Raw genomic sequence first — 144,179 nt, forward strand, 5'->3', positions numbered from 1 at the left:
AATTCCCATTGCCACCCCTATGGTGCGGTGATCAACTGGACCCCCCTGGAAATGGCTTCCGTCCATTTGGGCAAATTGGACGGGGGCGGGTAAAGCCTCAGAGTCGGCTCTGAGTGCAGCAAAAGTGGCTTCGCTTATGAGAGTGCGACAGCAACCGGAGTCAATTAGTGCTTTGACGGGTAGTTGTGGGCCACCGTTAAGGTGTTGTAAAACTGCATCCACGTAGACGGTGGAGTCCACTTCTTTGATTTTGGTAGGAGCATTCGGTTTGATAGGAAGATCCTGAGAGGTCTGTGGAGACGCTCCATTCACCACAGACCGGAGCCGTTTTTTGACAAGTCGAGGGGAGATTCCAGGTTTAAGGCTGGAGAATTCCAAGGATTTTCCTCATCCGAAGAGGGAAAGTTGTCCCCCAATGGGGCACTTGTAATCCGAGACCCGGCGGGGTCGTTGGTAGTAGGCAGGGAGGCTGGGTCCCCGGCATGGAGTGCAGAGGGTGTGGGTCTTCCCGGAGCTGCGCTGCGGGTGGCCGCGGTGCCTCTGCGTGGTGGACGACCTCGGGCGCGGGTTGTCGTGCTGGGACGAAATAATTCCTGACGGCGCGGGCAAATGGCTGCAAAGTGGCCCATTTCTCCGCAAGTAAGACAGGCACCCCTCTGAAATCGGGCTTCACGTTCCTGGGGCGGACGTGGGGGATTTCGTGGGACGAGCAATGGTGCCTTGGGTTGAGGCTTTTGGGTGCCTTTTTCCTTGTGCTTTTGACGGACGAGAGAAATAAAGCGTCGGCGGCTTTCCACTTCCTCGGCTAATAGGATCCAGTCTTCGAGGGTATTGGGATCGCCCCGCATGTAAGACCAGTTCAGAATGTCAGGATGCAAGGCTTCCCTGAAATGATGGATCAGGGTGGTCTCGGGCCAACCTACAATTTTACTTGCCAGTCGTTGAAATTCATCGGCAAATTCTCGAACTGTAGCAGAGCCTTGTTTTAATTGTAAGAGTTCCGTTTTGGCTCTTTCCCCCAGGAAGGGGTCCTCAAACCTCCTTCTCAGGGCAGTCATGAAGTTGTTGAGGGAACGAATAGCACGAGAGCGGGTGTCAAACTGGAGGACCATCCAGTCAGCCGCTTTACCTGTCAGAAGGGAAGCTACGTAACGCACCCGGCTATCTTCCGTGGGGAAAAGTTGTCCTTGTTCTCGCATATAACTGTCCACTTGATGCAAGAAACAAGGCAAAGTCTCGAGAGATCCGTCGTACGTAGTCCTCAATTTGAGTTGCTTCCAAGGGCCGGGCGCAGGTTGGCCCGGTTGCACGGGTGGTCCGGGCGGAGGAACAACAGGAGCTCCAGGAGGCAAGGGTGGAGCAGGCACATTAGCGGGTGGTTGGGGTGGCTGTACGGGTACCCCCTGACCCGGTATCGGAACGGGCTGTCTCTGAGCTATCAGGGTTTGTTGTAATTGTCTGTTCTCCTGAAGCATACGTTCCATTAGTTCCTGGAGTTGATCAACACGGTCGGAGAGCTCCCGATTCTGGGCTCGTAAGAGATGAACCTCCTCACTTGGGCCACCAGTAAGATGAGGTTTACTGGTCCGGAAGCTTGTGGCCCATTGAGAGCTATCCCCATATAGATCCTCGTCTTCAGACTCTCCTGAGTCTCGACGTCGGTCAGCCAAACGGTGTGCGCGTTGGGTCGCGCGCGATGGGACAAACGCCGGGGAGAAAGACAGACCTGAGAGCCCTTGTACATTGTCCTTGGGGCGCGTGTCCACGTTCGCCCGATCCCTAATCCTTGCTGCAGCCGCCCTGGCTGCTTCCGCAGCTTCTCTCTCTCTTGCGACCTTAGCCGCTTCGGCGGCATGCTGATCCGCAAGAACTTTGGCGTTCTCAAGTCTTAGGGCAGCCTCTGCCGTAATGCGCGGCAAAAGTTCTGTCTCCAGGAGTGAGAGTATGGGGTCGGGTTCCCCGCCCAGCAGAGGTTGTACTCGAACCGCCAGTGCGGGTGCCTCGGCTCCAAAAGTCGAGGTCAAAACTTGAGCCAAGGTGGCTACCGGGGTGTCCTTTGTACATTCCACAAGGAGAAGAGCGGTGCTAATAGCGACTCGCTTGGCCTCAGCCTGACAGCTGGCTGCATCCGGGATCAGGGAAAAACCCTCCGGCGGGGCTCCCGCCATGGTAGAGAGAGTTTCTCGAGAAATAAGATTATCCAAAAGTCCAGTTAATATTTGTAAATCCTCAGTTGCCAACCGGGCATCGTCCAGTAATTGATCCAAGTCTTGAAGATCTAAACGAGTATCAGTATCCTCCGACGTCAACATCCAGAGAGTTCCTTTAAGAGATTGCCACTGTTCCTGTACCAGTCCCCTCAAGCGGCAAACCTCTCGGGTAGTCCGGAAAAGTTCAGCGATTAAGTCCTGTAACAGAGTAGGATCCTCAGAGAAGGGCTCCAGGGTAGTAGATCACCTGGAGAGCTGCACAGCTCCCATCCAAGTGGCAGGCGAACCCTCCTGGGCTCCAGCCTGGCTAGTAGAATGGTGAAGAGATAGCTGTCATAATGTCAGCCCTTGGCCCACAGAACCAGAAATCACCACAAAGTCATATAGAGTCCAAGCAGATGGCTTTTACTGGTCAAATAGGCATACAGTGCAAACGAATAAAATGACAGCTATGAGAGACTCACTAGCTGGGAGATAATATAAAGCAGAAAAGGCGGGAGATTACAAGCATAGGCTGAACACAGTTTCCCAGGAGCTGAGTTCCCAGGCCTAGGTATGCGACCTTGAGGGCCAGACAGTACAGCGCAGAGACAGAGGCAATAACGAAACCGAGATAGCAGCCTGACAGTGCTACAGCAACTCACGCCTTCAAGAAGTACTTATCTTTGGGAGTTACACACCTGGCCCTGCAGGGCTGTGTCAATTTCCATACTTAGATGACTGGCCAATAGCCAGTTACTCAGAGCTTGCCTTTGCTAGTCAGGTGGAAGTTTTATTCTCCGTCCTAATCGACCTGGGCCTCCTGGTCAACTATAAAAGTCCATTCACCTATTCTAAGGCCATAGATTTGTGGTACCCACCTGCACTTGGCCACAGCCAGAGCTTACCTTCCAATACAGGGAATACGCTCCATTGAAAGTTGGTTAACCTGTTCTAGAAAAGATTCCAAACGACCCCTGAAATTCACTACTTGAGACTCATGGCTTTCTCCACTGCAGTTGTTGCCTTTGCTCGTTCGTGAATGCTCCCCTTGCAAGCTTAGTTTTTCTGACAGCATTCCAGCCAAACATTGACCATCAATACAAAGAGCTGTCGATCCCTACATCGGTGATTGCCTCATTGGACTGGTAGTCCTCTTGGCCGGTGTTGCCTCTCAAACACCTGCTCCACAGGCTCATTTGTTCCTGACGCCTCCTTATCAGGATGGGGAGCTCATTGTATGGCCCATGGTGTATGGCCTGCTCAAGTGTCTACCCTGCACATTAACTTTCTTGAGCTTCATTCTATTAGGCTTGCTCTCTGTTCCTTTGCAGGGGTCTTTGAGGATTGACATGTTCAGGTCACAATGGACAGCACCGCCCAGCACAAACAGGGCGGCACAAGATCCATTTGCTGTGCACATAAGCCATGCAGTCTCAGGCTGGCCATAACACATGGCTCCACTGTCACTGCCATTCACATCGCAGGCACAAGTAACATTCTCGTAGACTTTGTAAATTATCATCCTGATGATTCTCACAGACTCTCTGTAGACTCATGTTGTCTCCGTTATCTCTTCCTAATCTGGGGCACCCCACAAATGTTTCTCTTGTGGCTCAGCACAATTCAGTGTATCCTCAATTGTGCTCCAGAGCAGGGGTGAGCCCAGGCTCCATGGGGGACGCATTCCAAATGACTTGGTGGGTTCCCCCCCTTCCCCTTGCTGGGCAAGGTTCTGGCCAAGATCTGGGCGGACAGGACAAGTGGTATCCTGGTAGCACCATCCGGCCCAGGAGATCTCAGTTTACGATTCTAATGCCCCTGACCTAAGGGAGTACTGTCCCTTCCCAAGATATTTCTCACATTCCTTCCAGAATCAAGCTGGCAGCATGGAGAATTCTATGCAATCTATGGTCAGATAGGGTGGCTCAGGTGCCGCTGCACCCCATTAAGTTGTCCACGAGACGTTTTTCTTGATGCCGAGCGGAAACGTTTTTCCCTGTGGGCTGCTGACAATGGTTTGTCCAGAGCTGCTTCTCTCCTGTCGTCAATTTTTGACTACCTCGTATGTTTAACGATGCTGGACTGTCCAATCCCTCGACTACTGTTCGGCCCTTCATGCTGAGTTGGACTCTCTTTCTGTGTTTTTTCACACCCAGACTCACAGAAGTTTTTGTACGGGGACATAATCAACCTCTATCCCCGGATATCTCCACCTGTTCCTAAGTGGGGCTTTCCCTTCATGTTGTCCCAACTCATGAAACACTGTTTGAGCCTTTGGCCACAGGGGGCCTCTCTTTGCTGTCCTTGAGACTGCCTGTCTGGTCACAATCACCTCTGCCAGTCGTGTCAGAGATTTAGCCGTTCCTCACCGTTTACTAAATTTCACGCTGATCAAGTGGTGTTGAAACCCAGGCTTTCTTTCCCACACTAGGTCTCGTCTTACCCGTGTCATTGCCAACCCCTTCTTCCGATACGGAGGGGGCTCTATTACAAAGAACCTTGTTTGCAGGGAAAATATTAATATGTTATTGCTGTAGTGACTGCCGTAGGGGGCACCGAGCTTCCCAGCAGACTCTGTCCAGGTGGATTGCCTCAGCCATTAGACTGTCTTATGAGAGAGCACATGTGGATTGGCCAGATATGATCAAGGCGCACTCCACAAGGGCTTACGCTGCCTCCGTCGCCTGTTTGTCTAAAATTGACCTCCGAGACATCTGTCGAGCGGTGACGTCATGAAGCACTATGCTGTCGACGTGGATTCTTCTAGAGAGGCAGTAGTGGGACATGCCGTCTTGCAGTCATGGTTTCGGTGACTGTCCCACACCCACCATCCGGGGAACCGAGCTTGCTACTCTCCCAATGTGGGACTGCATAGAAGCCACACAGATGAAAACAGAGATTCACTTACCTGTAAATGTTGTTCATCTGGTGGATTTTCTATGTAGTAACACATCCCTCCCTCCTTCCCCGCTGTGGGACCTCTCCGCAATCATGTGGTTATTGGTTCCGTGGTGGCAGGTTGGCGAACTGGAGGGGAGAGTGCTCCCTCCCCCTGGGTCATGTGACCGCTGGGCGGGAAGGCTGCATGCCCCGAGGGGAGGGGGAGCACTCTCTTTTTAGATTTTGCTAGAAGCTGACAAATCTTATCCGTGGCTGGCCTGCGCCTGCGCAGTCCCAATGTGTTACTGCATAGAAGATCCACCAGATGAACAACAGTTACATGTAAGTGAAACTCTGTTTTATTACAACTGATCTCCAACCAATAGAGATGAGTTCACCTGGAAAAAATGGCTGCTTTGGCAATTGGACTCTATGGCATTGAAGCCCCTCCCCTAACCCCGCCCTCCTCAGGCTCCGCCCCAAAAACCTCCCGCCGGTGGCAAAGAGGGACCTGGCAATCCTATGAACTGATCTCTAGCGGCTGGAGATCAGTTGTAATAGCAAGAGATCTCTAGCTAGTGCCTGGAGGTTGGCAACCCTACTCAGGGCTGATAACATGTGTGGGAGCTACATGTGTGGGCGACATCAGGGACTTTGCCACTGTCTATGCAAACCATTTTGGCTGTTGGTTGCCAACAGATTTTTTAAAATGATTTCAGACACCACTGTTTGTGTCCCATATGTGGCGAACTAAGGGTTAATGTCTGTCGGTTCCTATGTGAGAGGGACATACAGGGAGTGTGCGGCGCTTAAGGGAGGAGACTCTGAGCTGCTGGAAACAGAAAGAGTGATTGGCATATGATTCATAAATGGATGTTAATGCTGTTTACAACCTCCCTTCCCACATCGCTTTAGACAGAATTGGGGCAGCACCAGAGAACAAAGGGTTAAAATGGAAATGAGAATGTGCCCATAAGGAGAGCCTGCTGGATCAGACCAGTGGTCCATCTAGTGCCGCCTCCTGTTTCACGCAGCGGCCAATCAGTTTCCCTACAGAACCAAACAATCTGGGCACAGGGGCCGAGGCCTTCCCTTGCTGCTGCCTCCCAGCACTGATGCTCGGAGGTATGCTGCCTCAGTAGATGGAGGCTCCCTAAGTCACCTTGAGACAGTTACTCTCTCTTAGCCTACCTCAGAGGGATGTTGTGAAGACATAATGGAGGGAAGGAGAATGACGTAAGCAGCTCTGGGTCCCCGTTGGGGGGAAAGGCGGGGTCTGAATGAAGTAAATAAATCAAGCAAAATTGCTAGACATTACACAATAAATTAAGAAATAAGAAAAACCTAGAGCAAGAGATGCATTTGTGTGATACATCAACTGGTCTTGACATTGCAAGTTTGTTTTTGAATGCTGTTGTACATCCGAATAGGGATCAGTTTGAAAACCAAAAGGCTGTTCCTGGGCGAATTTGTGATCGTCACTGTTACCAGCTAACTATCAGCCAAAGAAAAGGGGAAAAGATGCATCCAAGATTATTTTTAGGGAACATTAATTATTGAGAAGGGACAGAGCTGAAATCTTCAGCCTCTCGAATTGCATCCCTGCCTCCTCTACTTCTTCACACTTGAGAGAGAGATTCCCCCCATCTTTTGCATAAGATAGAGCACATTGGCATCAGGATCAGACAGCTGTGCTTTAATTACGGAAAGCCTTATTTAGAACAGTAGTTCTTTTTCGGAAGGTTTTCTTGCACTTGCTGTCAATCTTGAGGGGGAAAGACATGGATATCGCCTAATTCCACTTCTTGCTGTTAACAGCAGCTTGCATCTTTGATGTTTTGTGGCACCATCTAGTGGAGAAAAAGAGGTAACACTCCAAGCTGCTTCTATGGTCTTTACCATAGAGACTAGGGGGGAAAATACACAGGGTCATTAAGTCCTTTATATCAGATTTATTAATTGAGCCAGAGATTCATAATGATTTCAAAGGGAGCAAATGAATACAAGAGTTGGAATTTTGCTCCATGCTGTTTAATATTGATTTTGGTGAAGTAAATGGATAATACCACTCAAGTCTCTAAAAGCTTTATAATGAATCTCCTTGACTGCATAATTGAACATTCATACAATTATAGCTGCTTGCAGCCAGACACATTCTAATGAGCCTGTAGTTTTCGCCCAAGTTCATACAATGTGGTTTTCAAACTTTTTTTTTTCTAAACTACATATGCGGTTCTAGTTAGCTGGGCGGGATGGGAAATTTATAAGGAGTTAAAAATGACATTCACACAACTGAGTGAATGTGAAGTGTGAACATAAGAACATAAGAAAAGCCATGCTGGATCAGACCAAGGCCCATCAAGTCCAGCAGTCTGTTCACACAGTGGCCAACCAGGTGCCTGTAGGAAGACCACAAACAAGACAACTGCAACAGCACCATCCTGCTTGTGTTTCCCAGCACCTAATATATTCGGCATGCTCCTCTGATCCTGGAGAGAACAGGTATGCATCATGACTAGTATCCATTTTTACTAGTAGCCATGGATAGCCCTCTCCTCCATGAACATGTCAACTCCCCTCTTAAAGCCTTCCAAGTTGGCAGCCATCACCACTTCCTGGGGCAGGGAGTTCCACAGTTTAACTATGTGTTGTGTGTGATCTTCCTTTTTTTTTAAGCTGACATCTCACAGATTCCCTGCTGTTCAAGGGACAAGGGAGAGTGAATCCACTCTTTAGTTCTCTGCCACACCTCTTCTCCTGAATAGGGGACGGGCAGAAGTCTAGCCTCTTTATAAAAACCTGGTAAAGCTCCCAGACCAGATCGTATGCCTGCAGGTTTTTTTAAAGTCAAACCTACCTGGTGGGCTCCAGTTACTGTAACATTATTTACTTTGATCGATGCACCCAAGAATATCCCATGGACTTGGAGGCAAGATATTGTTATCCCACTTTACAAAAAAAGAGGGGAGATAAAGGGGGATCCTCAAATTACCGCTCAATTAAACTTTGTTCTGGATAAGTTATATGCTGCCTGTGTGCTTTTGAAGCTTGAAAGGTGGATAAAAGAGTTTTCTGACTTGGGTCCTGAACAGGTTGGATTCAGGACAGGAAGCTCCACATTGCATCACACATGTTCTGTCCCATCTTGCGGAGTACACAGCCCTGGCTGTTGGGTTAGGCTACAGAATCTCACAACCCACACGCATTTACATACCGCAGTTCCTCATTCACATAGCAATGTGCTAGAGAATCTTACAACCCACACCCATTTACATAAGAACATAAGAACAAGAACATAAGAAAGGCCCTGCTGGATCAGACCCAGGCCCATCAAGTCCAGCAGTCTGTTCACACAGTGGCCAACCAGGTGCCTCTAGGAAGCCCACAAACAAGACGACTGCGGCAGCACCATCCTGCCTATGTTCCACAGCACCGAATATATTTGGCATGCTCCTCTGATACTAGAGAGAATAGGTATGCAGCATGACTAATTTCTTTACATACCGCAATTCCTCATTCACATAGTGATGTACGTTTTCTTGTGTGTCCACCTTCCACATGGATTGGAGCAAAATTACATAAATGTATTAAAATTATTTATAATCCCATCAGTAACATATAGGCTAAAGTTTTTATAAATTTAGCGTTGTTACAAATATTTCAAGAAAAACTTTGAGATGCAGCCTGATCCTATTTATACTTAGAAAATCCCAATAAGTATAGGTATATACACTACAGGTAACTTGGAAATGTCACTGAAAATGGCAATACCATCATCAGTTGCCACCGTCAGCATCTTGTCACTTTGGGAGTTTCCACTGCTTCACATATTTGACCACTGAGAAACCCGGCAGTATAATATCACAGTGGGGGCATGGAAGAGAACACGGTGATACTGTTTTAGGGAGCATTCTTGGGTCATTGGGAATTGTTCCCAAGTAACCTTGATCGAATTGGAGCCCCGTTAAAGAAGCAACACTTCCCTGCCACCACTGTATCCACACAGTGTAGGCCAGTGGAGCTGTTTCAGGTGGTCAGAAGCCTCTTGGGATCTGGCCTATAGGAGAAGGTGGACTGCTCAGTAGCCCGCTGTGACCGTTTTGCTCAGCACTTTGCAGATAAAATCTCTCACATTCTGTCTTGCACTCTATGTTTCCAGTGACAGGGTCAGATGGTGCCCGGGTGCCAACTTGTCCATTGTTTGGGATACTTTTCAGTTTATTCAGTCTGAGAATGGGGACACGATCCTTTTGAGGCTCACCACCTGCTCGTATGACTTTGCCCTTTCTGGTTACTGAAATCTGCAAGAGGAAGAGGCTGACTGGGCCTGAGAGGCAGTTAATGCTTCTTTAAGAGAGTGGGTCATTACCCCAACCTTGAAATAAGCTGTGGTGCATTCATTTCTAAAGAAGCCTACCCTGGACTCAGGAGATCTCAATAATTATCGACCAGTCTCAGGTGTTCCGTTCTTGAGCCAGGTGATTGAATGGATAGTGGCTGGACATCTTCAGGCTTTCCTGGATGAGGCAAATTGTTTAGATCCTTTCCAATCAGGTTTTAGGTTTGGTCATGGGGCTGAAATAGCCTTGGTTGCCTTAATGCCAGGAGATGGATAGAGGGAATGCAACTCTGTTGATTCTCCTGGACCTCTCAGTGGCTTATGATGCCATTGATCATAGTATCTTTCTGGATCACCTTTCTGGGTTGGGTTTAGGAGGCACCATCCTGCTGTGATTCCTGTCCTACCTGTAAGAAAGATTTTAGAAAGTGGGGCTGGAAGACTGCAGCTTAGATCCTTGGCCTTTGGCCTATGGGGTCCTGCAAGGTTCCATCTTGTCCCCTATGTTTTTTAACGCCTACATGAAACCCCTGGATAAGGTCATCGAGAGATTTGGGCTGGGCTGCCCTCTATACTCAGATGACATTTGGCTCTATCTTGCCATTCCAGCTAATTTCAGGGATGCTGTAGAAACTCTGAACTGGTACCTGGAGGCAGTTTTGAAGTGGATGCGAACTAATAAACTGAAGCCTAATACCAACAAGGTGGAAGTGCTACTGGTGAGTCTGGCCTGGGGTTTAAGGTGTCACCTGTTCTAAATGGGGTTGCACTCCCTTGAAGGAACAGGTCCATAGTCTGGAAGTACTCTTGGACCTGGTCCTACTGCTGGCTAAACAGAAGGCAGCTGTGGCCAGGAGTGCCTTTTACCAGCTTCAACTGGTTAGCCAGCTGTGGCCTTTCCTAAGCAGAAAAGATCTGGCCACTGTGATTCATGCCCTGGTGACATCTAAATTAGATTACTAGATGAGTCTACATGGGCCTGCCCTTGAGAAGTATTCAGAAATTTCAGTTGGTATGGAATGCTGCAGCCAGGATGTTGACTGGAGTGGGTCATAGGGACTATATCACTCCAGTCTTGGCCCATCTATACTGGTTCCAGTTTGCTTCTGGGAACAATTCAAGGTGCTGCTGTTAACCTTCAAACCCTTATATATTTTGGGACAAACATACCTGAAGGACTTCTTGCTCCTTATGAACCCACCTGACCACTATAGTAATCTTTGGAGGCCCTGTTTCAAGTGCCCTTGCCTTTTGATATTATGTGGGCAGCATTAGTTGGGAGGGCGGGCTTCTTGGTCATGGCACCAAAGCTCTGGAAACCTCTTCCCAGAGAGATTAATCTGTCTCCTTCTGTTGCCATCTTCCGCCAGTGGGTGAAGCCCTTTTTGTTCCATTTGGCATTCATAGAATCATAGAATGCCTTCAGTGATCCCTCCTTCCTGCTAAATGTTTACATTGTTGTTTTTATGTCTTTGTGTGTATTTTAGATCTTTTTAAAATTGTTTTAATGATGTGTTTATTTTTGGTGGGTGGATTTTAATGGTTTTTAAATTTGATTTTATTGTGTACGTTTTAATTTTTAGCTGCCTTGATGGCTCTTGTGAGGATACAGGTGGGATATAAATTTTGTAAATAAAATTAAGAAATGAGAAAATATTTGACTGTGGAATGGTAGAGAGTAGGAGTCAATTTATGGTCTGAATTCTGAAAGCTTATTTTAGAAGTTCAAAGAAGTGAGTATTCCTTGTTCAGTTTTTGGTTCACTGTTATGTGTTCTTTTAAAAGTTCTGTATTTAGTTAGTTGCTTAATGACCTTTAGATGGTTGAGAAGAATGGACAAACAGCTCAGCTAAGTGCAGCCCAAATGATGACTGTGAATTTAGTGCTGAGCCCTCGTTCTGATTCTGTTCTCTTTTAATTTACCAAGGATTTAATTCCGTTTACCACATGGCAGGATGATACAATCAGTTCAACGTCTGTTACAAACACGCTGTTCAGTTACGTGATCATCTGTATCCATCCTCTGAGACCACAAAAGGATCCTAGGAGAGGCTAAGGAGTCCAGTTCTGCCTTTTTCTGTAGAAGCACCCACTGTGCTGCCCTCCGCTGCTATAGCATGTGTGGCTTGTGAAACACTGCCAGGAGCTGTAACCAAACAGGCTCTCAGTGTGGGATGGGAGGACAGCTGTCCCAAGCATTCCAGCTTTACATTCTATGAGACTGGGCCTTCAAGACATTTCCTAAGTTGGCCAGAAGCCATTGGGGTGTGGGGGAGGTCTGAAACTCTGCCACCTGAATATTTAGCTATGTTTATACTTAACTGTTAGGGAAGAACATACAAGCAACTTGAATATGTCTCTGTGAGCAAGCCGGACTATAAATCATAAGGCATATGTATATCAAGGAGTGCTTTTGTGGTGCTTCTTGCTCCCTAACATCTAGTTGGTAATGTGGTTAAAAGTGGGCATTCTTCATGGACTACATGGAATGCAACAAACAAATGTAGAATTCTAAAAGTCATACTGATGGGTTAGTGGCATGGGAGTAAGATACAAGCAACCCACTAGATGTGTGCATGAACATATTGTTTCATTTTTGTGCCAAGTGCATGGAAGATGTTTTTCAGGGGCAGCCGTGGTGAATCAGGCCTTCCTGAGCATGGCTGAAGCATATTAAGGGTTGACAAACGTGCACTAAGTAAATGCGATCATGTGCCCCCGAGTCTTGGCTGTCATGAATGGATAGGCTCCAAAGGTGAGCTTGCCCGCAGACAGGCAGTGTGAAAAATGTGTGGGAGTGACAACACCAGCTATTGCACAAAGTTTATTTGTGTTATGTGTTAAATAAATTGTACCCATAAGCCTTAAAAAATTACTTACCGTATTAGGTATTTTGTTTGAACCCACCACTGTTTTATTTGCATTTACAAGCAAAATGCTTGCTGTCATTACAGGTGGTGTGTGGGTGTGGAGGGAAGGCTTGAATATTTTAAAAACCTTGGAAGGGGGTACATTGGATTGGGCCCAAACTCCTGTTCTGTAAGCCAAAGGGCACTTCCACTTATGTGGAAGGGACAGTGATTTTTTACCAGTTCTCTTTTTTTTACTGTAGCCCACTGCATTACATCCCATGCTTTTCTGCAGGATTCACCAACCTCTGCCAGCCACATTTTTGGAGTGCAGTCAGTTTCCTCAGGAAGAAAAAGGAAAGATCCATTTGGTGAGTAGAGTTCTACTTGTAGAAGAAGAAGAGTTGGTTTTTATATGCCGACTTTCTCTACCACTTAAGGGAGACTCAAACCAGCTTATAATCGCCTTCCCCTTCCCCATTACCCTGTGAGGTAGGTGGGGCTGAGAGAGCTCTAACAGAGCTATAACTTGCTCAAGGTCACCCAGCTGGCTTTGTGTGTAGGAATGAGGAAACAAATCCAGTTCACCAGATTAGCCTCTGCAAATTCAGTTCACCAGATTAGCTCATGTGGAGGAGTGGGGAATCAAACCCAATCAGACTCCACCGCTCCAAACCACTGCTCTTAACCACTACACCATGCTGGCTCTCAACACCAGTTGTTGTATACAACCCATTGAGTGTCTGTATGCCCTGTGGGCCCTGACCTGGATAGCTCAGGCTAGCCCAGTCTCATCAGGTTTCAGAAGTTTTGCAGGGTTAGTAGTTGGATGGAAGACCACCAAAGAAGTCTAGGGTTGCTGTGCAGAGGTAGACAATGGCTAACCATCTCTGAATGTCTTTTGCCTTGAAAACCCTATCATAAGTTGGCTGAGACTTGAGCCCCCTCTCCCCCCAAGCCCTGCAGACAGACTTGTATCTTTCAGCAAAGCCCCTTTCACTAAAACTTGAATTGTAAGGTTTTTAAGTTGGGGGCAGTTTTGCTCCCACCACAATACTGTTCTGAAGTGCATGAGAATCGTTTATTCAGAACACAGAAAATAAGTCTATGCATCTGGGGAATCAAGAGAGATGGGAACTAAACCTCTTCAGAATCCTTGCAAAAGATTGCTAAAGTGCATTGAAAGTGGACTGAATGTGTATTATTCAACAGTTGTGACATCCTCAGATAACTAGGGTACGAAGCGGATTGACACAGATGAAAAGGGATGGATTTGACTCTCTCCATCACACCGATATTTTCTCTTTTCATCTTTAGTATATCTCATATTGTAAAATGGGCTGAAAACTTTCAGCTGGCAGAATTGGGGTGGGAACAGCAAGATGTATGAATAGGGGCATGAGTTGTTCCCTGGATTGAGTTTAGTGCTTTACCTGTGAAAGAAACTGGGGAGCTGCTGCTAAATATTTTCTGTATCTTAGTTCATTATGCTGTTTGTCATGCTTTTTTACATAGATGCATCACATTTCTATTACTCCACCTACATGGGTCACTAACAGGGCAAGTTTATGCTGTACCTCAGTGGAGTTCACAAATGCACTACTTTCACTTCTGTGTGAAAAAAATAGTGCTGATCTAAGCATAAGCCTAGTTCTCATTTTGGTGGTTAATCTATGCTTGGAATATGCCATATCAGACTGTGACACCCATCCTAATCTTAAAAAAGAAGTCTGATCTAGCCTTTCCCCAGTGTATTTGTGTGTTTGTGTGTGTGTGTGATAAAACATTGAGATGTGGAGGAGCATTCAATTGTGAGCACCTACATATAGTCTCAAATGGGCCGTGCAGACACTGGATTACCTCCTTCCTGAAGATTAGGCAGCTGAAACAGAGGAAAACCTGAACTTCAGCCCTCACACCAGGTGACCTGGCTCTCACTAGTGAGAACTCTGTTGAGGGTGTGATTTTTCTTTGTACACTCTCCCCTTCCTAATGATGGGCACTTCACTTGTTAAAATAAGAAACGGAAAGGCTTAGGCTGTAGCAGGTTGTCTATAAGCCAATATAGATGGAGAATTTCAATTCCCAGCCAGTGGTAATCTTCTATTTGTGTTTATTAGAGTCCTGTCATTTCAATCACATCGTGTCATTTCTCTTCTCTGGTTAAATAATCTTTGCAGACAGTTGAGACGTAAGAGATGACAACCATGTATCTCGGATAAATGTATGTCTCAGAGAGTGACAGACAGAAGAAGAGAATCAAGCCTAAAAGGTGTTAGCGGAGTTAAAACCTTTCCCGTTCTCTTTTGAGAAAGAAGATATCCATGTACCATTCAGAGCCCTGTTTGCACAATGGTGCTCATATTATACATCCTGTTTACTTCAGTAGACAGTGAATGTGGAAGCTCTTGTAATGCACCATTTTATGAGCTCTCTATTGGGTTCTTGGGGACAAACAGTGAGATACCCAAATTTGAGCACAGATGCTGATATGATGGAAAGGTTTGAAGTGACTCATAATAAAAGAACATTAAGTATTCAGCTTTTCTGGATTTTTCAAAAATGTCCAGGTCTATTAAACCCGAACCCGAAAAATACCGGAAAAATGGTGCACCCCCCTAATTAATTATTTCTGTTGATAGAGCTATGGAGAAAATGTCTATAATTAAATACCCAAAAGAGAGAAAAGGGTAGATGGGGGGTTTGGAAATGTTTTCCCCAGTGTCATCCCTAATTTTCCCATGATTTGCTCAGATCTTTCCCAAACCTGGTTTCTGGGAAAGTTTGCAAGCAGTGTGGGTGGGTATATTTTTACCCTGAGCTCCTTGGAGAAACATGGTAAAAATGCAATAGATAGAAATGCCCATGAAAAATTGCGGTAGGGGAAGGGGTGCTGGGCAAAGAAGACTTTAACCCTCAGACTAGTGCTTTTTTCCCAGTATGACCTCTGGATATCCTATTTGCCCCATTTTACTTATTTGTGGCATGTAGTATCTCCATGAAGCCTATCAATATCAGGAAAAGAGCACAAGGAGAAGAGTTAGACCACTTAAGCAGCACCATGATCCCAATCCAATTCCCTGCCCTTCCAATACTGCTATTTAAAGAGATGGAATATCTGACCATGGAAATTCAGCATCTTGCCTGTTTTAATCTTAAGAACTATGGAAATAGCAAATGAAGCAAGGCGTACACTCTTGGATAACCCCTATAATAGATTCTTGATGCTTTGTTTGCGGTCGAGTCACATCTGACTTACGGCGACCCCTAGTAGGGCTTTCAAGGCAAGAGACATTCAGAGGTATGTTGCCATTGCCTGGCTCTGTGTTGCAACCCTGGTATTCCTTGGCGGTCTCCCATCCAAATACTGACAAGGGCTGACCCTGCTTAGCTTCTGAGATCTGATAAGATCAGGCTAGCCTGGGCTATCCAAGTCATGTTGTCTTGATGCTTTAGGCTACTGCTAATGCGGACACAATCAAAAGTATCTAAAGATTAATTCCTCTATGAAGCAGAATTGCATATGATCAGTCCACATTGTAATCTAGTAGACTACTTCTTTGTTGGCAAATACCTTGCAGTAAGCTATCATGTTTCCCCTTTTGCTCATAAAAGAGAAAGGAAGAAAACAAAGTTGCTGGAGTAAGGACAGCAAATTGGAAAGTTTGGTGGAACCAGTCTGTGATTTAATACAGTATTACCGCTATTTGAAAGTTTTATCAGTTATGAAACCAGATGGCAGATGGAGTTGTAGAGAGAGAGAGGGAAAAGATTATTTTTGTTAAATTCAATTGGAAAGCTATTCAGGGGGTTTGGAAACCATTTAGATAAAGCCCCATAGAGTATTTATTGGCAAGAAAGCTAAACCAATCTAGGCAATTTTGTCTGTGGGCGTGTGGCGTATTTGGGAGGTGGTGATGGATGAAATTGTACATGGAGTTTGCTTTAGTTTTCCTTTTAAAAGAGAGCCTGTATGGTATTGTGGTTAGAGTGTTGGACTGGAGAGGTTTGGGTTCAGCTATGCACTCTGTCATGATGATCACTGGGTGACCTTGGGGGAGCCACTCTTATTCAACATAACCCATTTTACAGAGTTTTTCTGGAGGAGCTATGAGCACCTTAGAGGAACAGTGGGATAATGTAGTAGGTAAAAAGGGAAGATAACTATTCTTGGTGGCCTCACAGTCTTCCCAATTTGTAGTTTTGAGGAGGGACTCAGGGAAGGACAGGGAGTTGCTGTTTGACAACTCCATTCATGGTACTGAGTTCTGTAAAATCTATGGTAGTGTGTCATTTACTAAAATGAAATTTAACTGTCAGTGATATGGCTAACTTAGTTGTTACTGGCTGCTATATAACTCCCCCTACTTCTCTACCTCTCACTGTTTCTCCACCCTGCCACCCCTTCTCTTACTGTCTCCCCCATGCCTGCCATTCTCTCTTTCTGCCCCCACCCCATCAGTCTCTCTCATTTCTGCCTCCCCAGCACTCTCTCTTTCTGCCTCTCCAACCCCATCACTCTTTCTTTCTTTCTTTCTTTCTTTCTTTCTTTCTTTCTTTCTTTCTTTCTTTCTTTCTTTCTTTCTTTCTTTCTTTCTTTCTTTCTTTCTGTCTCTGTCTGTCTGTCTGTCTGTCCCACCACCCCATGACTATTTCTCTCTCTCTCTTTATGCTTCCCACCCTAATAACCGCCATTGCCGCCATTGCAGGGCCCAATGAGGCTGCTCTCAGAGTCTCACCTGGCACGGCTCCAGGCAGCTCAATCAGGTTTGCCTCCCACTATTGCTGCTCTTAGTGTCTTACCTGGCATGGCTCCAGGCAGGCCCACTGAGGCTTTGCCCCCCTCCATCATCACTACTTTCAAAGGCTCACCTGGCATGGCTCCAGGCAGGCCCACCGAGGCTTCCCACCCACCATTGCTGCTCTCAGCAGCTTGCCCAGCATAGCTCAAGACAGGCCTGCTCAGGCTCCCCCCCTTCATCACCATTCTGAATGGCTTGCACCACAAAGCTCCCAACAAAGGAGCAGGAAGTAAAAGCATTGTCTTTCAGATTTTTTGGTGAACCTTTGACATCTGGGACACTTTCTGGTGGCTTATTAAGGAACCGGTGTAGTAATTAGAGGGTAATATTAATATCTGGAAGACCCAGTGCTATGTCCCTATACCCCATGAAGCGAACTAAGTTATCTTGGGCCAGTTATACACTCCCAACCAAAGTTACCTCATAGGGTGATTTGAGGATAAAATAGGAAAGAACCATATATGCTGTTGTGAGCCCAGTTGCAAAAGAATAGGCTAAAAATGTGCTAGGTAGATTAATACCACACAGCCTGCCCTTGTATTTCCACCAGATGTGATTCATACAATTATAGATCTTTTGCACTCCAGGATCAAGGAAGGATAAACTTACAATAAGAATTCTTCCCACTCTACTCCACTTCCCCAGTGGCATATTTTGCAGTCCACATAACCTCCTCAGAAGAATTAAGTTCATTTTCAAATGTGCCACATTTGCTGGCTGCTGTGGATCACAAGGTTGACTGACAAGACCTTTCTGAATCAGTTCCTCTTTGCCCTTCATAAGAAGAGAGTATAAATCTCTGGGGTGGGATCCAGTGATCTGTCAGTAGAAGGCACTCATGATTGCAGCTCTCTCCCAAATGTGATCTCTAGCTGAGCTTTCGGTAATCAAACTGATAGTTTAATGCAAGTCAAAGCCTTGATCAAATCACCTCTCTCTTTTGCTTAACATTTGCATTGGATGCCCTTTTGAGCAGCTTTGCATCTGTCTGGTTAGTTGCTTACAAGGCTTTTTTGCATACATTACTTAATATGCTACATGGTCACGGCAGGTCGAGCCCCGGAAAACAAGCTGTATTTTTATCTTCAGGGTTGCAGCTTGCAGTAGCTTTTATGTCTGTGCAGTCAGTATACAGAACCTTCTCAATCACTGGTGAAGGCACATACCCCCCACTCAGTCACAATCAAGGTATTAAAGTAACCTATTGAGCATAAATATGCATCTACACAGTCACAATATATCATATAAATGGCGACTAGAGTATATGCTGCTTTTGTGCTTGTGCACCCATGATTTCATCAGTTGTGCATCTATATTGAATCAATTAGATATCACCTCTTTTTTAATGTTAAAACTCCTTTTACAGTGACTTGCACAGATATGAGGTATATCTACCTCTTATGTTTACTTAAAAAAAATTACAATTTGGACTCTAGAGTGACTGTTTACTGAATCATTTACGTTTGTAGAAACTACCTAATATTTTTTAAAAGTGCTGATAATTATTTTATATTTATGTTTCATCACAACAGTTTCATCAGGCGCCATCCCCAAAACCTCCCACTGGTTGCGAAGCAGGACCTGGCAACCTTATGTACAATCCAGGTACAGGATACACTTGATTGTTCTTTATGTGTGTGTTGAGTAATTCTCACGTTACAGACAACACATGTACACCTGAATGTGTGACACAAACTCCATTTTAGCCTGGTACTGGTCTTGAAGTGCCCTGGTTGTCTTATAGAGTCCAATGAACACAACTAGGAGGAGATTAAAAAGAGCAACAGTTCTTTATTTAGCTAAACACAGACCTGGGGTGAACTAACCCACAAATAAGATGCAGAGTTACTCACCTGAGAAACAAAGGAAGCTCAGAATTATTTATGCATTCGCATGGGGCAGGCCCATGGCTGCTGACAAGCAGATTGATTCACAAAAGCACCAATGCACATTAGGTGTCTACTTCACTCTAATTAGCATAACCTATAGATATTGGCCAAAGGCTGTCTCTAAGCAAGTTCTAGGTCTTGTGATCTTAGTAACTAGAAACCACATTCCTAAAGATGAAGGTAATTCAAAGACACTGTTTTCTCTACTGGTGAAAGGCTGTACCAAGCACAGAGAACATGATTGTTGGTTCATGGCTCCCGGATGCCAACTTCCCAAAGCGTCCATGTGTGTGCATATGAGTACATAGTATTTTATACCAGCCCTTATATCTGGGCATTACAGTCTCCAGTTTAATTTGTAAAGCAAATGCATGTTGGTTCCTTCTTACAAACAGCTGTACAGGGCCTAGGGTTGCCAGGTCCCTCTTCACAACCGGTGGGAGGTTTTTAGGGCGGAGCCTGAGGAGGGCGGGGTTTGGGGCGGGGAGGAACTTCAATGCCATAGAGTCCAATTGCCAAAGGCGACTATTTTCTCCAGGGGAACTGATCTATATCGGCTGGAGATTAGTTGTAATAGCAGGAGATCTCCTGCTGCTACCTGGAGGTTAAAGTAATTCGGGATAAAGTAATTCCTATCATTTTATGCGGCTTATGTGAATGAACTATATATCTTGGCACAACGTACTTCAATCCTGAAGAAGTTCATTCATTTTGAAATCCACTCCGGATTTTCATGTTTGCTCTGGAGAGCTGCCTGCCTCCACACTACAGCCCCCTTGCTAATTGCATATGTTCTGTAAATGTTACAGAGGGTTGAATTGCTAGTTATTATTATTATTACATAGATAAAAGGATTTTCTGTACATACACAGTGTGCTTTCAGTGCTTCACTTTGTTTGTTTAGCTACCTGGAGGTTGGCAACTCTAGCAGGGCCTGTAAGACAGAGCTATTCCACCAGGCCTGTGGTTGAGGGGTCCCTACCCTACTCCACCCTACCTGAATGCTTCCGTCTTACCTGCAGGTTCTGCATCTTACCTAGACTACCAGCAGGCCCTACTGGGCCTAATGTCACAATTAAATGTGCTATTCTCTCTAGTGTCAGAGGAGCATGCCTATTATATTAGGTGCTTTTGGAACACAGGCAGGATGGTGCTGCTGCAGTCGTCTTATTTGGGGGCTTCCTGGAGGCACCTGGTTGGCCACTGTGTGAACAGACTGCTGGCCTTGATGGGCCTTGGTCTGATCCAGCAGGGCCTTACTTATGTTCTTATGAGATATATATGATTTTTAATGATTATATAAGGCTGGTTTTAATTATTGTTTTAATAATTTATGATGTTTTATTGTGTATTTATATTATTATGTGAGCTGCCCTGAGCCCGGCTTTTGCTGGGGAGGGTGTGCTATAAGACTAATAAAATGAATAAACAAACATACAGGCAGAATGTACATACGTTCACTGTAACATGTGAACCGAGCTACTATGAAGTAGCATTACACAATTTGAGAAAAATTCAGCGAAACATTTTACGTACAACAGTAATAAAGCTGGATTATGAAATTTGAGGACAATTTTAAAATAAAGCTTAATACACACAATGAAGACCACCTTACATTCCACAGATAATAACTACATTAATTACAACTTTATTCACTTTACATAAATCCCCCCCTTAAAGTTTTGTCTTACATTCTATTTTTTCTCATTCTGATTAAATTAATGCTTTAAAAATACTTGACCAGATTTGATCAGGCAGCTAACAAAATCATTTCTGATGCTTCAGAGGGTCAAATCTATCTCCTTCTTATGTATTTAAAATCTTACCATTACTTCCTGCAAATGAAACACGCTGGAGTTTTAAAGATCTCGTATTTGAAGACCTTTATTACCTGTTTGTTTTTTTTGCTTTTGCTTTTGCTTGTCAATGCATTTACAGCTGACCTTACAACACGGGGAAGAACATGCTGTACAGTTCAAAAAAGAAATGTGTCCTGAGAGCTACCAAGGAGCTGGGAGGAAGAAGTGAGCATCGTGGTGTACGGTTCCTTGCAGGTGTCTGTTGCATCAACCTCAAACAAGTCAGTATGACCCTTTTGGGCATGTACTCATTTCCTGATGCTAGAGTAGTTGAGTATGCCCATAGCTATGGTTGTGGAAGGCATGAATGCAGTTGAAAACTAGCCAGTGTGATGCAGGCACATGATAGGGCAACATAATATAATGGCTTACGCTTAAAAACCTGTAATAGACTTAATGATAAAATCATGTATTCAGATGATGCCACTGATACAAGTGTTCTTTTTCTTTTCCTTCAAGAGATATGCAGATACAGTTCAGCATCAATTAAGCTGGCAACAGCCAGTACATGAAATGTGACTTAATTACCTGGAGTCATAAAGTGCTATGTTGGCTGAAGTCCTATGTTATTTCTGGGAATATATAGAAGATTTATATTTAGAACAACATGAAGAAAATAGGGTACAATATATGAAATGATCTTCCCGTCCTTCAGTGTTACTCCTCTGAAGATGCCTGCCACAGCTGCTGGCGAAACTTCGGAGAAAATACCAAGACCACGGTTACACAGCCCGGATAACCTACAAGAACCAATGAACTCTGACCGTGAAAGCCTTCGACAATATTTAGATCTTCCCGTTGTTGGCAAAATATCCTGGCTGGGACTCAGTGGATAGAGTTAGGATATTGTTAAGCTGTCACCAAATATTGTGCTGTGATTATGAAGCTTTGTAAATCATCTGCTTAAATGATGCTATCTGCACTTACTGTGCCTCACTCCACCTTGTTTTTTTATGTAAAGTGTTCTTAATATATATATATATATATATATATATATATATATATATATATATATATATAAAATATATGTTTTTTTTAAAGCCGCTTTTATATTGTTCTTGCTGAAGTTTATTGCTGTATAATTTTTTACTGGTCTGACTGACTGTATTAATAAATTTGAATTTGAATTTAGGGTACAATATGGAGAGAGATAGACTTGTATAACCACATATTTTCCATTTCAGGCAATTTCTCCTTTTTGCTGTGTTTTCATCCTGTGTTCCTCTTTGTTTACTTCTACACCTAAAACTCCAGAGTTTGGTGGCGTGTGTGCAGACATTAGAGATAAATAAGAAAATGGGTCATGGTGAAATGGCTTCCATCCGTCTATATGGCTTGGGCCTCCATGTTAAATAACAAGTATACACTGAGGCATGTGACTAGTCGATTGTTTGATCAGCAAATGCCTACTATTATTTATACTGCCATGTGCAAAATGTTGCACAGAAGCTGCACAACACATTAAAAACTCACGACAAAGTTACAACCATAGTATTTCTGTCAACAAGCCACAGCATGCCAAGAGAGCACAGAAGCTGTTCATTGTGCACTCCAAGATTTCTATTTTCTCACCTCACTTTTTAGCACTGTTTGGGGGCTGCTGTCAGCGTTCTCCTGCCTTTTGAGAGAGGTTTTATTGAGCAGTGTAGCAGACAGTGGAGGGGTTTCAGAAGCTCTGCTGCATGACCAAAGTTCACATAGGCTTTGGATCATGGACCATAGCCTTGGCTTGTCGGTTCTGTGCTTAGTAAAAAAAATGTGATGATGGCCTGGAATTGCCTTTGCCATCAATGATATGCAATGTCCAATGGAGCTGAGAGCTTCATTTACATAGGGTACAAATGGCTGCCTGTGTTGTTTTCCTCATCAAGTTTTTTTTTGGGGGGGGGATAGTATATGGCATTATCCCAGCGACGGGCTCTAAAAATTTGCTCCAAGCATCATATGTTATCAGCTGTAACTTAGATTGTGTAAATATAAATGGAGTGGCTCAGTGATAGAGCCTCTGCTTGGCATACAGAAGGTCCCTGGTTCAATCCCCGGCATCTCCAGTTAAAGGGACTAGGCAGGTAGGTGGTGTGAAAGACCCCTGCCTGAGACCCTGGAGAGTTGCTGCTGGTCTGAGTAGACAATACTGACTTTGATGGACCAAGGGTCTGATTCAGTATAAGGCAGCTTCATGTGTATTCATTTTAATTTTCAAAGAAAGCAGTTTGGTTTATGCTGGATACCATAAACTCTTGAGAATATTGTTGTCTTTCTCAACCCCTCCTTGAATCTTGCCTCTACTCCCACATTAGTTGCTATGTTATCTTGTTGCCTTGAAATCAGAGATTTCTTCTTACTCTCTACTGTGGAAGTTTTACCTACCACAGGATACACTTCGGCTAGACTTCTCAGCTTTTTAAAGTCTAATGTTTGATACAGAAGAGTTGCTCCCCATACCTTGGTTTACTCACATTTAAGTCCCTTTGACTGCAACTGTACTTGCTTCTGAATAAGTTGCTTTAAGAATTTCAGCCTTAAGCACATGGTTAAATCTCCTTGTATTTTTTTTTTTTTGGTAGTATTCTTTCTACACCATTTTTGACACTGTTTTGTGTAACAGACCAAAAACTTCATTCTATTAGCAAGTGCACAAGAGCTATACCAAAGACCAGACAGTCGACACTTTGGAAGCAGAACGAAGCAGTGATCAGAGAAGCTGGCTTTGATTTCTTCCCATGTTAACAAGGCTTTTTATAACTTAGATGATATGGCTTCACATATGGCAACAACATTTTTTTTATAATCCAGGCAGCCCTTAAAGAGACTTTGGGGAGGATCAGTTTACAGCTCAAGGCACCAGAGAGATCTCATGTCGGCACTAATAAGATTTTTAAAACTTAATGACCCGTCGTGGGTCTTTTTTAACCGTTATCACTGTAAATTCGTCAACTGGATAATAAGGGCATTTTTTAAAAAATCCTTTATTCTTCCTCAGGACAATTTTTACATATAACACAGAATACTAATTTAAGCATGCCAACAGAGAATGCTTGTATTTATTGCTCATTCCACCATAAGAGGGTACCAGGCTAACATGTGTAGTAACCTGGGGAATGTCCTTTTACTGAAATCACACTTTAATGCTTATTAGACACATCTCTGGTTTGTGGAAGCAACTCAATGGATTCTATATATAGCATCATGGCTGCCCATAAATGGGAGGGCAGGGGCAGTAGCCTTCTTTTAGAGTTGGACATTATTTTTGTTTTCCTCAGCCCCGAGCTTGGTAAGCTGGGCACTGTTCTTCCTCTCTGCTTTGCCTCTTTGACATCTCGCTGGCAGGTATGTGTTCATTTTAAAAACTATATCCATTATTCAATGTCAAATGAAATGCTTTTTACGAAAGTACGCATACTGTATTATTCCTGTGCGAAATGTCTTAAATATGTATTGACTTAATGGTTCATTTTACCATGAGGGTCTTTAAGTCATCTTTCCCTCTTCATTTTGCATCCATGAATACCACAGTGCTGCATGCTGGTGGCTGCTTAAATCCTTTCTGAGTCAATGGGATTTAAACAGATTAATTATGAGCTAGCTTGCAATCTAATGGTATGAGGGGATCCAGCTCTATTAAAGTCAATGGGAACTTAACATAAGAGGCTGTATGTTTTTGCACACAAAAGGCAAACAAAATTTCTTCCCTCAAGATAAACATAGGAAAATGTATGGATGTTTGTGGCTTATTAATTGAATAATTGCTTCCTTTATAATATAGGTATTTGAATGGGCATAAATTTATAACTTGTGTCTGGCCAAGGAATTATGTTTAAGGAACAAGTGAAAGAAGCCATAGGTCTTCAACACATGTCTTCAAAACACTTAAAAAAAGAAAAGAAACCCAGATTCTCCCTGTCATGTATTTTGAGTCTTGCTTTATAAAAAAATGATTTCTGATCTTCTGCTGTTGTTGTCTTCTGTTGATGCTCGGTACCTTTTAGTATCTTTTAAAATTCCTGCTTTGATCCTCTTGGTGGAGTTTGGAAATACTGTCTGTGCTCTGATGCCTGATAGAGGAAGAAAGCAAAATTGGATGAAGAAGGCATAGCTAGGAGCCCATGAAAGTGCTGTAATGAAGGCTAATGGAAGTTGGGACGGCTGGAAACAGATCCCTTTTTTGTTGTCTCCTTGCTTAATTTTCTTGGATGTCTAGTGAAAAGGATAAGGGAGTATCTGGGATCTCCAGATTTAACAAGGCATCTGCAGCAAATCCCTTTTGTATGTAAGGAATTGGATGGGTTACTTTTTTAGACTAATCCAAATTAGTCTGCCATCAATTTGTGGACCCAACTAGCCTCTGGGCCCCTATTAAAGTGTATGCAGTTGAATAAAATTGGTGCCATTTATAGCATTTTGTCAGCTTGTATTAATGGGGTCTTTTTTGTAGGCCCCAAGAGAAAAATAAAAAGGTCACTTCTTCCTGGCTCTGTGTAGTGCATAAAAATGCCTAGCACTTCTGATAGGAAGTACTGTCTCTTTTCCCAGACCTATGGCTCCTATGTTATTATTAAAGGGACTTATTTAAAGAAGATCTTTATCTTGCAAGTGGATTTGGTAATTTTGCATACCTGTAATAGAATGGCTCCAGGCCCCATTGCTGCCTCTTTGGGGGCATTGTGCCACATTACCCTGCCCATAAGTTGGCAACATCTCATCTCAACTGTTATTCAGCATCAACATAACAGCATATTGCTCAGGGCCCCCCCCATGTGATCGATCAAATGGCTCACTATTTTAAAAGCTGGCATAAATAGAAGTGTTTTTGAAAGCTTTTCCAAGAAAATGCAAGAATGTTACTGAGCCCATATATATATATATATATATATATATATATATATATATATATATATATATATATATATATATATATATATATATATATATATATGGGTTAGATGGGGAGGGTTTGTTCAGTATCCAGTGAGTGGTGCCTATGGGAAGTGCACAGAGACTCCCCATCCATTGCTTTGGGGGGCAGGTTGGTTGAGCATGCTCCGCCCATGTCCATGTACAAGCTGAGAAATGGAGGAAATAGTGATAGGCATAGGTGTAAACTATAGGGTGTGTGTGCAGGGGCTCGATCCCCCCGCCAAACTTGGAATGGGGGGGCTGAGCCCCAACCGGGAACCAGTGCCCACGCTAGGGGCTCAGTTACATTGGCAGCTGAAGTATAAATAGAAGCGAAGGCTGCCGATGTCACAATGAGAGCAGAGCGTCAGGTCTGGCCGTGGAGAGCATCGTCTGCTGCAGCTGCAGGAAATGGTGCAATGGGCAGCCCCAGCGCCATGCTGCCTTTGTGCAAAGTTGGGGATGCTGGCTTGCATTGCACACCCTGCGTAAGGAGCGGTGGGGGATCCTCTGCTCCCCCGCCTCATGACCCCCACCCTTCCCAGCTCTCCTTCGCTCGCCAACACGTGTAGTTAGCAGCCTCTCCCAAAGAAAGTTGGTGCAGGAGCGGCTGCAAGAGCGCGGCTTGGCCCCGACCGAGTACAGTCTTGTCCTACCCTCCTGTTGTATCATAGCTAGAATTTTTTGAAAAAAAGACCTTTGACAAAGTCTACTAAGCAAAGACTGCTAAGCAAACTTCATAGTCATGGGATAAGAGGACAAGTCCTCTTATAGATTGAGAGCTGGTTGAAAAACAGGAAGCAGCGAGTAGGAATAAATGGTCACTTCTCCCAATGGAGGGATGTGAGCAGTGGGGGTCCCTCAGGGATCTGTGTTGGGACAGGTGCTTTTCAACCTGTTCATCCATGACCTGGAGTTGGGGGTGAATAGCAAGGTGGCCAAGTTTGCAGATGACACCAAATTATTTAGGGTGCTTAAAATCAGACTGCGAAGAGCTCAAAAAGGATCTGTACAAACTGGAAGAATGGGCATTAAAATGGCAAATAAAATTCAATGTGAGCAAGTGTGAAGTGATACATATTGGGGCAAAAAATCCCAACTTCACATATGCACTGATGGGATCTGAGCTGGCAGCGACAGACCAAGAAAGGGATCTTGGGGTGGTAGTGGATCGCACAATGAAGATGTCAACCCAGTGTGCGGCTACTGTGAAAAAGGCAAATTCTGTGCTGGCCGTAATTACATGAGGAATAGAGAATAAAACTGCTGCTATTATACTGCCCTTGTACAAATCTATAGTGAGACCACACTTGGAATACTGTGTACAGCTCTGGTCACCACATCTAAAAATGGATATTGCAGAGCTTGAGAAGGTGTAGAAAAGAGCAACCAAAATGATCAGGAGATTAGAGCAATTGCCCTATGAGGAGCGGTTAAAACGCTTAGGGCTGTTGAGCTTGGAAAGAAGGTGGTTAAGGGGAGACATAATAGAGGTCTATAAAATTATGCATGGTATGGAGAGAGTGGACAGGGAGAAGATTTTCTCCCTCTCTCATAATACTAGAAGGCGGGGTCATCTGCTCTAGCTGGCGGGGGAGAGATTCAAAACAGATAAAAGGAAGTATTTCTTCACACAACACATAGTTAAACTGTGGAACTCCCTGCCCCAGGCTGTGGTGATGGCTGCCAACTTGGAATGCTTTCCGAGGGGAGTGGACATGTTCATGGAGGAGAGGGGTATTCATGGCTACTCGTCAAAATGAATACTAGTCATGATGCATACCTATTCTCTCCAGGATCAGAGGAGCACGCCTATTATATTAGGTGCTTTGGAACACAGGCAGGATAATGCTACTGCAGTTGTCTTGTTTGTAGGCTTCCTAGACCCCCCTGGTTGGATACTGTGTGAACAGACTGCTGGACTTGATGGACCTCTGTCTGATCCAGCATGGCCATTCTTGTGTTCTTATGTGTCATTTAAGTGCAGAGTATTTTGAATTGCTACATATTAATGAGTGGGTTGTACCTAGATGATGCAATCTCTATAGGTTTACCACTAATTATACCAACACATGCCAATTATTGGGGTGGGGAGGTGAAGGGAAATTGGGAAGGAGAGGTGGAATATGGCAGGAGAGGATGCTTGTGGGAGCAGCAGAAGGCATAATAGGGGATTAGGAGAACACTTGATTGTACTGTAATTTTGAAAATATAAATAAAGAAGCAGTTTGCATTGTTAATTAAAAGTTAAAGTTGTATTTCAGCTTTCTGAAGATCATTTGTTGAAGCCCCCCTAAATTTCTGGGGAGCCCCTCCCTAAATCCCCCATGGTCCTGCCTCGATAGATAGTGGAAAAGGAAGCCCCTCCCTGTGATGTCACTGGCCCCTCCTTATGATGTCATGTTTTTGGCCAAGCCCCAGCCCCCCCTGGAAAATCGGAAAGTCTACGCCCCTGATAGGTGCTTCCCTTTTCACTTTGTTGCCTGAGGTAAGTGGAGAGAAAGATGAGAGGGCAGATTCCCTTGTGTGTGTGTGTTTGTGTGTGTATGTGTGTGTTTCTAAGGGAAGGGCTTCCTTCTTCTTTGTGCCATCCAACAACTCTATTCATATGTGTGTAATGAAATATATGCCTGGGAAAAAGATAAGCAAGAGAGGAGCAAAATAATTTTTCATCCTTTCATCCTCACCACCCAGATATCATGATTTAAGTGTATGTCTATGTGGCATACATTGGTGTGTAGATTTTTTTTTTTTTTGGTTTTTTAAAGTTGTATTTTTTAACAAACACAAACATAAAAAACATTAAAGTATAAACACAATATAACAATATACGTGAAGCTTACCATTCAAAATTACAACCATGGGATACTCTTTCCTTCTTCTTTAATTGTTTCCCAAGTTTTTATATTCCCTTGTTCGTCCATCATATTTTCATAAGTTATATAGTCCATTTTCAGCCATGTATTACTATATTGGTGTAGAGATTTCAGCAACCCTTTTGTTTATTCTTATGGTGGATTGAATAGGCTGGTGTAAATCTTGTCCTCCATCCCATTTATTACTGGCCCATGTTTTCAAAGTTGTTGTTTGTTTGTAAACACAAAAATACCAATACTTATATATAAAGCTGCACTGATTGCTACACCCCCCCCTCCACTTGGGAGAGCCCTGAAAAAGAGGTGCCAGTACTCAGTTATGGGGAGTGGTGGAGAAAAGCGCCATCAACTTGCAGCTGACTTATAGCAACCCCATAGGGTTTTCAAGACAAGAGACATTCAGAGGTGCCTCTGTGTCGTGACCCTAGACTGCCTTGTTGGTCTCCCGTCCAAACACTAACCAGGGCCAACTCTGCTTGGCTTCTGAGATCTGATGAGATCAGGCTAGCCTGGGCCATCCAAGTCAGGACTTTGGTGAGTACAGTCACAAAAACCCCTGCCTGTTTGTATATCGAAGTTAGTTTTAAAATCAGACATACATATACATCAGCTATGCTGAGAAGCTCTGCATTAGGATAATGGGTTCCAGTAGATTTCCTGTGACATGAATTATCATAACAAATTGTCAGCCATCCCGAAGTGTCTTGGTATCCATAGAGTTTGACTCTAGTAGTCTACTGATCTTGGGTCACAACTACCCAACTGACTATATTCTTTCAATTAGTTGGATGCACAAATTCATCCATTATTGTCAATAAATGCATTCTGTACATGGGCAGATCATATATCGAGTTTTCCCTATCACTTGTGAATCCTTTGAGTATCTCAGAATGTACTGGGAAACCATTGGCTATGTCCAGTGTATTTCCTATTAAAACAGTGGAGATATTTGCCTACCAGAAGCTACCATTGGTTCCTTATACTATACTTCTTATTGAACTACTGCAACTGGTGACTATTTTCTTCACATTAACCATTGTTGTCACTGGTCCAGATTTGATCCTTTCCAGTCCTTCAGAGGCTGACATTTCATAAATAGAAGACTACTGGATTGGTTGTCTGTCCCCTCTACCAGCATGGGATGCCCTTCCTACAAGTCCTGCCTACAGGAGTATCTCAAGTAGAAGTAACCTAAAGACCATCCTAGGTCATGGCTTTGAGGATTCCCAGCTGGGCTTTGGCATTACATCATTATGGCCTGCACTGAAAGTACATACTTGGCAAGGGGTGGAGATGCTCCACATATGCACCTGCCCCAGGGGGTGTTCTGGCACTACACTACACTAGCTGTCTACCATGTCCATTGCGCACAGGTAAGGGGCAAAAGGATGTGTCACTGGCCACCAAGATCAAGTTAATTCATGCCATCGTATTCCCTATTACTATGTATGGGTATGAAAGCTGGACACTGAGGAAAGCTGATAGGAAGAAAATAGATTCTTTTGAAATGTGGTGTTGGAGGAGAGTGTTACAGATACCATGGACGGCCAAAAGAACAAACCAGCGGGTTATAGATCAAATCAAGCCTGAACTCTCCCTAGAAACTAAAATGACTAAACTGAGGCTATCGTATTTCGGTCACATTATGAGAAGACACGAATCGCTGGAAAAGACAGTCATGCTAGGAAAAGAGGGTAGCAGGAAAAGAGGAAGACCCAACAAGGGATGGATTGACTCAATAAAGGAAGCCACAGCCCTCAATTTGCAAGATCTGAGCAAGACTGTCAAAGAGGACATTTTGGAGGACATTGATTCATAGGGTCGCCATGAGTCGGAAGTGACTTGACAGCACTTAACACACACACAAGGAGCAAATCTTTTTTTAAAAGGATTTACATAAAACATTTTAAATACTACATTTTAATTGGTATGACTTTTATTTCAACTGACTTCTGACATATTGATATATTTTATTAGAAAATATGCTGATTCTGCAGTTACTAATTTAAAATTGCATTCTTCTATGCATGTATATGTCCTTATATCCTTAACCTTGAATAGTTAAGGATTTAGATCCTAAAAATCTCAGCAGGGATACATCAAGGATCAGTTGGACTGTGATTCTCAAAGCAATTTGTGAAAACATCCCCCGGATTTCCTAGTCAACTCAATCTCTTAATGTGGTTCAGTATAAAGCAAATGCAGCATATTGTACGCTGAAAGCACTATTATTTTATATAGATTTGCTCACATTGTGATGGTGATATTCTCAAGTAAGTATAGGCTTCGAACTAAAGGAAAAAGTCATTGTTCTCGATGGCAATAACGTAGTGGTGTCTTTTTCCTTTAGTTAATGTAAACCTTCTCTAAGTTCCACCAATAGAACATACTCCAAGTGTCTCTTTTGAGAAAAAGTTTTGGGGGGAACTAAGAGGCAGTTATGTCCTGGTTAGAGTAGTAGCTAGGGTTGCCAACTGCCAGGTAGTAGCAAGAGATCCCCTGCTAATTCAACAGATCTCCAGCCGATAGAGATAATTTCACCTGAGAAAAATGGCCGCTTTGGCAATTGAACTCTACGGCACTGAAGTCCCTCCCCTCCCCAAACCCCGCCATCCTCAGGCTCCGCCCCAAAAATCTCCCGCCGGTGGTGAAGAGGGACCTGGCAAACCTAGTAGTGGCCTAGGACTGGGAAAGCCTCCTATTCCTACTTTAACATGAAGCTTATTTTGTGACCCTGGGATAGTCTCTCTTTCTCTCCCAAACCTAACCTATTTCACAGGGTAAAATGGAGGGGGGTGAGGAGCCTTGAATGCCACATAAGACATGGAGGAAACCTATGGTAAAAATGTAATAGAATTTAATTAGGGCCTGGAAGTATGTCTCTTAAACATGTTGGTCCAGCAAAGAAAAAGGACAACCTGTAGTTAAGGTTGCCAACTCCGGGTTGGGAAATTCCTGGAGGTTCAGGGTGGATCCTGGGGAGGATGGGATTTGGGGAGGGGAGGGACCTCAGTGGGGTATAATGCCCTGGAATTCACTCCCCAAAGCAGCCATTTTCTCCAGGGGAAGTGATCTAGGGTTGCAAGGTTCTCCCCGGCCACCGGCAGGGGATTGGGGGTGGGGTTAGCGTTGCTAGACCCAGGTTGGGGAACTCCTGGAGATTTGGAGATGGAACCTGAGGAGGATAGGGACTTCATTGGGGTACAATGCTATTGAGTCCACCCTCCAAAGCATCCATTTTCTCCAGGGGAACTGATCTCTGTAGTCTGGAGATAAGCTGTAATTCAGGGGGATCCCCAGGCGCCACCTGGAGATTGGCATCCCTAAACTGATCTCTATCTATTGGACATTTTTTATTACTTTTGAAATCTCCAGGCCTCACCAGGGATTGTCTATCCTTATTGTGGTTGCATAGGCATCAGTGCAGTGTTTCAAACTGGCACTTGACGCTAATTGGGTTTAAAGATTTGGTTTAATATGTTAATAGCATAGCTATACAAAATGGCTGACTGCATGCAACAGACATTTCTTTGTAACTAGATACATCTAAGAATGTCTTTTAGATATAAATATATAAATCCTTAAGTTGAATGTTCCTTTCTAACTGAAATCTTCGTATTCAAGAAAATGACTAACTAATATTCCCTCAAGCTAGTTAGAAAACCACAGATGTGAAATATTTGGGGGCTCAAGCTAGATTATTATTGGGCCTATTATTTTCATGCAGCCAAGGCCAAAAACTCTGTGCAGTGGTTTAAAGAAAAGTCAGTGAAGGTGTTAGGACTTCTCTGTTTCTTTAGGAGGCATTTTCTTCTGCAACTGTCTGAGAAATGTAGTTGGCATTACATCCCTCATTAAGAGATGACTATCATGTTTCTTCTGTACACGGTGCAGAATTTTTAGTGGAACCAATGCACCAATGTCATATCCTGATGGAAGATGACCTAAGGGAAAATTCCCAGAGTTTCTTTCCAAGTTTGAAATGGGCTTGGGCACCAGAGTAACAGTCACCTTTAGTGTAGTCTGTCATGTATGCTCATCTGCTTATGGCAGTGCAACCTAGCTATTTAGGACTAAAACCGATGAACTAGCAGATCCAATTACAATTTTGGTTGAATCTAAATAGGTAGAATGTGATTATATAATCGGGATTTAAATCGATACCTCCATATTCAACCCCCCCAAAGGGATCGAAAGATTCTGTCATGAATTGAGTCCTTTTCTCAGATGGAAAGAATCTTTGTCCAATGGCAAGGAGTCTTTGGTTCCCAGCAAAAGGATTTGGATTTAACGCACACCAATACTGCAGTCAGATTCCCTTAACACCATGTTTGAGAATTAGTTTAGTTCTGATTCAGTGGGAAGCCTGCCACCTACAGAAAGCAGTTAACATTGATCAAACCAAATCATGCTTTATGATGATGGTGATTTATACAGCACTTTAAGCTAAGCACTTTACATGGAATTTAACAAGACCTTTTCAGAAGGCTCATATTCTAATTATAGATGAGACTCAGGACAGAATCAGGCAGGGAAGACAAAAGGGAACATTAGAATATGGGAAGTAATGCATAATTTATAAAGCATGGCATCTTCATATAAGTGAACATTTGTTACAAAGTACAGAAGTTTTATCTTTTTTGGAGGGAAAAAACCTCTCTGTGAATTCAGTGGCTAGATGACAGGAAGGAACAGTCATTCATTTGATCTGCAGTGTCCTCTGGGCTAATATGGTTATTTAAAGTCCAGATTCCCTAGCTCCTTTCTCCAGTAGGTGGGAGCAGAAGAAGATGCAGGTAGACTCTGGGACTGGCCAGTGACAGGTCTCATTAGATAGCTTGCCATAAGCGTTCCAATCAGGAGAAAACACTGTTAAATGAGGGGCAGAACAGCTGTGCAGTGTCCCCCCCCCAGATAAAGATTGTTCTGAAGGATTTTGGAGAAGTTAGAAAATTTGTTCTGTGTGACAAAGAATGTGAGAAAATTTACATAGCAATCACTCCTGCCTGGACAACAGGTGATATATGGCAATAGATGAGAAAATAAGGGGATCATTTCAGTAGAGGATCATTTGTTAAAAAGCAGAGGTGGTGACTGGTTGCGGAGAAGAGGAGTCTGGTCATTCAGAGGTAATATATCTCTGACTGCCAGACTCCAAGAACAAATAACAGTGAATGGTCACCGATATCCCAAAATAGCATCAATAATACAACATCGTGAAAGCAAAGTAAATTGCTACAATATTTGAGAAGAAAAAAAATCTCATAATACCAATTGTACTCAGAAAAAGTTCCCAAAGGCTCCTAAATAATGACCTTATTTTCTTTCTCAGAACCTTTGTATTTGCACTGGCACTTAAGCAATGCATTCCACAGAAATCATCATCATTGTCAATAAACATGTATTTCTAAAAATGCATACAACAGACCCATGCTGAAAAGAAATGAAATCGAACAGAGTTCTTACAGTAGCATCACAATCTAAAAATTGATATATTTGCTCATGGTGCATCTGTGTCATCAACATACGAATTTCTGCATCATCAGAACGATAAAACCTGTTAGCATTATGCATCATCTGCACAGAAAGCACTTTGGGGAAAAAGTGTGAAAGCTATGGACCCTTGCATCAGGCTAAATATTATTTCTCTATGTTAAAACTATGTGATGACATAAGTGAAAAAGATATAATGGGCCTCATTGATTTATTGAAAGTTTTGTACCTTGCTTTTCTCCTCAGAGGGATCCGAAATTGACCCAAACAGCTGCACAACACCAGACGATATATTGTGGTGGTCCTGGAATTACACACTGGCTTTTCTGAACACCTGGGCTGCAAACCAAAGGGCTGAGAGATGTTTGGTTCTTGCCCTGTGGCTCATGCCCATGCCTTTAGCCGCACCCAGATTTTATCAGTACTAGAACAGGAAGGGGGAAATTATCCATAACAAGATGGTACAGCTAGTAAAGGCATTTCTCCATGCTTTCCTAATGACGATGAACCGAACTTGGTGTTAAAGACTGATAGTTCCAGGCATTTTTTTTTTCAGAGATGAAAAATTGTCCGTTAACGCTGTCACAATCCAACTAATTGTGAATTATGTGCACGCTGCTATGTCAGTCTTTTGAATGGGACAGGCCCTCATAATGAATACATTTCTCCTGATGAGGTTTATCTGTCACTCTAAGCGGAAAGATGCTCATGAGGCCATACCTCTTTCTGACACATTGGATTAAAGTTGTAATGCCAATCAAGCAATGACTCTCTGCCAGAATATAAATATAGCCTGCATTTGGAACTGCATTTAGCCATTTATTGAGAATGTCACTCAGCTTATAAAAGGTGGTCCTGCTGGATCACACTCATAGATTTGTAGACTCACTGTCAGTTTGCTTGTCTGTTTCTTTCTATGTCTATTTTCCATAAACATTGCACCCTATGTTTGTGTCAGAAATCTTTGCTCTGAAAAAAGCCCCATAGCCTTTTTTGTTATTCATGAATTGTATGCCCTTCAGGGGTCACCGTGCAGCAGACATACACTTGTTCCGCGGTTTCAGAATCCTGTTTTATCGCAATTTAAAATGTTGCCCCGGACCCACCGTGAAGCAAAATGAGGCAAAATTCGTGAATAGTCACCATTTCGGGTTTTCTCTTTCCCCGCTCATTGTCATTTTTGCGGCCCTCATCCAAGTCCTTCCAAAGAAGACATTTTAGTTGGTAGCATAAATATCTCAGTAATAGAGCCAGCTTCCCCTCTCTGGCGGCAAGCCCCAGGATTATTTATTTTGCTTTACTGTGCTGATTTAATGATATAATGCTTAATTTATTAATACTTTAGTGATACATGCATGAATACATGAAGCTGCCTTATACTAAATCAGACCCTTGATCCATCAAAGACAGTATTGTCTACTCAGACAGGCAGCAGCTCTCCAGGATCTCAGGCAGAGGTCTTTCACATCACCTACTTGCCTGGGCCCTTTAACTGGAGATGCTGGGGATTGAACCTGGGACCTTCTGCATGCCAAGCAAATGCTCTACCACTGAGCCACAGCCCTTCCCAGATAGAGATAGAGAGAGATAGAGAGAGATATCGCTAGGGGTTGCCAGCTCCAGGTTGGGAAATACCTGGAGATTTTTGGGGTGGAGCCTGAGGAGGGTGGGGTTTGGAGAGGGGAAGGACTTCAATGCCATAGAGTCCAATTGCCAAAGTGGCCATTTTCTCCAGGTGAACTGATCTCTATCGGCTGGAGATCAGTTGTAATAGCGGGAGATCTCCAGCTACTACCTGGAGGTTGGAAACCCTATATATCGCTAAAGTAGTAATATATTAAGTAATATATAATTACACCAATGGAGTAGAACAAAAAAAATGCTGTGGCTTCCCAGTGATTTTCAGCAGGAGCGATTTTCAGCAATCATGCTGAAAATCTCCAGAGAAGAATGACTGTGAAGTGAGCGGAGGGGGGTGGGATTCCACATTTAGTATAAGTCCTGGCTAATTTAAATTCTGTGGCTTCATGGGACTAAGTCATTAGGTGGCTTTGGGACTTTTGACTCTATTATCAAGCCATAATATGCATTACTGTATTATGTATCATAAATTAGTCACCAAAACCCTTATATTTTTTGGCATCAAGTCAAACAGTATTTTTCAGAGAAGACATTTTGTGTAAGTCATAAGAGAACAAGGACCATTTCACAGGCCTTCAGTATCAGTTCCCTCCTGGATTATAAATTTGCCATGTCTTATGTTTCGTCATATGCTGAACATCTTTAAAATAGCATACTAACAGTGCAAACCTAAATGGATTTACACCCTTCTAAATCCATTGACTGCAAACGGTATGACTCTTTCAAGGAAGCACTGCAAATCTACTTACTCTGTAGTAGGGTTTTATGCTCTTAGCATAAGGACCTAACTATTTAATCCATTCAACCATCATGTTCTTGTTGTTATATGGACACAGTGATGGGCACTCCGGATCTAAGCCACTTATTTTTGGAGGTGCATCCCACTTCAGTATGGAGTTGTAAGGGAAAACAACAAAGTGGCTTTGAAAGCCTTGGCTAAATAGAATTGCTGCTGTTTAATTTATAGGTGCTGTAAGCAGCAACAGATTCCAACATGTCATCTAGGAGACTGCCATTCTACCAAAAGAGGCACAAGCACTTTGATCAATCCTATCGCAACATTGAGACACGATATTTGCTCCAGGAATATGCAGCAAGGAAGTAAGTACTACACTTTTTACCCTTCTGGGTAAACGACTTTTCAGAACTCTGTTTGGCCTAACACAAGCCAATTTTTGATGCATGAATCCATATAAGAGCCACCAGCTATACACAGGGGCTCACCTGCAATGTGATAAACCTTCTTTTTTCATGGGCTGTATGGGACTTCAGCCATGACATGTGTGTCTGTGCATGTGCACACACATCAGAGCATGAGTGGTCACAATTCATGACTAGTAGGCTGCATTTGGCTTGATTGTCACAGGTTGTGCATGCCTTTGCTAATGTCCCAACTGATCATTGGCACAAACTCACTGGGTCATAGGATTTCGTTTAAGGGTTCCAGTACTGTTGTGCCACCCAAGGTTACTTAAGTGATGCCTGGATGCCTTGCAAAGGTTTTTATGCTCAGCATTGATGGGAGAGGGAAAGAAACTGGACCCGGCTGACCTGGATGCAACACCAACAAGGTCACTGAATAACCCAAAAGCTCCACAATTAGCAGGGCCCGATTAAGAGATGCTGTGGCCGTAAAAGCTATGCCTCGAGGCCCTATAGCATAGCATTGCCCCCCAAAAGGTAATTTAGTATTTTGTTCATAATTTTTGTCATGCTTTCGTGGGAGAGAAAGGGAGCCTTGCTAATGTTGGTGTCATATCACATACTTGAGAAGACACTTTCGTCCTCATCTGAATAGTTCAGAAGAGCTAATGGAAAACCTTTTCCCATTGAGATGTCCTTTGTGACCTTCTGCATATTCTACATGACCAGATTATTTGAACAATATTTCTTTGCTGGAGAGGAGCTCATTAAGTTCTCAATTCAAATTCAGGCTAACAAAAGGATCTCTTTAGCTTCTCAATTTAAATTCTGACATCGTTAAATGAATGTAGGCCCTTTATTCATCTAAGCTGACTGAGATAGGGATGCCAGCCTCCAGGCGGGACCTGGGGATCTCCTGTATTACAGCTCATTTCCAGACTACAGAGATCAGTTCCTCTGGAGGAAATGGATGCTTTGGAAGGTAGACCCTGAGGTCCCTGTCCTCCCCAGGCTCCGCCCTGAATCTCCAGGCGTTTCCAAGCCAGTGGCCAGGGGGGACTTGGCAACTGTAGTCTGAGATCACTTCTTTTACAGCTGTAATCATTCTAGATACCTGACCAGTTTTTTCCCTCTTCTACATTGCTGAGCAGAGGAGAATTCTAAACTTGTGCATAGACAAATGAACCTATGACTAGTATTCTATGAGCCCAGGAAGAAATAGAAACCCCAACTCCAAATTACATTCAGTTGCTATTTCTTTGATTTTTGAAGGGCTGCTTCTAGACAGGCAGTTTCCTATGACACATCTTCCAGCCTAGGAAAAACAACCTGTCGACTTTGTGCCCGGAGGTTTCATGGCTCATCTGAAGAGTCACAGGAATACCAGAAAAGGTAATACTTATTTCAGCAATGCTCTTACTGTAATGAACTCAGAGTTTTTGTCATGGGAGTGGTGATGAATCATCTGGCAATGATTGGTTGAGTTGTCTTAATGTCACAGGGTGGCTGGTAGAAGAAGAAATCTCTGGCTGGTTGTCACTGTCTAAGCTGTTCTTATTCTAAAGGGAAATAGTAGGGGCCAGAAAAAGAAGGAGAAAGGGGCCCTTGAAAGCCAAGAGAGATGCAGTGGAACGAGGACAGGGCTAGAAAAAGGCGAGCTCTAGAAAAAGGCAGTTCATCAAATGAATGAGAAGGCCAGAGGAAAGAATATCAGAGGAAAACGGAGATATAATGGGCAGAGGAAAGAGACATTCATGACCATGAAGCTACACAGACTTTTAAGAGCTGATTTGAATTTACTAGACAGAATTGACCAGACAGCACATCTCTGGTTTCTTTAATTTCAACACGGAATATCATTTTATCTCTGTAGTCCTGGAGAATTATGCTGTCGTACACATCACCAAATCTATACCGGGACCATTTATAGTGGCTGACTGGAGGACAACAAAGTCTTCAAATCTAGCCCACCTTAAAAAAAATCTTTAACATTTTTCTGAAAGTTCAGGGTTACTGGCAGAGTTATCAACATGATTGTGTGTGTGTGAAGTGCTGTCAAGTCACAGCCGATTCATGGCAACCCCTTTTGGGGTTTTCATGGCAAGAGACTAACAGAGATGGTTTGCCAGCGCACAGCAACCCTGATATTCCTTGGTGGTCTCCCATCCAAATACTAACCAGGGCTGACCCTGCTTAGCTTCTGAGATCTGACGAGATCAGGCTAGCCTGGGCCATCCAGGTCAGGGCATCAACATGATTAGGCACTTCTATTTTATCAGGTTCTTTATTGATGTATTAAATCTGGGATACCAAAGCATTGGATGCGTCATAAATCTCATAGTGACATATGCCAGTACTGAAAAATACTTTAAAAAAGTGGAGCAAAAAGGGAATCAGTGCTCACTGCAAGCCCCCCCCCCCCGCCTTCAGCAAACGTACTATGGTCTTGCTAAATGCCTGAACCGTATATTTCGGCAACTTACTCATAATATAGTTATCTCCCTCACATCCTATTTATCACCAGGGGGTTTAAAGTGACTTCTCACTTTCAGCCAAGAGATGTACTCCTATAATAAATATGCTGACAACACTACTCCAGTTTTGTGAGTGGCTGTATGCCCACTGACGTACTGTACAACAAATACAGCAGGAACACGAACACTATGTATTATGAAAGGTACAGTTATGGAGACATCATCATTTTCCCCCCCCCTTCACACAAGTTAAAGATCTCAAATTACCTATTGGCAAAACCAAGATTGTAATGAATGGATGGCAAATGCTTATGGGGTGGTTTGCCAGTGCCTTCCCCAGTCACCTTCCCCTTGCCCCCAGCAAGCTGGGTACTCAACTTAATTTAGGTATTTAACTTATGGGCCTGATTAACGATACAAAACATGGTACACGAACTATAGGCGAGATGAATTTCCCCTTTGAAGAACTGTGGGGATTTGTGTCTCCTATCTATATTCCAGGTGATTTTTTTTATCACATGTTAGATGTGAGTTGATCTTAGGGGTGCCAACCTCCAGGTGGTGGCTGGAGATCTCCCACTATTACAACTGATCTCCAGGTGATAGAAATAAGTTCCCCTGGAGAAAATGGCCACTTCAGCAATTGGACTTCATGACATTGAAGTCCCTCCCTTCTCCAAACCCCGCCCTTCTCAGACTCCACCCCCAAAATCTCCAGGTATTTCCCAACCTGGAACTGGCAATCCTAGTTGACCTCTACTCTGATCTAGAAATATGTTGGCTACACTTGACTGTTAGACTGCTAATTTAACTCTTGGTGTTTCAGAAATCTGAAATTGTATTTTTCAGTAACCTGTAAAGGACTCATGAGGTCTTGAAGTGATTCCAGACTCTTCGTGCAGGCGTGCCACCATTCTTAGTGATGGCTGTTGAAGAACTGAAAATAAAACACAGCATACATTAGGGGTGCTTAAACCATGTCCGATAAAGTGTCCAAATCCCACTACATGCTCTTACCAGGCTGTCACCGTAAGGCTACCACTATCATTCATCTGTCCTTGCAGAATGCAGACAGACAACCTGGCTTTCTTCAGACTAAACAAAAGGGCTGTTAGTGATAATCATGTTCTTTGTTGATAGGGAAAGAAAATGGGAGGGGAAGTTGAGAAGCAAAGGCCATCTCTTGCTATAGCTTGGTAACTTATTTAGAAGGGAAAAGAGAGGTGTAAGTGAATGAACCCTTTTTGGGAGAGGGGGCTGAAATTCTTGATTGGAATTGTTTTAAACTCTGTTTAACCTCTGCTCGACCCTTGGAAAATGCATACATGAATTAGATTTGGGGGGTTGTTTCTCATGGATGTTTGAAACAGATCCTTAGAGTAGGGCTGTCAAAAAAAAAATTCGGTACAGTTCGGATTCGGCCGAATTTGGCCCTTGTGGGTTCGGTACGTGCCGAAGTCCGAACTCCCCCACTTCGGATCCTTTCAATTCGGCGGGAATTCAAAGTTCGGAAGAAAATTTGGCCGAATAAAGCCATTAAAAACACAATCGCGCCTTTCCGTGGCTCTGGGGGAGCATTTTTGGGGTTAGAGGTCCCAAACTTTTGGCAGAGCTTCAAAGGACGTTTATTGAAAGACTCCCCAAGTTTTGTAAAGATTGGGTCAGGGGGGGCTGAGATATGGGCCTGAAAGGGGTCCCCCCCACCCTTAATGTGCATCTCTCAGCAGAGCTTGCCGCCCATGCACAAAGCTCCCAGCCCCGACAACAGCTGAGAAATTAGCAAAACAACTGCAAACACAACCTTGTTAAACAACACCTTTGCAACACACAACTGAAACCTCCCCCCTCAAACCAGGGAGCGAGAGACTCGAGGGGGAACACACACCCCAGGCAGAACCGACGAAAGCCCCCTTTGGCTTCCCCCCCACCCACAGAAACTGCTCCCTCCCCACACACACACAGACTCTGCTTTCCCCCCCCCACACACACATACACAGGAGAAAAATTATAGATTAAAGCCCCCAAAGGGGTCTTACTGTGGCTGTCTTCTGTTCCATCAAGAGGGGCTGAAGAGAGGACTTGTAATCCAAGATGATTCCAATTAGGGCCGGAACGTTTTGCTCTGGAGAAGATGCACAGGATCTGATCCATTCATCCCAACAGGGAAAAGGGAAAAGGGGGAGAGCCCATATCTCGGGACCCCCTGACCCAATGTTCACAAAACTTGGGGGGTATCTTAAGAACACTGGTCTGAAACTCCGCTCAAAGTTTGGGATCTGTACCCCCAAAAATGCGCCCCCTGCAGCCATGGAAAGAAAAAGGGGGGAGCCCATATCTCAGGACCCCCTGACCCAATGTTCACAAAACTTGGGGGGTATCTTAAGAACACTGGTCTGAAACTCTGCTCAAAGTTTGGGATCTGCACCTGCAAAAATGCGCCCCCTGCAGCCATGGAAAGAGAAAAGGGGGGGAGGCGATATTTCTGCCCCCACTGAACCCATCTTTACAAAACTTGGGTAGTATCTTAAGAATAATTGACTGAAGCTATGCTAAAAGTTTGGGGGCTATATCCCCAAAAAAGCGCCCCCTGCAGCCACATAAATGGAAAAAGGGGGGGAGGGAAAAGGGGGAGAGCCCATATCTCGAGACCCCCTGACCCAATGTTTACAAAACTTGGGGGGTATCTTAAGAACATTGGTCTGAAACTCCGCTCAAAGTTTGGGATCTGTACCCCCAAAAATGCGCCCCCCTGCAGCCATGGAAAGAAAAAGGGGGGAGCCCATATCTCGGGACCCCCTGACCCAATGTTTACAAAACTTGGGGGGTACCTTAAGAAGCTTCATCTGAAGCTCCAGTGAAAGTTTTGTGTCTGTACCCCAAAAAATACACCCCCTGCAGCCACAGAATGGAGCGAATGTGCACAAGCACCCCCCACACACACACACGAGGATTTCGCTCTCTCTCTCTCTCTCTCCCTGGCCGGGTCGCACATCAGCTGATTCCTCCAGTACTCAATCCTGACTGATTGGCCAGAAGAAGACCCAGCTTGCCCACCGATTGGCCGGGGGAGGAGAATGCTGCTTACTGACGGTTATGCTGCTTACTGACGGCCGAATTTGCCGAATTTATTCGCGAACTCCCGAACTCGCTGAATTCGGCCCCCCCGGTTGCCCGCCAGTTTTGAGTTCGGTTCCTCCCAAACTAAAAACCACCGAATCAGGGGAAATTCGGCTGATTTTCAGTTCGGGCCGAACCGAATTGACAGCCCTACCTTAGAGGAACCATATCTCATTTCTGTTGTAAACAAACAAAAAGTGTCTTGGGCCCTAGTAGCATTATTCCAGTCAATACCAGCAAAGGGAAGAAAAAGAAATACAAAGATGTATTGGTCTGTTCCTTGAGTTTTTTGTTACAATATAACAGGAGAGTAAAGTAGTTCATGATACAGGATTGGCATCTCCTTAATGCTGCTAATGGTACTTCATAGCCGTCACCTGATTGCTACAGTATTTCAATGGTAGTATGAAAGTATTGAGGCTAAGTCCTAAATAGTTTTTATTTGGGTCATGCAGAAGTCATGAGCAAACCTCTCATTCAAGTGAACAGAGAAGAATCCGGTTTACTAATGAGCTGGCTTCCTTGGAAGAAGAGATTCGCTCAGCCAGACTTCTTGCAAGAGAACAACTGGATAAAGTCACCATACAGAGGATGGTACTGTAAAATGCATCTTTGTTCCGTGCTTAAGTAAGACCAAACATTCCATGTTAGGAGAGATACTGACTTTCACAGTCTCTTGGTTTCAACAGTATTTTATTGTAATTTCACCCTTGTGCCAATCAAACCCACTAATCTCCATTTTCATGCCATTTTCTGTTACATTATGCTGTTTTTGTTTCACCTTAAATATCCATATTGACTTATTATATGTATAACAGGCATATCACATGACAGTGATTTTGAAATAGAATGAGAAACCCAAATCAATTAGGAACACCAGCACTAGATTCTTAACTGTAAACTGCCTTGAACAGGACTCAAAAGAGGGGACATAGAAATATTCTAAAGAAATAAAGAAAAATGAGTGAGATGAAACGTTTTATCAACACAACAGACAGAGGCAAATAAATGTAAGAAATGCCCTGATGGGTCAGACCAGTGATCCTTTGTAGTTGAACATCTTGTTTCAGAGTCTTGCTATGGGATGTGGAACATTATGGAATAGGGCTCCCCTGACTTGCAGTCACATATATCATTGGGGCACTCAGCTTACCAGCTGCTACCACACTTGGAGTGGCTCCATTTATTTACTGTTCAAAGACCCACAGTTCACTTGGAGTGGTTCTGAGCGCTACAAGCGTGGAGCTGCATTGAACCACAGAGCCATTTGTAAGGCGATTCCCCTGATGGTATGTGTAAGTGTGAGTTGGCTTTCCTCACATCTGTTGTATAGTTAGGCCCTCATACAGCAGCCAACCACTTGCCTTAGAGAGCCAGAAAACACTCATAAAAGCCACGGCCTCTTCCTGATCTTGCCTTCTAACACTGGTGTTCAAAGGTTTACTGCCTCTGAGAGACAGCGTGGTGTAATGCTAGGGTTGCCAGGTCCCCACTTACCTTGGGCAGGAGCTTCTTATGGGCAGGGCTGGGTGGAGGGATTCCTGCGTGCTCCTGATTCCACTTTTGGTTTCTAAGCCCCACTGTGTGCGCGCTCTGGGGAGCCAGAGAGCACACACAGCAGGGCTAGGAGGACGGCTCTTGCCTCCTTCTCCAAGCTGCAAGCTGGATCAGGACCGATCTGGCATGCAGCTTGGAAAGGGAGGCTGGAGCCTTCAAAGCCCTGCTATGTGCACACCCTGTGGAGTCAAAGCGTGTGCACAGCAGGTCTTGGAGGGCTCTCGCCTCCTTCTCCAAATGGCAAGCCAGATCTGGACTGATCCAGCAGGCAGTTTGGAAAGGGAGACTGGAGCATTCCCGGGAGCATGTGGGGGGGGATTGCTCCTCCCTTTCTGCTTCTGCCTGCTGACCATCAGCTGGTCAGTGGGCAGCCCGGTTGATTGGCGGGCAATTGCCCACCGCAACCGGGCAGTTGGCAACCCTATGTAGAGCTTAGGAGTGGCGGACTCTAATCTGGAGAACCGGGTTTGAGTCCCCACTTCTCCACATGAAGCCTGCTGGGTGACCTGGGGCAAGTCACAGTTCTCTCATAACTCTCTCAGCCTCACCTACCTCACAAGGTGCCTAGTATGTATGCATGCAAGGAGGCAATTGTAAGCCACTTTGGGACTCCTTATGGTAGAGAAAAGTGGAGTATAAAAACCCATTCTTCTTCCTTTTTGTTACCATGGCTAGTAGCCACTGATAGACCTGTCCTCCATGAATCAGTCTAACCCCATTTTAAAGCCATGCATGCTAGTGGTCATCACTCGCCCCACTGGCAATGAATTCCACAATTCAATCACTCGTTGAATGAAGAAAAACATCCTTTTATCCATCCTGAAGCTATTGCCCATCAGCTTCATTGGGTGCCCCAGTTCTAGTGTCATGGGAAGCAGAGACAAAATTCTCTCTTTGCTTTCTCCACTTGTTGCTAAAATGTTGAAATCTGTATCTTGTATCCCTTAGTCATATTTTATCTGAAATGAAAGTCCCAGATCCTTCAGATTTTCCTGATAACAGGGCATATTTCTAAATCTCTATTTTAGATCAGTTCACTTTCAGGCTTACATAAACCCAACAATTATTTGTTTTTCTTTATCCGTAAATCACAACTAACCCATTCTCTTCCATATCTGCTTTATTTTTGTCCCTGTTACATCACAGGTAGAAGAAAAGATGGCTCTGGAAAGATATGCTGTGGAAGAGACAATAAGCCGAGCCCCGGAAATTTTGGTACGGCTCCGGTCTCATACTGTTTGGGAAAAGATGTCTGTGAAGCTATTTTTCACTGTCCAAGGATTTCCCACCCCTGTTGTACAATGGTAAGGCTTTGATCCTTTCCAAGAATCTCAAAATGCTGTTAAGCTTTGTTCATTTGGTATCTGTAGCTCAGCTATTCAGTGTCACATATTTAATGGCTATGTTAAAAAACCTTTTATAATCCTCCACGGAATGCTGAATGGCTTCTGTTGAAACTGCAGTTAAAGGAGCAGAAGGTTTTTTGCTGCAAACTCTATGCTGCAAACTCACACTGGATATTGCAGAACTCTTAACTTAAAATATCAACACTCTTGAATTCAAATGTATTTCACGCTAATCCAATTGCCTAGGAAAAAGCAAGAGGAAGTGTACCATACAGTCTTTCAAACAGCATGTATTCTAATGTCTTACATTACTTCTAAACAAATGAATAGGCAAAACTACTATTAATTTTAATAAAGGCAGATAGCAGCCAAATATTACTGTATCTGGTTGAAAATATGAGGATAAATGCTGTAAGTCTATCTAAGAAAATGAGATTCAGTTGGTATTATTGGTATTGTTTATAGAGCAGAGGGAGTTAGTAGAATTTTTCTTTCTTTCAGTCTTGTATAGAAGTGGATGAGATCTGGTGTGTCCTTAAGTAAAACAGATCTTAATAAGGAATCTTTATAAATCTCTCCCTCCTCAGGGCAAATACACGTATGCCTATGATGTCACTCAGTCCCTGCAGCATTCATGCAGTAATAAAGGGCGTGCATGAAATCGGCCTTCGCAAATCAAAGGGCACAAGCTCTTTCAAACATCTTTCATGCAGCACCAGACATTTCAAATACTTTTCAATGGAGCAGTTTCATATTTGTTGATCAGGCTTTTAGTGAAAGGACATCAGTGATGTATATGCATGTGTGAACCTGCCCAACCTCACAAGGCAGTCCTTAGGACAGATCTTCTTTCTTGTAATTACTTAGAATAGGTGACATCTTATATTTTCTATTCTAACCTCCCACATAATCTAGGTAGCAGTCTCTCATTCAAGTGCAAAACGTTCTGTTCACTTTCTCTCTCAGTAATGACCTGTTTGTGGCCTTTATCACTTAAAAGATCATGTGATAGAAATTCATTAAGCAAGTGTACTGTCTTAGTGAGGCAGGAGTGATGGGGCGAAAACGCATGGTCACTTTGTCCTCCTTTAATCCCTGTTTCAGCCAGGATTCAGCCAGGATCGAACACATGCATTTCGCCTAATGTGGGTTCGATCCTGGCTAAAACAGCGATTAAAGGAGGATAAAGCGACCATGCGTTTTGGCCCATGGACTTACATTATGGTTTATAATAACAAATATAATACCTCCTGTCTGACCTGTTATTGACACTGTATTCCTATTCCTGTAAATTCCTCTGAGTGTATGGGGGGGGGGTAGATATTGTTTTTTAAGCACCCTTACCATGCTATATAACTCTGGTCACTTCCCCGCCCCCCCGAAAGGTGTCAGACAGGGAGGAAGAGAGGGAATCCATGAATCCAAATAGAAAGGATCCTTCTTGATTACTTAAACTTTAGAGCCCATTGATCCGGGCAAATCATGTGACCTGTTTTCTTATGATGTATAGGCTGGTTCTTGGTTGTGAATGAGAGCCAAAAGGAAACCTTTGTCTAGGGGCCCATGGTGGCTGTTGAAAGCCCTGACTGTGTTGGGCATATAACCCCATGGAGAGGTAATTACCTCAACTGTCTGCCCATGAGGCTATGCTAGGGCTGCCATGTCTGGCCTGGCAACCAGCCAGAGACTGGGAAGGGTGGGGACATGGGGGCAGCTGTCAGCAACAGTATTATGTCACTTCTGGGAACAGCTGGAAGTGATGTCATGCCTCTCTATAACTAGTCCAAACTCCATGGTTTTATCATAGAGTTTCTGGCAATTTCTAGAGAGACGTGATTTCCCCTTCCATGTGAAAATTCACACAACTACATGCAGTGCTATGGGTGCAATTAGAAAGAACTGTACCTTTACATGCAAAGAAGAGGTAATTACAGCAGGTAGAGGTTTGCCATGGAAGGATAAGCGCTGACCCTGTTGAATTTTCTTTTCTACACAACTATTCAAGCTACAGAAAGCCTAATTAGATTGCCTTGTGAGGGACAGTCCTGAGAAAAGGGCCAGTAAGAAGAATTTTACAGTAAGTCATCATTTCTTCTCTGTTCCGATAGTGTCATTTATTTTCTATTCATCCACAGAAGGTCATTAAAAGCTGAGCAAAGAGCCTGTGTTCTTTTCCTTTTGTGTCCAAACAGCACTAATTCCACCTTATTTACTGTTGCCATTTGTTTACCAGCACAGTGTGTTTTCTATTCCTTTGTCAGGTATAAAAATGAAGAATTGATTACCCCTGCGAGTGAGCCCGGAAAATACAGAATTGAAAGCAAATATGGAGTGCATGTGTTGGAAATAAACAGGTAAATTATTCTGAGATATTACCAACCATTACATAAATAACTGACCTCTGTAAAAATAGTGCACCGTGCAGTGAAAATGTGGGGCATAAGACTGTATGACCCTGTTACTAAAACAGAAAAATAATTCAATATTGTGTTAAGCAAAACAATGTAAAGTAATAACAGTGCAATCCTAAGCAGTGAATCCACTGAAATAAATGAGTTTAGAAGTGTGAAACTCTGTTTTGGATTACCTTGTAAGTACATATCTTTTTTTCTCACCTGCACAGACCTGTCCTTCTGCTTCTTTTAGGTTTGCCAAATACCCCCTGGCAACCAGCAGGGGAAGGGGTGGATGGGTCTTACTAGGCGCAAATTGAGGCCTAGGCCTTGATGCCGTTGGCGTGTTGATCATCACATTGCCGACGATGAGGGAGATGCTATAGTATTTGAGCAAAAACTCTTTAGAAGAAGCTGTTTTTACCATAGAGTTTTGCCCAAATATCTGAGAATCTCCCATATTGTCAGTGCCATTATGACAAGACTTCTGGAAATGACATCAGTGCACCAACAGCGTTGAGGCCTAGGCCTCATTTTGCTCCTGGTATAGGGTTGCCAGCTCCGGGTTGGGAAATGCCTGGAGATTTTGGGGGTGGAGTCTGAGGAAGGGTGGGGTTTGGGGAGGGGAGGGACTTCAATGCCATTGAGTCCAATTGCCAAAGTGTCCATTTTCTCCAGGGGAACTGATCTCTATCGGCTGGAGATCCATTGTAATAGCGGGAAATCTTCAGGCACGACCTGGAGGTTGGCAATCCTAACCTGTTAAGACCCTTGTCAGTGCCGGGGAGGGGGCCAAAAGTGGGGGATCCCCGACCCTGTGTTTTACCAGTAGCCCAGCTGTTCCTAGGAATAGCTTTCCTTGGGGATGAGAGGGTGTACTTTATAGGTCTTACGGTGCTTACCCCTTCTTGGATGGAAGGAGATAAGGTTAATGGTTAAGTATTCTTTGGGCAGCAAAAGCTGCCACATTTAGAAAACATGAATGATTTTTGGGCCAGCTATGTTTATTTTTAATAATCTGGCTGCCAGCCTTGATATCTGGCAGAAGTTGTTGCAGGGGCTTAAGTAGCCAGACAATAAACAAGAACTCAAAAAAGTTCTAGTAACTCCTGGAAATTGTTCTACTTTTAAATGCAAGAAAAGGCTAATGATTCATCCTTGATTGGAAATGAAAGCCACCTATTTCTTATCAGAAATTTGTCTAACAACAGCTTGGGCCTTGGGCCACAATTATTTTTGTGTGGTCTAATGACAGGACAGCTGATTGCCTTCCATGTTTTTTTGTTCTGTTCTGTTGAGCCACTTCTTGGCTACCTCCATTATCACTCTTCCTTGCTTTTAGGCCTGCTGGAAAAAAGCATGCAAATAATCTCTAGAAAGGCCAGTGAATTAGGAGCTTGGATATATTTGGAAAACTTAATTTTTTTCAGGGTTTCTTTGATTCCAGTGAATGGTGTCTGCATGACTGACCTTATGAAATTGCTTTGTACCATATCAGACATTGGTTCCTCTAGCTCAGAATTGTCAGATTTGATTGACAGGGCTGTCCAGGTTTTCAGTTTGAGAAAGATCTTTGCTGCTCTATGAGATCCTTTAATTGGAGATGTCAGCGATTGAATTTGAGTGCATCTGAGTGAATTTGAAAGTTTCTGGTGGAGTGTGGCATTATTGGGAGTGCTTGAATAGTGAGATGACAGGAGAGGTGTTAGTGGAGAATTTTCTGAACACATGAAGCTGCCTTATACTGAGTCAGGCCATTAGTTTATCAAGGTCAGTACTGTCTGCTCTGACTGAGAATGGCTCTCAGGTAGAGGCTTTTAAAGTAACTTCCTAGCTGATCTTTTTAACTGGAGATGGTGAGAATTCAACATGGGACCTTCTGCATACAAAGCAGATGACTCCCCCCCTTGAGCCACTGTGCCTTCAGGGTATGTATATTTGGGTTTGAGTGCTACTTATTAGTGAGTTATGTAACTGAATGCAGATAATTACCAGTGAGCAACTGGGTAACATAGGCACCTCTGAAGTTGAGTCTGTTCACTTCATACAACCTGAGATTCTTAGGGTGCGTTCTTGTGCAGAGTTACTCCATTCTAAGCCCAGTGAAAGCAATAAATGTGGACTGGAGTAATTTGGCAGAGGATTACACTGTAAATCTTGGTTTTAAACCCAGTTTAAAATACCCATCTGTGTGGAGTAAACAAATTCCAGTTCATCGAGGGTGCCTGCCTTCCGACGTCAATCGGAACCTCATCAAGTCAGGAAGCATTCAACCAGGATCCATGCAAGAGGTGCACATGAGTACAACAGCAAACTGTGTTTACACCTGATCACTGTTTAATTGCGGCTTCTTATGATACCTGAAAGTAAAAGGTTCATTTTCCCCAAGCATACTTTCCAACACTCATACTCAACTAGACTCCTAGATTACATTAACTGAAAAAGTGGTCCTCTGATTCTAGAGCATTGCTTGATGACCATATTAATATATTTATCCATTGTTTCCTGGACCTTTTTAATTACAGTTAATTACCATTGTGTCCTGTTATTACTTGATAGATTAAGTTCTACCAATGTGTCCAGAAGGGCACATACTTTTACTGCTGCTTTTTAAAAAGTGTTCAAGTTGTTTCAAGTTTCAGCGATCTGTTAAGACAGCCATATACGATAGGCCAGTATTGTTATCACCATTCTACAGAAAAGGTCCTGAAACTGAGTGGGAATATTTGGCCAGGAAATTGAAGTCTGAAATCAAGACAAGGACTCATATCCTTAGACGGAGAAACAAAGGATATTCAGTGGCTGCCAGGGATGTCGTATCTGTGCTTGCACAATGTAATGCAGAATGCATTCACTATTATCGCCAATGCACCTCTTGATTTCTAAATAGCACACAATTTACTCCATGCCTTTATCCTCAGACATGTGCTAGTATGCTTTCACTTCAATAAGTCCTTTTTCTTTCAACAACTCACTGCTTTTAAAAACTCACCAAGAGGATCACAATCAAATTAAGCGATTTCCAAATCAGATATATGCAATTTACTTGAATGACATTGCTGCATGAAGTGAAACATTACTGGTGGTTTCTTTCCCTGTAGGACTGGTTTGCATGTACTACTGGACTTACAAAACCAAAAAGAAGTAGATGATTTGGACTTTTAGACCTGTATTTTATCGAGGCCTAGAAGCTTGCTTTCCTTCAGGGGGAGGCAGAAGGTGTTGCTGGGTAGCAGACATTTTTTTGGTTAGTTGTAATTATTGGCAAGATTCAAATAGTTATATAACACTAGTTAAAGTGTTTAAAAATTTGGTTAGGATTCTCTACCTATTTCTGTATTCTTCTCAGCTGTTCATACCAATATGCTGAGCTTCAAGTCATCTGATACATTACCACGTAAAGCAGCTTAGGAATTTCTTGGCTGTCATCTTAGCACTTCTCTGAAGCTTATGCAGAGAACTTTTCCTTCTGATGCAAGTGTGACATTTATTCCTATGAATATGCTGGGTGCTCCCTGGCTCCAGTGGAAAAATTCTTGAGGAGCCAAAGAAGTGGCAACACCCCATCATTTTAGAGTTGCAACTGGATCCTATTTCATTTGTCCATTTTCCTGTCTCAGAAGACTCATGCATCTGCACAAGAATCAACAAAATATTGATGGGTCAGTTTTTTCTCTGTTGTCATTTTTTTTAGCGTCAAGAGCCATGCACTCTTGGTTTTCATGTACCTTGGTTTTGAGCATATTCAAGAAGCAGTAGTGACTTGTGCAACAACTGGTTGGTAGACCACTACCTTCAACCTCTTAATAGGAGAAAGGGATCCAGTGCCCTTAGTGAAGGCCTTCAGGATACAGAAGAGAGGCACTGGGCTAGTTTAGCACTCTGCAGAAAGGTTGTTGATTGCATTTATATCCCACCTTTGTTCTATCATGGAACTCAAAGTGGCATGAATAAACTTCTCCAAAGATTTCCTGTCTTCTTTCAGGGCACTGATCAGACCCATACCTGCTGTACCATTGCCTTTAACCATTCCCTGAAAGATAGCTGCTGGATAGGTAGCAGCTCCTGGCATGGGCCAGTAATGTTGCCTCCAGTTCCTTGTTACATGCATCTTTCCACTTGGCAGTCTTGCTCCTGTCTGAACCGAAGTGGCAGCTCTGATGGCTGTGCTACCATCTCCTGAGGTCCTCTAGTCAGGGCTCCAGAGCACTCTTATCTATTCAGTCAGGGTCTGAAGCTAGTGTTCCACCAGTGACCTGCCATATGAGCTGCCATTAATAACAAGTGACTTCTCATTAGGATTCTTTGGTTTGTAATTTTCCCCACGTTTGTACTTCCTTTTGTTGTCAGCAAACTGAATCCTGATCTATTCAGTCTCGAATTATATGTGAGATTTCTGTGCATGGTCTTTGTTTCATTCCAATATGGTTTCCTAAGATGTGGTAATATCCGGGTCGTTATTATCAGGGGTTCATCCCAAAGATGCCTATGAGGAGCTTCAAGGATGACATCTAACATATGCACAAAATCTGTGGTAGGCTTGCACAATTTAAAACCAACCATCAGCTGAGAAACATGGTCTACCTGGTACTTGACTAACTACAATCGGACAATTTTTTGTCTCCTGATGGATTGTTTTGTCTCAGTAGGTCATTTTTTTTAGCTTAATTTATATTTCTCTCCCTGATACCAGGGGCTGTTGCTCAGTGGTAGAGCATCTGCTTGGCATGCAGAAGGTCCCAGGTTCAATCCCTGGCATCTCCAGTTAAAGGGACTAGGCAGGTAGGTGATGTGAAAGACCCCTGCCTGAGACCTTGGAGAGCTGCTGCCGGTCTTGAGTAGACAATACTGACTTTGATGGACCAAGGCTTTGATTCAGTAGAAGGCAGCTTCATGTGTTCATGTGTTCATATCACATAGCAGCTGAAACAAAATGTCTTTTCAGCGAAAAGGGGTAGTACTATACATTCCAATTATAGAATGAAAGAATAATAGAAATATAGTGATGGAAAGGACATCATGGGCCATTATATCTAATACTTCTTAACATTCTGTTCAGAAAAAAAGCAAGAGGACACGGTCATCTCTTCCCCTTTGCCTAACCTGCTCTATTCCATCACACCTCTATGCAACCTTATCCATCATTCTGTCCATTCAAAAGGTCTTCCAAAACTGTATTCAGATTCTTACTTTGTGGTTTCCACCATATATCTGATATCCATTTATCAAGTTCCCTCTGAGTTTTCCTCAAGAAACCCAATCCTTTATGTCTTCCCTTCTATGCCAAATTCTCCAAATCTTTGATCGTTTCTATACATAGATTACGTTCAGGTCTTTTCATACCTTTCTTGAAGCTGGGTGCTGAGAATCAAACCCAGTCCTCCAGTAATGAAACCTGTGGTGTGTGGCATATGTTGTGGTATAACCTTCAACAGGCCTCAAATGAAATAGGGAGGCTTCGGTAACTGGATTGTCCCTACTCTTACACCACGGATCACTGCCTGAGCAACTCTACCTCATCCCACTGTTATACACTGTTACTGACTCTTCTTTTCTTGCTGCATTCCTTTGCTCTGCAGTAGTTTGTTTTTGAACTGGCTTTTGAGGCAGGTGTGTTAGTAAACCAACCACAACCACACACACAAATAGCCAAAACTCAAATACATTCAGTAACATTTATTATCTGGACAGGGAATTATGGAAGTGTGGGGAATTGAAATAAATGCACATTAACATCGTTCTCCAAAAAGGTGCTTCCAAAGTCTTTCCGAATACCAAAACAGGGACAGTTATCAGAAAAGACTGTAGCTAAGAAACTGGCAAAATTAGAATATGCTGGATGGTAATATACTATTTACTCATATTCTGCTTGTGTATTATGCTCTCAAATCCTTTTCCACTAGGAGTATGCATACTGGGTTAATCGAACTGAAAATAAACCTCCCAAAAGGCCTTTTTTGCTTCTATCAGGTTTAATTTCAGCTGAATATTAAAACTGGGAATAAAGCCTAAAACGGATAGCCGATTGACAAAAAAGCTGAATAAGTATTTGGCCTTTTTCAGCTTAGACTTTTCCCTATGGGGATTTGTTGAAGAACTCGTGGGGGGGGGGCATTTTTCAAGACAGAGTCACCAAATTCCCAGAGTAGCTGCAAAGGACACTCCTTGCATGACCCCAAAGTTTGGTAAAGTTTGGGACAGGGGGTCCAATTTTATGGGCTCCCAAAGGGGTTGCCCCCCTCCTCCATAGAAAAACATTGTACATTTTACAATGCTTTCCTATGGAGAATGGGAAACCTGGAAATAAAGCTGAAATACCCATTTACCGGTATGGGTATTTGGCTTATTTCAGGTTTCCCCATCCAAAAATTGGGTTCAAGAAACCTGAACCCAAAATTTATCAGAACTTTTTTTTTTTTTTTTTTGCACAGCTCTATTTTCCACACCACCTTTTGCTTGCCAGATATTCCCTTCCTTGTGCTATAGGTTGTTTGTACTTTAGTGCACAAGGATTGGACAAATTCTTATTGAATTTCAATCTCATGAATTTTATTCTCCTCCCTTCTGCAGGAGAACTCTGATTGCCCCCCTAGACTTCCCCTGGAGGGCCGCCATTCCTCAGGAGCAGCATGTTGTGGGGTATTTTGGGCTCCCATGGGAGAGGAGAGAAGACAGAAATCACCCATCCTCCTTGCACCCACAGAAATTCCAGGAGGGATCCAACCTCATGCTTTAACATTAGCGTGAATGCTGCTGGAACATTTGAGCTGCTTTTTAATCACTATAGCTGAGTAGAGCTCCCATTTACAGAGGTAGCATACCACTGGGTATGTTGGGTAAAATATTTCTGTGGCCCATTGGGGAAATTCCAGACCACACCTGCTGTAGGGATCAGAATGCTGGACTTGATCTAGATCAAGATGTTGATCTAGCAAGGTGGTCCTTTTCTCATGAGTAGTCTGACTTCACAGCAGCGTTTATGGCAAATTATTAAATCCGAATAATATGTCAATATTGACAGCTTTTCCTGTATTGTGTACAGTTAGGCTAAGTAGAAATGGGATGCAATATATTAAACAGACTGCCTTTATCTAACAGAATTCAAACCCTCCTAACTGGATAATATAGCAATTTAACCCATTTGTTTGTATAGATCTGGGAACAGTTTGAATTATAGTTTGTCCTTTTCAAGAATTCTCTGTGAGACCTTCTGGTTTAATTGAAAGTTTTTTATATCTACACAGAGCACACAGCATCCCCCCCCCCCCAATGCCTGTGTAATACACTTTTGTGGTAATGCACAATGTACTTTTTTCAACTGCTAATTGTGGTGTTATTTAGCATTTGCAATTATCTGCCTCTAGGAGGAGCTGTAGTCCTTGCACATCGCAAAAGCAATGCCTTTGCTAGCTCCACAGGTGTACTGTTTTTCACAGGCAAGTGATTTAAACAAAGTCACATATATTCCACCTTTTGAATGATGGGTGGCGTAGTCCACAGTAAGTGTTCTGGCTGCAGCTCTGTCCCTTTTTCTCCTCCTCCCCCTCCGTCTTGATCTTTTCCCTCATGGAGCAGAGCAAGGCTGTGACATACCTATCTGCTTTCACAGAAAGCAAACGGCAAAATCTGCCGCCCCCGTCACGCTCGGTCTCCAAGCTCTCTGTGTGCCTCAGTCCTTGTCTGTTGCATCAAGGGTTCATAACATCACAGGCAACTGAAAGCATTATTTGTATCCCTTTCACCTGACTTTCCCAAGATAAAAGACAGCCCATCTTTGAAGAGGAAATCTGATGCAGGCATGCTAAATGTTCGATTACAGACATGGAAACTTCAAAGGGGCGGCCTCTGACCCTTCTCGGGCGGAGTCAGAGGGGGGTAAGGATTGAACAGTTAGGATGAAACTGGATTTTATGCAAATATTCTGGAACCTATCATCACAGAAATATTTTTAATAGGTGAGCAGGGAAGATCAGTTTTTAAAAGTGTTCGGGAGAGTTTGATTTGGCGTCTGCATCACTCTCTGCCTGCTTGTTGGTCACCCTGACTGAACAGATTAGTGGCATTAGCAAGTCTGTGCTAAAAATGCTAAAGTTACAAATATATAAATTTTAATAAGGTGCACATGTATATTAAAAGCATAAAATTCCTAGTAAAGGCAAAAACTTGCACATTCAGTATATACAAACATAAACAACTGCGATGTATAATCTTTCTTTGACCAATGTGAGATCCAAAAAGGACCAGATGCGTTTCAGCCTGGAAAGGCCTTCCTCAGTGGTCAATATAAAATTATAACTTATCACACATCCTAATATTATAACCATAACATAAAGTAAGAAATATCTAAAAGCCCTTCTAGTACAGTGAAGCTCCTGTGAATTTCTTTATTTCTTATACGCTAAAACCTGGCTTCACTGTCTCAGCTTCTGTTGTATGTCGGGCTCTTAAGGATGTGGATACATCTAGCAGTGTATTAGGTCAAAAAATTTTATTTGTTACTCCCATAGTAGTTCTACAGTATTGACACAAGCAAGAAAATACTCCCACCACTGGTCCTGTTGCTATTTTAAACTAACCATTATGTAGGTATCTTGGGGTGTTACATGATTTTGATCAAATTCTTTTTTAAAAAAAGTAATACTAATAAAGTTCTTGAGTCCATTCTTGTGCTGGATTAGTATAGGAGATATAGAAGCTGCCAGCGCTCTCCACTAGGGAGTTGATGAAGCTTTCTTTAACATCTGTCTCCACAAAGAATTCATCAAGAGTGTACATAAAGATAAAAAGCAGCAGTTAGTCACTGGCTAGGCGTAGCTGGTAAACAGTCCTTCAGGAATCATTACAAAGGCATTCATGTTTTATGGCTGTCCCATCGTCCAGCCTGTAATGAAATTAGAACCATTGCAGCAAGACAAAACTGTGTAAATCTAGGCCCCTTTTCATACAGACTATTGCCTGGAGGCAGTGAGAACATGTGGTTTGTAGAATATAGGGTTGCCATCCTCCAGGCGGTGGCTGGAGATCTCCCGCTATTACAACTGATCTCCAGGCAGTAGAGATCAGTTCCCCTGGAGAAAATGGCCACTTTGGCAATTGGACTCTATGGCATTGAAGTCCCTCCCTTCTCCAAACCCTGCCTTCCTCAGGCTCCACCCCCAAAACCTCCAGGTATTTCCCTACCCGGAGCTGCCAACCCTAGTAGAACATCATCACATGTAGATCACCTTCTTAGCTAGGGCTGTCATATTCTTTCCAGGACGAACCCTCAGTTCTGGGTGAAGCAAAAGCTGCAGCACTGCAGATCTTTGAACACATGAAGCTGCCTAATACTGAGTCAGGCTACTGATCTATCAAGTTGGTACTGACTAGTCTGATTTGCAACTGCTCTCCAGGATCTCAGGTAGAGGTCTTTCAAATCATCCACTACTTGACCCTCTTAACTGGTTTGAACTATGAAACAATATGGTCACCTTAGGGCCAAAATGCTCTGAGATGTTATTCTGGGCAACCCATGACCAGATCTTTCCAATTTTTTTAAAGGCTAGTAGCTGCTGACCCTGATAGCCAGAGTAGTCTGATCTCGTCAGGTCATGGAAACTAAGCAGAGTCAGCTCTGGTTAGATTTTGGATGGGAGACCACCAAGGAATACCAGGGTCACTATGCAGAGGCAGGCAATGGCAAACCAGCTCTGAACTTCTCTTGCCTTGAAAACCCTATGGGGTTGGCATAAGTCAGCTGTGACTTGATGGCAAAAAAAGTAACTGCTGTGCTTACTGCAGCTGACAGGAGTCAGGAACTGAAGGTACAAAATTCCCTGGGTTCAGGTTGCTTCCCAGATAGAGTTGCCAATTTGGGATTAGGAAATTCCTGGAGATTTAGGGGTGGAACCTGGGGAGGGCAGGGGTTGGGGAGAGGAGGGACCTTAGTGGGTTATAATGCCATAGAGTCCACACTCCGAAGTCTCTCCAGGGAAAATTTCCTCTGTAATCTGGCATTTACTTGTAATTCTGGGAGATATCCAGACCCCTCCTAGAAGTTGGAACCATACCCTCAGGGCCTGGGAAGTCCACTGGCCTCATTTTGATCTCTTGCTCACCCATTATGATGCCTGTAATTTTGGGGCTTTGTCAGTAGGAGATAAAGAGAGGAAAGACTTACATAGGTACAGTCAAGGGAATAATTACATAGGATAAAATGAGAAGTGAATCCCGTATTGCAGATTGGATTTAAATATGGGCCCTGGGTTTGGAATGGTCTGAGTGCTGTGATGTTAACTCATTGCCCTGGCATTGTTCTAAGGTATTCTAAAATTCAGTTGTGGTGTAGATATCCCAGCAAGGCAAAGGAAGCTACCCATAATGTCAAAGTACAATCACTAGAATGGGCTTGTCCAGGTTGTGATGCATTGAGCTGAATACTGACTACTAGCTATGTACTGGAGTATCCAAGGAGCCTGGAAATCTTAGTGTTTTTGAAGTACAGACAGGGAACAGGAGAGGGGTTATTTATTTATTTATTTACATTATTTATAGTCTGCCTTTCTCACAGGGACTCAAGGTGAATTACACAGAGTGAGTCAGTACAGTCAACAAAATGGGATATTCAATAAAAAATGCACTTGGATTGTAGAAGTCTGGAACAAACCAGAAATCTAAAATACAGAGTTGAAGCATAGCATAAGTGTTAACATGACACATAAAGCAGGGCAAAAATTATATAATAGGATCCTACTTACAGCAAGCTATACACAGCAATATAGACCACAGTCCATAATCATTTATCTGAGTAAGTCTGTAAACCATTTGGTACACTGCAACCCTATTGCCTGTGCAAAATGCCCTCTTGAATAATGTAGTTTTGCATAGTTTGTGGAAAGCCAGGAGAGTGTCTGATTGTCCATGACTGGGAAAGTAAAGGTTCAGATTTAGGCATCAGCAGATGTTAAGCTAACTTGAACAATTGAGATGAATGTGAAGTAGCTGATGCTGTAATGGTAGATAAGTAACCTTTCTTTACCACCATCACTGTTGCTTTGCAGGTCCTACAATGAGTTGTATAGCATGATCTGTCAGATTCAGTATGATTTCTCCACCAGTGCCATTCTAGGTATCTCCCAACCCTTTTCAGATCTCCCAGATCCCTGGGTGGGAAAGGTTGACAAGGGGACAACCTTGTTGATAGCTTCAAGGAGCTTCAAGTTCCACGCTTCCTCTGCAGCCTCAACAGAATGCATGTCTGGAATCCTAAAATTCCCCAGAGCATTCTGGAATCCAGTAGGATTCATGAACTAGGGCAGGCCATTTTAACTGTGCCCTCACTCGTGAGGAGTGTTGGAGCCACATTCACTTCGACTTTAAATAGGTAGTAGTCAGACCATAGTTCAGGGTGAATCTCCAGCCCTGAAACCGAACCTTCCCTCAAAGGCTCAGTGCAAAAGATTAAGTTCAGGGTGTGACCTCTTTCATGTGTTGGGCCAGTCACAATCTGGGAGAGACCCAAAGCAGTCAAAGAAGCTATAAAATCCTGGGCTGCCCCTACAAGTTATCCTCAACATGAATGTTGAAGTCCCCCAGTCTAGGAATCTCCAGCGCCACATCTGACAGTACTTCCGCCGAATCATAGAAGGTCAGCATATAGGGATAGTGAGTTTCGTAGGTTAGCAGTTGTGCTATGTTGCACGCTGATTTTTGATGTGTAAGTATTTGAGTGAGAGTCTAAACAATTAGGATTCTCTCTGTGTGTGTTTCTCACTCTGTTTAGATCCAGCTATGATGACACCGCTACATATTCTGCAGTTGCAACAAATGTACATGGACAAGCATCCACCAATGCTGCTGTCATTGTGCGGAGTAAGTCAGCCTTGGAAACATTTTAAGTATAGACATCCCTGCAACAATGCTTTTGGGTCTTATATTACACTTGTCTTTTTTTTTTTTTTACAGGGTACAGAGGAGATGAAGAGCCATACCCTGCCGGAATATTCCCCTTTCGATGTAAGTTCACTTTGCAGTTCACAAGGGGGTCAGAAAACTCAGGGGTACTTAATCATAGAGATGCATCTGGCTGTTGTTTTACTACTGTGCCCAATTTAGAAAGCTAGTTTAACCTGTGAACTTTCCAACAGCCTGCAAACTGCACATCTCAGGAACACCCAGTCGCTCTGTGCAGACTTGTCGGTCCTCTTTGGTTTTCAGGAGGGACCAAGCTATAGGTCTCCTGTCCCTGACAAATAAAATGTACAGGAACTACTAATGCCTTAACAAGAGTAGCCCAAGTCTTTTGGTATTGTTACCTAAAAATAAGCCACCAATTTGCAATGTTTTTTAATGTTCCTGCTAACAAGTCAAAACTGCACCGGTGTTAGTGAATAATAGTCCCCCCCTTTTTTAAACAACCTTGTTTTTCTAAGGCTTATTATGGCACAGTCCACTTTAGTCCATGAAAGCTCATTCCCTAATAAACGTGATAAACTTTAAAGTACTCCAAGACTTTTTTTTGTTTTTGTTTTGCTGCAATTTTGTTCTGCTGCAATTTGCTGCAATTTTGTTTTGCTGCAATTTAACTCTATGTGGATTAGACTAGACTGGCTGGGAAAAAAACCCATGGATGGAACAATTAAAAAGGCCTGGATAAGGGAGGGTGTGAAAATGCAGATAAATGCAGTCTGAGCTGTTGTTGTGTGATTTCCCCATTCCAGTTTGGTGAGGATCAGTACATTGATTTATTATTATCTGACAGTTATTTGAGTTGGCCAAAACATACGTGAGAGAGAACGCAACAGCAACTTCAGCAGCATCCAGGCTATAATATGTTACTTAGTGGGGACAGCATTTTTTTGGAGACAGAATAAAAGGCTGTGTCATCGTGTATTGAAGCACACATCGTTTTGTCAATCAGCTTTGCCCAAACAGGTTTTTTAGGTTTTTGAAAACCTGCAGACTTGTCTACCAAAAGTGCAATGAGATCAATGCAGGTAACAATTCATTCCAGCGTGGTGTAGTGGTTAAGAGTGGTGGTTTGGAGCAGCAGAGGCTAATCTGGTGAACTGGATTTGTTTCCCCACTCCTACACACAAAGCCAGCTGGGTGACCTTGGGCTAGTCACACTCCCTCAGCCCCACCTACCTCACAGGGGGCGGCAGAAGGGAAGGTGATTGTAAGCTGGTTTGAGTCTCCCTTAAGTGGTAGAGAAAGTCGACATACAAAAATCAACTCTTCTTCTTCTTCTTCCATATGCTCTACTTCTAATGCTCTTTTTAAAAAGACTGCCTGACTTTTGTTTTTATGCTTGCCTTACAATCTCCATGGTATTATCCCCAACGCACAGTAAAAAACCATATCTGGTCTATTTGTCTTATTTTATCTCTTCCGTTCTACTCCTCACTGTCCACATTGTTGCTTTGCACCCAGTACCTCTGCCAGATGTATGCTTCACCCATTTCGACGTTCATTTTTTGGAGAGGTTTGGTGTCACCTTTGGCATGGAGGGTGAAACTCTCGCCCTTCGATGCAGTCTCCTGGTCACGCCAGAGCTGACTCGTCTCCGGCCTCGTGCTGAGTGGTACAGAGATGGTAAGTTTTCTTTGTCTTTAGAGGAAGTGTGTGTGCTTGCCCTTAAATTGGTTTTGAATTTGTCAAGACTCACAGTCTAGTTTTATCACTTTGAAGCTTCTCCGCAGGGGTCCTTCACCTTTCAGAAAACGGCAGTCATCTGGTGCTTGTTTCCTATTGCTATGCAAATAAGTAATGGGCTCCACATTCCATTATTAATAGTGTTAGACAAAAAGGCCAGCTGAAAAGTAAGTAGGTTGCTAATGGGCTGGATCAGATACATATTGTTCCAAAAAGGCTCTGATTTTAGAGTGCTCGGTATAGAATTGCTTTGGTTTGCATTTATTATGTCATACAAGTCATGTTTCATTTTTTCCCCTTTGTTATTAAAATCATCTTTTATTTTTTCCATTTATCTCCTTTTTCTGAATATGCTTATATGAATGATAAGGTGCTGAGATGGATGTGTGTGGTTTAATTCTGCTAATTAGACACCTGAGAATGCAGTGCTTGTTCCAAATTATTACTTTTTAAAGCATTTATTACCTATTAAACTCTGGAGGATATGTTAACCGTGCAATGCAAAACAGAGTCACATTGTTTCCCAGCCCATTGACTTCAATCGCTTTAAAAGGGTTCCAGATTGCGCTGCTAGCCAACCAAGTCAGATTCTATGGGTTGGATTTCTCAGAGAGTTTCTGCTGACAGAAGGATTTCCTTCAGTGGGATGTGGGATGTTTTTTCTTTACGTTGGAAAATATAATAAAAAAATTATTTAAAAAAATGCATTCTGGAAATAGAAGGAAACATACCTCAGATTCTGGCTCCGTATTAAAATTCTTGAAGTCCTGTACCAGAGCTGGTTCCAGGTTTTGGTCAGCCCTGGGCAGAAAGTGCCTGGGCCCCCCCTCTTCTCCGCTCTTCTGTACATCCACTTGTACATCCCTGCCAACCTGCCTGCATTCTCCTACCTCACTGCCCATTCATGCATTCTTTCCCCACCCACTCGTTCATTTGCCAACCCTCCCCATGCTCTTACACGTTCCCCCAACTGTATTGGGCAGTGCATGCAGCGGGAACACTGCTGCTGGGAGTGTCTTTGCCATTCACCTCCTATACACCCTTCCCCCAGCAGTACTGGGAAGTGCATGCAGACAGCAATGTGGGTAGTGGGGGAATTCACAACAAGCAGATGGGTAGCAGGAGAGGTGAGTGGGTGGGGACAGGTGGCAGTAGGCCTAGGGTTGCCAGGTCTCTCTTCACCATCGGTGGGAGGTTTTTGAGGTGGAGCCTGAGGAGGGAGTGGTTTGGGAAGAGGAGGGACTTCAATGCCATCGAGTCCAATTGTGAAAGCAGCCATTTTCTCCAGGTGAACTGATCTCTATCGGCTGGAGATCAGTTGTAATAGCAGGAGATCTCCAGCTAGTACTAAGTAGGCCCCTTCAAAAGACTTGGGCCTTGGCAGCTGCCGCATCTCAGGGCATGCTGATACTGGCCCTGACCTATGCCCAAACAATTGATAAAGGCCCTGGGTCTGCTAACAATGAGGTAATTGGCAATCATGATCATCAACGAATACATTGTGTACGTGCAATCCAGACTGCTGGATGGACTGGGAAAACTGGGGGAGTTACCGCACTTGTATTCCCAGTGATGTATTAAGATATTGTCAAAGGCTTTCAGAGTTCATTGGTTCTCGTAGGTTATCCAGGCTGTGTAACCGTGGTCTTGGTATTTTCTTGGTATTTAAAAAAAAGAAAAGAAAATACCAAGACCACGGTTACACAGCCCGGATGTATTAAGAGTTTGAAAACATTATAAAAAATACTGTACTTAGGCTAATGTTCAGACTAAAAGATTCTAAACATTTAGGTTCCACTTTACGGGTTGGATCTGGCCAGCTTTTTCACTCAGTCTTACTTAACTCCCCTTCTTGCTTCAGCCACTATCCCATATGCCATTTGTCCATGCAGGTTTCATGATCCCAAATGTAGGCATCTTGGTGGTCAAAGGGGACCCCTTCTTCCCTTTGTTCCCCAGTAGAAAAGGTGCTGGATCCAACCCTAAAGTCCTTGGCTGGTTCAAGCTAAAGAGTCTTAAGTATTTTGACTCCTCTTTAGAGAATATTTGTCACTAAATACCTTGCAGTAATTATAAGTAAGCATTAGGGTGAGTGCAAACCCGGCCTCAATCAGTTGCTGGGATGTTTATGAGTATTCCTTTTCAGCTGCTAATTATTTGTAATATTTATGTTGTCATCACAGTTGTCAGAAAAAAATTAATAGGTCTTTGTCCACTTGCTTCTCACTAGGCATTGAGTGATTCCTGTTTGCATCAGTTAAACCAAAAAGCCTTTTAACTCAAGTAACTAATAGGAGTTTCTAAACAAAAGGACAAAGAAATCATCAATGACTTCAGATACTAGTTATTCAAATAGTCATTATGTTTTGACAAATTTGCTAATTCAAGGGCACTACAAGAGACACTGTGCCAAAAAGTTGCAGTTTAATAGTTATTCTGAACAATCTCTCTGAAAAGAAGTATCTTCGTTGTTTCATTTTTACAGGGGAAAAAACCCTCCTACTCATATCATAACAGCTTTGAGTTAATTATTACCAAAAAGCAATACAGAATTATTTTAATAAATAAGGACTACAATTAAATTATGAAACTGCATTTGTTGGGTTACAATACAAACTTTATAAAACACCACTATATAAAAGAAAGAGGGAGCAAAATTTGTGAAAGGGTAGTATTTCTGGTTCTTCTGCAGTGCAGAGAGGGTAGTTCTTGCTGCTAGACCACACAATTGGGTTAGCCTCAAACTATGATGGTACCTTGATAGGAAATCAGTCTGTAGCATTGACCTTTCCTTCACTTACCCAGGACTCTGCCCATAATTTTACTACAGTCTGGTTTCCATTTTCCTAGGTATGGTATCTATGCAGAGTTCTTGTAGTCTATGCCCATTGATTTCTGCATAGGATTGCTCTGTTAGAATGCCAGTTTGAAAAGATGTCACTGGACTTAAATAAAGGAAAATTATACTTGATCAGCATTCTACAAGGCCAGAAGCCCTGGCTCTCCTCATCAAGGCAACAGGAGTACTCTTACTTTTTCTGAGAAATCACTCAATTGATTAAAAAAATTCAAATGACTTGACACCTTAACTTAACTTTCCAAAAACCGAGGGGATGCTATGGTTTTGGATCTAAAGGCTCTTTTCTTTTAGTGGAGAAGCCTCCCTGCGGTGCAAGGAACCTTCTGCTGGTGGAATATACCTCTTCTGCTAGTGGAAGTTTCCTTGCTTTGGAGGGAAGACTCAACTATGATCAGAACAGAACCTTTACTACATACTTTTCTAGTAGACTGGCTCCCTTTGTAAGTAACCAAAACATCTTTTAGAAGTGTTTTTGGCTATCCATACTCATTTCTTCAAGGTGTCTTCTACCTTAAGATGTTTTCAAATGGGATTAAAATGACTTTGTAGAACATGAGCAAAAGCAGTGAACGCAAACAACACAGCAAATATTCAGATCGGGATATGACTGAGAGATGGAAGGTAGAGCCATTTACAATGTGAAGCATTTCCATGGGGCGGGGGAATACCACAGGAATTGTACAGGTGAGACAGTAACAGATTCTTTTAATTTACATATGGAAACAGTTGCTCCTCAACACCAGCCTTGTTAGTTGAAAATGTGGCATGTTTGTCAGTTACGAGTGCTTTATCATTCAATACATCTAGTTGCTGTCCAAAATGCCCAGCCAGTAGCTTTTTAAATGATTATTTTGTATTTGTATCAGGAACTGTGGAATGTTCATGTATGGTCCTGAAGTGGAAAGTTCATTACAACAAGATGATTGTTGATTAGAATAGATCTGTGCAGAACAGCTCTTGGGACACACTCTCCTCTCGGGCAATAGTAATACTCAATTATTAAGGTAATAGGTAGGAACAGGTAAGAACTTCTTCGGCCAAGAAAAAATATTCTACACATTTCACAGCACCAATTGCACTAGTCAATCAGATTTAATTTACATTAATCAGATTTAATTTACATTAATCTTGAGTCACAACCTTTCACCTGTGAGAAATTCAGACTTAATTTGATTCACTGCTCAGCAGGAATACCCAGCAGATTTTAAATTACGTGTGTATTTATAGCAAGTTACAGATTAAACTTCAATCTGGCCTTTCTCCCTCTCTTCCCAGCTTAATCTGACATACGCTTTGAATAGTGAAGTTTATTAAAAAGGATCAAAAGTGCATACCATGATAACTCTTGATTAGGGGCACAATCCAGCCAAAGTTAAGCACATTTCATCAATTTCAGTGGAAGAGCAAAGTACATGTTTAACTCTGCTCTATTGAAATCAATAGGATTTTAAAGTGTTTAACTTTATCTGGCTCATGCCCAAGATTAGGTTCTTATGACATGGCTTCTAAAGTTTCCCCCCCTCTTTGGATGAAAATGGTGGTGGTGAAGCATCCAGTCATTAAGTCTCTGAGGGACAGCATGGAATAGTACAAAAATAGAGCACATACATCTTTATATAATCAGAGGTGGCATAAATTTGAAGCCTGACAGTTCAGTCTTTGGAAAGGTAGAGTCTTCTTAGGCTTAAAGTCCCTCCTGAATAAATGTGCCCTAAAATGGCTGCTTCAAAGATTCATATGGGAAGGTCAATCATCATGCCTGCTGACTACAATGACAGATGCTTAATCCCAATTCTCTTCCAGATGTGCTAATTAAAGAAACCAAATGGACAAAGCCCTACTTTGGAGAAGGCCAGGCAACCTTGTCATTCAGCCACCTGAACAAGGATGATGAAGGCTTGTACACACTGCGCATAGTGTCAAGAGGAGGAGTGAACGAATATGGCGCATTTTTGTTTGTGAGAGGTGGGGCTTTTATTTATTTTTTCTTGGTACAATTCTGCTCCATTTTTGGCATTTGATTATCAGCATTAAAGATAGTGGGTTGCTGATCTACCTTTCCCCAACACCATCACCACTGAAGTTAGGAGATAGGGTTTCGGTAGTTGTGCCTGACATCTTAGAGAGGCTGGGGCAAAATCTTTGTGTACAATGTCCTTGCTCACCAGAAAATATAGAAAATGAAAGGAAACTTTGCTTTTTAAAAAATGCATATATGTAGATGAAAAGGAGGTGAATATGTGGAAGTAAGGAGGGTTATAAGTTGACCTTACATTTGTATTCACAGTTCCCCTACAAGAAAGAATAAGGTTACAGAAGTCCTTATGGAGAGAAACTCAGCATTACATTTCTTTTAAATGAGCATATTTCTGTATGTGCAGAATTTAGATTGTTTTAAATACTTCAGGCTGAACCTTCAGCGTAGTCTGCCAAATGCAAATGGAATGGGGCTTGGTTATATTCTTTGGCAATTGAGCCCTGATCATAAACACATTTACTTGTATCTAAAACTAACTGAGTTCCAGGATCATGGTCTTCAAAACACTGTAGCTTTCGTGACGACATAGCTTAGTCATTTCCCACTACTATCCCATGAGGTTATTTCGGGGGGTGGGGGGTTGGTTTCTCATTGAAGCATGTTACCATTATCTCTGCAACGCAATTGTTCACCCTGATGCATAATCTGAAAGAGAAAATTCTGTCTCACAACAGTTAAGATGGTGGGAAACAGGACAGTGAGGGGGAAGCTGGATATTCATGGTGACTGGTTCTAAGTCTGGTTCTAAGTCATATCCACCAGCAAATCTCTGAACTGATGGGTCTTGGGGTATGTTGATAATTGATCTTTGCCTTTCTCCTTTCTCCTTCCTCCTGACCAGACAATTTAGAAAAATTGTGATCTTGATAGTGAAGGGCGTCTCTTCACAAAGTCCTTAGCTTTGAGATTTTAAATGGATCCAGTATAATCCACATTAAAATTACCACATGTGTCATTAGGCAGGTTTTTTTGCACTAGCAAGCCATGATATGTAGTTTACTGAAATATCAGCCCCTGAAATTTAGGATTTAACTTTCAGATGCCAGAGATTAACTCCTCAATTTAGTTAAACAGGGTTCTACAATTAGGCACACATCAGTTCTATAATGCCATTTAAATTAGGAACACCTAATTAAATCTGGATGTTCCCTTGGTTTTAGATGCTGATACCGTGGTAATTAATGCACCTGGAGCACCAATGGATGTGAAATGCCATGATGCCAACAGAGATTATGTTATTGTTACTTGGAAGCCACCAAATACGACCCACGAGCCTCCAGTTATTGGATATTTTGTGGACAGGTATGGTTCTGGTGGGATAGATATTTGGTTTGATATTTGAAATCTTTGAACAATAATGAAAGAAATTAAACCTTTTTTAAAATCCTGGGGGTATTACAATAGGCCCCCAAGGAATAACTAGACCAGTACCTTCCATTGCTGGTTTTCCTATGTGTTGTTTTTTTGTTTCTGTACAAGCAGCTGGTCTCCAGCCTTATTTCTAGGATGGTGTGAGCTAGTTCCCACATCCAGTCTCATCACTTGATGATTCATATCTGAATGTATTTAACTCCATTTAATATTTGAATGTATTTAACTCCAGCCTTTTCGAGGACATGCAGTTATATTGTGGTTTATGGCCTGTGGTAGCTCATTTTTAAGCGTGAGCCACACTTGAATATTGCAGTCTTCAAACAACAAACATGAATATGGAAACAATCCTTCCTATTATGTCCAGTTTAGGCAGACTTCCTTATTTTGTGGGGCTGCCACATTTCCGAGTGGGATTTCAAAGGAATGATTTGGGCGGGGGGGATCAAGGGTTGTAGACAAAGTCATTTGCCAATCAACTCATGTGTTTCCGTGCATTTTAGTGTCTCTGAATAAGATTAATTTTTTTCCAAAACTTTTGCCTCCTGTAACCACCATAGTTCCAACATAGTTGTGGAGCTCCCTGCTCCAGGATATGGTGATGGTTGCCAACTTGGAAGGCTTTAAGAGGGGTGTGGACATGTTCATGGAAGATAGGGCTAACCATGGCTACTAGTAAAAATGTATACTAGTCATGATGCATACCTATTCTCTTCAGTACCAGAGAAGAATGCCTATTATATTAGTTGCTGTGGAACACAGGCAGGATGCTACTGCAGTTGTCTTGTTTGTGGGCTTCCTAGAGGCACCTGGTTGGCCATTGTGTGAACAGACTGCTGGACTTGACGGGTCTTGGTCTGATCCAGCATGTCTTTTCTTATGTTCACTACCTCCCACAAATAAATAAGAAATTCCTGAAGTTGCCTCTTATCACCTCAAAGTATCTTGCCGTCTTCACAGTCTTAGTTGCTAAAGGGAATGTTTTCTTTCAGGATACCTTAAGGTCACCTTGTCTGAGCACATCAGGTGGGTAGAGGCTGGGGTGCTATCATTTTTGGAGTTAAACCCCCTTCTTTTTAAAACAAGGTGGGGTTTTTTTGTATTTTAAAACCAAACTCTTTTTCTTTAAATTCAAGAATTCAAGAAAATGTCATGTATCTAAAAGATTAGTGAGTGTAAGGGTGGAAGTGTGCGTGCTTGGTTTTTGCCGAATTTCCTCCTCCTCACTTCAGCCCTGATGCCACATGGCACTTCACTCATGATGATTCCCTGACTCTCACTGGAGGGTTTTCAGGGTCTGCTGAGGACTTCCGGGGGAAGGAGTGGATGGTCATCTTGAGTGAACTCCTTCCATTTTCTCATCTGTAGGATCCAATCTTCTGGCATTCAATATACTGGGTAAACCCAGTATAATTTAATTATCCAGACATTCCTGGTCTCAAACTGTTGTAAAGAATTTTCTGTTATTAATTTTTTAAAATGTTATTAATGTTAATATTAATTTTAAAAAGTTGATCAGCTTTTTTTTAATCCTCTTCTGGTCATTTTGCAACCAGGTGTGAAGTAGGCACTGAAAACTGGATCCAGTGCAATGATGCTCCTATCAAAATCTGCATATATCCAGTGACTGGATTGTTTGAAGGGCGTTCCTATGTCTTCCGTGTGAGGGCAGTCAACCAAGCTGGTATCAGCAGACCATCTAGAATCTCTGAAGCTGTGGCAGCACTTGACCCTGTTGACTTGGAGAGGTTACAAAGTAAGTCACCAGCTAAAGAACTTTTCAGTATTTATTAGGCAGTACAGAACGGGAGGGAAGGCAGCCTGATATAGCCCAATCTAGTCAGGTCTTGGAAGCTAAGCCGGGTCAGTATTTGGAAGGGAGACCACCAAGGAAGACTCTTCAGAGGAAGGTAATGGCAAACCACTTGGATTAGTCACTTGTCTTGAAAACCCCTTGCTGGGGTCACCATAAGTCGCTGTGACTTGACAGTTCACACACATTCAGAGTTGATCAGAAAGTAGCTTATTACCATCTGGTGGTAGGTAAGATGTCTTTCCCCCCTTACCTACTATTACTATCCATTGCCAACTCTATTGAAATATAACCTTGATCACACAATGATAATTTTAAAATAAATGCACGGAGACCCATCAAAACAGCTAATCTTAATTGCAAACTTCAGTTACAAACTAAATATATTATTTCAGCATTATAATCCACTTTTCAAACACAGTCCTCAATTCATGCAGCAGAATGGTTTTCTATACCTCCCAGGTGCCTCTCCTATCCTTCTCTTTGACACTGTACCCAATGAGCCTCAGAAGCCCTTCTAACAACTCTGTATTATGGACAATTAGTTGCAGATTTGTCTGTGAATGGTCCTTATGCAATTTGTGTGATGTGTCAAATTTTTGCCCAGACATCTAGGACTCAGAGTGACTTTTGTACACATCACTTGAACTCCATTTTGGTCCACCATACAATAATAACTTGAATCCATAAGGAAAGTCAAAATGTCCTTTGTAGCCACCTAATTAAACCTCTTCATCTTGCAACATGTGTAAACTATTTAAATCTCTACATGCCAGCATCAAGTCTCTCACTTGGTTGGATGGGTATCCCTTTGAAGGGGTTTGATTGAATGAGCAGTCTGAGGGAGTGGGAACCCTGTTTAGATTGTGATATCTGTTGAGATCAGATTTCCCAATCGTCTCTACCAAATAGCAAGTAATAGATCCATCCTTCATGACATTGTCTAATCCTTTCTCAAATCTATTTGTGCAAGCAAACCTTCACTGTGAATGCCATTTGCAACTAATATGACGTCTAAAGGAGTACTTCCATTTGTTCTTAAATAACTACCAATTTTGATGGATGATTCTTCCATGTTCATATAACATTCAATGATAGTCTCACTGTAGATAATCTTTTACAATATTTGATAATGATACATAATAGATACATAAGAACATTAATTGTTTTTCTTTAAATGTAATTTTCAGAGTGTGCATTAATGTCTAATATTCTATGTTTGTTTCAGATTTATGTAAATCCTAGTCCTAGTACATTACTTATTAGATGTCTCATCCTTTTGATTGCATCTACTTACACTGTGTAATCCACCTTGGTTGTCAGTGAGAAAAGTGGTCTATATACATAGTAAAATAAAATAAATAGCACAGAAATCTTAAATACAAACTATTAATTTTTGGCTTGGTTTCTCAGCTATTCATTTAGATGGAGGCAAGCAAATTGTAATCTATCAAGATGACCTTGAAGGTATGTTTTTATGTCCATGATTTCACCTCCATATGTCTCTACCTGTGTTCCTTTGTTGCTGTTCTCCATGCTGTTTTTGGCTCTCTCCTCAGTTTTCGTCTGCTCTTCTTGGTGCATTTTCTTTCCATACAGGCTCCCTCCTTTTGGTTTCTTGAAATGTAAAATTAAACATGCATGTCTATGTATGTAATTAAGATCTTGGGGGTGAGGGTTTTGGGAAAAGGAAATGGGAATCCTGATTGTCTGTAATTTTGAATGCTGGTAGAAGTCTTGTGTATGTAAGTAGCTACTGCACTCAGGTTATGTTTAATGCTTCTGTTTTTGTGGTTTTCATCAAAGAATTCTGGGAGCTGTAGTTTGTCAAGGCTCTTAAAGATTTTTTATTCCTTCCTCTGCTGCATAGAACTCCAGTTCCAAGGAGTTAGAACAATTGACATCTTTAGTATCATTTTTCTGTTTCCTTTCTGCCCTTCCCAGGAAGTTCTTTGCTGCTGCTTTGAATAAGGAACCATTGTTCCTGACAGGTATCTTAGAGTTCTGAAAGGAAGCGGGAGCAAAGTTTTCCCACAATAGGGATCATGTGACCCCAATATTAGAACAATTACACTGGCTACTTGAGCCCAATTCAAGGTATTGGTTTTGACCTTTTAAGCCCTACGTGACATAGGACCTGGGTATCTAATGGGCCATCTTCTTCCATGTTTCTGGCCAGGAATTAAGATCACAGGGAGAGGCCCTCCTGACTGTCCCATCAATCAAAGAAGCTTGTTTGGTGGATATCTGAGGAAGGGCCTTTCTTTAGGAGACAATTGAAGATAGTTTTACTTAGGCCTGCATTTGGTTAAGTTCTCAAGTAGTCCTGAGTTATGATTTTAAATTTTGGCTTGTTATGTTTTTAATTTATTTTATTTTATATGCTTTATTTATCTTGTAGACCACCTTGAGTTCCGTGAGGAAGAAAGGTGTCTAAAAAATGTTTTAAATAAGTAAAATAATTTTTTTTAAAAAAAGCAGCATCCCCAGTAGAAGTGCAAATCTTTGGCAGGGACCATAATGACCGAGGACTGTATTTAAATGTTTTCCAAAATAAATGCAAAGGACACTGGGAAAAGGCACTATGGACTGCAATTGTGTTTGGTGAAAGTATGCTGGCGTTCCAATCGCCTCCCTTCCCCTGAATTAACACGTGAGCTGCAAATACAGATTGACTAGATTTATAAAAGACTGCTCTGCAGGATTTGTTAATCAAATTTATTAGCATATATCCCACCATTCTAGCATGTATCACTGTCTAACAGGTAGCCTATGTAGTCTGCCTGTATGTTGGGTAACCCTCCCCTGTCTCAAAACTAAGCTCAGCTAATACTGCTGTGCCATGCATTTCGTCACTGACACCCAGCCATGTGCCGTGGTGCGCCTAGCCCCACTTGCTCTTCCCCAGCTATGGAGAACAGCTATGGGTCAGTTGAGGCTGACCAGAACCAACAGAGCTCCCTTACCAAACAGCCGCTGCCAATAAGCAGCTGGTTAAGATGAGCTCCCTTTATTGTTAGATGCCTCAGGGTGCTTGCTAATATTCCCCTACTTAAACAACAGTGACCCATACGAATCCTGCTTCAACCCTGTACAACTGTTCCTTATTAAGTTCAGAAAAATAAGCCCAGATAAGACAATATGAAGTTCGCATATAAAAAGTCCCCCCCCCCCCCATGGCCAATCTAGTAGAACCCTCAGAATTCCTGCTCAGCCCATGTGTGACTAGCTGATGCCAATATGTCTTTCCCTGGGTTGGGAAGGCAGGGAGATGCCAGGCAAAAAAGTCCTGCCAGTGACGGGTGGCATTCCCTTAAATAGTGATGCTGTTCCCCTCATCCATTGGCTGCAATTCATGAGGCAGTTCCAGACAGCTTCCTTTATGCAAAAAAATGCCATTGTCACCCTCTTAAAGGGGATGTGGCCAGACGAAATCTGCCAAGTGTAAAGTAGTTCTAAGTTTTGCAGTAAAAGACACGTCAGTAACAGAATGATCAGGCTGGAATTAATCTTACTGAGTTTTGGGCACCACAGTTCCAGAAAGATGTAGACAAGCTGGAACATGTCCAGAGGAGGGCAACAAAGATGGTGAGGGGTCTGTAGACCAAGTCCTATGAGGAAAGGTTGAAGGAGCTGGGTATGTTTAGCCTGAAGAGGAGAAGACTGAGAAGGGATATGATAACCACCTTCAAGAACTTGAAGGGCTGTCATATAGAGGATGGTGCCAAGTTGTTTTCTGTTGCCCCAGAAGGTCGGACCAGAACCAACGGGTTAAAATTAAATCAAAAGAGTTTCCATCTAGACATTAGGAAGAATTTTCTAACAGTTAGAGCGGTTCCTCAGTGGAACAGGCTTCCTTGTGAGGTGGTAAGTGCTCCTTCCCTGGAGGTTTTTAAGCAGAGGCTAGATGGCCATCTGTCAGCAATGCTGATTCTATTACCTTAGGCAGTTCATGAGAGGGAGGGCATCTTGGCCATCTTCTGGGCATGGAGTAGGGGTCGCTGGGTGTGCGTGGGGGAGATAGTTGTGAAATTCTTGCATTGTGCAGGGGGTTGGACTAGATGACCCTGGTGGTCCCTTCCAACTCTATGATTCTATAAGGATGCAAAGTTGTCTCCAGAATCAGTTGGCTTTGTAACTCCCCCTTCCATATGATCCAATAATATAAAAGAGATGGCATGATGCTTTTGTGCCTGCCATTTGCACACCCTGCTCCACTTCATAGCCTGCTGTTTCTGGGGATGGGAAACGCAGAGCGTGATGATGTCACACCACACATTTTCTATTACTAGACTGAATGAGTTTGCACAGGCTCTCCTTTTCAGAAGTAGCCAGTCTTTGATAAAGACTAGTTCCAGCCTGACATGGAATGAGGGGCAAACTGTGTCAGCCACTTAGGTTGTTTCCAGAGTAATTCAGGCCAGCTGAGCTGATATAGACATACACCGAGATGCTCATCCCCTCTCCAGTTTCCCCCAGGCTACAAGATCTTGAATTGCTACTTTATGGTGATTTGAGACCTGAGGTGGAAAGATTATTGGAGTCCTTCATTCCTATGGTATAAATGCATTGAGCTGGATCTACCATCCACAAATGGAAGGGGATTGCATAAGAAGATCTTCCCCTTCACCTGCAGCTTGATTCACTGATAAACCTCTATTGAGGGTTGTAGGACCCTCCTGGACAATCTGCTAGATATTGTGAAAGATTGCCAGAAGAAGGGAGAATAGTTCAAAATGCCCCCTTCTTCTTGGACCTCTGCTCCAAGGCTTGCTGTGTTTATGCAAGAGGCAAAGGGCAATTTCTCCATTCCCCACTCCTTGTAGCAGCAGAGAATCCCATGAGCAGAGACTTTGGGGACACATAGGGTGCTTCTAGAAGAAGGTAAAGGTGGACAGGAGAGTTTTCTTCTATGATTCACGTGTTTTGTTTGTATTGTTCTATAGCGAATTGCTATGATCTTTCATGAGCATGCTTTTCCTTGCTCGTCTTTCAGTGACAGACGTTCTCGGTCCCATATCTTTGATCAGCCCTTTCTTGTATTTGCATAAATTGTGAAGGCTTTATCAAGCCATTTAGTAGAACAGATTAAAGTGATTCCAGTGTGATCAAAGGAATACAAAAACAAAACAAAAACCTGTTGTGAGATGAATACACACTTTTGCTTTGGCTGTGAGCAATCAGTGCCCCCCCTTTTAATTGGCTTGCGTTGGTTTCTCAAAATAGAAATGGGGCAGCCTTCTGAATAAACTGCGAAGATGATATTAGAGCCCTTTAATAGCTGAGCAATGCACTCTAGTGAGGGAGTTCAGAAAGACAAGCTCTCTCATAAGCACTGACCTGGGAGGTTAATCTGGCATTTAACACTTACTGAGTTTATTACCCCTCTAGGCGAAGTTAAGATTCCAGGACCTCCCACCAATGTACATGCTTCAGAAACCAGCAAAACATATGTTGTACTCAGCTGGGATCCACCTGTTCCCCGTGGCAAAGAGCCATTATCATATTTCATTGAGAAGGTACTGTGCCATGTAGTTGCAGTCAGCTGTAAGGCATTTCGTGGCCACATACCATTTTGTTTCAAATCGTTCTCGGCAGAGGCAAGAAAAACAATAAAATGAGCAAATCCAAGGCTATGTAACAGGAGGATAGAAAAGGCATGGGAAGTTGGGTGTTTGGTTGCGTTATTTAATGGGTGTTGAAAAACGAGGCACGGCAATAGAGAGATCTTTCATGTTTGGTTACTTTTGTGTGGCATGAGAACAAAGCAGAGGTTGTACTGTAGGAACCACTAAGAAAATGTGACTCTTTGGCGTTCCTGTTCCAAAGAAATAGTGGAACCATATGGTAGGCTTTCCTGAGTGAGTAACAGTTAGTGGGCATGCTTCACAAGGGGTAATGAACAAGACTCTTTTTGATGAAGCTCATATCCCATCTACTGGGACAACATTGAGCCTTAGCCCAACTTTGGTACCTGCTGTTTATTTTCTGCCAGCATGGAGCAACATGTGTTGATATTAGGTGCAATAGGACAAATGAATAACAAAGCTACTTGATTCTCAAGAATGATAGTAAATTAATATCTTTCCTAAGACAAGGAGTGCTCAGAATGTAGTTCATTCTCAGTTTTCTCAAAACAGTTTAAAAACTCTCAGATAAATAATGCCTGCTTAAATGAGTATCTAGTTCATAAGTCTTTAAAAAAGAATATCCTTGTATAATTCATAGAATCATAGTTCTAGACTTTGATCGACTTAAAGGTTCTTCAGACATAAGCAGGGCTGAATTTTTCTGATCGTCCTCTCCCAAGGAAGACTTCTGACTCCCACCCAAGCTGTTCCTGGAGATCCCCCATCCCCTAGGAGCAGACTTTTTAAAGGCATTTGGAGTTCAGTGGGAGGGTGTGGTGGGAAAGTTACTCTCTATGGGCAGAAATCCTACATTTGGGGATTTTTTTATAGCAGGAGTGAAGCCATAAAATCCTAGATTTGGAGAGGGCCTTATAGGCCATCTAGTCTAAACCTTGCACAATTCAGGAAATCAAAAGCTGGAGCATTCCTGACAGATGGTTGTCCAGCTTTTGCTTGAGGACCTCCAGTGATTCAGATCCTCTCCACTAGGTTATGATTTCCATTTTCAAACTTGCTGTTACCATTAGGAAGCTTCTTCTGTTTATTTATGTTAAGTTTCACATGGACAGGCAAGTGCAAGATGACATAAAAAGGTCATTTTATGTTGACTTTGACTTAGTGATCTGACATCATACTGACAACCAAGCAGATAGCTAGCAGTCTCCTCACAAGACAGAGGAACTTTTCTGGCAACACTTACAAAACAGTAATAATCTTTCTTGTTTTTATAGTCTGTTGTTGGCAGTGGAAGCTGGCAGAGAGTCAATGACCAAGTGGCAGTGAGATCTCCTCGCTACGCAGTGTTTGATCTTGCCCAAGGGAAGACTTACGTGTTCCGAGTTTTGTCAGCGAACAAGCACGGGATTAGTGATCCTTCTGAAATAACACCTCCTATTCAAGCACAAGAATCTATTGGTGAGGCACTGTTATAAACCTGGGCTAAATAAGACAAGACATTCAAATGACGCTAAAAGCAGGCAGTTCTATCAGTGTATTACATTCAGCTCTCTCTGTGATTGACAACATACAAAAGAAGCTGGCAATACTGTAGGTAATTGTTGGTGGTATCAAAGTCTGGAGTTGTTTGTATATTTATTCAAAACATTTCTAGGCAGTCACTAGAAATGCAGAATTCCACAAACGTAATAGTCCCTAGCAACCAGCACTCTCAAAATACATCAGTCTAATGAAATAGATGCTTCCAAATTGAAGTTCTGCCTTTTAGCTGTATTGGCAAGTGTCACCATCTTCTTAGATCAGAGGTATAAAATATTATCAGGGAGCCTCAAATGTGTTGAGTGTGTGGGCATTTTTTTTTTGAGAGAGAGGATAGTAAGTATCACCACAAAATGCCACAAGTCTTGCTTGCTTAACACACTGTTTCTATCAGTGTCTTTCTGAAGAACCATAATAATATCACTTTAATGCCACAGGGCACAATATGAACATCAGTGTAATGTCTCAGAGGATGATTCTGTCAAAGTTAAATATTGTTAAGATCTCAGTAGAAGTAATAAGCACATAGTCCTTTCCATTCAAATCAGTTGGGCTTAAAGCTGCCCTGCTTTGGCTGAACTGTATTAGATTTGTGTTGTTTCAACAACTGGGGTATCCTATTCTAAGAACTTGTTTGCTAGGACAAGTAGTTTTATAATTGGTGAGTAAATGGTTATATGTTGTCATAAATAGCTACAAATGGAGTAAATGCTTCTTTCTATGTCATAGTTGTTCCATCTGCTCCGGGACGCATAGTGGCAACAAGAAATACAAGAACCTCTGTTATTGTACAGTGGGATAAGCCAAAACAAGAAGAAGATCTGTTTGGCTATTATATTGACTGTTCTGTGGTGGGTTCGAATCACTGGGAACCCTGTAATCATAAGCCAATCAAGTATACCAGGTACAGAAAAATCTTTATATTTTTTTTACTTTCTACATTTCCCCCCCCCCAAACAAAATTCAGTGTCTTTTTTGTATAGCTTCAAATTTGGTAGAGCCAGTCCCCCTCAACCCTTTTCATCCTGCAGTACCTTGAATCTGATCCTTGTTTTTTTTTCCATTCCAGACAAATTTGTTTACTTGTCTCTGCCAGTTTTCCAAAGTCTTTTCTTCTAGTCCAACTGGTAACATCTGAAACAGGAAATTAAGCCTTGGTTGAACATTCATTTTAATTGTGGATATTCTCCCCAGTCAAGAGATTTTAATTTTGTCCATCTTTCAAGATCCTTTTCTATTTGCTCCCAGATAGCTTTATAGTGATCTTTAAACAAAGTCTTGTTTTGCCCTGTGGTTTTTATCTCCCAAGGATTTTACTGCTTCACTGTAACCTTACATCCTGAAATGGTTTCAATCTCATCTTTTTCATTTTTTGCCATATTGTCCAATATTATTTTCGTCTTAGTTTTATTTATCTTATCACCTGAGTACTTTCCGAATTCTTCTATTTGGTCCATCAGGTATCCTATTGAATTCTGAGGGTTAGTGATAGTTAAAACTATATCACCCACATAGCATTTCATTTTAAATTCTTCATCATCGACTTGTAAAGCCATAATTTTAGGATCTCTTCTTATTTTGTTCTCCAATACTTCCAATACAATGTTAAATAATAAGGGAGATAATGGGCATCCTTGTCTTGTGCCTTTGTTAATTTGAAATCCATCTGTTAGTTTTCCATTGATGAATATCTTTGCTTTCTGATTTTTGTAAATACTGTGAATCCAATTCACGAACCTGTCACCACTGTTTAAGATATTCATTGTTTCCAACAAAAATGTCCACTAGATGTTATCAAAAGCTTTCTCAGCATCGAAAAATGTAAATGCTGTTTTTTTTTTTTAACATGCTCTATAGCACTCAGTACAAAATGTACATTTTATCTCATTTGTCTTTTTGGTATAAATCCTGTTTGGTCTTGATGAATCAGTTTTGTAATCTTTTTCTTTAGTCTTTCCACAAGTATTGAAGCAAACAGTTTATAATCCACATTCAGGAGTGAACTTGGTCTATGTGACTGTGTAATAAAGGGTCGTTCCCTTCTTTATAAATAAGTGAAATGTAGGCTTGTTGCCATGATTGGGGAATATTGCTTCTTCAGTTATCTCATTCATAACCTTTTGGAGATTGATTGCAATCTCTTCTTTATAGCATTTATAATACTTTGCTGTTAGTCTGTCAGGTCCTGGAGCCTTGTCTAATTTCAATTTTTCAATAGCATATGTCACTTTCTGTATAGTTATATTTTGATTCCAAAGCTCCTTGTCATCTTCTGAAAAATACTTCATTGTTGCACTCTTAATATTTTTCTCCATCCCCTCTAGACTATTTAATTCACTTTGATACAATTTTGCAAAAAAAGAAAGAAATTGTTCTTGAATATCCTCCTCCAAAAAACTTGTCCCTTTGTCTTTTTTGACTCATATTATTGTCCTATTTCTATTTCCTTTCTTAAACAATAAGAAAGATATCTGCCTGGTTTACTAGCATGTTCAAAAAAATCTTTGCTTCACAAACTTGACCTTATTTTGTAAGTCCTCTGTATCTAGCATGTCCAATTTGTTTCTCACCTTAATTTCCTTTAAGATGTTCTTCTTATGGGTTTTAGCATGTTGTTCTTCCAAATTCATTAAACTCTCTGTCATTTTTTCCTTTGTTCTAATTTCTGTTTTCTCATTTTCAAGTTTATTGCAAATAATTTACCCCTCATAAAGGCTTTACCGGCAACCCAGATTGTTTCACTTGATACATCTGGTGTGTTATTTAGCTTGAAGAACTCTTTTAGTTCCTCTCAACATTTCTCCATCACTTTTTCTTGTTGTAGGGGATCCCCTCTGGAACCTTTTGGTTATTTTACATTATCTTGCTCTATTTGTAAGAAATATTTCTAATAATCTAATCAGAAACTGTATTTGTAGTGATCTTTGGGCAAGTCATTTTGATAAGTAAAAATCCAGGCTCTGAAATAGTGGCATGTCCCCATAGTTTGGCCCTTAGATTTTATTGTCTTTCTGTCTTGTACCCATTTTACTGGAGTGGTATCCACTTCTGATTTATATGCATAATTCTCTCTGTGTAATATAATCCAAGGAGAAAAAGGACGAACAAGGTGCAAGATAGAGCAGTTAATTTTTTTCTTTAAAGGTCAAATAAACTTCTCTACCTTGTACCTTGTTCTTTTTTCTCCTACCAATGTGGCCTTTTTTTCTTCCTAACATAATCCAAACACATAAATTGAAAGTGAAAAATATCCTTTCTATTTCTTTTAGGTTTGCAGTTCATGGCTTAGACACAGGAGAGAAATACATCTTCCGTGTAAAAGCTGCAAATGCGGTGGGAATGAGTGAAAATTCTCAGGAGTCTGAGCCTATAACTGTACAAGCAGCCCTCAGTAAGTGACTGTCTGTAAGGCTTAAGCTTTGAAATAAAACAGTTTAATAGCCAGGGCCCTAGCCAGCAGCCTTCCTCACTTAAAGGAACTGCCACATTTCCAGGTGAAACTTTAAATAAATTAATTGAAAATCAGGAGATTCCTCATTAACAGAAAACTCTATAATCCATTTGTTAAGCATGAGTCCATTTCAGAGACTAGAAATAATTTACCTGCAGTTTCTTCATGAGCTTATACTCAAACTTTTCTTCTAGCAGAGCCCATCTCTTATTTTTTTCTGCTTAGGTGCTCCTCACCATCACTCTCTTCCATGTGGTTCAACTCCTCATGTGAAATCTCAAGATGTTTGTTAAGATGTATTTGGTTGGGTTGAGACTTGCTTTCACACTTTTTGAATTTTGGAACTTCAGGAAGCAGAGCGCTAATTCCTGCATTTAACGTTCCAGAGGAAAAGTCCTCACAAACTGGCTCGGTCTGATTATCCTCTTTGGGAGAAATCATTCACTCAATTTGAAAAAAAAAAGTTTGAAAACTTTTGCCTGCTGGATTAGCCCAGTGGGCCATCTAGTCCAAATTCTGTTTTACACAGAGGTCTTTTAGTTGTCCTGTAAGATCAACCTCCAGGGGATAGAGACCAAGACCTCCTCCTGGTGTTGCCTCCTGGCACTGGTGCTCAGAGGTTCACTTAGGATTTCCAATCTCCAGTTGGTAGCTGGAGATCTCCCGCTATTACAACTGATCAGGTGACAGAGATCAATGCACCTGGAGAAAATGGCCACTCTGGAAAAGTAAACTCTATGGCATTGAACTCCTTCCCCTCCACAAACCCCACTTTCCTCAGGCTCCACCCACAAAATCTCCATGTATTTCCGAACCCAGAACTGGCAACCCTAGGTTCACTTCTTCTGGATGCAGAGGTTACCTTTAGTTATCATGGCTAGTATCAACTGATAGATTTATCCTTTATGGCTCTGTCTGATCCCCTTTTAAAACCATCTTTCCAGAGGCCATCACTTTGTGTTTATTGGCAGTGAACCCCACAGATTTACTCACTGAGTGATGAATTAATTCCGTTTTTTGGTCCTGAATCTATTGCCCATCACCTTCTTTGGGTGTTCCAGAGTTTTCATATTATGGAAGAGGGAGAAAATTTTCTTTTTTCCTTCTTTATCCACCCCATGCTATTGTATGTTTTTCCTGGCATGTAGATAGCATTTGGGGAGGGGGGTTTCATTTGGATGGTGAAAATAGTTAAATCCAACTCCTTCCATGTAGCAGCCTTGATTTTATGCCCTTCCCTCAGTCTGCTTTTTTAAAAAACAAAAAGAAAATGGGAGGCCTTTCATAGCTCTCCTGTTGTTGTATCTAGCTTGGTCCCCAGTTAAGGGTAGAAACTTGACATTCTTTATATTACCTATTGTATTTCTGGACATTAGTCTAATGTTCTGTCTGCTTGATTTCTTAAAGCTTGTCCATCATATCCCTATGGAATCACACTTCTCAACTGTGATGGGCAATCAATGACCATTGGCTGGAAACTTCCAAGATACAGCGGGGGATCAAATATTCTGGGTTATTACATAGACAAACGAGAGGCTCATCACCACAACTGGCATGAAGTCAACTCTTCTCTTACTAAAGAGAGAATTTACATGGTCAGTATTGTTTCTCAGTTTTAGTATTTTTGTGTGTGTGTGTGTATACTGTGTTTACTTTGTGTATATATGCACTGTTTACTTTGGTGGTTGCATCTGGTCATGTCCAAAATATTTATTGAAGGAAAAGTAACGAAGCAAAGAGTTTCATCCATGTGCAGATTCATACATTGGATGGGATATAATAGCAGCCAGTTGGAGCCCTTAGCCTGGCACAAGTAGAAAGCAACATGCCATTGTCTTCTACAGAATATGCCTGTGCCCTAACCATGTGCTGATTCAAGTAGCCATTCCTACATGGGGTCACAAGCACAGGTTACCTATGTTCCAGCTGTGTGAGTAGCCCATGTGGAAGAGGAAAAATCATTTTTCAACTGCTTAAGCACATACAATATATAGCAGAAGTGAGAAGTGGTGTTTCCGCTCTTAAAAATACTATCTTTAGATCCTAGTGATCTGGCCAACTTTCACCCAGTGTTCAACCTATCTTTCCTGGGTAAGGTAGTTGAGAGAACAGCAGGGGAACAGCTTCAGATTTTCCTGGAGGATACATCAGCACTGGACCCATTTCAGTCCAGTTTCTTTCCTGATCATGGGACAGAGACATTTTTGGTCACCCTCACAGATGATCTCCATCGGCAGCTGGATCGGGGCGGGTCAGTGCTGCTGATCTTATTAGATCTTATAGCAGTGTTCAACACAGTCAACTACGACCTGTAAGATCACTGCCTCGCCAGCATCAGAATTTGGAGAACAGCCCTTGAATGGTTGTGCTTCTTTTTCCGTGGTCAGGGACAGAGGGTAACACTTGAGGAGAAGGTATTGCCATGACACCCTTTGGTGTGTGGGGTCCCTCAGGGTGCAATCCTTTCCCCCATGTCATTCAATATCTATATGCACCCCCTTGTCCAGCTGGTCTGGACTTTTGGGCTGGGCTGCTGTCAGTACACTGATGACACCCACCTATACCTGAGGATGGATGGCCAACTGGATACCAACCCAAACACGTTGGTCAGGTTTCTGGATGCTTTGACGAATTAGTTGAAACAGAGTTGACTGAAGCTGAATCCATTGAAGATGGAGGTCCTGTGGCTGGGCTGGGGAAGGGGGCAGAGGCAGTGTGCCAGCTCCCGGCTCTTTATGGGGTGCAATTAACACCTGCACCTTTTGTCAAGAGTCTGGGTGTGATCCTGGATGCCTCCTTGTCATTGGAGACACAAGTTGTAGCTGTAGCCAAGGTGGCTTTTTTCCACTTTCATCAGGCTAGGCAGCTGGCGCTGTATCTGCCCGTTCCGACCTGGCCACTGTGATCCATGCAATGGTCACCTCCAGGCTAAACTACTGTAACTCGCTCAACGCAGGGCTTCCCTTGAGACTGCTCCGGAAGCTCCAGCTGGTCCAGAATGCAGTGGCAAGGATCCTTACAGAGACCCTGTTTAGAGCACATATTCAACCAGTGCTTTGCCAGCTGCATTGGCTCAAGGTGGAGCACTGGATCAGGTTCAAGGTGTTGGTATTAATCTTTAAATCACTAAACGGTCTGGGACCATTATATCTGTGGGACCACCTCTACTGGTATCCCCCCAAAGAGCATTATGCTCAGCAAACAACAACTTGCTGGCCATCAACATGCCTTTTATAGAAAGCAGTAGTAAATAAAGTAAAGCAATAGAAGCTTTTATTGAATTGTCATAACTATGTACCAGTACTTCTCATGCAAGTTTTGGGCTGTGTGACACACTGAAACTCTAACTGAATACAGCTTTATGACTTTATAATCCCTGTGCACTGTATGACATTGGGTGATAAAAGACTCTGTTAGTAATGGGAAGAAAATGACAGAGGTGCATACAGTGACTGTACAGCCTTTTAAAAAATGTACTGACCATTAAATGGAACTAGGCTTAATGATGATATTTTCTAATACAGGTCCATTAATTAACATTAACAATGTTTCAAATTGAGAGGGGAAGGGAGGGATCCAATGGGGAAAAGGAACCACCATGAAGTGGATCCTGAATTCAATAGCATCAATTTCTACTCCTTTCCTTTCCCACCTTTCTTCTCATGTTTCATAACTGACAGTCTGTGGGCATGACTCCATCTGTGTGTATATATGTGCACATACATATACAAAGCAATGAAGAATGTGGCAATGGATTTATTCTAAGATGAACTTGTGTGGACATCTCTGTGCTGTTGCCTATCAAGGCTCATATCTCAAAACCTACCCATTTAAGTATCTACGTTACTTTTTCTTTTTTCTTGTTCTTTTTACATTGCAATAGACCAACCAAACAACCCTTATGGAACTTGTCCCAATTTTTATAAAAGCAGTTAGAGCAAGACCTTTTCCCTTGCACATTTGTCTGCAAATGGCATCGAAGTTAAATATGAATAAATGTAAGGGTTGAATATTTTACTGCTATTAGAACAGACACAGGAATATTGTCTACATTATTGTTTTCCTCTAATGTCAACTGTTCTGCAAAGGTAGAGGATTTGAGAGAAAACACATATTATGAATTCAAAATTGCCGCTGCAAATATAGCTGGCGTGGGACAGGCATCTGAACCCAGTGACCATTTCAAATGTGAAGCTTGGACAATGCCAGAGCCGGGTAAGTAGTATGGCTATTCATAACGTTAATGCAATTAAAAAAAATGAATTACAGTTTTACAGTTGTCAGGCAGTGGCAATAATTAACACATTAGATTTGTATCCACCATTTGCACAGTCAGTTTGTTGGGGCAGTAATTCCATAGGGTTGGCTACTCTGTGGAAGGTTTGTCAGAAGAGTACTGATGGGTCAGATAATTGAATATCACACCTATGATGTCTATTTATTGTTTGTTTATTTAAAAGGTTTCTATCCTTCACTTTCTAGAGACTGCTTGAGGTGGTTTATCCTTGGGTTATCAATAGCAAACTAGTTGAAGTCCTACTCGATCCTATGAAGTAGGCAAATTGACTTTTGGATTTTGAAATGTTACATTTTCAGTTTGATACAAACAGAAGAAAAATGGAGCATTTGCTGAGTAATGCATTTTTGTTTGCTTGTTACTTTTCAGTGATGTGTTTTTTTTTTAGCAGCAAGGCTTTGGTTTTTCATTCATTTTTAAAGAATGCTGTGGTTCTCATGCTGATAACAAGGGAATTGTTTCTTAGTTCTTGGAGGCTTTTCTTTAACTTCCACTTCACAGTCCTTCTGCATGTTTGTCAAACATGCCATGTTTTGTGTGTGTCATACTTTTACATATTCTAAATTTCATTCCATACCCTTAGTCCTTTGTAGTCAGTTACAGAAAATGTTGGAATTATATGTGCTCTTTCCTATTGTTCACTTCTAAAAATTAAATTAAGCATTAAATTAAATTAAGCTCAAGGGCTGGCATAAACCTGCTTTGGTTATTCTTAAATGAGGATATGTGAAAACCAGGGAATAACAGTGAGGATCAGTGCCATCCTAAGCAGAGTTTACACATTTCTAAGACCATTGAGTTCATTGGATTTAGGATGATGTAACTCTGCTTAGGATGGGACTGGATATTTACTTCTTGGTTTACATATGAATATGTAGACATTTTAATACTTTGATTCAAAAATGAATAAGGGGGTATTTTCATACTGTGATAAGACAGGTTTCACTGGAACTGTTTCAGTATAGAAATATAATTGTATAGAAATTTAACTGGAGTAAAACGTCAGATTTTCAGGATGGAAAGACATGGAAAAACTTTCTGTTTGTAGCTGGAATCAAGGGAAACATTGTTCAATAATTCTTTCAGTTTTTTCTCTACTACACCATTTCTTGCTCTCTGTTAACATGAAAAGTACTATTTCACAAAATATAAGAAAGTAGATGCAATGTCTCCTGAAATAAACATTGAAAGCTATTTGCTATTTTGGATAACTTTAATGGAGACTCGTAACTTCTATTTCATGCTTGCTGCTGATGTGGAAACAGCACAATCAATAAAGCTGGAAATGAAACCATTTGCAATCAGTAAAAGGGTTGATTCCAAACTCTTTGTACAGCTTAGTACATCAGAATAATGACATAAAATTTCTTTATAAGTAATCATTCATATCTACCCTCTCTCACACAGATGCTGTTTGAATTCGTGAGTGCGCTTACTATATTTGCTATATCAGAATGAAACTGTGAGGTTCTATTTAGATATCTATGTTCTACCAGCATGTCATACTTTAACACTAATTAATAATTCATACCAAAGGAAAATAACAGGGGCATACATTTGTCAAGTGGCAACTTTCCCTCCAAAGTGCACCCAACCACTTTGTAAACTTGTCATTTGTATTGTACTACCAAATTGTGAGGAAAACTTCACCAATCTTGTTCTCCTCAAGATTTTTGATTGAGTTCAGATTGCTGAAATGTGAAGATGTGTGGTAAAACATTGCAGACAACCAATTTGCTTAGGGTTTACATATAGAATATGATAAGTGATCACCTGGTAAATACATTGATATTCAACCAATATGGAATGAAATTGTGTCAAGAAGGAGATGATAGAATGGAAAATTATATGGGAAAAACACTACTTCTACTGAAGAATGATTTAAAAAATGTAAGGTTTGTGAGGAATATCTTTTTGACTAAATTGCTGGTCTCCTCTATTGATCAATATGCTTTAGGTCCTCCCTATGACCTTACATTTTGTGAGGTCAGGAGCACATCTCTTGTGATTCTTTGGAAGGCTCCTATTTACATTGGCAATAGCCCTGTTAGTGGATATTTTGTGGACTACAAGCAAGAAGAAAGTGAAGAATGGATCACATTCAGTGAGAAACCAACAGCACGCCGTTATTTGAAGGTAGTAAAACATTTTGTATGATATGTTTATTTTTTTTAAAAATTATATTTGTTATACTTAATTTATTGTGCATCTCCTTAAAGGTTACTGAGTTACAGGAAGGCAGCACGTATGTATTTCGAGTTCGTCCTGTGAATGATGCTGGCATTGGCAAGGCATCGGATATTTCTGAAGCTGTGTTGGTTCAGGCTAAACCAGGTATGAAAATATGGACTGGATTCAGCCAGCTTTCCCACTAGTGAATAAGGAAAGACTTATGACTGCCAAAAAGGCTATGTGGAAGATCATGGAACCTGCATGGGCAAAAACCGTGTGGGAATGGAGGCTGTAGGAAGGAGAGGAAATGGGTGACATTGAGTGAAAAAGCTGGCTGGACCCAAGCCATGATGTGACATTCTGTGGGCTGGATAAAAAGGTTTCCTTTTGTTAAATGACTACCGTAATCCTCTGCTGGATGAAGACTTGTTTTGTTGACTCAATCTGTGTCAACCCCTGTGCCATTTAAACTCCTCTTAGTAGTCTCTGCTTACTGTGTCCCCCCAGAAACATTTGCTCTTCTTTAGCTCAGGACTTTCCTACTATACTTCCATCACTACAGAAAAGGGGCCATGACTCAGTGACAGAGCACATGCTTTACTTACAGAAAGTCCCATTCCTGGCATCTCTAGGATCAGGTAATAGGTGATGTGAAAGACTTCAACCTGACACTCTGAAGACACACTTCAAGGAGTAGACAGTATTGACCATGATAACCAGTGCTTTGATTCAGTATAAGTAAAATTCATGTGTGTTCTTGTGTGTCTGAAACACACCTGAGTTGGTCAGGAGGACCAACTCTTTCATAAAAAATCCTCTTTGTTTCTATTGTGAGAACTTTTCAATCAGCCGACTTTTGCTAGACAGACGCAATCTTGAGGAAGTCGGCTAATTAAAAAGTTCTCACAATAGGAACAAATGGGATTTTTTGTAAAGCTCCTGTGGCGGCATTTTTGGGGGTAGAGGTCCCAAATTTTCAGGGTAGTTTTCAGGGACTCTCCTTGCACGAACCCCACATTTGGTTAAGATTGGGTCAGGGGGTCCAGTGTTATGGGCTCTGGAGATGTCGCCCCCTCCTGCATAGACAAGTATTAGCTGATTAGCAAATGAAGAGAGAATCTGACTCTTACCTTCCTGCTTGTGTATGGAGGTGGGAGAGAGAGACCTCTTCCAGACCCCATAACTTTGGACCCCCCCCATCCAATGTTCACCAAACTTGGGGGTTCTTGCAAGGAGTGTCCCTGCAAGCTACCTTGCATGTTTGAGGGCTCCACCTCAAAAAATGCCCCCCCCCAGGGCTGAATTTTTTCAGGAAACCTGAAAACAAACCAATTTCCATATTTACCGGAAAAAATTGGGCACAATAAACCTAAACCCAAATTTTACTGGATTTCTTTTTTGCACACCCCTACAGGGAACTGATGAACAATTTGCTGGGTCTGTGCTGGAGGGGTCCTTCTTTATGGACAGAAGGATTGCAGGGTAGATTGGAGTTTGACCATGCTGACTTTGGATTGGGTCAAGATAAAAAGTTTAAATTTTACTGGCTGGTTTAAAGTTAACTGCTGTCAAACTTCAGCAGGAAAAAAATTGGGGAAAATACCTTGATTAGGCTTTTGTGAGCCAAATCTGCATAGGCACAATGAGCCTGGTTGAGGCAACAGGATTAACATACTTTAATTAAGTTGAAGTGAGTTAGATCTTCAGAGACACAAAAATCTGGCTGTGGTAACCTGATTAACATACTTCGCTTAGGTAGGAGTCAGCTAGATCTGCATAGACACATAAGTCTGGGTGAGGCCTCATATCTCTAGAAACAAGATGGAGAACCAATTAATGACTTGAGTGCCCCTCTTGATTGAGTGAAAAAGAAGAAGAAGAGGAACCAGGAGTTGGTTAATAAAACAGCAACATCCTTTGGCTGGGCAGATAGCTCTGGAGGTATTGGGTGATACCTCCGGCACCGAAAAGTCTTTTGTTATTGAGAAGGATATGCCACTGAGCTGGAAAAAAAATCATTTTTTCTGCCTTCCTTGCAGTAACACCCTTCCTCTTCATTCCTAAAAATTTCTAATGTCATGGCTCAACCCAGGTGACTTATCAAGACTCCCCAAGTTTAAGATTCCCTGGCACTTAGGCTGTAAAAAGGAGTGCCTATTAAAACAACTAAGTCCAAAATAAGAGGGGAACCTCACCATCTAAGGGATCTCAGCTGAATGAGGGTATGGGGTCCTCACATATGTGTGTGGGATCCAAAGAATTCATGCTATAGGCGTATAACAGTATCATCCAATTTGGGTTCTGGCCTGCCCCAATCCTGTGTACTGTGCTGGTGAGTCATCTGACCCTCATATGCAGATGTTGTGAGGAAGGGAGCCTGAAAAATTCTGCCACATTACTGGAAGTGATCTCCTGGTTCTTAGCACTTTCTTTCATGGTTTGAGACTATGATGTACCTTAACATGATAATCCGTGAATCAGCACCCCTTTTACTCCTGTTGAAATCTCTAAAAAGAAAACTGTGGCCTTTTCCTCTCAGCTGTGAATTTGTTCTGTCTACAACATGATGAATAAATTAAAACTGTTCAGACTTTTAGCATATGCTTAAATGCTTAACCGAATCAAAACTAGAGAAATGTGTTTTTCTTCTTTTAATTATGTTTCTAATCATACCTTACAGACACCAAGGAAATCACTGCAGGTGTGGATGAAGAAGGTAATATTTACCTTGCTTTTGACTGCAAAGAAATTACTGATGCTTCTCATTTTACTTGGAATAAATTCTATGAAGAGATAGATGATGAGAAGTTTAAAGTAGAAACAATTGGAGATCAGTAAGTTGGACAATCCTTTCATAGAAACTATATTTTGAAATTATGGCTACTTAGAGCAAACCACTGATATATATATATATATATTATTTTTATTTTTTTAGTTCTAAATTATATTTCCTAAAGGCTGACAAAGATGATTTGGGAACATACTCTGTTGCCGTCAGTGATACCGATGGTGTTTCATCCAGTTTTATTATGGATGAGGAAGGTAAGAACAACCACTTTCTCATTTCAGCTTAGATGCCCATTTTTCTTGTAAAACATGGCAGAGCAATGGAAAACCATTAGTAAACCACCATCCTGAACTCCTTGAAGGAAAGGCAAGATAAAAAAAAAAAAGATAGCACAGGGATAGCCAACCGTTACCTTTCAGCTGTCAGCTCATATAAGGCCAAAGAGGTAACTTAAGAAGTTATTTTGAATCAAACTGCCCCATCTCTATTTCTCTGCTAAAAAGACTTGACTATCAGCCTTTTCCCCTTTCAGCATTATATTGCAATGGTTATTCTTTCTATACATACTCTGTAGGACATGATTCATAGATCTTTTCCCCTGGCACTCCACAAATGAAGACATGAGAAAACAGCTTGGGTTTTACTAGTTTAGTTAAATAAACAGATCTATGTCATGCTATTAAATAAGGGCTTTTCATCCCAACCACACCCTGCTGCATGGCCAATGATGCGCTGTTCCAAATACACCTTCCATCACTCCCAGTGCCTAATGTTGCTTGTTGATCATCCTTACCTATTGTGAGCAACCCTACCTAGGCCTGCCAAACTAGTTATGGCCTAAACAGTCCAAAGAACAGACCTATTTAGACCAACCTCCACTATGATATTACGAAGCAGGCAAAAAAGGTTTCTCATATAACCAATCTAGGAAAGCTTGCTAATCCCGTGATGTGTAGAGGAAGAGTGGATGGGTCATCAGCCAGTGGCAAAAGCCTGACTGGGAGAGGTGCAGTCAAAATATATGCCTGCAAACCATGCCTCCTCATTGGCTAGACCCATCAAGACTTGCCCAGGGAGCCTTGTGCTACATTTGAATGCATTGGGCTAAGGCAGACTGATGCCCAGCCTTAATGCTGCAAATTAGGGATGTGCACCAAATTTCATGGGCCATTTATTCATGGGATATTTTGCCTTGGATTTGCCACTCTCTCTTTTTTCTTAAATTTTTAATGCTTTTATTATATTTATATAGGATACAAAAGGAAAAAAGGGAGGAGGGAAAAATCCACTTCCGTCTGCAATAGGCAGTGTTTTCTTTAGTCGGGTATTATACATTCAAAAAACAAATTTTATACTTATTACAGTTAATTCGGTATACTAGCTTTCATCGTAATCTTATTCAATTCAAAGATTATTGAATTGATTTGCCACTCTCTAGATGCACATTTTTCCCATCTGAAGCCTCAATACTCAGCAATAAACTCCCATGCAGAGTTCTGAGGATTCAGACGGGGAAAATGTGCATCTAGAGAGCAGCAAATCCAAGGTAAAATCTTCCATGCATAAGTGGCCATGGGGTCCCATCTTTTCTCCATTGGAAACAATTGCGAATAGATGGGGCAACCTCTTAGGGGGCCCATAGAATTGAATTCCCTGGCCCAATCTTCACCAAACATGGGTATTCTTTTAAGGAGAGGCACCAGTGGCTACACTGCAAATTTGGTGCCTCTACTTCAAAAACAAAGCCTCCCCTAGGGTTAAATGGACCTGAAAAATCTGAAAAAAAGAAATCAGCATTTTTTTGGATTTGCCTTTTTGGCTCTATTGAAATGGTGCCTCTTTTTTGGGGTTTGGCATATCTGAATGCACACCCCTACTGGGAATTCCACATTTCATTGATTTGTACATATCCCACAAGATCTAAAACCCGCCCATTTCCACCAACCATTGAAAGCCTACTAAAGCTTAAAATGTATGGAATTTACTGACACATAATGTATCTTGGAATGAGATAGAAATATCTGTTTCTTAATTATTCACTTGGTAATTTTGTCTTCTTTTTGTTGCTTGCAAACTTACGCACCATGCAATTAGTTCCAATTTCTGAGTCCTTATTAGCAATTCTAACATGCTAAGTAGGCTAATCTCTGTATCCAGCTATGTAGAACCCAGCCTCTTGCACAAGTTCCAGGAGGATTTTCTGACATTTATAATAGATCTCTGTAAACACTTCTTGTCCACCTGCTTTCATTCCCTTTTGCAATCTCGTCAAAAAAGCCTTTTCAAAATGATGCACTGAGAATCAGGGTCAACAAATTAAGGGAACAGGTAGATGCAGGATTCTTGCTGGATTTCTTAGCGAGTTGTCCTTTGTGCTTTAATTCTTGTGTATTTCCTTATCAACACTTATTCATGCTATGAGCCACATTTTTCAGAATTGTCTAGATATTCTCACATGTTTGGGTCTTCAACAAAAACTGGATTTCATAGGCATTTTCCTCATTGTGCTGAAGATTATTGGCACTTTATGGAGTCCAACAGTGTTGTTAACATTTATTTTGATGATCAGAATCAACTAAAACCTGAACATTATTTGTTTCAGAGCTTGAACGTCTGATGACACTAAGCCATGAAATAAGGAATCCAAGTAAGTAGGTCTTCTGAGTCTAATATTCGGTTCCAGCAGGAATATATTTACACACCATTGATTGGAGCAAAGTAATTAAAACTTAAAAAAATAATAATACATAAAGCAGCTTGCTTATCTTGCTATTAATTAAATGCAAATATTAGTTTCTGTTTAAGAGAGATCTTCTTTGCCACTGCAAATGTATTTGGAGGAACGGATTCAACTTGGATATGTCTAATATTTACTGGATTATGTATTTAAAAGCCCTAAATAGTGCAATCAATACACACTTCAGCTTGTGCTCTGACTCATACAGAAACAGCTTTAATACACATCTGTGCAAATACAGTCGTGATTTTCCTTTTGGTTTTCAGAGTATTTCGCTGTTTGTTGCTTAAAATGTTCAAAAGCTTTAAGCTGCTGGGAATTGCATTTTGCGATGCTATTTCCAACAGTATTCATGTTGGCTTTGCATTTTGTTCTTTCCCTGCAGCAATCCCTCTGAAGGCGGAATTAGCCTATGAGATTTTGGACAGAGGGCAGGTTCATTTCTGGCTTCAGGCTGAGAGCCTGTCACCAGAAGCGAGCTACAGATTTGTCATCAATGACACTGAAGTTGTCAACAGTGATGTAAGTACATACCTGGTAGGAATGTGAATGGCAGGCTTTAATAGCATAACTTTTGTTTGAAAAGGATCAGCCCTAACAGTGAAGGAACTTTGTTTTTAATGCCACATCACGCTATATATAGATGCGGGTACTAAGTCAGATACTGGCACTGGCTCATGAAAACTGTTCCCATGGCAAGACCCTACTTTTTACAAGTGAGGTGCTTCACAAGAAAAACAAAATTAATGTGTTACTTTAAGGAATCAATGGGCTGGTTGATTGGCGGTGAGTAGACATTGAGTAGGCATTATTAAATCTGGAAGGATTTATCTTGACCCAAAAAGAAGGGGGGGGGGAAATACCAACCAAAGAAAACAGGTTAGATAACCCAAAAGGTAAAGGGAAAAAACAGCTAAATGGTTGAAATGTCTGTAAGTATAACCAAACTTTAGTGATATTTAAACAAATTTTAATGAAATTTAAGAACACCCCATCATACATAAAAGTTTAATGTGGCCCCTGCAAGCACTACATAAGGGTGTCATGTACAAAAATAATAAAATAAAATACAAACATCTGAATCATTATAGCATACTTAAATGCTAACACCTGAACATTACCAAAAGAAAAGCCAAAATGGTGCAATTTTGCACCACAAAAAGCCAAGTGTGTTTCAGCAAATAGCATTCTTCAGTGGCACATATTATCAGAAATATGAAAATATTACAGACACACCACATATATAGATAAAATATTTACTGCAGCTTTCTTTTCTATCTTCATGTTGTCCAATGTCTATTTTCTTACTGTTTCCTCTTGACTTACCTCCTGGACAACTTCTAGTGTAGCTGGGTGTGAAGGCAAACAAGCTCATAATAGTCCAGAAATGTACATTGTCCTTGAATTGTTCTTGAATTGTCCTCTACAGGTTGAAGTTCCATATGTACATGTTCTGTGCGGCAGTGTTAAAATACTTAGAGGGCAATCCTGAAGGAGGGTGGTATTAGATCCGGGGGTGCCGGGAGCGACAGAGCTGTGCTGCCTCTTCAGAAGCTTCCTGGCCACTGTGTAGACAAAAAAAAAGCATTTTTAAAAAATAAACTAAAGGGGGGGAAAAGGTAAAATGTCCCATAGCCCAACGCGAGGCTGCACCACCACTCAAGGGGGTGTTCCCAGGGCGAAAGGGCTGTGGAAGCTGCCTAAAGGCAGCTCCACCCTCAGGAATACCCACCCCCATGCCGGCGCAGGCTTTCCCTTCCAGAAAAGCCCTGCCAGCGTGGCTTCACTGGTGGCAGGGGCCAGCAGCACCCAGATGCCAGCATGTTTGCCTCCGCGCTGGCGTAGATGCCACCTTATTAAGGGTCACGGGGTCACACTGGCTCTTAAGGAGCTTCACCCCCTTTCTGGAATGGGCTGTTAGCCTCTGCTTATTTAATTACTTTATTTAAAACATCTATTCTGTTTCTGCCTCTAGAGACTCAATAAAGCTAATACATGCAAGAATAATAAAACCCACTCCCAACAATTTCACAGTGTTTTGCCAAAAATGTAAGCAGAACAGCTTAAAACTGTCTGAAATATTTAATACCCCCCAGTAACATATACAGAGAGCAATAATTGTAGCAACAATAATGGAAGAGGAGGCATATTTGATGACTCCATCCCTCTTTATTTGTTCTTCACTATGATATCTTCTTAATGCCCCTTAATGCCCCTTTTAAAGTCTTTATATAACAAAAACATTCTATAGACCATTTCTGTTTTTGTAAACTCTTACGAGAAAAGCTAACGTCACTGGTTTATATAAAGATAGGCCCAATAGGAAAAAAGTCTCCATTTAGAATATTGTAATTTTTCTTCCTTTATTTTCACAGTTGTGTCCAGGGACTATCATTTTTTTTCTTCTTCATCTGAATGCTCTCTCCTTCCTTCTCCAACTTAGTATTTTTAGCAATGCTTTGAAAGCATTGGCAGCAGAGGTACACTTTTAAAAAGAAACGGAACTGTAATATTATTTTACCTCTTTAATTAGCAAGCCACAGGTGACGTTTACATTTAGAGATGGATGATATTTTTGTGGAAATTCTCATAAAAGCCTTGTATTTATGGCTGCCATAAAACCATTGAACTTCATCTTGCTGCATAATGGCAATAGCTAGAAATCTAATTATATTCTAAAACCAGCCTAGAGACAGACACTGCAGCTGCTGATCATGTTCAATAGACCATCATTCTAGCAAGAATATTATTTGGTTCTCAACACTGGCCAAAAATAGATAATTTCCTTCAAAGCCCTAATTGGAACAACTTTGTCCAGTCTTTCTTAGAAATATGGTTGAAATGAGAGATAATAAAAACAGGACTACATTCACTTTCAAAAAAACTGGCCATTTTATTTGTAGATTTTCTGGCTAGGAAAGGGAAAAAATATTCCAATTGGGGGTGAGCATTCAGCTAAAGCTGGACGGAACACCCCCCCCCCAATACCTTTTTGGTATTTTTCAGGGGTTTTTTAACCAGTAAAAATATTTCCAATCACAGAAACTGCTGGGGGTGTGGCTCTAAACAATGAAGTGCATCTCACTTCTTAGATCCCTGCTCCCAGCAGTTTCTGATCATGCTCAGTGCTTAGACCAGTGGTGTCAAACATAAGGCCCACAGGCCGGATCCAGACCCTTGAGAGCTCTTATCTGGCCCAGTCCGACTAAGTAACATTTATGTCATATCTGGCCCTTTTAACAAATGAGTTCAACACCCCTGGGTATGACTGCTTCTTCCAGCAGTTTCCAATCATGGGGGGTTTGGATCAGCACTGTTTGCTGGCTCCTGGCTTCTCCAAGAGGTTGGAGCTGGCAAGCAACTCTCATCTGAACCTCTGAGTGGTGCAGAACTGAATGCTTGGCTCTGGGGAGCCCAGTTATAATTTCTGAGTCCATGTTTTTCGTGTTCGGGTTTTATAAACCCGAAAAATTTTGACTTTCCAGAAAAGCCAAATGCATTGTATTTGGTTTTTTGGTGTTTTTTTTTTTTTTTAAATTCTGGATTTATTAAACCCAAACCCGAAAAATACTGGAAAAAGCTGCACACCTCTAATTCCAATATGGTAAAAGATCCCCCTTTTGTCCAGTGAAGTACTGAAAACACAATTTAGTTTTCTGTTCCCTTAATGGCTTATCACAAATGTAAACTTTGCCATTAGTTGTGAGTACAGAATGTGGGAACAGCAGACCTGTTGCATCCAAATGTAGATTCAGTTTTATCAAATGTCCTTTAAGCACAAGGAGTTTGCTGAAGGAGATCTTCCCTGTTTTAACCTTCCCCCAGCAACTCCCTGTGCCCCCTCCAGAACAATAGGCAGTACAAAGGGCAGCAGCAATTGGAAGAAGTTGCCTTCCATTGCTCTTGTGCAAGCAGAACAAGCTCCCTGAAGAGAGACAAAGTTCACACAAGAGTGAGGTGTGTGGGCAATTACATTTTATTCTTCTGTCTTGGTGTGGACTCCCATACAACATAACTATAAAGTTTATAATGATACCCCAGTTTTCTGCTTTTGATGGTTGTAGGAAGGGGAAAGGAGTTCAGATCAAATGTGTTTGTACTAATGGTGGTGCTCTTGACCAATTGTGTCAGTCTCAGTGGGTCTTGAGTAGTAGATAGTTTAGAAATCATACAAAACTGGTGCTAAGACTATTAAAGATACAGGGGAAATTATACCATTCTGCAACAATATTAAAGTTGTAGTGCATTTCAGGCTACATTGCCTTTCTTTAGAAGATCTTGAAAATAATGAGTAAAACTGTTAGGAAACTTTTTGATAAGTCTAGCAATTAATAGATCTAAAAAATACCCCATAAAAGAAATAACAATACCAACTCTTATATATATTGTATTTTCAAAACCAGTCTTCAGAAATAACAAAGGATTGCAGGAAAGTATGCTGTAGACATCCATTTCTGGAATGGTGGAGGAATTAGACAATTCTGTGCCCTGTGTGACAATCTTCACAGCTCTTGGGGTTTTTTTAACTGCCTTTAATCTCTGCATTGCATTTGGATGGAAGTAAAAAGACCAAGTCTACTTTGTGATCAGATGGGTGCTATAACCTCCACCCATGTGGGTTCTATGGCGCTACATTGCGCTACATGCAAGGCAAAGCAAAAGTTCTTTAACCCAGAACCTTACACCATACAGATCAATGCAGGAAAGATTCATATAGTTAACACATTGGTATAACAGAACAAAAACGTGCAACACTCTGAGTTTGATTAGACAAAGAATTATGTAAGTGGTAAGCTGCAGTACTGCAGTCAAAGCTCTGCTCACGACCTGAGTCAGTTTCAGGTAGCTGGCACAAGGTTGACTCAGACTTCCATCCTTTCAAGGTCAGTAAAATGAGTACCCAGCTTGCGGGGGGTAAAGTGTAGATGACTGGGGAAGGCAATAGCAAACCACAATAGTAAACATTGTCTGCCTAGTAAACGTCATGATGTGACGTCACCCCATGAGTCGATGACCTGGTGCTTGCACAGGGAACCTTTACCTTTACCTTTGGGTGGATTCACTGCTTGCCTAAAATAGGCTTAGGTATTGAGGCTCAAACATTACAAACCTTGACATTCTTGGGCCAATTAATGCAGGTAAAATTATGGAATCCTGAAAAAAACTGCGTAATCATAACTCTGCTAAGTAGCAAACTGATTTAATGTTTAAGTGGAGAATCTGAGCAGGACAGACATGACAATATATACTATATCTTGTCAGTGATCATAAGAGCCCTGCTGGATCAGACCAATGATCCACCTGATTAAGCATCATGTTTCCCACAGTGGCCAGCCAGTTGTTGGCCTATAAAAAGGGTACAGTAGGATTTTTTTGCAGCATTCAAATTCTGACATTTAGCACCTCTGATCTTGGTGGTTCCATTTAGGTGTCATGACTAATAGCCATTGATAGAACCTATCCTTCATGAATCTGCCTTCTAAGCTGGTGCCCATCACTAATAGGTTCACCATGTAATAGGACTAATGGGAAATGATAATTCCATTTGATCTGGTTTCTAAATCACTGGTGCATTTTGGGAGTATTCTCATCCACAGTAAATCTATCCAGTAAATATTCTCTTGTCAAATCTTCAGACTCACAAAATTAACTGTGACCATTCAACTGGTGTTATTGAGATGGTCATGGACCGCTTTACTATTGAAAATGAAGGTACCTACACAGTACAGATTCAAGATGGGAAAGCCAAGAATCAGTCATCACTGGTTCTTATTGGTGATGGTAAGTTCCCTGACCCGCCTGTCTTAAGCTATAGTATATTTTAAATAGTTCTGAATATCTGAGTGACCAATTTTAAAAATATATATATATATTTTAGCATTTAAAGCTGTGTTGGCTGAAGCCGAGTTCCAGAGAAGAGAATACCTGAGGAAACAAGGTAAAATAAGGATTGATCAACTGGCTTTCCCAAACCCAGGTTCATTTTGAGTTGGGGGTGAAGGGGTGGAGCCATCTCTCATTATAGAACCTTGGTGCTGCTTCATGTTGAACATACATGGTTTAGGACAACAAGTTCAAGTAGCAGAGAGTAATGGCTGATCTTGCATCCTTTCTTATGAAGGCAGTAGTGGTACTTAAGCCAGTGTTGTGTAGTGGTTAAGAGCAGCTTGACTCTAATCTGGAGAACTGGGTTTGATTCCCCACTCTGTTGCATGAAGCCTGCTGGGTGACCTTGCACCAGTCACAGTTCTCTCAGAATTCTCTCAGCCCACACAGAAGCAGGCAGTGGCAAACCACCTCTAAACATCTCTTGCCTTGAAAATCCTATGGGGTCGCCATAAGTCAGCTGTGACTTGACAGCATACACACACAGTGGTACTTACTGTGGTTTTAATGGTTTCTTGGCTCTTCATACACATGACTAGATTAGTTGGGCATATATCTTTACATTCAGATGTAACTTGAATTGGAGTTTGATTGAAAGCTTTGTCAACAAATTTACTTTCAGTTGAGTACCATACACAAAGGAGTACATGAGCAAAAACAGTGCTTGTGGCTTTCAAGGATGGCATCTGAATCTGGCCATCATTGGAACTAAGTCAAAGACATACTTCATACATGATTTATTCCTACAATGAGGCATCCTCATTGTAGAGAGAAAAAAACGTATGCTGCCATTCACAAAGTACAGTAAAGGCAGGAAGATTAGAGATGCAGAGGTTGTTATCTCATGGAAATGGCCTAAATGCATGGCTTACAGCTCAGCGGCGTTGCCTCCGCCCGGCGCAAAAAACCCCAGTGCAACCCTCATAGGGTTGCATGGGAGATACACCACCTAAAAGGTGGCGTATCTCAGGGGGGGAAGGGGGGCGTTCCCAAGCTGAAACGGCTCAGGAGGCTGCCTAACGGCGGCCCCTCCCCCTGGCCAGCGCCATAACGTCCCAGGAACGCTTCCCGGGTCGCCATTGCAGCCTTTGCCGGTGTCTGGATGCCGGCGGCAGGCTCTGCTGGTGTTCAGGCCTGGCGCTTCCGCGCCAGTGGCCGGAGACCAGCGTCCGGCCCTGCATGCCGGCACTGTGGGCCTTTGCACCGGCATGGGCCTTTGGAGGCCTCCTAAAGAGTTTGGTACAGGCCGCCAGTGCAGCTCAGGAATGGGCTGTTATTTTCCATTTTATTTTACCCATATATAATGGGGTGGACCCTACCCAGATCCTACCATACCACTAAGCAAAATTTAGTCCTTTATTAATTCATTTATTAAAATATTTATACCTCACCTTTTATTTCGGCTCAAGTTGGAAGTCTTCCTCCAGTCTATGGAGTCTTCTGTTGTGGGAAGAGCTATTTAAGTTGGAAGAAGGCTATTTAGAGAGTGGTTGGATCCTCTCCATTATTTCTCTGAAGTGACTGAAATGACAGATAATGATTCAATGGCATATATGAAGATCTGTTATATGAAAATCTGTCATGTTATTTAGGTCCTCATTTTCTGGAGTATTTGTATTGGGATGTATCAGAAGAATGTGAAGTGCTGCTTCTTTGCAAGGTAAACATTTTTGTACATTTTAGTAAAACAACTGTATTTCTAAAATGTAAACAAAGCATATTTATAGTTGAGTAGAAATGTGAATGAATTACCATGTTTTTAATAGTTGATGACTGAAAAGTTGTGCTGTTTTTAATTATCAGAAGTAATGAAGTAAAAAAAACTATGGACATGATCTAAAAAAAACTTATGTACATTTGTGAATGCAATCCTTCAGATACTTAGGAAGAAGCCACACTGAAGTCAGAGGGACTTACTTCTGAGTAAGGGTCTGGCGGTATTTCTTGCTGATGGGATAGTCATGCAGGGCCCTTTAAATTGGGTTATTTTGATCAGCATGAGATAAAAACAGATATGTAAAGTATTACAAACTCAGTCATTGCAACACAAAGAGCTTCCTTTAGTCACATAAGTGACAGCAACTTGGAAAAAAGTCACAATGGAGAACTGCACAATCATGGCATATAGTAATGCTTTCCTTTTTCTTGTTTGAAAGGGGTTTCAGTTTTCTTTTTATGCTGCGAAGCCCCATTGGTCACCATATTTAACTGTTTTGGTCTACAGAAGGCTTTTACTGTTAGTAAGATCTATCTCTGCATTGAGTATTCTTTAGTTTAGTTATCCTTTCATGGCTTGCTTAGGAAAGAGAGAAAAACTGTGTAGCAGTTCTCGAAGAGGAAGTTTTTCTGCAACGTTCACTTTCTTGACCTCGTCCGACACTGGAACCACTACACCGTACACACCTACAGACTAAGGGACCAATCCTAAGCAGTTCTACTGATGTTATTCAGTGGGACTTACTCTCAGGAAAGTGTTTTTAGGATTGCACTGTAATTAATGTACACATCTCCTTATAGCTCTGAAAAGCTATAAGCACAAATTCTTAGCTCATGTAAAATGATAATCTGCACTGATTTTATAAAAGATTAATAGCAGAGATTTGTTGTTTCTCATCATAATGTTGTATCAAAGCACCAGAGGAGCATGCCTATTATTATTTTGGGTGTGGTGGAACACGGGCAAGATGGTGCTGTTGCAGTCATCTTGTTTGTAGCTTCCTGGAGGCACCTGGTTGGCCACTGTGTGAAAAGACTGCTGGATAGGGCTATCGAATCGGTTCATCCTGAATCGAAAAACAGCCAAATTTCCCCCGATTCGGCTGTTTTTCGGTTTGGGAGGAACCGAACTCAAAAAAGGCGGGAAACGGGAGAGCTGAATTCGCTGACTTTGGGGGTTCAGTGAATAAATTTGGCAGATTTGGGGTTCCCCCCTGCCTTCACGGGGCTTCCATGAAGGCGCGCTAGGGGCCCTTTAAATAAGCGCAGATCTATTCCAATCCCCCCCCCGCGCGCCTTCGGGGGACCTTTAAATAGATCCGTGCCTTCCGGCCGGGAATAAATCTGGAATAGATCCGGCGTGGAATAGATCTGTGCCTCCCGGCCTGTTCCACCTCCCCCCCGCGCGCCTTCAGGGGGCTCCCCTGAAGGCACGTGGGGGGCCCTTTAAACAGATCGGGAGGCGCAGATCTGTTTAAAGGGCCCCCCACGCGCCTTCAGGGAAGCCCCCTGAAGGTGCACGGGGGGGCCGAATTTCCTCCCAAACTCCGGATCTCGCCCGAATTTCAGGGATCCGAAGCGGGGGAGTTCAGACTTCGGCATGGCCTGAATCAAAATAGGGTGAATTTTGCCGAATCCGAATTTTACCAAAAAAAATTTTCAACAGCCCTACGGCTGGACTTGATGGGCCTTGGTCTGATCCAGCAGGGTCTTTCTTATATTCTTATGTTCAGATTTGCTAGACTTTTTAAAAAACTAGTTTTAAATGATCTTGCACTATGTTTTGCAATTAATGGTGGAAAAATAGCCGCTTCTTCCTTGGCTTGCCTCCCTATTCAAATTACTTTTCTTGCTTTGCATATTTTCTAAATCTTCTAGTGCTTGGTAGCTTATATTGCTGGGGACAAGGAAGCCTATTTTTGCTGCAGCTGTTCTTAATGCTCATATTTTTTCTGGCCTCTGTAACATGACTGTGACAAACTGCGGTTACAGAACAAACAGCAGCTCTTTGATAGACAGCCTGTTTCAAAGTATAGAAGTGCATCTCTGAAATGAAATCATCTTCTGTTCTTTTTGAAAACTCTTTCTAAAATTGCTTCTTTGAAGTTACAGTTTAAACTCGCTCATGGAGTGATATTCCATACGTCAACCGATATGCAACTATATTTCAAGCATAAAGCAGCACTGAAAATACTGTTCTGCTTTGGTATTATACTGAGCTGAGATCTGACTGGTGTTTCAAGAGCTCTTCCTTCAATAAGCTCTTTTTTGCTTTGAAAAATTATAACCTAGACAAGGGCCTTTGACTAGTGACAACCCTGAACCCAAAAGGCCATCTCTGGTCCTTAAGCTGAATATTTTGTAGAATTGTGAGTGCAACTGAATGTATCTAATTGCAGTACCAGAGGTACCATTACAGCAGACCAAGATAAATGCTGTGTATGGATTTGTGGTAGGTTTGGCTTTACTCTGAATCATAGGGTCATACTGGATGAGAGACTGAAGGTCTGTGAATGGATCCCTCGTGCATTTGCCTTGGTAAACAGCAGCTGCTGATTGGACACTGATTTGGATCAAGGCAGTGTGGGGGAGGATGTTTAACCTTTTCTCCCAGAATTCAAATACCTCACCCACTGTTTTTTCCCTATTGGTAAAAACATAGGGGTTATGTTGTGTCCTGTCTTGCTGTTGAAGCTTTTTCTAGTGTCTGATATGCTTTGTCCCATAAAAGTTACAATGGGCAGATTGTGTTGCTTGTTGAAATAAGCAAAGTATAGTGTACAAAAAGAAGAGAAGACGATTCTGTCTAGGGTTACCAACCTCCAAGTACTAGCTGGAGATCTCCTGCTATTACAACTGATCTCCAGCTGATAGAGATCAGTTCACCTGGAGAAAATGGCTGCTTTGGCAAGTGGACGCTATGGCATTGGAGTCCCTCCCCTCCCAAACCCTGCCCTCCTCAGGCTGCGCCCTAAAAACCTCCCATTGGTTGCGAAGAGGGGCCCGGCGATCTTATCTCTGCCTCTACTTTTTACTATCAAGTATATTAATTCCTGAATAAAACTTTATTTACACTGTGATCAGTTTTGCGCACCTCTGTTGCATTAATCAGTCTTGCAACATTTCTGACCTATTATATGGATGACTGTAATATTCCATAGTTTTTTCCCCTCACTGTTCTTGCATAGCCTTCAATCGCTCCAGCATGTTTTTTTTAAACTACCCTATATTATTAATATCAATGACACATCAAGAAATGTGCCAACAAGATCTAATACTTAAAAGATTTGGGTATTCTTGTTCAGGTAGCCAATACGAAGAAGGAGACTGCTTTCAAGTGGTACAAAGATGAAGCTGGGATTGAGCTGGAAGGGTTGCCTGACCTGCAGAAAGAACTGATCTGCATGACTATTCCGAGGGTATGTTGCAGTCACTCCTAAGTGATAAACACAGCCGATCACTTCCTTTCTAATGTTTCACTGAGAAGCTTAAGATCATAGAGAAATGTTTGTTGCAGAAGTGTAGATGTCTCTTTTCCTAAGGTTTTGGTTGATGCTGACATCCCAGGTCTTTATTTCAGTTTCTTGTTAGAGGTTATGATTCGAGAATGTAGATATTTTGTAGGTGGTGTCTTGTTTCCTGTTTACAGTATATATTTACATTCTGACTTTAAGTAGTGAACACACTGTAGATATGCAGCGTTCATGCAAAACAGTCATTACAGTCTGTGGAGGCATTAACTACTGTCGCTCTGACTTCAGTGTATTTAAAGGAATGCTTATGAATTCTGAGCATGCCCACTTGATGTAAACTTGATAGTGAAGGGGTGGTATTGGTGGAATCAGTTAGAAGATATGAAAGCTGGTTGCCACCCAGCCATAATCCAGTGATAAGAAACAACAGTGTAAAATGCTGCAATTGCTCAGGAAGATGCAGAGGGTCTTCTTAAGTAAACATGGTGTAACTTGATTCACAATGAACAAAAAAAGGAACAGGAGGCCTAACATAGCAGTTTTCCTAACCAGCTAGTCCTAAGTAAAACCTGGTCTGGAACTACTTCAGATTCAGGTACTACTTCAGGTACCCAGGAACTATCATAAAACATGGACTTCTAAAAATTACAAACAGAGCAGGAAAATGTCAAATAAGTGACTGGAAAGAGGGCTTTTAAGGAATATAGGTGAAACATAAATATTTGGTAATCAGCAGCTTAGAGTGGCAGCAGCTGATACCAGTTAATTTGGGCTGGAGCCTATAGATTGTGGATGCTCCAAAGCTACAGTATACACAACAACAACAACAACAACAATCTCCTTTATTGGCATAAAATCGAAACATGGGGTGTCTGCATAGAAACACAGAATTATTGCAGTTGAGCATTTCTGAAAAGGATAAAGCATAATAAATAAAAGGATGGCGGAATTAATAAATGCCCTCTACTTAGCATGCTAACGAATGTTCATAGCAAGTCTCAGAAATTGTGCTACTTTCTCCAGTATAGCAGAAAAGTGATTATTCAGCAAGAAAAGAGCTACAATATACACAAATGGTTTTGTGCATTTTGTCATCTGTTGTCACCCAAATGGCCCTTTCAACTTCTAGAGCCTACAAAGGCCTCTCAAAAAGCATTTGGGAAGAAGGGAGGAGGGGGGAATCACGAGGCAAAATACCATGGCAGTGCAAGAAGATGCCCAGTTCTAGTTTTGCCAGGAAAGTTTAGGGATTCCTACGAAAATGCTTCTGCCCCCTCCCAAGTGACACTCTATGCATTTTTGAAGGTAAATAAATAAATAAAAGATTATTCATTCCCAGCTCCTCAGTGGCATAATAAATTAATTCCTTCTGAAAGCTTAGCAAATATCAGTTGAATATGCTTTCTTTAAAAAACATTCTACTTTGTTCATTCATGTCTCTTTATAATACATCTTCAATTGACAGTGCATATATACTTTGTTATATTAAAAATGTTCACCCTTCATGGTGAAGCTGGTGGTATGTGAAGCTTCTTCTAGTCAGCTTTGGCCAGAAATGGGCTTCTTTCTTCTGGGCACCCTCAGTGCATATGCTGCCATGGATGGGGTTGTCCAAGGGTCAATCTAGATGCGACTCTTGAGAGCTCCATTTTAGTGCTTTAAACTTTATAAAGCTAGTTTTAATTTATACAGATTGAAAATGATGTTTTCAGAATAGGAAACCTTGATAGCTTAGTTAAATCTATTACTTTTAGTGAACAGTATAAATGCAATAAAATTACTCATTAACCATGCTTTCACCTCGGTTTCCTCTCATGTCTTTATTGTTCAGGCAACATTCAAAATAAATTCCCTTTATGCTATAGAAATGGTATCACTATTAAATGGCTAGCATTAATTTTAAGCTACACTGTAACTGTGCCATGTTTGATTTCTAGTTGTCCAAAAAGGAGCAGGGTGAATATAAGGCAACACTGACAGATGACAGAGGTCAAGATGTCTCTACTCTGAATGTATCAGGGAAAGGTAAAGCTCCATTTTTCTACACTGAAGTAATGAATGGTTACTAAGCCTTCCAAGACATTTCTCTCAGCTTCTCTAACTGGGGGAAATCTCTCTGCGCAGAAATGATCAACAATTCTGAAGTATTTACAAATGTTTTAGCCCCCTCCCATAAAACAAGCCTGCTTTCATCGACCCCCAATTATACAAGCATCTATTAGCTCTCTGTAATATTGAGAACTCAACCATTACTTTTTAATCAGTTCTTCTTAGCACCAGAGATTCATATGGACCTTTAGAAGAATCTGAGGAAAGACTTTAGGCAAGCATCAAGTAGAAAGGCAGATGTAAGTAGCAGTGTCACAGTGTGTTCTCGAGCGAATGAGGTGTGTGCACATCATATCAGTCCTTTCTCAAAGGAAGCTTGGCAGGCCACTTGCGCTTGCCTTTACTCCTCCCAGAATGTGGTAAGATGAGTAGAATACTCATAAGTAAGCATGTGTTCCTTGAGTAGAAGTGCTAACCAGGAGGAATTCAGGTTCTTTTATCAAAGCTCAACTTAGCTGGGCTGTCCTTGCAGTGCTGTTGGTGAAGAACGGAAGAAGTCTCTCTTACGAGTTATACATTCTCCTGCTGCTTATACAGAGTTCTGTCTGGCAGTCTACAAGGACTGTGACAGATCTGCCAGATAGTGAGGGAGAAACTGAAGCCCTCTTGGCCCAAGGAATGGATGTTTCTTCTCAAAACATCTGCTCTGGAGTTTTGAGTAACATGACAGGAAAGCTTGTTCCTCTTCACTACTGATCAGGATCTGATGTGTACATTACCACCTGTTCCCAGGATGTGAGAAATAAGTGGGTGTGAACACAGCTTTGGTGCCACTAGTTTATATTCTAATGTTTAGTGACAGAAAAGCTCATGTCAGTAGGTAGAATCATAGAATCATAGAGTTGGAAGGACCATCAGGGTCATCTAGCCCAACCCCCTGCACAGTGCAGAAATTCACAACTACCTCCCCGCCCACATCCACAGTGACCCCTACTCCATGCTCAGAAGATGGCCAAGATGCCCTCCCTCTCATGATCTGCCAACGTATTAGCCAACTTATTTCTAAGTTTTTCCTGTTATACAAAAATAGTACTGTTCTTTTTGTTGTCCTTATTCTGATCAATACTTAAGATCCAGCAGTGGTCCAGATTGGCAGTTATCAGTGATCTTTGTATATGCAGAACTAAGAAAAGAGGAATGCCCCAGAGACCTCACTTTCTAATAGCAAGTTCAACTTGCTAAAGTCTGTGTGAGTCATGGATATACAAGGATTCAGATGGAATGTGGGTGGTGCTGTTCTGCTCCTAGCACTCCCGGATATGTCTCTTTCCACTCCCAGTCACTGTGCACTCAACTTTCTGCTTCTTCCATTGTTACTCCCCACTGCTGCCTGCTGAAATGAGTACCATTGCCTTTACTTTAAATGCATCCTCAAGCATAAAATTCAAAATAAATGAGGGAATGAGGCATATCCAGGTCCTCGACATGATCCGATTCTCCATATCCCAGTTCTGAAGAACTAGCTTGCTTTGGAATTTCCTATATTCATTACTAAAATCAATGGCTTGGATCCTACTTTTACTTTCCATTTGCCTACCTCTTTGTCAGTTGAAGAGGTAGTCTTCCACTGAAAAGCATCTCCCACTCTCTCCAGACACTTTGGGGCTTCTTGAAAGACAGCAGAGGACTTCCTCTGCCACTGATGACAAGGAGCACAAGTGGAAAGAAAGTTTAAGAGCCACATGACTGGTGCTAGGTGTTAGAGGCAGATATGCAGGCATGGGCACTATAATAATTTAGAGTAAGCCCTTCTGAAATTACATCCTCATTATTTTTTCCCTGCTTAATGTAATGCCTTGTGAATAATGCAGAATTACTTTTCCTATGTTGATATTTTCTACTGTCTCTCCTCAGTATATGATGATATGATCCTTGGGTTGAGTCGAGTCAGTGGTGAGTAAATGCATTTTTTGCTTCAGTTAAAAAAAATAACATTTCTATAGGCTGAGAGCAAATTCATATATGCTACTTAAAGGGCTTTTCAGCTACTCTCTTGCTATTGGATTTTGTACTCCTGATTCTAGCTTCTGAATTGTTTTCTGGTGGTGCAGGAAAGTTTGCAGTGCCATGTGATTTCATCCTAAGGGAGTTTGCTTGTCATCAAGAATAGTAACTCTCAAGGACTCTGGTGATGCATATCCTTGTGCTGGTGTGTGGTTAACTTTCTGAAGAAGTCCTTGATAAGTTGTTAATTGACATTATTACAAGGAAGGAATTATTTCCCTCCCTGTCTTGTTTGTGTCATTTATTGAAAGAGACTGAGGACAAAGCAGCTTGTTAGGCTTATGATAAGAAGCCACCACAAGACAGCAGGCCTTTGTTCTCTTGGCCATTGGTGCAACTCAGGAGAGCCTTCAAAAGATTAAATCAGTTATAAAATCACCTTGAATTCCGGACTGTGTTCAATGCATTAAAGTAGCATCTTGGATTTGACAGACCACATTGTTTAGAGATTTGCACATTACAGGAAACACTGGAAACTTGGCAAAGTATAATTAATTTTTAAGATTTTAGGAGGCCCAATGGGGGAAAAGTCAGATATGTTTGTGTCAAGAGGCCAGCATTTGACATTTACCTCCACAACATAGTACATGCACTGGAACCAGCCAGCTTTTTTTTTTGCCCTGACTTGGCCAATTCCCTTTGTTATTTCACCCCCCCCCCCAATCTCCATGCAGGTCCCATGATACCAAACATGGCCTTTTTGGTGGTCAAAGGGGAACCCTTACGTTCTTTTTCACCAGTGGAGAAATTGGTTGGACACAGCCCAGTGTTCTTGACCAATAAGTGGTAGAGATGAGGATGGCATGTGAAAATTTATGGACAACAGTCTTGGTCAGCTTTTTGATCTAATGGTACATGTTCAAATTTTCTGACATTTCCCTTGGACCTATTACAAAGTAAATGCTGTCCAGATTTATCATATTTACTATAACATATATCTTTGACATATTGGAAATTCCTAAAAAAAGCTAATTGCTTACTTCAAAAACTTTTTAGATGCTAATTTTAAATCCTAAAGCATAAAAATGGATATAAATGTTCTTTCATGCTTGCAGGTAAATCTGCTTCTGAGCTGAAGATCCACTGTACTCCAGAAGGAATCAGACTTCATTGTTTCCTGAAGTACTACACAGAGGAAATGAAAGTGAGCTGGTATCACAAGTAAGTGAAAGACTGGCTTTAACAATGCAATCTTAAGCAGAGTTATATTCTTCTAAATCCATTTAAATCAGTGGTCTTAAAAGGGTTTAACTCCTCTTCGGATTGCACTGTAAATAGTGTTTGGAGTTTTGCCTAGGGCTGTTGAATTAAAAAAAATTCGGTATAGTTCAGATTCGGCTGAATTCGGCCCGTTTAGATTCAGGATATGCCGAAGTCCGAACTCCCCCACTTCGGGTCCGTGCAATTCGGCGGGAATTCAAAGTTTGGGAAAAAAAATTCGGCCGAATAAAGCCTTTAAAAACACAACTGTGCCTTTCCACGGCTCTGGGGGGGGCATTTTTGGGGGTAGAGGTCCCAAACTTTCAGCAAAGCTTCAAAAGACGTTTCTTGAAAGACCCCCCAAGTTTTGTAAAGATTGGGTCAGGGGGGGCTGAGATACGGGCCCCGAAAGGGGTCCCCCCACCCTTAATGAGCATGTCTGAGCAGAGCTTGCCGCCCACGCACAAAGCTCCCAGCCCCGACAAACAGCTGAGAGGTTTGCAAAGCATTGCAACAGTAATGCAAAGCAACTCGACTGCACAGCAACACAACCTTGTAAGCAACACCTTTGCAACTGTGCAAAGCAACACCTGACACCTGGGAGTTTGCAAACCATGGAAAAGGACAGAGGCAGCTAGCTATGCATAATGAGCAGGAGGGGTGGAATTTCCCCTTTTGCATCGGACCCGGGACCAGGAAAATGCATTCTTTAAGTCACCATTTGAAAACCAGTTTTGAGCAAGCATCCAAATAGACCTAACCGCTCTTATGAATGAGGGAAAACCTGAAGACACACAACTGAAACCCCCCCTCAAACCAGGGAGAGAGAGACTCGAGGGGGAACACACACCCCAGGCAGAACCGGCAAAAGCCCCCTTTGGCTTCCCCCCCACCCGCAGAAACTGCTCCCTCCCCCCCCACACACAGACTCTGCTTCCCCCCACCACACACACACACAGGAGAAAAAGTATAGATTAAAGCCCTCAAAGGGGTCTTACTGTGGCTGTCTTCTGTTTCATCAGGAGGGGTGGGAGGAGGACTGGGTAATCCAAGAAGTTTCCATTTAAGCACGGGACGTTTTGCTCTGGAGATGCATACAAGATCAGCTGATCCATTCATCCCAATAGGGAAAAGGGGAAAGGGGAAAGCCCATATCTCGGGACCCCCTGACCCAATCTTTACAAAACTTGGTTGGTCTCTAAAGAAGGCTTGTCTGAAGCTCTGCTCAAAGTTTGGGATCTGCACCCCCAAAAATGCGCCCCCTGCAGCCACGGAAAGAGAAAAGTGGGGGAGCCGATATTTCTGCCCCCACTGAACCCATCTTTACAAAACTTGGGTGGTATCTTAAGAATGATTGTCTGAAGCTATGCTGAAAGTTTGGTGGCTGTATCCCCAAAAAAGCGCCCCCTGCAGCCACGTAAATGGAAAAAGGGGGGGAGGGAAAAGGGGTGGAGCCCATATCTCGAGACCCCCTGACCCAATGTTTACAAAACTTGGGGGGTATCTTAAGAAGGTTCATCTGAAGCTCCACTGAAAGTTTGGGGTCTGTACCCCCAAAAATGCACCCCCTGCAGCCATGGAAAGAAAAAAGGGGGGAGCCTATATCTCGGGACCCCCTGACCCAATGTTTACAAAACTTGGGTGGTCTCTTAAGAAGGCTTGTCTGAATCCCTGCTGAAAGTTTTGTGTCCCTACCCAAAAAATACGCCCCCTGCAGCCACAGAAAGGAGCAAATGTGCACAAGCACCCCCCCCACACACACACACAAGGATTTCCCTCTCTCTCTCTCTCCCTGGCCGAGCCGCACATCAGCTGATTCCTCCAGTACTCAATCCTGACTGATTGGCCAGAAGAAGACCCAGCTTGGCCACCAATTGGCCGGGGGAGGAGAATGCTGCTTACTGATGGCCCCGAATTGGCCGGATTTATTCGTGAACTCCCGAATTCGCTGAATTCGGCTCCCCGGTTTCCTGCCATTTTTTAGTTCAGTTTGTCCCGAACTAAAAACCACCGAATCAGGGGAAATTCGGCTGTTTTTCAGTTCGGGCCGAACCAAATCAACAGCCCTAGTTTTGCCTGCTAATAAACATTTTCACATTGAGAGTGGGGCTTTGAAGAAAAAGTTAGACTCCCAGTTCTCTTTTCTCACTTGGAAAAAAAATGAAATTCTCAGGGAGCGTTTTCCATAAGAAATGACTCAATCCCTGTTTTTCATTCTGTCATCTGCGCAGCTGGCACTATTGCATGCGAAATCCCCAGTCAGCCCTGAATCATCCCAGCGCTTTGCATAGCAGGGAGCATAAAACAAATCCTAAAGCCAGCATGCAATCATCCACTCATTGCACTGCAGGGAATCTAACTGAGTTTCCATCTTCGAGGTCTGCTCGGTCTAGTGAGCTGAAGCTAGTACAGTAAGGGGGAAAAGAACTAATAACGTTTCATTCATTTTCATATTAGGCTTTTGTCATCATTAGGCCAAATCACCCCGTTCGGATTACTTTTGGGCTGATTAAAGAGAAATCTAGTCTTTGTATTACAGAGTTAAGTGAAACTCCACAGAGAAGTTGAGGTGAGGTTATCAATATTCAAGTCACATATAGTTAGCCATTTCTAAGCTGAAATACTAAAGGACCAAAAACAGATAAATCCACGTTGGGCATTTCCCCATTCCAGTTCTAACTGCATCACTTCGGTATAAATTGGATTCTCAGTGTGTTGTTGTTTACAAGCTGATTCTTTACTGACTTCCCTTCACCCTATAGCTTCCCAGAGCACTGGCAGGTATCCCTGACAGCCCCAAAGTCTTAAATAGAAAAGCCATCTTACAACCTGAAGGGCAAAAGCTATAAAAGAATTAAAAATGTAAAGGTCATGGAGTCCAGATAGTGGAGAAAGATATCCAGAGGTCAACCAACGCTGATCACAAAATCCTATTATACTGGATTTCAAAAATGTAATCTGGGTTCTCCACTCCATCACGAACTTGCCATTGGATTTAAATCTGATTTCTAAGGCTTCTGACAGGGTTCCTGACCAATTTGCATTTCCCACTTCCATTTTCTCCCAGGGGTATTCTTCATGGATATTTGCTGCTGTTTCGACGCTGTTTTGCGTCGGAGGCAAATTTTGGTTATTTACTGCAGAGCCGTGTTTTCCCCCACTGAGCAAAATAAGCCGGTTTAAAAGAGAGGCAATCCAAACCACTTCTGAGCCGTACTTTCCAGTAAAAGAGCATTTTGTTGCTCGGATGCCCATGAAGAAATGTTTGCTTCGCTCCCCGGGACGTCTCCTTTCTCCTCCCCCAAGAACGGTGATTGGCTGGGGGAGTTGCCACTCTAACAGCATCGCACCGGCAGGAGGGAGACCCAAAGCAGACTGGCTGCCCCTCTTCAGAAGGGTGATGGGGGTTTTGGCTTGGATTTGCCGCTCTCAGGATGCCCCTCCCCAACACACACACACATAGGATCGCACCGGCTGGAGGGAGACCCAGAGCAGACTGGCTGCCCCTCTTGAGAAGGGTGATGGGAGTTTTGGCTTGGATTTGCTGCTGTCAGGATGCCCCTCCCCAACACACACACACATAGGATCGCACCGGCTGGAGGATCGCACCGGCTGGAGGGAGACCCAGAGCAGACTGGCTGCCCCTCTTGAGAAGGGTGATGGGACTTTTGGCTTGGATTTGCCGCTCTCAGGATGCCCCTCCCCAACACACACACACATAGGATCGCACCGGCAGGAGGGAGACCCAAAGCAGACTGGCTGCCCCTCTTCAGAAGGGTGATGGGGGTTTTGGCTTAGATTTGCCGCTCTCAGGATGCCCCTCCCCAACACACACACACATAGGATCGCACCAGCTGGAGGGAGACCCAGAGCAGACTGGCTGCCTCTCTTCAGAAGGGTGACGGGAGTTTTGGCTTGGATTTGCTGCTCTCATGGTCCCCCCCCCCCACACACACACATAGGATCACACCGGCTGGAGGGAGACCCAGAGCAGACTGGCTGCCACTCTTCAGAAGGGTGACGGGAGTTTTGGCTTGGATTTTCTGCTCTCGGGATGCCCCCCCCCAAACACACACACACAGGATCATGGGAAGAGTGGGCGGGATTAGGCGGATTTGGAGCGGTGAGTCATGAGCGGCAGCAGATGTAAGCAGCGCAGAGAAGTGCGCTGTTTCTCCCGTGAAAAATTGAGATGGGGGGAGAATCTGCACTGCCATGAAAAAGCTATTTAAATCAGTTTATTATTTGCTCCGATTCGAAACCGAAGCAAAATCCACCGTGAAGAATACCCCCCAGTGTCTGTGGTTATTAGCATCATCAGGTTTTTTTTTAAGTACTATAGGAGCACACTTTGAGGAGCCTGTGATTCAGAATTCATTGGAAAATTGTACTGAGACATTTGATAAGGTTCTCCAGTATCTGCCACATGTGCACACCATTTTTTAAAAGTACTTAATTACATATACAAAACCCTATCCCTGCATGCATGTCGCCCCTAGCCAGATTGGGGCTCCTGAGTATAAAGCAGAGCTTACAGTGTGATAATGGGTTAGCAGTGTGGAGATGTAAAAAACACTTGAGTATGCTAACATCTGAACCATAACCTAGATATCTACAACACATGTTGTATACCTGGCCAAGTGGCCTGTTCTTGAAACTGAAGAAGCAACAATTCAAATTTCAGCTTTAAAGTGTTTTGGAAACTAAAAGAAAAGAATTAAACATGATGGCACAGGGCATTCATACCAGAAATAAAAGAGGAGACCAAACAAATATCTCTTCTGTTGTCGCTTTTAAATCTCATGGCACTTATTCACGTGATGAATTAAAGCCACGTTCAAGGCTTTGAGCACGTGGGTTGGTCATGGTAGGTCCTCAGTAGATGAGGCAGGAGATGGAAGTCTCATAGCTGGAGGTTGCTACTACCCTAAGAACAGTGGGCTAACTCTCTCCACCAGTGCAATTGAGTTACCTTTTCTCCTTCTCTTGGTCACGCTGGCTGCTGCTGTTCTCCTTGGTAACTTTAACAAGGTCAGTCATGACAGTCAGTTTGAAGTGCTGCCAGAGTAAAGTAATTGGTGAAATTTCAGCACTGGCTAAGTCAATGCTGATCTGGCCAATTTACAGTGCATTATGAAGCCCTTCTCAGTCCATCAAAGTCAAAAAGCGTAGAAGGAGCTTAGAAGGTTGTAACTCTGGATTACACTGGTAGCCTTCAATAACTGGAGGAAATGTATGCCTAAACCATGGGCTTCAGTCATAATCATATATGCCTCTTTCCATGGAGCCACATTGGCCTAGATAGCCCTTGCTAAGATGGATCTTGCTCTCATTCTTTAGATCTGCCTCAAAAGCCCTCTTCCTTGGCAGAGGTCTTTCCCCTCTGCCTCAGCGCTGTTTGTGCTTCTGTTCACAAAATTTCAACTAACCTAATCATATAATATGTAATTACTTTTGCTTGCTTTCAGATGGCATACTCTTTTATCTCCCTTGTTCCCCTTCCCTTTGCTGTCACTTCTGCTCGTCTTGTCTCTGCATATGTCTTTTCTTCTACTCTGAGAATGCCATGCACATCTTGAAAGCACTATAAATGATAAATAGCAGAAGTAATAGAACACTCCCTGGGTGACAGATGTTCTTCCTTGGGAAAAAAAGCCCTTTAAATTTCATGTATATTATTAAATTGAAATATGAATAGAGCAAAAATAAGTGTAAAATGATTTCAAAATGAAATAAGGAGAGAGTCAAATATTCTAAAAAGAAAACAAAGGCAGATACTTTGTCCTCCAAAAGAAACACTTCCAGAAGACATTAAAATATCCCCAGAATTCTTTTTTGGGTTATAGAGTTTATCTTGATGGCTCAGAGCCTTCGGACACCTTCTTGTTTTTTTTTAAAGCCAGAATATTAATCAATCTAGGCATGAGAGACCAACATTTCTCTCCACCGTCCCCTGTCTTGTGGCATTATATCAGTTTTCAGGACCATCCCACAGTTGCAAGAAGATCTGTGAAAATGAAGCAGGATATGCTGAATAACTAGATCAGGGGTGTCAAACATAAGGACCATGGGCCGGATTTGGCCCCTTGAAAGCTTTTATCTGGCCCACAAGCCAGATGAGGCAGTCTCCCCCCTCCAGCCTATGCTTAAATGCTTATGTATTAAATGAGCCATATTGTCATTTTCTCTATGAAACTGAATTCAATATTTTTCATTTAATTATAATTTCAGTAGCTGGGATCCAAGAAACTTCCTTAGGCTTGCTCAGAGATTGGGACCTAGGCAGCCAAACCAGTAGTTTTTTTTTTTTTTTTTTTGCTTTTGAACAGGAACACCGTTTTCTTCCACCCAATGGTAAATCAAAGTCTGCTACTGAAAGTCTCTCCAGTTTCAGAACTGGATTGCTATGTGACGTAGATCTGTTGTTTGAAAAACATAAGCCCCAAATCCTTAGAAGGAGAACATAAAGTGGAATTTTGGATCCTAACCAGCATGTTTTTCTTTCACTCTAGACACATTTTAAAAACCCTCTGTTCATTTTTGTAGGGAATCTAAGATTTCTTCTAGTGAAAAAATGAGGATTGGAGGTAGTGAAGAAGTTGCCTGGATGCAGATATGTGAGCCCACAGAAAAGGATAAAGGAAAATACACTTTTGAGCTATTTGATGGAAAGGACGCCCATAAGCGAACTATTGATCTCTCTGGACAAGGTAGGAATCTTTAGCAATGGTACAGCATTTTCCCTACTGTAAAGAAAACAGCTAATATTAGGCCCATTTTGTAGTGGGGAAACTACCTTATTTATTTTTTAGATATTTATTTCATGCTAACAGCTTTCAGGGGTGCTGTATTATCTTGATTCATGCTGTATCTGCCCTTTTTAGCCCTTTGATCCCAGTTCTTATTTCATTTGATGTTTCTGTACCATGTTATAGGTTTAAAAAAAAGGGGGGGGGGAAAGTTCTGTGACAATGTTTTATACCGAGTCCAAGGCAAACTTTATAATACACTGAAATATTTCATTGCAGCGTACGATGATGCCTATGCAGAATTCCAACGACTCAAGTAAGCTTTCTAACTTTTACATTTATACTAATTCCATCTACCCACTGTTGACTATTAATGACATTATAATGTATTGTAATATTAATTTTTTGTTTCCTTTTTTTCTTCTTGCCTTTAGGGCAGCTGCTTTTGCTGAGAAGAGTAAGTAAATTATTTATAGAGGAAGAAAGTTAATTATTATCATGTAAGACCAAGAGCTAGTAATGTAATTAAAAGGCTGGAGGGGATGGTGGTAACAACCATAATATGCTTATATAAAGCCATTCAACGAAGATGAACTAATAAGCCATATAGATGATGCTTTCCTCTAGGCTAGGGATTCAGCAAATTTCTCAGTGAACCTGTTCAGCAGTTCCACTTACCTTGTTCAACACTAGCAATCCGACTGTGAGCAGATCAGGTTTATGTTCAGATTGCATTGAACAGCTGCTGAACGAGTCTGTAGCTGCCTGCTGGTCAGAAACCAATGCATAGCTGATCCATCATCAGCTGGGAGTTGGCTTCTGATGGCTGCAAGCAGTCTGGTTCTGCAAAGAGACACAAACAGGTTGCGACAGCCAGCCAAATCATTGATTAATTAGCTGCCTGATCACCACTGGCAGAAGCACATTGGCAGGTTTTGAGCATCCCTTCTTCAAACCTGTTTGAGAACAAGCATGGTGCAATTTCAGAATGAGTGGCTTGTTAAGTGTGTGGTCTTAGACCAGGCCTGCACAACATAGGCCTTGGGGATCATCCCTACTCATATGGATGCTTGGATTTCCAGAGGTTTCTGCAAATGGATAGGATTCCATCTATGGAGTGTGACTTCTTTGCCTCCCCCTCCCACTGCAGATTCTCCACAATTGCTGCTCCTAGGGGAAAGGGAACCCCTTAGAACAGCATGGGGGGAGTTGGAGGTCTTCAGGAGAGGGGAGAATTGGCAAACATTCTGCTCTCTGTGGGGTTTGGAGAGGGGAGGGACTTCAATGCCATAGAGTCCAATTGCCAAAGTGACCATTTTCTCCAGGTGAACTGATCTCTGTTGGCTGGAGATCAGTTGTAATTGCAGGATATCTCCAGCTAGTATCTGGAGGATGGCAACTTGAATACAAACAGTTCATTGAAATTACAGGAGAGCATCAGAGGGACATGAATGGAACACTTCACACAACAAAACTATAGAGCAACTATAGAATGGAATGAGTGACATTCCTCTAACTATGCATATGAGTGGTACAGAAGAACTAATGGCAAATACAGTTTGGACAATTCACAGTGGGTAGCCGTGTTAGTCTGTTTGCAGTAGTCAAAAAGGGCAAGAGTCCAGCAGCACCTTAAAGACTAACAAAAATATTTTCTGGTAGGGTATGAGCTCATACCCTACCAGAAAATATTTTTGTTAGTCTTTAAGGTGCTACTGGACTCTTGCCCTTTTTGACTACAGTTTGGACAGTTTGCTATTCATCACCATGGGTAACAAGTCCCACAGTTCATCCCCTAAGCATGCACACTCTTTACTTCCATGATGTACACTTAGAATTGCAGGCTAAAATTGTAGTTTCCAGAAGAATGACTGGACATCTTATTCCATCATATTGCAATATTATTTCTGAAGCATTATGATGGCACTGGAGAGGCTAGTAATTTTCTATATTCTCTGGCAATAATTTTACCTGAAATGGTCAGCTCAAGTGTTTATCTGCTGTTATGTATGCAGGACCAGCCAAACCCAGAGAGGAAATAGGCCGCCACCTAGAGTGCTTGCTTTAGTTATGGAAATGTATTGGAAAAAGAGAGACGCTGACTGCACTTTTGGCTTTATCCATTTTTCCAGCGCATAAAATAGGGATTCTAATTTATATGAGTGATAGTGCCCTGGAAGTGGGAAGTGGCATTTAGTCCAGGTCTCAGCTGAAGTGGAATGTAATAATGTGATAATTACTGAAATTACAAATAAGAAAATTGTGTTGCAATTAACTCTTGAACATTCACAATGAGATCTTAAATTGGCCCTAAACCCATCAAAGTAAGTGGGATTAAAAGGTGCAATGCTGTTTAGGATTGCACTGTTTTTAGGCTGTTCAGCAAGGCAGGGCTGGCTCTGTATGGCAGTGGAATTTAAAACATCTTGGTACTTTGAGCCAGGAAAGGTGGGATACCTTGGTTTTTGTACTGTCTTGCCAGTCAGAACAACTTTGCTTTTTGTAGGATGAAACTGGGAATATTGATGTTTTTCTTCATCACGATAAACTCTGTTGCATTCCAGAATGCTAGAAGCTTACTTGTTTCTCACCTCTAACTTTTAGAAACTCACATAAATTGAATGCACATCAGTATATAAGATATTGTAAATGGAAACCATTGGGAAAGCATGAATTAAATTGGGTATGGCAGCAACACAGAATAGGTTGTGCGGTTTGACAACCTGCGCTATATACTTGCCTTCAAATGTTGCAGGGAGATCTCACATTTTGCATTCAGTGTTGGAGAAACTGCTCACTCAAAGACTTTGTTGTCACAGCATTTAAACCTGACCTGCTGTTGAACGCAGGGACACCTTGAACAGAACAGGGTGCCACACACTTATTCTGTTGTCTGAACTCTGTATAATGGGCTCCTTGTTTTTAATTTCATAGATCGTGGTAAAGTAATTGGCGGATTGCCTGATGTTGTGACTATAATGGAAGGAAAGGTAAGGCTATCTTGTGCTTGGCTATTTGGGGAAAGGTGTGAGGCTGAAATGCTGGTCAATGCCCGTGCAAGGTTGCTCATCCCCTGATCCTATGCTGTTTGTTGCTGGGAGCAAGCCCAGCCACCCTGGTAATAGTAGTGCTGCAGGAGTGTAGCACGGAACTACTGCCTTCTCCCAAGTCACCAGAGGCCAGCAGCAAGCCAAGCCCTGAGGACTTTGGTTCTCTCCTGTCTACGTTGCTCTGAGCCCTGATGCTGGTAGAAAAAGGCTATGAAAATGTAAACCTTTGTATAGAAATAAGTTTGGATTCATCCTAAAAGCTACACCAACCGGATGGCCACTCAGCTGGCAAAGTAATACATAGGCATGGGTTCTCAGAAATTAATTGATATACACAACAATTCAGGCCCTGCAGTGGGACTAGCACTGACACTATAATACTACTGCTATAGTGGTTGTAGCTTGGAACTCGGACATGGAAAAAGGCTGCAGCAACTTTGGCCCCATCTTTTCTTGGAATACTAGACTACAAATGTTCCTAGCTGGGATACATCTACAATGCTTTTTCTTGTTGAAAGGATGTGGTTGGTGTTCAGCTTAACTGAGGGGCTGAATTTCACAAATATGACCATACCCTTTGAAAACTGTCTCATGTTTTAGCAGTTGGGGGTGAGAATACATGGAAAACATATAGGGGGTTCTGGATTTTTAAAAAAACTGAAAAAAACCCGCATCAGTACACCACAATGTGGCTTACATGATTTCTCAGTGCATATCAATTAGAACATAGCAACAAGCTAAAAAAACCTAAATGCATATTAGTATACAGAAATGAACTTTTAAAAGGAACCTTAATGTGCATTAGTGAAAGAGTTTTACATTTCACAATTGTTTTTAAAGCCAAATATGCATTTTGCACATAGCAAGATACAACCTCTGTAGCAGTAGTGCTATAGCGTCAGTGCTAGTCCCACAGCACAAAGCAACCGGGGCTTAAAATAAAGAGATTTCTAATGTGGATTGATGTGCACATCAACTCACAACAACTGGGCTGAAAAAAAGGGGGCAGACAATGTCCATTAAATAAGAAAAAATTGGCACACAAGCAGCAGGGGAACGAGTTCTGGGAAGAGGTGTGAAAAGTGCAAAACAGTGGAAGGGAGACTTTTTTCCCCACATGCCCTTCGAAATGACATTTTTCGCATAAAAGAACAGAACATCACAAAAATTGAATTGTGTTGTTTGATGCAGATTGGGCTGTGAAGTGCTTATATTGGAACAAATCAACACAACAAATAACTACCCCAATAACCTCAGTGTGACTCAAATTAATTAAGGCCCCTTGAGAGATTTTGTGTCTGAAATGGCTTGCTCAGTATTCCCAAGTGCTATGCATGGGGGAAACTTCAAAGACGTTTTTAAATGTGTCATTATCTGAACATCATGTCAAGCTAATGGTTTGGTTGGAAGCCTGCTTCGGGCAAGTCTGCAATGACATTCTAAGTGACATCTTCACACAATGCTGCCCTTGGGCTATTATTGCATTGCACTAGCTGGAAAGATGGAGAAATACTTGCATCAAAAAAACAAGTATATTTAAGGAATATGCTTTATGCCTCTGTGTTGCAGTCAGCGCAATTCTTGCATATGTGCAATATTATCCAACCACATCAAACCTATTCAAGGTGCCATTTCTTTTTCATAAACTCCCATTAGGCATTCTTCTTTGTAATGCTTTCTTTATTCATTGTTTCAGTAGCAAAGATTTTGGTTCAGTAAATGACACGTTGGATTGACCCTTAATTTTCTCCCCTGCCCTTTTCCCGTTTTAGACCCTGAACCTGACTTGCACCGTCTTTGGTAATCCTGACCCTGAAGTGGTCTGGTTTAAGAATGAAAAGCTTCTTGAACTTAATGACCATTACGTAGTTGCGCTGGATCAAGGAAAGTATGCCAGTTTGATCATCAAGGGGGTGTCATCAGAGGACTCGGGAAAGTACAGTATAAATGTCAAGAACAAGTATGGTGGTGAAATGGTGGATATCACTGTAAGTGTGTACAAACACGGCGAAGAGTTGCCTGACATTAAACCTGCTGCACCTGGGAAAACAAGGCTAATACCAGCAGACCCAACTCAAGAATCTGCAGTTTCTAAACCTGCAAAAAGTGGCAGGAAGTAGATTTGGGTGTGTTTGACAAATAAAAAGCTAGAGAGAAGCTGTAGGAGTCCCCCCCACCTGATAGTGTTTCTGCAGTAGATAACCAACAATGTCCAAGGAACAGACAAGGTTTTTGAAGTATGCACCACAGTCTCAGTTGTAAAACAGTCCCAACCACACATGTGATTATATCATTATGAATAGAAATGTGATGTGGCTTGCAAACCACAACAGGCCGTTAGGACACAGCTGTCATTAACTTATATTCAAACCATTATTATTTTTGTGGGACACCACTCTGCTTATCGCAACCGACATAGGCAGACGGTTTAGTTATATATGTGATCGGGGCACTGAACCTTTCTTCTTAATATGAATCATGACCCTCGGTGCTTTTTGTAAAACCCCACTGAGTTTGGATGGGCTGCAGAGATGTAAAAGCATTGAGAGCCGTGTCTTCAAATGATTAAGATGAGCTGAAAAATGACCCTCTGAGCTCTCCTTTGTGGCATTGCTGTTTTGTAGGGCAAGCTGATCTTTGGTAGTATTTTACAATCACCGTGGACTCATTTAAACCATAAGTTTCACAGTTGTTTGTTTTTTCCCCTCCCCCTGCTTTGTGCTAATAAAAACTTTAAAAGTCACCTTGTGTTTCTCTATGCACCAAATTACATTTAACTAGTTCTGTTTACTCTCTTTCACTGTTTAATTATGGCTTATTGCACAATTTCACAGCTGGTAGCATGCAGACAATGGACTTACAATAAAGAAAACAAATTATGGATCAATTATGGATCATCATAGTAACTCTATGGCATTTACTACACTCATTTTACACTTTATGGTGTGGTCAGTAAGCTGCTAGGAACTGGTATCAGGGGACACCTATGCCATTTTGTAGTTTCCTCTGATAATTATGCTTCCAAATTGGGTCTCATCCCAGGAAGGCAAAGTCAAAACTCTCAAGTTTCCATAGCCAAAGCAGCTGACTCTGAGCAATGTTTTGCAAAAGCTTTACCACTAACAGATGTATATTTTCAATGGGATTAGCACATGTGTCCTGTATCAACTAGCAGTTGGGTAACTATCACCAAATAACATGCTATTCCTTTCTATTGTATAACCTTGACCGAAGAACGGTACACTCCTTCTATCTGGGATGGTCGTCTTCTTCCACCAAATGCACAGCTTCGGGACACACATGGAGCGGTGAGGGAGGGAGGGGACACCCACCTAGCCAGCCAGATCAGCCGAATCAACCCTGGCAATCAATGGGATGACAGATGTCGCAGCCAGATCGCCCTCACATCCATAGCATGCTATTATAAATGCCACAAATTATGTTCACATGTCAGCAGAGAGTTGCTCTGAAACAGTTCATTTCTAAACTTAGGCTTGGATTCTAAGGTGCTGCTCTGTTGGCATAATGGCAGATCTGATGGAACAGCATGTAGATGAGGGGAGTGTTTCCCCCCCCTGACATCTCCCTTCCTGATGTTCAGTCCCACTTTGCCTTCCACACTATCCTTGGAGCTTCACCAACCTGCAGAAGCATTTGTCTAGAGGTCACAGAAGGTGGAGGTGAGAGACGGAGAAGATGCCTTTCTACAGCACAACTGTGCTCACACTGCTTGGAATCCATGCTTTAGCTTGAGTATGCAGAATCTGCCTGGTGTAGGGAAGATGTTGGATCCAGCAACTTGCCTTAATCATCCAAATATCACAACATGCCTCTGGTTGTCTGTGACAGACTTGAACACAGCTTTTCCCATGCTCACCTTCTTCCTCCTGTCTCCCTCTCCCCTCATGTGTGGACTGTATGTGGAAGATTCTTGGTTTGTAAAGACTTCCATAAAACCCCAGTTTGGCTTGATATATCAATGCACTTGAGAAAATTGGAGTTCTTATCTCTCCACAAACCAGGACTTTAAACTGGAATTATATTATGGTTCAGAATCCCAGTTTGTGGGGAAGGGTACAAATTCCACTTTGCTCAGACACGTGCATTCAGATGTAATTTGAATTGGAGTTTGATTGAAAGCTTTGCCAACCAATTTTCTTTCAGTTGAGCCCTATGCACAATGGAGTACATGAGCACAAACAGTGCCTGTGGCTTTCAAGGATGGCATCTGAATGTGGCCATCACTGGAACTAAGCCAAAGGCACACTTCATACATGATTTATTCCTACAATAAGGCAACCTCTGTGCAGAGAGAAAAAAAATTGTGTGCTGTCATTCACAAAGTACAGTAAAGGAAGACAGAGATGCAGAGGTTGTAAACTGTTGCATGCATTATCACAGCATTACAAGAGAAATTACTTCAAAGTGTTGGGCAGTTCACTTTCCTTGTTTCAATCCATGAGCTTTTTTGTAAATATTTTAGATTACACAGCCACTTAACCACTCTCTTTATTTAAAAAAAATTAAACCTCCCCCACTCAAATAATTCCAATTTTGTATTCAAGAACTTTGATCATGTTAGAATATTTCTGGATGTAGTTAATAAATTGTAGAAGCTGAATAATACAGCGTAGAAAATAAGTTATATTTTGTGTTATTTTTTATGGTCTTGAGTGTACAGGTTATATTTACCAGAGATTCTTGTGTATTGTCGAAGGCTTTCACGGTCAGAGTTCATTGGTTCTTGTAGGTTATCTGGGCTGTGTAACCGTGGTCTTGGAATTTTCTTTCCTGACGTTTCGCCAGCAACTGTGGCAGGCATCTTCAGAGTAGTAACACTGAAGGACAGTGTCTCTCAGTGTCAAGTGTGTAGGAAGATATAGTCAGAAAGGGGTTGGGTTTGAGCTGAGTCATTGTCCTGCAAAAGTAATGTGCTAATCATTGTCCTGTAAATATCAAGATAATGTGCTAATGATGGTGTGGTATGTTAATATGGAACCATTGTATCCTGAAGTGATCTGTTAATGTGTGAAGTCCAAAGCTAATCTCCATGGCTATTGTTGGCTATAGTCTTTGTTAGTCTGGAGGTTTTTAGGACAGGAAGCCAAGCCTTATTCATTCTTAAACTCTCTTCTTTTCTGTTAAAGTTGTGCTGATGTTTATGAATTTCAATGGCTTCTCTGTGCAATCTGACAAAATAGTTGGTAGAATTGTCCAGTCTTTCAGTGTCTTGGAATAAGACCCTGTGTCCTGTTTGTGTCAGTCCATGTTCAGCCACTGCTGATTTCTCAGGTTGGCCAAGTCTGCAGTATCTTTCATGTTCTTTTATCCTTGTTTGTATGCTGCGTTTTGTGGTCCCGATGTAAACTTCTCCACAGCTGCAAGGTATACGATATACTCCTGCAGAGGTGAGGGGGTCTCTTTTGTCTTTTGCTGATCGTAGCATTTGTTGTATTTTCTTGGTGGGTTTAAACACTGTTTGTAGGTTATGTTTTTTCAAAAGTTTCTCCATCCTATCAGTGACTCCTTTAATAAATGGCAAGAATACCTTTCCTATGGGAGACTGTTTTTCCTGAGTTTTCTGATTTTTGTTTGGTTTAATGGCCCTTCTGATTTCATTCTTGGAATAGCCGTTTGCTAGCAGTGCGTGATTTAGATGATTAGTTTCTTCCTTGAGAAACTGTGGTTCACAGATCCGTCTTGCACGGTCCATTAATGTTTTGATTATTCCTCTTTTCTGTTGGGGGTGGTGGTTGGAGTTTTTGTGTAAGTAGCGATCTGTGTGAGTTGATTTCCGGTAGACCTTGTGACCTAACTGAGAGTTTGTTTTACGGATGACAAGGGTATCAAGAAATGGGAGAACCAATTCTTGTGTATTGTTGCAGCTTTTCAGAAGTATCCTTGGGCACCTCAGGCAAGGTTAGACTTATCTTGGCTGTGCCTTTCAGTCATTCTTTTTAGCTAGCTAAGCTCTACCCATTTCCTTTCAGGTATAAGGGAAAGAATTTATGGTGGCATTTAATCCTTTGCTGAAGCAGAGAAATTAGCACTTGCTGGAACGCTATTTTCAAAAGGCTGAAGATTTGTAATAAGCACTTACTTTTTTCCAGCAAGCAAGGCAGCAGAGTTCTTACCTTGTGTGAATTTTAAAAGAAGAAGAAGAATTTGCCAGTAGCAGAGATGTTAGTTAAAGCACCTACTCTTTAAATAATGATTGTTCGGAATATTGAATTATACATGGGTTTCCTGGTCCAGCTGCAAGCTATATATGTGCAGAAGAAAGCTTCTTTGCAAGTATCCCCTTCTGAGGACCAAACTAGATGGTACAGTATCCCCAAACCTACTAAGAGGATGCAGCACCATTTTACAGCCTTTAAAAAAATTGCAGAGGGGGCCCAATCCTGTAAGAGATTGCAGCACAGGCAGATGGGGGTTCCTGTCTTGAGACAAAAGCCCCTATCCCCCTCAGCTGCAGTCCCTGGCAGCATCAGGCCCCCAACATGATTTTTAAACATTTTTAAAAAGGCTCTAAAACGGTGCTGCATCCTCATGGCAGCATTGGGGACACAGTACTGTGTAGTTTGGCCCTGAAAAGTAACTAGTGTATGTAAATGGTTGTAGGTTGCCAAATGTTCTGTCTTTTTAAAAGAGAGAGGTTTAGTGGTATGTTGTTTACTAGTTAATGTTACTTCACTTCAGCTGCACATTTCCACACATTAGGCCTCTACTAAAGAGTCAGGACATCTGTTGGCAACCCTACATTGATGCTGGATGTGCAATTCCCTTTTCTATTCCAATTGTTAGGCCTTATGCACACATTGTCCTTTGGTTTCAGTGTCCTCCTCTTCTTTGAACACATAAGGCTGTCAGACCATTTGGTCCATACAGGTCAATATTGTCGACCCTAACAGGCAGGGAATCTCCAAGGTCTCAGGCAGTGTCCTGAATTAGTGTCTCCACTTTGGTTCGAGGAATTAGTGTGGGAGACTAAGCCTTGTGAGAGCTTGGGTAACCAAGATCTTTGCAGCCTGTGTATAAAGGGATAAGTCCCTTGGGGAAACTCTCAAAAAAGAGGTGGCTTGTCAAATAAAATGGAGTTTTATTATAAAATAGTTTCAAGCACACAATGCAAACACACATACACAATTCATCCAAGAGCTAAGGAAAGTTAAGGATGGAGGGGCGGGATTCTAGAGTAAGGGTTTGGGGGATAATTACCAATCTTGAAGAGTGTCATCTGAGTGAAAGCAGCATTGTAGAGGGGAAAATGAACCAGTATCTTCAGAAAACAAAGTGAGAGACCCTACACACAAGTAAGGGGTGAGTGTATGGATCCAAAGACACACACAGAGACACTATGAATGCCCTGAAAGCTAATATTTATACCCCTAAATGAGTCCTGGGGCAATATTAGGTAACTGGAAAAAGGAAGCGTTTACCAGGGACAAAGAACTTAATTGCTCCTCCAGAGTCCAAAACAAAAGAGAGGGGAAAGATTTAATGTCTCTCAGGAAATAAGAGAATTTTGTGTGATTGTTGAATATTGGTTCACCTCAGTGGAGCAGTGTCCTGCTCTTGTGCCAGCCTTTCATCCTATATGCACGTAATGGCACCCCTGGTAGCTGGAGCAGTCCGGACATTAACAGTAGAGGTCTTTTGCATCAGCTGTTTCCTGATCCTTTTGACTGGAAATGTTAGGGATTGAACCTGGGACCTTCAGTATGCCAAGCAAATGCTTAACCACTGAGCCACAGCCTCCTATGTAAACAGTTGATTGGCAATAGTTTAAATGTTGCTTCAAAGACTACTTGTGAATGGTTGCAGTTTCTCTACTCATACTTTATTGGGTCAGAGCCAGACAGGTTAACTTATGCTGAGTATTAAGAAGGCAGATGGAGTGGCCTAATGCAACTTAGCGGGGTCAAGTGAGATATGTATGAGAGCCAGACTAATTTAGAATGAAGGTCAGGATAACGTGTATTATCTCTAATATAGGAGTGTCAGCCAAACAGCTTGGCTTGACAGTTTTGTAGGGTCTTTTATTTAAAACAAAAACAAACAAACCTCTGCGCCAGTAGCAAATTTGTTTTGTGTGTATCACAGCCAGTGCGTTGGGCTATTTGCCAGAATTTTTTGAGTTGAAATCAGTAGCGACTTACATAGGCTAAATTCACATATATGGCTTAAATGCTGTTCAGCCTCTTTCCTGCTCTTGGTGTCCACATGAAAAATAGAAAAAACACTTTTGAATGTGCTAGTAGCAGGTTTATGAACCAATCAATACCGACCAATACCAGGGGTAAACCTGGAACAAGCTGAATACTCATACTGGTAAAGGGGTATTTCGGCTTTATTCTGGGTTTACCAAAAAAAATTGGGTCCATTCTAGTCCCAATATAGTCCCTATGGAGATTTTTTTCAAAGCTCCTGTGGGGGCATTTTTGGAGGTAGAGTCACCAAATTTGCAGCATAGCTGCAAGGGACTCTCCTTAGATGGACACCAAAGTTTGGTGAAAGTTGGGAAAGGGGGTCCAATTTTATGGGCCCAAAGGTGTCACCCCCATCCTCCATGCTGGAGAAAGGAAAGTAATGTAGTGGCTGAAGTGTTAAACCTAGGGTTGCCAACCTCCAGGTGGAGCTTGGAGGTCTCCTGGAATTACAACTGATTTCCACACTACAGAGATCAGTTCCCTGGATAAAACGGCTGCTTTGGAGGGTAGATTTTATGGCATTATACCCTGCTGAGGTCCCGCCCCTCCCCAAGCACCTCCCTTTCCAGGCTACACCCCAAAATCTCCAGGAATTTCCCAATCCAGAGATGGCACCCCTAGTTAAACTAGATCTGGGAGACCTGGGTTCAGAGTGTGTAAACTCACTCTGTAATTGTGTGCCATTCCCTTTCTCTCGGCCTCACTTCTACTGGGTTGTTGTCAGGATAACACAGAGGAAAGGAGAATGATGTCGTAAGCTGCAGTGGGTCCCCATTGGAGAGAAAAATGGGGTATAACTATCTAAATAGATGAACTTCCCTCCCACTCTCATTACCGCCCTGTGTGCCCCTGAAATTGTGCTCCTGCAGGTCAGTAGAACTGAAAACACTGTGGAAAGTAAATTTGGGTGTCTGCAGCAGCAGCAGGGAATCGGCAAAAATCTTCCTCCCCCTTACCACAGAGGGAAAAGCTGAGGGGCTGATGCTCTGCTGATGAAATAGCACCTCAGGATCCGAGCCCTAGACTCTTTGACACAGTTCTAAGGCGGAGTGGATGACCCCAGAATAATTTTAGACAGTGCATGTCAATAAGCTCAGACTTACCAAGGTGATGAAGCTGTGCTCAACGACAGCACCCTGGCTCTCTTCTCTCACTGAGCAGCCCATGACAGAGAGTTATCAGCTCCAAATTTTTCATATTAGACTAGTTTTCTTTCTTGCTATTGAGCTACATGTTGGGTACCTTTCCTGTTGTGCTTCTCAAGGCAGTCACAGCCTCAAATGGAGTGTGGCTGGCTTCACAGGAGGCAGATAAGAAGTCAGCCGGTTTTGCTGACGGGTGCGATGTTGCTTCTGGCTCTGTCACGTTGGCAGGCGGTTGTGAAGCTGCCTGGCCTCCAAGCACCTGCTTCGTTTATTGTGCCCTTGATTTGTACATCTCCTGAAAACAAGACCTGCTTTCCTCGCCTCACAAAGGCAATTTACGGGGGATGTTTTTGTTTTACAGGTAAAAATGTCTTCAGACCGTTTAGTCCTTCAGCACAGATTGTTTCACGGCTTAGAGGCCTTCTGCACAAAATACAAATGATTCATGTGTGGTTCGGGGAAGAGGGACAAACGTTTCTGTAGTAATGGCACCCTAAATGATGATAACCTCCGGTCTGGGTCTGAAAGGAAACCTTTGAGGGAGAAATAAGGTACCTTCTTTCCAGAGGCAGAGAGTTTATTAAGGCCTCTAGGTGGCACCAAAAGAACAAAATAACAAGGAGGTTTTTTTTTTATAAAAAAATTCTGTCTTTCATATCAATCGTTTCGATGCAAACACATCACTTAGGAAGTGGGAGATTATTAAAAGCATTATGCTTGCGCCAGGGACAAGGACAGGTCTAGCAATTATGGTTTCCAGGAAACCGGTGATTTTTGCAATAATTCAGCCTATTCATCTTTGCATGATACACGCTAGGTGAAATCAAAATGCAGTCTATGAGTTATTAGAGGGATCTTATTACAGTGAGATTTGCGGAGAAGATGACATAAATATAGCATGCAACATATCCACCGTTAATGCTCATGATGAAACAGAAATAAAAGTTCTTTAAAGACCAAAACATACGTTCAGTGTTAGATGGCTCACACTGCCCGCTCGGTTTCCCGTGAATGCTTGCAATGGGCTTGTGAAAAGCTATTGCTGCCCATAGCTTTGTTTGGGCCCATTGCAAGCATTCATGGGAAACTGAGTTTTTCCATGACTCTTTGATCCCGATGCGGCGATTATAGACTATGAAAAGTAACAACTTTTAAAGAGTGGGAGCATTTTTCGAGGTTGAGTCACCAAATTCACAATGTAGCTGCAAGGAACTCTCCTTGCATGAATCCCAAAGTTTGGTAAAGTTTGGGACAGGCGATCAGCTATCTGGCTTCGGCTTTATTCCCAGTTTTAATATTTGGGTTAAATTAAACCCGAAGGAAGCCGAAAAGGCCTTTTTAGGATGTATTTTTGGTTCAGGTTTATCGATATGCACAACCCTACTGGTGCCCCAGGTGGTGGGCAGGAGCAAACGGAGTGCTCTAATATTGTACAGGATTTCTTCCAGTTGAATACAGCATTTGAACTTAGAGCAGAGAAAGCAGCAGCTCCTGTGACTTGCTGCTTGCTGTGCCTTTTTAGCAAGTTTTCATGATGGGTGCAAATTTTACTGAAGCAAGGCAGAGGCAAACAGTTCCCTGGCCACCATAAGATGCTGCTAAGCCCATCAACCAAATCTCTTTTGGAGCAAGGTAAGTCCATCCAGCACAGTTGAAGGCTCCTAGAGCCATAATGGCCAAGCAGCAGCCTGAAGCAAGGTCAGCTGCCTCAGGACTATTTTCAAGAGCACCATCCAATCCTGTCATCAGATCTGCCCCCCCCCCGCCATCTGGAATTTGCTTTTTGATAAGGGAAGCTCAAGACAGACCTGCCTGTGGCTAGGTGCAGTCTATCGCTTCCCCCCCTCTCTCTTCCTTTTATTCCACTCACCATCACATCTTTGTCTGCCCAGCCAGCTCTTGCCCTTTCCTGTTACACCTTTGCCTCCTTCTCTGTTTTCTCCTTCCAACCCTTTTTGTTCTACCATTTTCTCTTCCTTCTGTTTTCCTCTCTCTTCGTTTTGTAATCTACCTTTATTTCTCTCCTTTCCCTTATCTTCCAATCTTTTCACTCTTTCTCATCCCTAATCTGACTGGGGGAGTTAAATATATATTTAAGGCTAGAGCAGCAAATCTCTGTTAATATTATGAATGGTGTGTGTGCACTCCAATCTAATATTTTCCAGCTATCCATCAAAGGATTAAAAGAGAGATTTCTTTATTTATTTACAAATGTTATGTGTCACCTCTCCAGAGACCAGCTCAAGACAGATTATAACTAATAAAATAAACCTAATTAAAACATGGAATTAAAAAGGCAAACCATGAAAAGACAAGCATTGAACATGCCAATGTCATCAAAGGATAATCAATAAAAGACAGGCCAGCACCTTTAAAACAAGCTAGGTAATAGCAAGGTGGTTCTCCCCGTCCACTCTTTACATGTATACTGATGTAATACTAACCTTATTAGATGTTATAAATGTGGAACAGTGAATGCCTTTCTGGATTAAACAGCACTGATTGCAGGTTTGTTGTCTTGAAGATAGGTAACATTCACACATTTGATCATTCTCAGAAGGTATGTCCATTTTTTAGACATAATGCTATTTCACACATAATAGACTACACTATAGTGTAAACAGAACTTATATGCACTGGGAAATAAAAAAAATTCATGTGACTCGCTTTATTGTGATATTCGATTTATTGTGGTGGTCTGGAACCGGAACAGCAGTGTCTCCTAGGTATGCCTGTAAACCTGCTTTTGGAATTGTACAATGCATTGGATATTGCAGTATATACAAAAGCAAATGGGGGTGTAGCTTATGTTTGTGTTTTTGGTTTTAAAATACATATTGTTTGGGACTTAGATATGACATCTTAGATTAGAACTCCTTCTTTCCCCCTCCTGTCCAATAATTAGAAGTGTGTTAATTTCCAAATATCACCTACCTACCCAAGTAAAACATCAATTTTTATTGAATGATTCTGATCCGGAGGTTACTGTAGATGTTGCCAATTTTCTAGTGGATGTGATGAAAGTTCAAAAAACCCAAAGTTTGTAATTTTTATTATTGGAATTTACTGGCTTATGCTTTTATCTTAATGACTGCATATTTTATGAACCTTCTGTAACAATTGTAATATTACTTATGCCATTAAAGGTTTTTAAGTTAAGTAAGTTAACTAGCATAACATGTGACATCTGCAGATTAAGAAGACTTTAGGAGGGGACTAGAAGGATTTGTGGAGGTGGAGACATCTGTCATTAGCCATTAGCAGGGATGGTCTTAGGGATTCTGGGGTCCTGGGCAAAAGTCCCTAAGACCATGCCACTTCCAGCCTCCTGCCAGGGCCAAGCAAGGGCCACCTCAAGCCTTCTGCCTGAGCGCCAGATGGAGAGGGCGTTAGTAGCGGCAGCAGCTTGCTCTTCTCCTCCCCTTCAGAGGTCAGGATGATGTGTGGTAGAGGATCCTCTCAGTGTGGGGCCTGGGACAGCTGCCCCCATTGCCTATTGGTGCCCCCCAGGCATTAGGTAAACAGAATCTCCATTTTCTGAGGCGGAATACTCCCGAATGCCCACTTTTAGAGCAGCTGTGTGAGGTAGCTGTTGTTTTTGTTCTTTGCTGGGAGACTTCCCAGAAGCATCGGGCTGGCCAGTGTGGGAAACAGAATGTTGGACTACTAGACAGACCTCTGGTTTGATCCAGCATGCCTATTTTTTTTTAAGTTACAGGACATGTAATTACCCTGACTTCATTTTTACAGACAGCTAAAAAATACAGTTTTATAATTCTGCCATTCCAAGGCTTCCTTTGTATATTTAAGTATGCTCTTGAATTATTAAGCGTGGGGGAAGAAAGAGGACTGCAGCAATCATGGCTAGAATCTATTTCATTGGCTGCATGAAAGAAATTCTTGGTCTGCAGATATTGCCACACACACGGCAAAAATTGTGAACATTGGTGTTAAAAAGCTATGGAATGCAAGTGCTAGTTAATACTATGACTTATTGTTAAATCCTAATTCAACAATTATCTACATTATGTCTAGGGTTGCCAACCTCCAGGTACTAGCTGGATATCTCTTGCTATTACAACTGATCTCCAGCCAACAGAAATCAGTTCACCTGGAGAAAATGGCATTGAAGTCCCTTCCCTCCCCAAACCCCAGCCTCCTTGGGCTCCACCTCAAAACCTCCTGGCGTTGGTGATCAGGGACCTGGCAACCCTAATTATGTCTGTTAGTTTTGTGGTTCCCCAAACCTTGTTTGTAAGGAAGGAAAGCCATGGCAACACCCATTAAAATGCATTCTGCTATGGAGCAATGATCCTTTGCAATGAACCAATATGATATATATTAAAAGCAAATATGGAAGGCAAACAGAAGAAAAAGCCTACAGTCATAAGAACACTTTCCTGAGAGTAAGCCCAATTGAATAAAAGAGGACTTGATTTTAAGGAGACCTGTTTAGGATTAATCCCTAAAGTTTTGGTCAGAACTTTATCCACACAATGTAATTAGCCCACTGTAAGGTCTTTTGAGGTTAAGGAGTTCAAATACCCTTTATGTTGGCCATGGTTGAGGAGCACTTCCCTGTTGGTCTCAGAAGTTTCATATTTCAGTAGAGGGAATGTGTGATGGATTAATGTCTTGTTTCATGTAGAAGAATGATCACTACTGGTTAAAAAGAGAGAAACAGAGAGTACCCAAGGCTTTGCAACTTTATTCTCATGTCTCAGGGAATTGATTTAAGGATTGTTTCCCCTCTGACCATTCATGAGGCTATTGAATTAGTGGGCTATTTAAAGCCATTGTCCAGTTTTCTGTGTATTCTGTATTCCCATTCAATAACCAGGTTTGTGAAATAGGACAGCTGAAAATGAGCCATTGTTTTAGTTTCTCCTGAGATGCCAACATCATGTGTTTATGTCACTTCCATCAGAAGCTTGATTCTATTGGTTCAGTTCCATACTTCCTGTTCTAGTTACCATCTGTCAGTTGGCGGAGAGGTAGGGATCCTGTCAGTTGACCTTCTAAGAAGATGCTGGAATGGAGGAAAACATGTATCTGAACCATCCCAACGAATAACACCTGCAGTATAATCACAGTTGCATCTACAGAATTTCTTCAGTACAAATGTATTGAATGCAGGCCTTAATCTGAAAGCCTGGGAGTTCTGTTGGGACAATACATTTTTTTTTGCTATGGTAAATTAGAAAGTGTCACTCTGTAATAAACCCAATGTTATTATTAAATAGGCATAATTACATTTGTGGCAGGACTACGTATTTTTGTCAAGGAAAATAAATGCTAACAATAAAGTATTCAACTTAAATGCATATCTGTTTTCTGGTCACAAAAATGTCTTATCGGCACAAGGAACCCTCTTGATTATATTCACTGAACAGTTACTTGCTGCTACAACACACCAGACAAAACAATAATATGATGTACAGCTTTAATGACACGCTTTTATCTGTAGGATGAAAACTCATAAATAAGCCCTCTTTATCTAGACAAATGTGTCGCCCTTCTTATTCTACCCACATTTGTTGATGTGACTGCAGAACAAATTACTTGGTACTAATTAGCATAATTATCGACATTTTGTGTCAGACATCTTGAATTCAAAAAACATCTGATTGAAGCAGTCTCTTTTCTTGACAATATAAATGAAAATGCCTCTACCTTTCAGAAACCGAGATAACCATAGTGGAAGCTCAGCCTTGTGCGGAGAAGCCACCTGGCATACGTACTGATTAGAGCTGCTATTTAAAGTAGACTCTTCTACATAATTGAGACAATACTCAAGTTTGCACTGAAACTGTGTCTTTGGGCATGGTTTCCCCCCCTACTCCAGGTGCTCCGGCTATGATCCTGCAAGGAAGAATGAGTTCTGAGTCATCGGACAGCACTAACAATGAGTGGAGTAGAGAGCCTGGTATAAGATTCAGCATTTCAGCAACTGAAGAAATTTGCCACATTCTCCTTCCCCCTCAGCTGTCCTTTTTGCTCTCTGGAAGGTCGTTTCCTGGATTATGGTTGACCCCCTTCCTTTTTCTTCCCCAATCAGGGCTGTGTTGATTGATGAAGGAGGAAGAGCAATTTCACCCCCTTGTCCTTTCTCCCCTGAGCAGTGCGGCTGTTGGCCCATGTGGGTCCTACGATTCCAAGAATCAACTTTCTGAGAGGTCAGAGAGGACTGCTGAGGGGAGGGAGTTTGATCCTGCAAGGAAGAATATGCCAGGAGTTGGAGGCTGGTATTAACAATGAATGGAGTAGAGTGCTAGTGCAGAACCCAGTGATCCATCAAGGGGAGAAGTGGATTTTTTGTCATGTTCTCCTGCTCCAGCAGTTCCTTCTGGTATCTGTAAAGTTGAGCAGAGGACCTGCACAGACAACTAGTCACACTGGTCTGGGGGTTGCAGTGAGGAAGAGGATATCACTCTCCTCTTCTACCATCATAGTTCTGCTGATTGAAGAGGGAGGAGAATGATTTCACCCCTACTTTCTCCTCATTGTAACCCCTGACCCATGTGGCTGTTTGTTCATATGTGTCATGCATTGTTATGGATGTAGGAAGGGACTATGCTTGCCTGGAACTCCACAGGGGAAAATGGGGTGGGGTTGCAAGGAGAAAGTAGTGCTCAGGAGAAGGGTCCCCCTGCTACTACTTTCTCCAGACCCTTCCTGCGAAAGTTGCTTTTTCCTCTAAGAACAGCCATTGGGGCATTGTTATAGGTACTTGTATGTGTAACCATTTAGTTAATTCTATGAACTCTCCAGCATAAATAAAAGTATTTTTAAATAGAGAGATATTTCTTCAGTGCTTATGCAGAATGTGACAAATTTCTTCACCAGCAAATGTCAGCTTCAGAAATGTTTCTGCCAACTTAGGACATGATATGCACCAATAAAATCTTATGGTGTGATAAATCCAGTGTGCTGTTTTCTTCAGCTTGTGCCATGGACCGCTCAGTATACAGTCTAGGTAACTGTACAACCACATATACCTTTCAAAAGTGTGAGATGTGAGCACACTCCCCTTGTTTTTCTTGCCGGTGCGGACCCAAAGCTTCTTACAACATCATTTCCCCATTCTCTCTTTTATTCTCACAACAATAGCCCTCTGAGGTAGATTAGTCTGAGAAAGAATGATTGGTGCAAGGTCACTCAGCAAGATTACATGCCAGAGCGAGGATTCCGGTCTAGATCTCTACACCATGCTGGCTTGCGCTGCTGCTCTCCACTCACCAGCTGTGCACACTACCTCTGAAAACAGATGGTCTCTGTTAAGGGCATCTGATTGTCATGCCCCTTTGTCAGCACACAGCAGTGGAAGTTGGCAGTCCTCCCATGAATTGCCACGTAAGCTGCTACTGTTATTGTGCTGTGAGCTGTATAGCTGAAGTAGTCCTTGAGACATCTAAGAAGTTACTGAGCCACAGAGCATCTAATGTGTTCTGGAATGCCTGGTTCCACTGACTGAATCTGATGACACGGTGGTATTCCAGCCTGATTTTCATGCAACTATGGAAGAACTAATAATAATGGTTTGGAAATACTCTGGAAACAGGACAGTGGTATTGCTGCGTAATGTTTATTTATTTTTGTCATTATAGCTATTCAGCAAATTCCCTTGACCCTGAGGGCACTTTCACACATGCTGAATAAGGCACTTCCAGTCCACTTTCAATGCACTTTAACGACCATTTGCAAGTGGATTTTGCCGTTTCACACAGTAAAATCCAGCTTCAAAGTGCATTGAAAGTGGGTTGAAAGCATTATTCGGCATGTGTGAAAGTGCCTTCAGTCTAATCCTACCCCTGATTTGCACTCACTGGATTGGGGTCAAATTGCTCCTAAATCCCCCTCCTCTGGCAGACCTCAAAGATACAATGACATAGGAAATCTTTGCCAGCATAGCGATTGCAGTGCCACAATGGTAGGTTACCACCAGTAGAACCTCTTCAGTGACAGGATATCACTGGGACAAGGTTGAAAAGTGGTCAGAGTTGTGAATATGGCAGGGAAGCAGGGAGCTTCATTGAAATGTTATGCTTGTTCAAGGATCAGTCCTGTGAATACATCTTATCATGATATCCATATGAAAAAGATGGCATGGCTAACAATCATCTCAAATAGCAGTTTTACTCCTTTAGCCCCCTAAGTCACAGCGGAGCAAAGGATTCCGGCCAACTCATCAGAGGATTATTTTAGTTTTTATTTAATCAGAGGATTATTTAATCAGAGGATTATTATAGTTACTACGACTACATAAACCTCAGGAAGGGAAAATGCACCAGATCTATGCATGACAGAACACCATATCACCTTGCTCTCATGTTCAAAGAACGGTGAATATACAAGTGAGGAGTTGGTAATGGGGAACTTTGCACAAAGGGGATTCCTTGTCCAAACAACAAACAGCAACAAAGCAGGGAGACCCTTGTGTTCTCAGGATTCTGAGAAGTCATCACTGTGTTTCTTCAATCAACACGGGCTGATTGGTGCCTTTTTTGAATAATCAATATAGGGTGTCATTGTGATTGGTAGATGGTGATGAAGTCGCTGGCTACACTGCAGGGGTACTTGGCGGTGGTGTTTCTTGTTTCCAATGGAAAGTGTGCCAGGACCAGCCAGCTCACATATTGTCAGAGAACTTCAAAGGAAAAGTACGAAGGAAGAATAAATAAAGCGTTGCTTAGCAGATGGTTCAGTGAGGGGGCTATATTCGATCACTATTTTATGCCTGAGAAAATACTAATAACAGGACATAGCTTCTCAATGAGCTACAAGTTTGCACCACACCCTGCAAGAGATGTTGCTTCCAGTGACTGCACAAATCATGTGGGTGTCAGGGTAAGGGTCTAGTACATCAACTTCTCCCTTTCTTTGACTTTTATTTCTGTTTTACATTCCACTTTGCCTGGTTAAGTACAAGAGCTAATTTTGTTTTAATTGCAAAACCCAGATCCAAGAAAGCCCCTTTAGCGGTATCAAAGGACCATTTCATCTGGGAAAATGTTTTAACAGAAAAGCAATATTATTACAGAAAATTATCCTTCAGCACAACAACTCTCCCTCCCGTCACTTGTCTCAGTGTGATCACATTATCACATGTGGAAGCCGCCCGCCTGCTTGGATGCCTGCTTTCGGATGATAAGTATTATCTATTGTATTGCAGAGTTTTCTGTAGGAACGTTGTATGTCTTACAGCTTTCCCAATATATTTCCACGATCTTAACTTTGGCCTTTATCATCTGAAGATAATTGCTATGACAAACTTGCTGAAATTAATCTGGTCAAGGAACTGAAAGCAACATCTGCGGTCGGGGACATTGGTGTGGAGAAGATGTGCGCTGAACTGCAAGGAAACAGGGTATTCTTAGCAGGGAATGTTTTCTTGTCATCTTGGCAGATAAAATCCATGCTGTTGAAGGAACAAATATAAAGCTCTTAGGGCCTGGCAGAACTACAACTCCCCAGGAATAACATCCAATCTGTAAAAGTTTATGCCTGCCTGTCTTTGTAAACTGATAGAATAGTTCTTAACATAGGCAATGCTTAGAGTTCTGGCTACCAGTCTACTCTAGTGGTGTAGAACTCTGAGGAAAGAAAACCCTGAGATTTTTTATTATGAGTTTCTAGCCCAGCTGTTTGCGAAGAAAATGCTGAGGCAGAGTTTCAGAAGGCAGTGGGGGAATCCCTTAGAGGCCTGGTGACATGGAGGCAAAGTTATGGCAGTGGGGAGGAAGACTAATGTACCCTTTAAGAATGTTCCTTGCACTCCAACTTCTTTCATGATACATGGGTTGGATTGTCTTCACAGTGAACAATTCCCTCATAACAGGGATATTATTTTCTGGGCATCCAAAACCACAGGAAAAGACCATAATTCCAAAACTGTGGGTAGGGAATAAAAATATCTGATATATACACATATGGCAGGATGGGTTGGATTCTCTTACTGAGCCATGCATCTGCTAGTGGTCTAATCAAAGAATTTCACTATCTGGAAGGTTTTCTACCTTAACTGGCTGAGAGAGCGGTGCCTTTTTTGCTTACTCTGCATTATGAGAGGATAGGGAGGAATGCAATCTGTTTTGGCCTTTATTACAATGGTCACCAGCCTTGAGACTGTGGGACCTTATGACATCATAGCTTGGTCCACTGATGTAGTGTGGTAGGACCTGGTGATGTCACATTACACAGTATTAATTATAGTACTTCCACACACCACCAGGTTTTTTACCACATGGTATATATGAATGTGCGTAGACACAATTATGTGGCTTGAAAGAGATGGGCTATTTACCAAACTAAATAATAATAATAAAAAATGGAGTTCAACTATGTACTAAATGTAGCTGAAGTGATAGTGCTATATTATGGCCTCCCATCACCAATTTTCATATGCAGTAGTTCCCACAAGTAGGCATAAGCAGGAAAAAGTGATTTGCTTATAATCATACTATGCGTCTTGATTTAATTAATACATCTTTATTATTCTCTTAAGAGATGTTGAAAGGCAAGAGACTGGAGGGGAGTCAGATTTAAATGTATGTATGTTGGAAACAGGGTTATCAACCTCCAGGTAGTAGGTGGAGATCTCCTGCTATTACAACTGATCTCCAGCCGATAGAGATCAGTTCACCTGGAGAAAATGGCCGCTTTGGCCATTCGACCCTATGGCATTGAAGTCCTTCCTCTCCCCAACCCAGCCCTCCTCAGGCTCTGCCCCAAAAATCTCCAGGTATTTCCCAATCTGGAGCTGAAAACCATAGCTGGAAAGCTAAGAGGTGGGGCAATTAATCAATCCTTTCATTTTTTTAATGTTAGATTCATAAGGGAAATCTGCCTGCACTTTACTTCCTTCAAGCTAGAAGTTATCCCTAATACCAAGTAGGTAGAAGTATGTGGTTATTGTATCGAAGAAAAAGCACTGTGCACATAGTCTCTTATCCAGAGTACAGGTTGCACATCAGAAAACAGCTTGCACATGCTCAGAGGCATGTATCTCCCACATAGTGAAGTTATAGCAAGTTGGCTTGCAATTTTTTATTTAAAAAAAAAATCCCAGGTTGATTGAAACTTTTTTTTATTCCTTCCCATCATCCCATGGCCAACTTACTTCTGGGCAAATTTCCAAGTGCAAGCAGAGAAGGCATACCCAAAATAGTACAAATCTTACTATAGTTTTCTGCTCAGTGTTCGCACTTATCACTGTGAACAAGAAGAGAGAAACAAAAAAATAAGAAAGAAGTAAAGAGACCAAAAAGAAAAAGTTAATGAGAGAAAGTAGAATGAAATGAATCTGGTAAGGAAAGGATTAGCTGACCCAGATACAGGTTTCTGGCAGTCTCCCTTCTCCTATTCCTTCTCTGGGAATCCAGGGAAAAACTGTTTTCATATTAATCTTATATTTCCAAAGGGCTCTAGCAAAGGGCTAGAGACTTCATTTTAAAATGAAAGCTGAGAATTCAGAGAGGGGACATGGTATAAATATGCTTTCTTGTATCTATAGGCCTGCTTTCAAGTACACAAGTTCTATATTTGCTGAACTCATGGAATGTGTACTAAAATTGTAGACATTCCCTCAGGGTCTATAGTAATTGTGACCAATTTTTGATCCTATGATCAATAATTTCAGAAAGCAATCACAATTCATCACTCTAGTGCCAAAAGAAAAACTGTAATTTGAGTACAAATTCACTGTATTCAGCAAATGTAGGCAGAATATAACTTCAGGAGCTGGGAATGAATGGTCCATTCCTTGGCACACCTTTAAATTTATTTTCTCCAAGGGTTTACAGACAGTGGAGAGGAGGGAGAAGAATCTGGCACTTAGACATGGTGCTCTGACATCGAAATCCTAGCGGGTTACACCTTTCTAAATTTATTGACTTGAGTGGATTTAGAAAGGTGCAACTCTCCTTACGACTGCTCTGTAAGTGTCTTGAGTCTCATGGCAACCAGGCATTTACAGAACCATCTTTAAGTGCCAGCTCAGATCTTGAACTTGAAACTGGTTGGTCTGTTCATTGGAGTGGGATTCAGTATGAGAGAGTGGAGACCCTGCAAACTCCCGTGTAATCAGATTACATCATCCCTCCCAGACCTGTTTCTGTGGACAGCCTGTTTGTAGAGCTATCTCAAAATGGTAAGAACATAAGAAGAGATGTTTTTGGTATCCACCATCCAGCTTTGGAATTCCTTTCATCTGCTGATTTGTCAAAATGATGAAAGACATTGTTAATGTGTAGAAACCATCTGCTCATTTCAGGCAATATAAATACTCTTACAGGCCTGAAACCAAGTAATGAAGCATCAAGGAAGGGAATTCTGAAGCTCTTCATCTGCCTTCCCTTACAATAATTTCTTCTACGCTTATTTCAGTGACTGGCAGATCAGGACTCACTTGTGGGTTGTGGTGAATTTAGTTGTGGTTTCTCAGTGCTTAACTACTGTTCACCACTAAACATTTTAGATACATATTGTGATACAAACTCCCACCCAGGACCTTTTCTGCACACTCAATTTACTCCTGATTTTCTTGGCTGTTGATCCACAAGAGTTGGAATTAGGTTGAGCGTGGTTGTTCCGCACGTCTGCCCTCCCTGCGTGTTTTCACAGTGGCAGGGTCAGTTTATTTTCTGCTGCAAGTGTCTTAAATAATGAGGATTTCCAAGAAAGGGTGCTGTTGTCATTAGTGTTTTCATTGGTGCCATCACAGGGCCCTCCTTATTTTTTTAAAAAAAGAATAGCCCCTTCCCTTCCAGAGATCTACCTAGAGACTTTTTTTAAAAAAAAAGAACGCTGGGAATTCAGAGAACCTGCTAAGCATATTGTTACAACACTACATTGATAAAGGATATTTTAGGGCCGTTTGAAAACAACAACTGAAACCACTAATGTTCAAGGCAGGGGAAGCGGTTTGACAATGGTGGCAATTCAATCACTGAAAAGTGGGCTGAAGGTGGGTGTGAGTTAGGGTTGCCAGGTCCCTCTTCGCCACCAGTGGGAGGTTTTTGGGGCGGAGCCTGAGGAGGGCGGGGTTTGGGGAGGGGCGGGACTTCAATGCCATAGAGTCCAGTTGCCCAAGCAGCCATTTTCTCCAGCTGAACTGATCTCTATCGGCTGGAAATCAGTTGTCATAGCAGGAGATCTCCAGCTAGTACCTAATGGGAGTTGGTGGGAAAAAGAAAAACACAGATTATGCATGAGCAAGAAGCTGGGTCAAAATTGGCTTCCAGATAAAGGGGTAAAAGTGGATTCAAAAGAACCAGAAAAAAAAACACCTGGGGAATAAAAATAAGTGAAAACTAAAGACACAAAAATGTGTGTGAAAATCAAGGGATAAACCAAAGCAGCATGGGCTGATGGGAAAAAGCCCATGCAGAAAAGCCCCAGAGTTATCACTTATTATTTAATTCCACATAGCTATAGCTGGATCAAGGGCAACATTTTTTATTCTTTAATATGAATGTTGGGAAAGCACTGGGTTTTTTTTTCGTAAGACAATGACTTGGATCAATTATGCCAATAAAGGTTTTCTGATTCTGATTCTGACTTGGATCCACTGGAACATTTCCCAAGATGGAAAGATTTCTGCCCATGTGATTTTCTCACATCCCCCTTAAAATGCTGTTCCTGGGGACAAAGGACCCCCCCCCCCAAGAACTGCATTTCATGGGGAATTTGAGGTTGCAGGGGGTGGGGAAAGATGAGAAAGTTGTGCTGTGCTGGTAGAAAACCTTCTTTCCATAGAAAATGCAGGAGTAGATACTACAACACTATATGTCTTGAGGACAGTTGCTCTATACTTTGCCTGGTTATTTAAATCTTTACTCCACAACCTCAGAACTACTGCAGGCATTAAGCTGGAAAAGTTTCAATAGATAATGTTTGGCCTATTATAAAGAAATTAGTAAAAATATATAGAGACAAGATGTGTTCATCTAGTTAAAACTCTTTATCATATTCAAGTTCACTATTTATTTGTGTGCATGGGTGTGCAAAGAGTCTTAGCTTTGTAAATTAAAATCTGTTTTTGCTTTTGCAGAATCAACTACGCTAAATTAATACTTCAGCTTTTCTTAAATGGAAATGTTTAAAATGCCATTAAAATTGAACAGGACATTTTTCACTTCGAGAGAAACAGAAAGAAGTTGTTTCATTTCTCACACAAGGTAAGGGGACCAATTATTCTAAGTCTAATTAATACTTGAATTATGCTCAAGATGATTTATTCTGCCGAGAGCTGGACTCAAAACATGCAAACAGCATGTAATATACAGAGTTTTCTTTATCACTAGTAATATGCTTTTCTAAAGGCAGAGGTATAGGCTGAGGTTGACTTGGAAGTAAATATGGTTCAGAGTGGGGTTGCCAATCTCCAGGTGGAACCTGGAGATCTCCCAGAATTACAACTGGTATTCAGACTACAGAGATTAGTTTACCTGGACAAAATGTCAGCTTTGGAGGGTGGACTGTATGGCTAGGGCTGCCAGGTCCCCCTTTGCAACCAGTGGGAGGTTTTTTGGGTGGAGCCTGAGAAGGGTGGGGTTTGGGGAGGGGAGGGACTTCAATGCCATAGAGTCCAATTGCCAACGTGGCCGTTTTCTCCAGGTGAACTGATCTCTATCAGCTGCAGATCAGTTGTAATAGCAGGAGATCTCCAGCTAGTACCTGGAGGTTGGTAACCCTATGTATAGCACTTTACCCTGCTGAGGTCCCTTCCCTCCTCAAATGCTGCCCTCCCCAGGCTCCACCCTCAAACCTCCAGGAATTTCCCTGGCAACCCTACTGGGAGCAACCAAAACTGAGAGGGCCCTTCAGCCCCACAAGTCAGTACTGCAGCCAGCAGTGCCAGTGATTTGCCTTGGCTCACCCATTGTCTTGTCTGCAGTAGTAGACAATCTGTGCTGAATGTTGCTCATTGTTCTCTCTGAGCCAAATGACTCCTGTAGCTCAACTGGAACTTGGTGCTGCTTTCTCCTGGCCTGCGGTGGCTCTCCAGGACAGCGTCCCCACAGGGAACATCTCTTTAGGTTAAATAGACTGTCTGCACCTAGTATACAGTAGGTGCTACAGGCCTCCTGGGATGTGCTAGGCTGGGTGAGATGGAGACAAGGAAGGAAGACCATTCACCTCAGCAGCACCTCGGAAGGCCGCTGCTGCCCAAGCCTGGCTGGAGCTCCTCTCCAACAGCAGCTTCACACAGGGCACCTTACAGCAGCTCAGCTGAGAGGAGGCTGAAGCAGATGAAAGGAAGCCTTTTTGGCACCCCCAACCTCCTCTTGCTGCGGAGGCTTCAGCTTTTAACAGCTCTGCTGCCTGCTTGCTCTCCTGGCTGAAGTTTGACCTGCCAAATTGCTGCTAAATCAACTGTGGCAGCCAGAAAATGGCAAAACCTAGGCCACCAATCTTCACGTGCTCTAGAGTTGGCAACCATAACTTCTTTTGAAAAATCTTGTCTTGACAGAGATCTAAATCCATGAATAGTAAGGACAAAGCGGATTGAGAATCCCCCCCCCCGTTGCCACAATAATGTTAAAATTTGGGGTACCCCAATGAAATTAGAAATCTGTATGCTTGAGGACTGTTGCCTCCATGTTGACAGAATTACTAATTTCATGGTGTGTTGGGGTTCACTGTAGATCGCAAGAACCAAATACTGGCTGATATTCACCATTTACATTACTAACAGTGCAATCCTAAATATGCATGTGTGTGTGTGTGTGTGTGTGTTGCTGCTGTCAAGTCGCTTCCAACTTATGGTGACCCTATGATGTCATTAACACCCTTGCTCAGATCTTGTGAACTGGAGCCTGTGGCATACATGCATGCATACTTAGAAGTAACAGCTACTATTAAGCTGAGCAGGAGTTACTCCCTAGTATGAATGGCAAAGATTGCAGCTTAAATAACATCATTTGTGAGTAGGTTGCTGACAGACCTGGAAACAGATATCCTGTCCTTTGAACAGAAGCTTGAAAATGGGCAGGTAGTGATTATCATGCCATGGAGGTCAATAACGTCCCATTAAGTCTCTGCTCAAGGATGTGTGTAAAGTGCTGTCAAGTCACAGCTGACTTATGGCAACCCTGTAGGGTTTTCAAGGCAAGAGACTAACAGAGGTGGGGACAGGGCATTTTTTCCTCTAGTCAGTTGGACCCCCATGAATACATTTAATAATGCATGCAAGACTGGGGTGTCAGGCCGCTATTTTCTCTGCACACTAATTTGGGAGTAAGCGGCATTGAATGAAGTGGGATTCCTTTGGGTTGCACACTTGGGCAGCATTTATCAAGCCTGGCTATACTGTCAGTTAAAAGTGATGTTGCAAATAACATTAATTATGACAACCCTGTGAGAAGTTTTGCAGGAAAAAAAGGGGGGAGTTCAATTGTAGTGAATTCTCTACCACATTTTTGTCCTACTGGAATACTGATGGCTTGAGCTTGGAAGAGCTCTTTTAGGAGGGCTCACCCTTCACTTGCTCCTCTCCCTTCCAGCATTCTTGCCATGGAATGGAGAGCTAGCGTGGTGTAGTGAAGCAGTGGATTCTAACCTGGAGAAATGGGTTTGATTCCCCACTCCTCCACATGAGTGGTG

General features: G+C 42.1%; 1 protein-coding gene across 1 annotated transcript; it reads left to right on the forward strand.

The window, feature by feature from the left end:
* Positions 1-24,011: 24,011 nt before the first annotated feature.
* On the forward strand, positions 24,012-120,416 carry MYOM2 (myomesin 2). Its single transcript, XM_056856264.1, has 37 exons — positions 24,012-24,140; positions 36,684-36,817; positions 38,132-38,251; positions 42,906-43,044; positions 45,154-45,311; positions 47,615-47,707; positions 59,508-59,596; positions 59,690-59,740; positions 61,157-61,318; positions 66,042-66,203; positions 67,437-67,578; positions 69,204-69,403; positions 70,874-70,927; positions 74,852-74,979; positions 76,323-76,506; positions 77,317-77,491; positions 79,857-79,978; positions 81,446-81,633; positions 84,127-84,253; positions 86,293-86,471; positions 86,555-86,669; positions 89,188-89,341; positions 89,443-89,549; positions 91,898-91,942; positions 92,418-92,554; positions 97,669-97,813; positions 97,911-97,970; positions 99,511-99,578; positions 102,940-103,053; positions 105,045-105,132; positions 107,071-107,109; positions 108,276-108,381; positions 114,967-115,130; positions 115,449-115,485; positions 115,604-115,626; positions 118,104-118,159; positions 119,992-120,416. Exons 2-37 carry the CDS (start codon positions 36,711-36,713, stop codon positions 120,337-120,339), a joined length of 4,386 nt encoding a protein of 1,461 aa, XP_056712242.1. The 5' UTR covers positions 24,012-24,140; positions 36,684-36,710; the 3' UTR covers positions 120,340-120,416.
* Positions 120,417-144,179: the final 23,763 nt, after the last annotated feature.

Source organism: Euleptes europaea, chromosome 10 (assembly GCF_029931775.1).
Source record: "Euleptes europaea isolate rEulEur1 chromosome 10, rEulEur1.hap1, whole genome shotgun sequence".
In the NCBI taxonomy this organism is placed as follows: domain Eukaryota; kingdom Metazoa; phylum Chordata; class Lepidosauria; order Squamata; family Sphaerodactylidae; genus Euleptes; species Euleptes europaea.

What these genes read in the sequence shown, in the direction of transcription:
- MYOM2 (XM_056856264.1), top strand. Translation starts at nt 36,711, where the DNA reads ATGTCATCTAGGAGACTGCCATTCTACCAAAAGAGGCACAAGCACTTT. An exon ending in TTTTATTATGGATGAGGAAG is followed by an intron (nt 89,550 to 91,897) that starts GTAAGAACAACC and finishes TATTTGTTTCAG; the next exon opens with AGCTTGAACGTCTGATGACA. An exon ending in CTGAAGTTGTCAACAGTGAT is followed by an intron (nt 92,555 to 97,668) that starts GTAAGTACATAC and finishes TCAAATCTTCAG; the next exon opens with ACTCACAAAATTAACTGTGA.